Raw genomic sequence first — 144,179 nt, 5'->3', positions numbered from 1 at the left:
CTCTCTCTTTGAGTCATTCCCCTCGATATTCCAAGTTTCAGAAGAGGGAGTCTGATAAGGTTGATCCTATACCAACTCATCCTTGGGTGGGGTCAGGTTGGGCGTGTTGAGAAAAGAGTAGTCAGGGAGGAGGAGGGGGATCAGCAGTAACGGAAAGGATGTTCCCGGATCCCTTTGACTTCTGAAGGCCAATCCAGGGCATCTGAATTTACCATATCACTAACGTGGCACACAGTGGGCAAGATGTAATTCCCCAAAGGAAATTAGAATGTCTTTTGGACTTACCACTTAATTTTTTTCACATACACCCTAAAATAGGAGAATGAAAACTCTTGGATTAGAGTAGTGCTTCTCAAATTTTAATGTGCATAGGAATCATCTGGGGAATCATGTTAAAATGCAGATTCTGATTCAACAGATTTGAGGCAAGCCTGAGATTTTTCAGGTACTAAACTCGCAGGTGATACCTTTCGTGCCGACCTGTGAACACTGTAAGAACAAGGCATTAGAAAATTGTGTGTGTGAGCAATGATTTGATACTAATAATTCATCTTTTTATTTTTTATGTTATATATAATTTAAAATTTCTTTTACTGAGATACAATTCACATACTGTAGAATTCATCATTTATAGTGTACAGTTCAATGGCCTATAGTATATTCACAAGGTTGGGTGAATATTCATCACCATTTATGGGGCCCCTGGGTGGCTCAGTCGGTAAAGTGTCTAATTCCTGATTTTGGCTCAGATCGTGATCTGGATGTTCATGAGATAAAGCCCTGTGTTGGGCTCTGTGCTGACAGCACGGAGCCTGCTTGGGATTCTCTCTCTCCCTCTCTCTCTGCGCCTCCCCTGCATGAGCATGAGTGCTGTCTCTCTCTCAAAAATAAGTAAATATTAAAAAAAAAATCGAATTTCAGAACATTTTCATCATCCCCCCAAATTTCCCCTATTAGAAGTCATTCACCATTTCTTCCTTTCCTCAGCTCGTGGCATCCACCAAACTCTCCTCTGTCTCCATGGAGTGGCCTATTCTGGACATTTTATATAAATGAAATAATACAATATGTAATCTTTTATGTCTGGGTGCTTTAACTTAACATAATGTTTTCATGGTTCATCCATCCAGTGCAAGCCTGAGACTTCATACATTTTTATGGCTGAATAATATTCCATTGAATGGACATCCCACATTTTATTTATCCTCTCATTAGTCCAGGAACATTTGGGGTTATTTCCATTTGGGGGCTATTATAAATAGTGATGTTGTGCACATTTGTGTGCATGTTTATGTGTTTACATACTCCAGATCTCCTGCGTATATATCTAAGAGTGAAACTCTATGGTTAACTTTTTGAGGAAGTGCCAAACTTTTTCTCACAGAGGCTGCATCACTACACACACACCAACAATAATACTTCACATCCTCATCAACTTCAAGTGAGTATGAAGTGGTATCTTATTGTGGTTTTTAATTGCATTTCTCTAATGGCTAATTGTGGTAAGCATCTTTTTATGTGCTTATTGGCCACTTACATATTTTATTTCGTGAGATATCTATTCAAATCTGTTGGCTATTTTTTGCTTGATCTGGTCTTACAGCTTTTTTTGAAGTTTATTTATTTATTTTGAGAGAGAAAGCAAGAGTGGGGGAGGAGCAGAGAAAGAGAGAGAGAATCACAAGCAGGCTCTGCACTGTCAGCATGGAATCCAATGTGGGGCTCTAACTCACGAATCGCGAGATCATGACCTGAGCCGAAGTTAGATATTTGGCCAACTGAGCCACCCAGATGCCCCTCTTTTGTCCATTTTTAATGGGGCTGTTTGTGTAATTTTATTGTTTAGTTATAAGAATTCTTTAACACTTCTGGATACCATTTGTCCAAAAGACTATTCTTTTTCCCGTTAAATGGTGTTGGCACCATGGCACTTGTCTAAATCGACCATAGATGTGTAGGTTTATTTCTGGATCCTCAATTCTATACCATTGATTTATATGTCTGTCCTTAGGCTAGTACCACACAGTCTTGATTACTATAGCTTTACAGTAAATTTGAATTGGGAAGAGTGAGTTCTCCACCTCTGTTCTTCTGTCAGATTTTTTGGCTATCATGAGTCCTTTACATTTCCATATGAATTTCAAAGTCAGTTTGTTAATGTTATCAAAAAAGGAAACTTTCTTTGGGTTTAGTTTTACCCTCCTAAGATGAAAGGATAGGTTATTAGTTTGAGGCCTTCTTTCTTAATATAGGCATTTTACAGCTATAAATGTCCCTCTAAGTACTGCTATAACTGCATCTCATCAGTCATGGTATGTTGTGTTTTAGGTTTATTCATCTTTAAGCATTTCCTTATTTTCCTGTATTTCTTCTTTGAAGAATTGCTTTTTAAGAAGGTGTTGTGTAATTTTCACATATTTCTGCCGGTTTCAAATTTCCTTCTGTTATTGATTTCCAATTTTATTCTATTGTGGTCAGAGAACATATGACCATGGTACAATTTCAGTCGTTTTAAATTTATTGGTATTTGTTTTATGTATCAGTAAAAGCATATGATCTAACCTGGAAAATACCTCACGTGCACTTGAGAAGAATGTGCATTCTCCCATTCTTAACTAGAGTCTTTAGGTATAGTTGGCTTAGAATGCTTTTCAAGTCTTCTATTTAATTGTGGATTTTTTGGTCTCTTGTTCTATCTATTATTAAAAGTAGAGTATTTGAAGTCTCCACTATTATTGTTGAACTGTCTATTTCTCCTTCAAGTTTGTCAGTTGTTGCTTCATGTATTTTGGTGCTCTGTTGTTAGGTGCAATTATTTTTGAGATAGGAGGGAAAAAGATAAGTTCTAAACAAAATTTCACTTATTCTCTTTTATTATTACCCATGTATTTACCTTTACCGACTTTCATTTTTCTTTATGTAGATCTGAGTTGCTGTCTAGTGTCCTTTAATTTCACCTAGAAAGTCTCTAGTATTTTTGTAGGGCAGGTCTCTGGTTCATTTATTTGTTTCTTGTTTAATCAATTCAGAAAGAAGATGATGTAACCATATGGATAGCTATGAAATCTTTAGAGATAACATAAAATGATAAAACAATAATTAGTCCTTGTTACAAAAAATATTCTGCATTCTTTGGAAATACTGTAGTTCTTTTATTTTGAGCCAGTTCTATAGGTTCTCTTGTTTCTAAAACTGAAAAAAAAAATTCTTTTTTGTAAGAGTGATGGAAAAACCCTTCCTGAATGTAGCAATACTAATAATTAAATTATGAAAAGCACTTCAGTCTTCAATTATGAAATAAATTCTTTGTGAAATCAAATCTAAGTCTGTAAACAATGGTGTTTGTTTAAAAAACTGAACAAATAATGGAAAGTTTAGATAAAGGCACAGAACATAATTCTTGAATATTGAGTGGTAGGATTGTCTTTCATAACTCCTTCCAAAGTGTTTTATACATATTAATTTAAACCTCACAAGTTTTCACTGGTAGATCATTTATCCACAAGTGTTTGTGAGTAGATCATTTATCCCAGAGATAGAGGATGGAAGTGAAGATACAACTAATGGAGTCTGGAATTATAATTTTCTTACCAGAAGCAAATGTTAGTTCAGAATGGCCCTGGACTTTTAGAGAGAACTAGCAGGCTTCTATAGGCATAATAGCAGTTGTATTTAATCATGGACAAGAAGAATCCAAAATAGGCCTTGGCACACAGCAAGTGTATTTAGTGGCCTTGCACCATAGAAACATGTCAATTTGCAATGTACCATAATCCCACACTATTTCTGATCTTGCCCATCACAGACTCTCTTGTTTCTTTGGCCAGGTAGGCAGGGAGGCAAGTGCTCTCCTTCAAGTCACTGAGGAACTGATTGCTGTCATAACACATCTGTTGATATCATTTGGGCCAAGCATGTATTGTCGATCTTACTCAAGAATAGTACTTTGCTCAAAGCCCTTTTGGAGAGTTCCTTCCCAGCATGACTCATCAGGAAGTTTTCTCAGAAACTTAGTGGCTATCTGTGAGGTCCAGCCACTAATGATCTACCTTCCTGTTCGGGCAGGATATTTTCCCTTAGCCAACTAAAGAAATCCTTTTTATAAAGAGTCCTCCTGCTGAGCTTTTGGAGGATTAAGTGCCTAGTTGAGTGCCCTCCACCAGGCAAAGCTGGAATGGATTTGGCTGATTTCTTAATTCTGTGGAGTCCATTTTGAAAACTGTCAACCAAAGCAGATGAACAGAATGATTACCTTGGCTATTTGTAGATTCCACCCATGGTTCTGAGGGCTTGATATCAAGTCTTTCCTATCTTGAATGTGATGCACTGAACAAGGAAGAGCAAAACAACCCATTTCGATGAATCTTGATACTTTATGAAAATCAGGTCTAAGACTAACCCAATATGATTTTTCAAGAGAAGTCTTGTTGATAGACAAGCTATTTTTCTCAAGGTCTTTCCATCTAGCTGGTTACCTAAGGTCTAGTTTATTTACTTCTTCCACTAGGTGGCAGGACTTTTAAGCAATGTTGCAAGTGTGTCCCAGAAAGTTCTCTTGGAACAGAGAAGTTAGAATTGTCAACATTTGATGCAGGTCAGAAAGTTTAACTGGATTATGCCTCTGGGTTTCTATGATTACCTTGCTTTACATTCCTCCTGTAATGCAGTTTATTTTTCCAGACAAACAATGCATTAAGAATGTGCTTTTGCTTTTGGCATGATGTCTCAGTTGCAGAAATTATTTTAATCACAGATCCGTGACTGCAACATCTGTGGTTTCTTGTTTTCAGGAGGGAAGAGGAGTGCGCTATGGACTCTGAAATGACAAAGGAGATAATCTTTCATTTCCATCTAAAATGTCAAGGGAGGAGGTTGGAGTGTTTGGGCCTGAAAATACATAACAAGAAATAAAAGGTATGATATTTAAGATGTAGAAAATACTACAAATGTATAAGAGAAAGTCAGTTGCTTCTATGAATTAGTATTTTGTGGATTATTGGGATCAAATTATGTTTTGCTTAAATTTCATTACCGAATAATGGCTCCTTTGGCCCATAATTTAAGGTGAGTGGCATTTGGGGTGATCCTGGCTAATTGAGAAATTAGTCAAGATACTCTAGAAATCGTGTCATCAAATACAAGGGAAAAATATTTTCCCAGCTTTCTGAAAATAAACTGGTGAAAAATGAAAAGGTCAAATTGCCATAAGCCCTTTGGCTTTTGTTATGGGCAGTTGTGAATAGCATCACTCACTCTCAGATAACTGGAGCTTGAGTTACATGAAATAAGCCTTTGGAATTAAGTTGATGGGTGGTCTTCACTTTAGTTTGTTACTCTGGCACTTGGGTACCAATACTTAATATTCATGATTAAGTCCAAGGAGGAAAATGCTTGAAATTACAACCTTCTTTTGTGTTTGGAGAAGAATCTAGTTTCAGCCCAACTTTTCATTTAACCAACATGTTTTAACCTTCCCTAACAGAGAAGGGGTAGAGTTCCAAGTACTATTAAATGTTTACCTTTGGTTCACTTGCTGTAGAATGTGACAGGTTTACAGATGTGTTTCCTGTATGAAGACAAGGAACCTGTTTCTTTCTCTCTCCTGCAGTGCAAAACCTCACAAATGCCTATATAATGCGGATACAGCTGTTGGGAAAGTTCAGGCATAGAAACTCCCCAAATGTGTAATCTATTGTCTCTTTGGCTGCTCCTGTGAATATCTGGCTTTCATAGACAGGTGCCCTTATTTATAAACACCTCCCATGAAGACAACCAAAGGCATAAGCGGTGCCTGTCAGGGTGAGTGATGGGTGTAGTAGGAACGAATAAATGGGTGGGATGGTGGTGAGTTGAAACCTGAGCTCTTCTAATCCCTTGGAGCAGGACACCTGGAAGCTCCTCGTGCTACTCCCCCCTCACGGCCCCTGTTTTTTTCAGATATGGGAGGGGGGAGAGAAGTAAATAAGCAGTGTGTGTATGTGGGGGAGGGGGATGGGATGAAGAGGTGTTTGGTGTGTTTTCATCCCAGAGAGTGAACTTCAAAAAGCCTCTCATGACTGAAAACAAAGCTATGAGGGGTGGTGCTTTGCTTTTCACTTTGGTGGCCCTTATACTCTACAGGGCATGCCTTTGACCCACTGCCTGCCAGCCAGGCTCCTCTTTCCTGCTTCTTTTGCCTCTTGAAATTCTCGGAGTTGAGGCCAAATCTTTTTAGTCTGCTGTGTAATCCAGTCCCTTTGGTGACTTTGGAAACATCGGTTGGGTCTTCCACAAGGCTGATACATCATGCATGGGTTTTCAGACTTGTAAAATGAGAATATTCTTTTCTCCTTTATTTTGAATTTATGGCAATGCCCATCAAATCCAATAGTTTGTGCTTGATAGTTTAAATAAACTGTTATAGTAGCATGACTCTGTATGCGGTTAGTCCTGAGAAATGAAGCTTAATTTAAATACCATTAATAAACTAATTTTTTTCTAAGAGGCAAAGCACTGTATAGACAGTTCCTATGTTGAAGAGGAAAGGCTTTGGAATTAGGCACATTGGGTATAAATTTCTTTTTCAGCATTTATTACTTGTAAATGACCTCAGACGAGTTATTATACTTCCTTGTGCCTTAGTTTTCTTCCTCTGTAAGGTAGAGGTATAATATCTCTTTTTAAATGCTGTGATTGGGTGAGTGAATAATAAACGAGCAGCACTCATTCTGATGTGGAGCGCTGGTTCAGTGCATGCTAACTCCTTCCTTCAAAGATTCTTGGCAGAACCTGTTTTAAAACAAAGATTAATGATGAAGCAGTGCCTCTAAGACGTTACCTTCTGGGTTGTTTTGAGTTTTCTGCTGGTTTCACACTCTCCTGGAAGAAACCCTAGGTACAAGAAGCTCAGTTAAAGACAATGTATGATGAATGGGAAAGGAAGAGAACATGAATGGTGTCCTAATCAGGAAGATTTTTTTTTTTTTCTGGTCATAGAACTTTTGCTTGCCCCTATTAATACCCATCTCAAGAGATAAAAGCAGGTGTGTCCCTTTCTCTACCCATGTGACACCACTTTTGAAGAGATTGATGTACTCTTTATTGCCTGTTTGATAGAAATCTAACTCCAGGAACAATAAGATAAGAATATTAGAACTGGAAGAAACTACCCTTATTATTGAAACAGAATGTCAGAGGATCCAGGACGAGTTTGAGAACCAGAGATGCAACATAGTAAGTTCACAGCGGAGCAAGGATTAAAGTCCAGATTATTTGATTTTGAATCCAATACCCTATATTTCAGAAAGGGTGTTTCATCGTAAGTGGTTTTTTCTTCTCATCAGCTGCTACTCTTGGTTGACTGGAAAGATGAAAGCCAACATTAAAAAGGTGGACTTTTTTTTTGCTTGTCTTCAAACAAACCTTTATTGACTTGAAAGAGAGGAGGCAGATGGGTTCAAAGTGGAAAACAAGAAATGATCCAGAATGGTTTTTCCAGGCTGCAATTGCCACAGCATTTTCTGTTCGGGGCAAATATTGTCACATTGAATCATGAGTTTGTCATTGATCCTTAATGAATGATAAGCACAGACTCACTGATTTGAGGAGCGTTTAATTAATGTAACTTGTAGGAAATCAGAGGGAATATTTATTAAAGATGTATAAGGAGCTATCTCACATGGGTTTGTTTTGACTGTTGAACGTAAGTAAATAAATCATAGCGAGATTTCTCAGGCTTTACAACTATGCATTCAAAATTAACAACCAGTTTCTGGCCAAAATCTTCTCTCTAACCTGGGTTCCGTATCTTGTTCCAAGAGCAGTGTACTCGGCCAAGCATACCGGATGGGGCATCTGCAACAAGGATTGGAAAGGAGAATTTTGCCCTGAGTTTGAAGGTGTTATTTTTCCCATGGTTTGATTTGCCTGGCATTCTTTGCCTGGCATTTTTTCCTTTTCCTTTGCAAGGAAAGGGAGAAATGAGGAGTGTTAGTTGCTGACGAAGTCAAGAGGGCGCTGAGGCTGGCTGGGTTTATTACTTTTGGCTGATACACAGTGTGATGTGGTTCTACTTCCTATTTGCAGAGCCTTTCTAGAAACCTGGGCTCTGTTCTTCAGTGAGTTCTCCTTGTCGGCTTACATATATTTAAAAAGGGAGAATGAAGGTCCAAAAGAAGGAAAGGAATTTTAAAAAGCAGTTTCTTAAAGAGAACAGGGAACCCCACGGGAAAGCAGTGGATCAGAAGGGATAGTGCAGAAGATGATTCTCAGCGTGTAAAACGTGCCCATCGTTCCCAGTATAAAATTTGTGGAACGTGTACATGTAATGTCTCTCTCATAGCCCACTGGAGGTAATAATCATGGTGACAACAGCATCAGACATGACGTGTGTGGCACATCCCAGTTTATAGATGACTCGCTTGCACATATTATTTCATTTAAAGGATGAAGGGATGGGACACACAGCAGACTTCTTGAGTAGTCATGTGAAAACCCCCCAGGGCTCGGGCCCCAGGACGTCACACTGGTGCAGGATAGAGGAGGAGGCACTGGGCCTGGCCTGTAGGTATCTGGTTTTGGCTCTGCTCAGCCATCAAAGCTTTGAATACAGGATTAGCCCCTCAGCCTGTTTTCTCATCTTTAATGCCATACAATTATATGAGATGATCTCTAAGAATGCTCCTGGCACTAACATTCGAATTCTGTGATCCAGTTCCCTCGATGGGGAGAAACTTTCATCTTAAAGAAGGCATCTTTTGAATGTAGAAAGGCTGTCTCTGTTCTTGGAGGAAGTTCCATATTGCAGCCAGCAGTTTGTTCCAAGGTTTACACTTGGTTTACGAAACCATTATCTTTTCAGGCATGCAGCAAGCTAAAAAAAAAAAAATATTGCTTTCATCGCCACCATTTCTATTTTGAAACAGAAAATTCTCTTTGAAAAGATTTAAATGGGAGTGTGTATTTCACATATTGTGTAACTACCCCCCGGTGTAACAAGTCTAACAAAAACAAGGATCACTTATCGGATGCCATAAGCCAAGGCTTTTTGAATGTAATTCTAAGCCAGGAATATCTTCAATCTGCACACATAAATACTTATGTTACTTAAAAAGAAGTTTCTACATGGCCAGGCAAATATAGGAAAATGAAGAGCATATGTGCGTATAGGAAAGGACAAGCTAGCTGTGATTCGACGATGATCTATGTGTGTGTGTGTGTGTGTGTGTGTGTGCATTCATGCACGCGTGCACATGTATGTGTACGTGTGCGAGAGAGGGAGAATTAAGGAAGGTGGCAATGATTGAAAGAACAAGTGTTGTAAATTCAGAGTTAGAAAATAAAATCATAGAAATCTTGCTTCTTTAACTTGGGACTTATGATTCCACTGCATACTTGTTTTTATACACACCTTAAAAGGTGATCTTAAAACCAATGGGAGCGAATTTAAAGTAGCATGGGAGAGAGAGGGAAAAAAGCCGGTGAGATTATTGCCTTTAGTAGAATATCAGTTTCTAGGTTTGGGGTTTTTAATTATATTTCTCCTTAGTTTCGAGAAAACTTGGCTGTTTGTCGTTAGGAGCTATATTCTTTCCCAATGCCAACTATATGCTTCTCTTTTTAGTAGCTTTTTATTATTCATTTTAAGTGGTCTGTGTCACAAACATTTAAAAAATAAACTTATTATTTTGGAGTAGTTTTAGAATTGTGGAAAAGCTGCCAAGACAGTATGAAGAGTTTCTAAATATCTGTCACCCCCGTTTCCCCAGTGTTAATATCTATATTGCAATGGCACATTAGACAAAACTAAGAAATTGATATTGGTATGATGCTACCAATGAAACACCAGACTTTATACAGATTTTACCTGTTTTTTCCACTCATGTCTTTTTTCTGTTTCAGAATCCAATCCAGAATACCATGTTGCTTTTAGCCTGCTATGTTTAATTTGGGCAAGCAAAAGGGTCTGAGGAGAGACCCACAACTGCCTTTAAGAGGTGTTGCCTTTTTCCTAGGTTTTCCTTCCATGTTGCTCTAGAGGTAGTGTTGCACAATGCTTAGCTAGCCTCTGCTTTTCTGACCAGGCACTGATTGCCCCCAAGATGGCTTTGGTTGGTCCTCCTTGACAGTGTCATTTGCAAATCTCTATCAGGGCACTCTTCAAGCTGGGCTGCAGTCTCACTCACAGGTATCAGGAGTCATTTAGCCTCAAAGGCGCATCTCAGCAGAGAAGAACTGCTGCTCACTCAGACAGTGTAGGTCGTTCCATGTGGGTTCCGTGGGGCAGTAAAGGAGTCTTGGGTCCTTTGTTTATAGATGGTAGCTAGACCCTAAAAATGTAAGCCCCATGAAGCAAGGGATTGTTTCCGTTTCGATCACTGCCGTCTTTCCAGGTCTACCTGGTGCCTGACCCAAAGTCGGCTCTTAATAAATATTTGTTGAATGAATGAGTGAATGCGTAAAAAGGTGAGAAACTGCGGGGCTACAGGAACACCAGCAGAGACAGGGAACACCATGGTTGGCAAAGCAAGGGCATTTGGCTCTTTCCCTCCCCACCCAGGCGGCCTTGGCAGTGAGGAGGAAGGAATCCTCCCCAGTGGGGGGCAGTTTGGAGTTCTTCAGCCCGCTCTTCGTTGGAAGGCTCACTTCCCTGCATCACACCTGGCTATATTTCAAAGATTAATGAACAGCATCTTGTCAGATTTAATATATTGCACTTGGGGAGTTTACTTTGACGATGTAATCATAAATTCCCTGAGCTGCGAATTATACCGTAAGGACTTAAATGAAGTTCTAGTGAGAACCAAAGAAACAGGAATCACCATAAAATGTAAAAAGTGCCAGTTTTGAGAGAAAACTGTAAATTTTCTAGGACATTAGGTTTCAAAAGAAGGATTACACACAGACTAAACAAAGTAGAAGTCATAAAAATTTAAAGACACCACAAAACATAACAAAAATAAGATCCTTTTTAGTTATGACAGAATTCTAAAAGGAAACTTACACCAAATTATGCCACCCAAGCAGAGCCATTAATTAACCTAATGAGAAAATATGTTCCATTTCCATGGCCAAAGCATGTCAGGAAGTCTTTGACATTTTAAAATAGGAAAGAGAGAGAGAGACAGAGAGAGAGAAAGAGAGAGAAAGAAAGAAAGAAAGAAGAAAGAAAGAAAGAAAGAAAGAAAGAAAGAAAGAGAAGAAAGGAGCAATTGCACCAATTCTAAAAAGTTTCAAAAATTAACTTATCAGTTCAGGAAATCTGAGGTACTTTTGATAATATCCTCAATGACCCCTTGGGGAAATTTTTGCAATTGTTGCATAAATGAAATGTGGATTACAAAAGCGGTATTGGGAAAAAGAAGTTAGAGTCAAGGGAACAATCAGGAAACTAAGGATCAGAATCTTAAGTGTAAGCTTAGCCACTGACCTTTGGGCAGCACTTCACAAGATGAATTTGAGCCATGTGGAGAGATAATGCAATAACCTCCCGTCAACCCTTTTCCCCCAAAACCTACAATGACCCGTGTAAAGACTAAAGCAAAGCGTGAAGATATAAAAATATGTATTGTGAAATAACAACAAAAATTCCCAAAGCCAACCCTCTTTCTGTTTCTTAGTAATTCTGTTGGTTTCGTGATTAATGTTGCTCACATTACAACTACATTTGTTTCCTCTCTGGATTACCTTTTTTTTTTTTATCCCCCTTCTTCCTGAGCCCCTTCAATGACCCAAATCTCTCTACCTGCTCTTAGCTTTGAGCCTAGTTATGAGCTCAGAGTGAGACCTGGGCAATTCACAGATGCTCTTTTCTTTTTCATCTGAGAAATGGAGATAATGATATTTCCCATATATTTCACAGAAGTTGTTTCAAGGATTAGTGAGGTCATTTGGGCAGGGTGCTTTGAGGTCTTCAAATGAAAAGGCTATAAGAGCCTAACATGTTATTAGTCAGCGTTATTCAATTGCTGCACAGTCTTGGACTACCACAGTTATAGTCAAGAAGGCATTAGTCAGGGGTTTATGCGTTTCTCCCCAAGATTACTCTTAAAACTGAAATTGCAAAGTGGTCCCAGTTGTGAAAGTTGAAACCAGAGTAGGTATGAAGGCTCGAGGCCTGATTCACAGGCATCCCGGGTGGTGCTATGTGGCCTGGACAGGCTCCAGGTTTCACCTTCTCTGGTGACCTGAGAGGTAACCTGCCCTTTCACACTTTCAGAGGTGATAGACAGTTAACAGGGTCTTGGCAGCCCAGGAAATTTTGCCTCAAGGTCTGAGGTCAGAGATGTTTTTCCAGCCTATACAAGGAGGGCAGTCTAATTCTTGCTAGCCTACTGATCCTGCCAATCATTTTAAGCGGCCCTCCATTTGGCTTACTCCATTTGAGTAGAAGAAATGACTCACGTCCACCATTTTTCAGTCTGAGACATCACTGAGCTGTCTACTCACCTCCCTTCAGGAATAGCCACAAGGCCCCTGGAAATGTTCAAAGATGTACCTAGACTTCACAGACTCCAATGCCCCTTAGCTTGGTGTCCGTACCTGGGCATCAAGAGCCTGGCTTTCAGGATTTTGGACTTGTCCCAAGATCATATTATTGAACCCAAAGATCTTTAAATGATTAATTTTTTTTGTAAGTTTGTTTATTTATTTTGAGAGAGACAGAGACAGCATGAGTGGGAAAGGGGCAGAGAGGAGAGAGAGAGAGAGAGAGAGAGAGAGAGACAAAGAAAATCCCAAGCAGGCTCCACACTGCCAGCGCAGAGCCTGACACAGGGCTTGGACCCACAAAGCCGTGAGATCACGACCTGAACCTGAACCAAGAGTCGGACGCTTAACTGACTGGGCCACCCAGGCGCCCTTGAATGATTAATCTCTTTAAATACGAAAAATGCTGAGGATTTTTATATGGAAGCTGCATCCTGATGAAGATAAAACATTTTGAAAATAATTTAAACTCTAAACTCTAGATTTGTGTTAGATACATCAAATTTGTTCATTTTAGAGTTGTTGATTAGTAGATCAGAGTTTGGAGTCGGGGCTAAAATTCTTAGGTGCATCTGAGTGGGGGAATCCTGACAGACCCTCGTTTCTCACACTTCACGGTACGTCAGAATCCCTGAAGTGCCCGTTAAAACACTGAGTGCTGAGCCTCGCTACTGAAATTTCTGATCCAGTAGGTCTGAGGTGAGGCTTGAGAATTTCCATTTTTAACAAGTTCCCGGGTGATACTGACGCTGCAGTCTGGGGACCATGCTCTGAGAACCACTATCCTAGGGGCATGGGCTGTAGAATCTGGAGTCTAGACTCTTCCTACCCCAAGCATGGTCCTGGACAAGAGCATTGGTATCACACAGAAACACAAAGCTTCGGGTCCCACTCTAGACCTATTGTATCTAAATCTGCATTTTATAAGGTGCCCGGGTAATTAGTACAGACATGAAGGTGTGAGAAGCACCACTCCCAAGGCCCCTATACATTTGTTATCACCCAGTACATTGTCAGTTGTTCTGGATCCTCACAACAGAAAGCTCTCTGAGCCACGTAGCTTTCAATTTGAATACGGCTCTGACTGAATATGACCGAGGACCCCCTGAGAGTCAGCTTATGCAATATAGTCTAGGTCTTTTTCACCTCTCACTCACATCTCATCAGAGAGTGAATTGAGACCTATAAAAATGGCCAGTGAACAAAATCCAATAGCTTAAGTGTCCTGATAAGCTTGCTTTTACTGCAGCCACTAAAAACACAAGCAGAGACTCTAGTCCTTCTATAATCACGAATGAGGTGATTCCTTTGGAGCCAGAATCCCATGAAGCAGACAGGAGCTCCTGGGTGTCCACCTTCTCGCCCCACTGTACAATTCCGTAGAGCAGAAATGTCAGTGCTGCTCTTGGCAGGGCTAGCTGCAAGTCTCCCTGTGTGAAGGCAGGTGTTCAGCATCAAATAACACTGCCCTGGACCTGAGCAACCCAGAGAAAAAAATGTAAGTGAAACTAAACAGTTATGATAAGAACCAGTCGACCACCCGGTCCACCCTGCCCAGCTCATCCCACTCCCCTCTACCTCCCTTCTTTGCTCACAGAACTCAAATGTCTGGGAATGTCTATAGATTCCAAATGCTGTTTAAAAAACAGACTCCACAAACCTCAGCTTTATTGAAGGCACTTAGCACAAAAGACTTCATCCAGAAGAACCCATGGAGATAAGCTAAGGACAGGGTTTGCGGGGTTAAGAACAGGGTTTGCAGACTGCGGCGTATTAAATGTGCAGGTTAGGCTACGAAATCAAACATTTGGTGTGTCTTTTGTGGTTTTGCATTGTTCTAGAAAGTCATCCATTCAACAAGTCTATACCCAGTAGTAGGGTCTGTGGGGGAATACCAAAATGAAGCTTCTTGTGGGGGAAATAAGTACGAAGATGAAAAACTAGAGTGCAAGGTTGAGAGAGTTTGAGACCAGACATCTTGGTCACCAGGAAACTCTATAGAGGATAGAGTGCCAGTCTCTGAGATAAAAGAGACACGTGCCACAGCAATATGAGCAGACACTGGTGGTTGAGATTGTGGATGTGCTGTCTCTTGATGTCACTTAACTTCAGTTTCCAAAGGATACTGAGGCCCATTCTTTGAATTAATGATCATATAGCAAGAGAGTTGTGGCTTGGAGGGATGGGCCTTGGACCTAAGGCATCTGGAGTAATGGTTTGGACTGGTGTTAGTTAGTGGATTTAAATCACCCAAAGGCTTTGCAATGCACTTAAAACCCCAGCTCCTTTGCAGGACCTACAAGACCTTGCATAACTGTCTCCTACCCACATCCAGCCTCATTTTTCCCTTTGCTTCCAATGCTTCAGCCAGGCTGGCCTCCATGACCATGACTAGTCCTTTTCTCCCTCCAGGTCTTGGGTTTTGCTTCTGTCTGGGATGCCCTTTTCCAGACCTCTTTACATCCTTCTCTTGAGATGGGATTTCTGTAGCCTCCTTATTTGAAGTAGCCCTCACTCCCAGTTACTCTCTGTGCCATCACCCTGTTCATTTCCATTTTAACTGTTCTATTTATCAATTACTATGCAGCAAATCACCCCAAAACTTACTGGCTTAAAGCAAAAGCAATCATTCTATGATATATCTCTAAATTTCTTTGAGACAGGAATTGAGGAAAGGCTGGGCTGAGTGGCTTCTGCTCAGCAGAAGCAATTGCAGTTAGGAAGTGACCGGAGCTGGAACAGCACGTGGCTGGAGCAGGGGGGTCTGGATGGATTTCACTCTCCTTCGTGTAGTCTCTTAGTCTCTCTAGGCAGGCTAGTTTTAGCTTCTTCACAGCATAGTGGCCTCAGGGTAATCCAACTGCTTACATGGTGGCTGAGACTTCAAAAGGCCAAGTGTTCCTGTGAGCAAAGTGGAAGTTGCATAACCTTTTATGACATAGTGACATTGAAAGTCTTACAGCTTCATTTCTACGTTTTATTGGCCCAGATTCAATGATGGAGGAATAAACCTCCACGTCTTAATGGGGAGTGGCTCTAGGAAAGCATGTGGGATGGGAGATCTTGTTACATGCAACCTTGGAAAGAAAGTACAATCTGCCACAAATCCATTTGTTACAATATGTAATTATACTGTTTATTGTTAATTTCTCTATTATGTCTCCCTCCTTAGAATGTATGTTCTCTGAGGCCTGGAGCCTAATCTGTCTCGGTTATTCCTGTACCTAGCCCAGAGTGGGTGTGTAATTGTTATTTAGCTGAATGTTCAACGAATGCCTAAATGCCAGGATAAATTGATGCTTTAATTCAATTTTTTCAAGAAACCAAAACACATCATTTGTGAAATACCTTTCCCTTTGACCCACCCAGTTTCTAAAGGATGCAGCAATCACTACACAGCAGTGGTAAGAAGCCTCCCCTACCCCTTCTTCCTCTTAAGCTGGCATTTCTCCAATGGGGTTTAGTTCTCATTCAGAAGACACGGACGTTCTGAGACTCCTCCTGTGTTCCTTGGCCTTCTTGTCCCCGAAGCCCATGACCCAGACCCACTTCCTAGAGGTGCAGCCTCTGCTATCACGTACCTGCCTTCCCTCTAGTCTTCTGCCCTATCTAGTTTTTCTAGAAGGGCAGTGGTTATGTCAAGGGAATTCTCTGCTACAGATACCTCACTGTATGATCTTTTGATCACATTTTACCTAGCCAGATAGTGAGACATTTGGCTACTGATTGTCTTTCCATATGATTGTTTACATCTGGGTAGGAACTACTTGCTGAACATTTTTGGGCTCCCTTTAAGTTTTTGCCCTTAATTAGCTCAACTTTCACTACATATGCCTCCAGTGTTTTGTTAAATCCCTTGGAAAGAGATTGGGGGACAAGTGGAATTGAGATTGCATAGGTCCAGTCAAAGTTTTCTAAGTATAGTTTTTGGGGGCAATCTCAAAACTGCTTTTTTTCATACACAAAATGCACTTTGTCTCCTAAAGGAAGAGTAATGGTGGTTTTCAGATGAAGAGTCCTTACAAATATCAGCATTGCTGTTTTTCTTTTATAATGAGGAGGGAAGCAAACTGGATAATGAAGTAAGACTGGCAGTACCAAGTTCTAATCTCTAGAAGCTCCATAATCTGGCTTTGCTTCTATGGCACTATGATATATCCAGGTTGTATCTTTTTGCTAGGAAATTTAACTTCATAGAACATGAACTAAATATATTATGTTTGGACTGGTATGATAATGCCATACTGTTATTGGCCCAGGCTACCTGCCTGCAAATAAACTTTTCTGAATCTGGGTATGTATTTTGTTGTGGCTATCTCTGCTTCTGGTGAGGTAGATCATGAACACAATAATGAAAAGAAGACGATCCTTCCTGAACTGGAGTTGAATAGACAGGCTGATCAAAGAGCCTGGAAGCCAGAGCTTATGAAACAGTGATGGTGGCAAGGTTGTATGGCTGACCCAGGGGTCCAGTCAGCCTGCATATGGGAAGTGGGAGATGGGAAATTTAACAATGCCCAGAGTGACAAATGATGCTGGGTTCATTTAATGGACTAAGTGGAAATCTCATCTGGAATTTTAATTGTGACACAAGATCTCACCATCCTCTCTTGACCCAGGCTCCAAACACAGGCCTTAGGTAAATAACCAAAGTGGGTTGGATTTAAACCAAAAAATTGGCTTTGCCAGGTAAATACTTTAGACACATATGTTATCTTTTATGTCTAGATCTTGTCTTTCCTCCCACGTTCTCAGCATTTTGAGAAAAAAAAACTTGGCCTCTACACCTTTGTCTTCCCAGCAGGGCCTGGACTAGTCTTCAGTAACTATTTGTCACTAGGTGCATTGTTGTGAGCGTTCTTAATGCCCTCTGTGATTAGTTCTGTGTTTTCTGGCCCTGAAGTCAGGTTCTATCGTGTAAATGTGAGAGAAAGTGTATAGGAAGGAAACCTCCAAATTTCTTCCTTTCTTCCATTCTCCTACCTTCTTTCTTTGATTTTCTCTCATAATAGAAATGTAGGGCTGGCTTTATTTTGTTTTCATATTTTTTCTAAAACTTTGGTAACCAAACTTCCCTTTCTCCCTTTACATTGTAGTAAGTATAATACATTGATATGAATGTGGTTTTTTTGATATCTAGTATTGTAGAGGGGCTCAATTACAAGCACATTAATAGGAGATCCTAACTCAAAATGAGTGGAAATGAAATACTTTAAAACAAGCTTCTAAGAAGCCAACAGAAACAAATCAGATAATTTCCTATAATGAAACAAGGAAGTATAGAGGTCAGTCTTTACATGTATCTGTGTCGGGAGGAGGTTGAAAGTAGGTACGATGTGTGAGTTCATGTCCAGAACAATATCACAATGCTTTGTGAGATAAATGCTATGGACCCCCCACTCCCCGCCGTGTGATTGCTGTATTTGATATTCAGCATGCCTTTGAAAAATCCTGTGGGCTGTGTTTTTACCAAAGTTGGTAACATAGTGAGTTCAGCTAGATAACAAGCAAACTTACCAACAAAGTATGACTACATTGTAGTGTATGAAACTCATCATTGGAAATAAATGTTTGAAAACAAAATGAGAATAAATATTATCATTAATTTGGCAGTCACATTGTGGGAGGCAATGCAAATACCTAGAAATTTGGAGTAGTGAAGTCATTGTAATCTCAGTAAGTTTTTAGAAAAATGGATAGACAGATTTAAATAAATTCCAAACCCCCTCCCCCTTTTCTCCTTACCAGAAAAAAAAAGACAAAAAACAGTATTGTTTATTATACTAAAGAGATGCTGGGCCAGTTTTGTCGGTCAGACTTCAAATGAATTACAATTATATCCATGGAACACTATTTTCAAAGGACTTTCACTATGTTATCTTGTTTAATGTTTGCAGAAATGTGGCAATTATCTTTATATCCATTTTTATCAGATATGAAATAGGTATAGATCAGGGTGACTGGGTGGCCCAGTTGGTTGGGTGTCCGACTTCAGCTCAGGTCATGATCTCACAGTTCGTGGTTCGAGCCCCACATCCAGATCTATGCTGACAGCTCAGAGCCTGGAGCCTGCTTCGGATTCTATGTCTCCCTGTCTCTCTCTCTGCCCCTCCCCCAGTCATGCTCTGTGTCTCTGTCTCTCAAGAATGAATAAACGTTAAAAAAAATTGAAATAAGTATAGATCATGATGTCTTCCAAATGTTAATCATTCAGTGTCTCTTGAATATGACATTGGAAAGACCACAGTGATCAGTGGCTTCTGACTTAATTTCCAGTGCTCGTCCAGCGAGTCCACCATCATGCCATTATCTAGTTCAAATTACCTTGGGCTTCTAACTAGAAACACAGATTAATTAATTAATTAATTGTATATTTATTTTTAAAATTTATTTATTTATTTTGAGTGAGAGAGAGAGAGAGAGAGGGAGGGGCAGAGAGAGAGAGAGGAAGATAGAGAATCCCAAGCAGGCTCCGCGTTGTCAGCTCTATAGAGCCTGATGCGGGGTTCAAATGCACAAACCATAAGATCATGACCGGAGCTGAATCCAAGAGTTGCAGGCTTCACTCACTGAAGTGAAGTACCCAGGCACCCCGAACACAGATTAATTTATATAGTCATCATTAATTCATAGATTTCCAATTAGCATAGTGCACGATCTTGAATTACATTCTGAAGTCAAAGGAGTATAACAAGAATTGCCATAGTAGCCCGTCCACCCCCATGTGCTGAGGCACTCCCCCTGGAAGAGCACTGTTGCTCTCTTGGAAGCCATCCAATACATCCAAAATTCAGGTGTATTTCAGCTTCAGTATTCAGTTAAGGCTTTCCCTTTTGTGCATGTTTACAGGAGAAAGAAGACAACATTTAGTTTAATCCTGAGTCTTTTTCTTCTAACAATTTGGAGGCTACTTTCAAAAGAGCTGAAATGATAAATAGGATTTCCTGAAATGTTGCTGCTCAAAGAGGAGTCTATGGGGCAGCAACACTGGAGTCAGAATCTGCTTAGAAATGTAGACTCTCAGGTTCCACTTCATACTTAGTGGATAAACTGCCTTTCACAAGATCCCCCAGGTAACTGGTAAGAAAAGGCATTAAAGTTTGAGAAACACTGGCCCAAAAGACAGAATACTAATTAACAGGACTGGGGATTGGGACTGGGGGATCGAGGTCAGATACAGCATCTGAAGTTGAAGAAACGAACACATTCTTTCAGAGCTTGGTGTTCTGCAAGTTTGGTATGTGATGCCTGCTGTTCAAGGTTTTTGGCACTAGAGGGTGACATTGGGCTGCACAGCTGAGGGAGAAAGGCCTCCCTCCAGGAAGCAAATGGGCATCTTAAAATGAGGTACTATTAAACACTTTTGGTCTCGTGTTAAATTTTCTCTAGTTACCAAATAATGACTGACATTTATTAACATGAACCATGTGCCAAGCACTGGGCCAGGCCCTTCATGTGAATGGCTTCGTTTAGTCCTCAGAGGGGCTATTATTGCCCTACTTTAAAGATAAATTGGAGCTTTAGGAGGTCAGGGAATATATTTATGGTCACACAGCCAGGAAGTGCTGAGAAGCGATGGATCGGACTGAGTCTGTCTGTGAGCCTGTGCTCTGATCCTCCACACTACACTGTCCCCTCTCTTGGCTCCTCTCACAACCTGCAGGGCATGCATAATTAAATAAACAACTGTGACTTTGTTAAACAATTAAAATAGAAAAACAAAGAATTAAGTTACAATTCTGTGCATTTTTAATGCACTTTCTTTGGGAGGCAGGAGAGCACAGAGGTTATGTCTACAGGCTCTAAAGTTATTCTGTTCAATACAGGAGCCACTAGCCTGGCATGGCTATTGAGCACTTGAAATGTGGCTACTGTGGCTGAAGAAGTGAATGTTTAATTTGCTTAATCCTGACTGGTTTACCTTTAAAAACTTGGTCCAGGTATTAGAAGCATTTAAGTATGCTTGGAACAACTGGGGTATGTGAATCTACTTCTTCAACTGTCAAGTAGTTTTGATAAAAATTTCATGCCTGAATTAAAATGCACTGTAAGTGTGGAATACACACTGGTTTTCAAAGACTTAGTATAAAAAAGGATAGAAAATATTTCATTAATAATTTGTGCATTGATTACATGTTGAAATAATATTCTGGGTACATGGATTTATATAAAATATGTTATTAAAAATAGTTTCGCCTATTTCTTATTTTACTTCTTTAATGTGGCTACTAGAAAATTTTAAATGATACACAGGGCTTATGTAATAATCTTGTTGGACAATGCCATTCTCAGAGACAGATTGTTGGGTTCAAATTCTCATAGCTTAATATGAGATATTAATATTCTTAATAGCTACGAGAATGCTGTATCCCTCCATTTCCTCATGTATGAAATGGTGAAAGAATACCTACCTCACATGGTTGTTGAGATTAAGTGAGTTCATATTTGTAAAATGCTCATCGAATGACAATTCTTCATGGGTCTTTTGTGTTTCTGTATATCTTATAAAGCAGAAGCACTGAATGCCTTTGTTCTGAACTATGTTTTCAAGGATGCTTACATAGCAAACAGCCTTGGAAAACAGAGGTAGCTTCTCCCTCTAATGCAAAGATCAGGTAGTTTTGCCTACTGTTCATCATAAAAGGGTTGGTGTTCCTAAGCTCGAAGTTCCTTTTCTGCAACTGAACCCACTGTGTGTGCAAGTAGCACCTGGCCCCTTCTGTGTTACTTTATGAAATTTGGGGCTCAGAAAACTGGATGTTGGTTATGGTTATTGTTTTGAGTAATAAACTGTCCTTTGTCTCTGAACCAGGAGTTTCATGTCTTCTGCCAGCATTCATGAAATTATGACAAGCTAATTTTTAGCTTCTAAGTAGAGTGAAATCTCAGACCCTTCATAGTTCTTTATGGTACTTAGAATAGGTGCCTGGCACATAGCACCACGTAAGTATTAGATGTTATTACTTTTACCCCCCACTTACTTCCACATGGTTGAGCTGAACTGCTACTGTCTTATGCCTTTTGTGTCTACTTCCATTTAGGAAAAGATCTTTTTTTTTCATTTTTTGGGGGGCCCCTGACATTATGCTTAACTGTACCTTATTGTTCATGCTTCACAGTTGACTTCAGGTTGCATGTGGTAAAATTGTTAGAACTGAATCATAGAGACAGCCTAATGGATTTGATTTGTGCTCTCTCTGAATGTTGTTGGCTCCAAAATTCTTCTCTTCCAGGAGAATTTTATAGAACTAAAAATAAAGGCACATAGAGGCACTCCCATGCCCCTGGTTCCTCTGTCTGTACTTTGGGAAGTTTGGCATATGATAAGAGTCAGCCATTATCACTTGTGTCCACCAACATTCTATGTATATGGTGCTACTCTTCATCTGTATACTCAGAGATGTGCGTACACATTATTACAGTGCATAGTTTCCACACATGCATAATGGTTTTAACTGTACTATAAAACTATACCTAGAGTTAAAAATTTTATTGGTTTTGGTCAAAAGCCAATGTAAAAAATTTCAGAGCAAAGGCTATACAGTACTCTTTAGTACTGTAAGAGTACAGTATACTATTTGGAATAAGCTATGGGATCAAAACATAACAAAGTCAGAGGGAATGTGAAATATTTTAGTGTGGATTATATATAAGGGATTATCAAACAAACACATCACCAACACATATAAACTGAACTCTCTGAATTGCCTTTACGTCTGGTTTTTGAAGGAGACACTCTATTTTCATACTGGTAACTTAAATTTAAATTTAATTAAAATTAAATAAAATTAAACATTCAGTTCCTCAGTCACACATTTCAGGTGTTCCATAACTACATGTGGCTGGCTAGTGGCTACTGTATTGGACACTGCAGACAGAATACATTTCTATCATCACAGAAAGTTCTACTGGGCAGCCCCTGCTCTAAAAAGTGCATAAATAGGGGCACCTGGCTGGCTCTTTCGGGTAAGCATCCGACTTCAGCTCAGGTCATAATCTCACAGTTCGTGGGTTCCAGCCCCGTGCTCCGCATCAGGCTCTGTGCTAACAGCTGGGGGCCTGGAACCTGCTTTGGATTCTGTGTCTCCCTCTCTCGCTGCCCCTCTTCTTGTGCTCTGTCTCTCTCTGTCTCTCAAAAATAAATAAATGTTAAAAAAAATTTTTAAGTGCATAAATATTTGAATCAGATGGTATGTTTTGTTCTATAGTGAGCAGCATTAAAAGTTGCTCCCAAAAGTTCTCTACCTAGAATTGACATAATTCTAGATAAAGTGATTTTCTTTTTTTTTTTTAATTTTTTTTTTCAACGTTTTTATTTATTTTTGGGACAGAGAGAGACAGAGCATGAACGGGGGAGAGGCAGAGAGAGAGGGAGACACAGAATCGGAAACAGGCTCCAGGCTCCGAGCCATCAGCCCAGAGCCTGACGCGGGGCTCGAACTCACGGACCGCGAGATCGTGACCTGGCTGAAGTTGGACGCTTAACCGACTGCGCCACCCAGGCGCCCCTAGATAAAGTGATTTTCTACTTTTTCAAATCTGTATCTTCATTTAAATATATCTATTCACAGTGATATTTTCCTTTAAAAATATTTTTCTCTCGATAGGAGTCTTTCACAGCTTTCTGTTATGACTACCTACTATCTTGGCACAATTTGCATAGCTTAGAACTAGCATATATTTTGTTTATGGTTACATATTGCCTTAGCAACCCAGTTTAGGTTTATTTTGAACAGGTAGATGAATTCCAGCATACCTGAAAATATCGTAGCTGTTTGTGCGATTATGATGCTATTGCTGAAATGAAAACAGCAGCTGTGGTACCAGCAGCAAGCAGCCCCAGCTTCACATCATGAGGATGACCAACTGCCACGCACAAATATTCGCTCTGTGCTCCTGTGTACATTCTACTCAATGAAGCACAGGCCTGGAATTAAGATATAGGACACATCCTCGGTTCCCTTTTGGAGGCAGAGCCATGTTTCCATCGAGGACAGTATTACAATTCTGGCCTTGTAGTTAAAACAGCCTATAAACCTATAAAACAGGCTTTAGATCCTTGCCCTTCAAAGTGTAGGATGGGACACGTACCAGCTGTATTAGCATTACCTAGGAATTTATTAGAGATATAGAATCTCAGGCCCCACCCCAGACCTACTGAATCAGAATCTGGATTTTAGCAAAGTCCCCCGGTGACTGGAGGCCCACTGAAGATTGAGAAGCTCTGCCTTAAGATAACGAAAATGAGACCTCAGTAAGTCCGATGACATTTGTGGAGCGCGGGGTTATGAGTTGAACTGTGTCACCCTCACAAAATGTGTATGTGGGAGCCCTAACCTTCAGTACCTCAGAATGTGTCCTTATTTGAGGAAAAGTTCTTACAGAGGTAATCAAGTTAAAATGAGGTCGTTAAGGTGAGCCTAAATCCAACATACCTGAGGCATGGCCAAAATTTTTTTTTTTTATTAAAAAAATTTTTTTTAATGTTTTATTTATTTTTGAGACAGAGAGAGACAGAGCATGAGCAGGGAGGGGCAGAGAGAGAGGGAGGCACAGAATCCGAAGCAGGCTCCAGGCTTCCAGCTGTCAGCACAGAGCCTGACGCGGGGCTCCAACTTATGGACTGTGAGATCATGACCTGAGCCGAAGTCAGACGCTCAACCGACTGAGCCACCCAGGCGCCCCCAAAATTTCTTAAACAAAAGCTAGAAGATCTCTGTTTATTTGTATGTTATGTATGTGATAGATATGTGATATTTTTCTATGTCTGGATTATATTGGCAAAATTAATTTGTAAAGAGCTTTATTTAATTGGTTTAAAGAAAAAAAAAGCGCTTATGTAAATTAAGTAAACTAATCCAAATATTTTTCGAGTTCACATGATTGGAGATAATCTTTGATAAATAAAATCTCCTTTAAGTTGTTAGTTTAATAAAAATGGCGTGTCTTCAGAGTTATCAGCATATATTTTTTTTAACTTTAGAGAGAGAGAGTACATGTGGAAGAGAGGCGCAGAGGGAGAGAGAGAGAATCTTAAGCAGGCTCCACACCTAGCACAGAGCCCGATGTGGGGCTCAATTCCCACAACCCTGGGATCATAACCTGACCCAAAATCGAGAGTCCAACAGCCAACAGACTGAGGCACCCAGTTGTCCCCACAGTTATCAGCATTAAATATAATGCCAATAAATAACTGATTCTCCCTGGGCTTATTAGTCAAATAAATTCATGTTATCTCTGTTTCAAAATTTGTTAGCAAGAAAATCCACTTGAGATAGTGTCTAGCTTGTCCAATGTCTCAAAGTTTTTGTGAGTTATGTAAACATAGTTGTTGGGAACAAATGATTTAGATCGACAAATATGGGATAAGGGTTTTTAGGCACAATAATTATGTTTTATGGTATGTGTACTAAAAAAAAAAAGTAGCTTCCACAGATTTTTTTGGTAACTTGAAACTGTTGGGTTTTGCTAACTTAAATTAAATGTTGGAATTTCATTAAATATCTGGATCATTTTGGGGCGCCTGGGTGGCGCAGTCGGTTAAGCGTCCGATTTCAGCCAGGTCACGATCTCGCGGTCCGTGAGTTCGAGCCCCGCGTCAGGCTCTGGGCTGATGGCTCGGAGCCTGGAGCCTGTTTCCGATTCTGTGTCTCCCTCTCTCTCTGCCCCTCCCCCGTTCATGCTCTGTCTCTCTCTGTCCCAAAAATAAATAAACGTTGAAAAAAAAAAATTAAAAAAAAAAAATATCTGGATCATTTTCCAAGCAAGATAAAACACCAAAACATTGACCACTGAACATAGGTTTGTCTACTTTTGTCTTCCTATTGCTGAGAAACTAAAGATAAACTTAGGACTGTTGGTAACCATGTCTTGTGCCACACTGAAAGACTGTACTATTTAAAAGGGTGTATGCTTCTAGGTATTATAAAATGCATTTATAAATTTGTTGGTCCACAATTGCTTACTTATTAGTGTTCACTAAGAATTAAGGGATTCTAATATATAGAATATATATATAGAATATATATAGAGAGAATATATATATTAGAATTCTAATATATATATAGAGATAGATATGAACGATAAGGAGGGAAGAAAATGACCATATATGAGAAGAAGGCAAGGAAGGGTGTGCATTATTGGTAAGAGAATAGTAAGTTGTAGAACGTTTGTGGAAAAGAAATCTTTGAAAAGGAATTTTAATGTGTGGTCCAGCTAGCTAAGATTAAAATGAATTTATTTAAAAATTAGTTAATATCGGGGCACCTGGGGGGCTCAGTGGGTTAAGCATCCCACTTTGGCTCAGGTCACGATCTCACCGATTGTGAGTTCGAGCCCTGAGTTGGGCTCTGTGCTGACAGCTCAGAGCCTGGAGGCTGCTTCGGATTCTGTGTCTCCCTCTCTCTCTGCCCCTCCCCTGCTCATTTTCTCTCTCTCTCTCTCTCTCTCTCAAAAATAAATAAAAACATTTAAAAAAGAGAAAAGAAATGGAGTAGTTAACAGACTCCTATCTAAGATTTCCCAATTTCAAATTTGTCATCCACATGGATTCTCAGATTAGTAATAGTAATAGAAATACTTGTTACAGCTATTAGCTGTATTAGAGTTATTAGCTGGAAGGAACCTTACATAAGGAAACTGAGTCCTGGTGCAGCGAGAGATTTACGCAATATCGCCTGGCTAATTAGGTGTAGATACAAGACCAGGATCCGTATCTCACAGCTCTCGTCCAGGGTTCCTGACAATCTACCTGGAATACACGGCTTTGGTAGCTGGAGATCATAGAACAGAGTGTCTATGATAATATACATTGCTTTACATAAAGCTCATGGATTTTGCATCAAGTAGTTTTAATTATAAGGCTATAAATATGTCAAAAGGATCTGACAACATCTTCTTAAGTTACAAGAGTGAGCTCAAGTAGTTTCTGATGTGGGCATATTCCCAAGAAGAATGAGTTTTATAGTCAGGAGGTACCCAGGCTTCTCCCTCCCTCTTCCTGGCCCCCTGTTTCCTCTTTTAAATTCTGTTGGTTTTAACATTAGAAAATGTCATTGAGAAATCAAACATAAATCAAATTATGGAAATGCAGAAGAAAGATTTCATCCAAGTTGTTTTTCTTCCTTTTATCTTCTCATCTTTGAATGATGGTAGGTTTTAATCTCCAGAGAGTCCTCTTTGGAACTCCAAATAGGAAAAACTGTACCTTTTCTATGAGATACTAAGCATAGCTGCTATCTTCCTTTGGAAATAGTATATTAGTCTATATATATATATATATACAATGAGTGTAAAGAAGCAAATTCATAAAACTATCTCTTTAATTAGCTATCAGACTCCTGGACAAAACTAGAAGCTGATAGGTTTTGTTTTGGTTTGTTTGTTTTTGGAGCTGATACTTTTAATAGTACATATGTGAGGTGTGAAAATTCTTTTTTTATTAAATGTTTATTTATTTTGAGAGAGAGAGAGACAGAGAGCGAGCGAGTGAGCTATCTGTCAGCGCAGAGCCCAATGCGGGCCTCAAACTCACAAACCATGAGATCATGACCCAAGCCGAATCAAGAGTCAGATGCTTAACTGACTGAACCATCCAGGCACCCCATGAGTTATGAAAATTCTTAATGACAACTGTGGGAATGCCTTTTCCATTGGCAGCTGCCTAAATAATTTAAGGGTTTGTATCAGGTTTCCAGGTAAGATCTCTCTGACTTCATCTTCCTGTGATTACGTTGGGATTGAAGGCAATGAATTATGAATGTGTTCTCTTACAGGAGATCTCATCGTGTCCCTTCGTAATTTCACTATGTTATCTCTTCTCGTCTGTGTCTAAAGCACTCTAATTAATACATGTATCATGTTCTAAAAAAGGAAAACAGAAACCATTACAAGTGTTTACAACAAAGGAAATTGAATGTGGGGGAATTGATTACACTGGTGATGGCAGAGCTGAGAAGCCAATCAAGGGAGAGCGAGGGAACCCAGAGAGATTAGCAACAGCAAAAAACCAGTTGCGTCTCTAGGCTGTTACATACGTATGATTATTATTTTCCTTAAGGCAAGTATGCAGGAGCTGCTCTGTCAGGGATTACAAAGGTAGAAGATGCCCTCAGGAGATTTATGATCTGGTTGGAAGACCAGACATGCACAGGAAACACAGGGTGATTAAGGGCTAAACTGTGGGAACACAGGCTAAGACCTAGAAGTGCAGTGCCTGAGGAAGAGAGAATTCTGGTGCTCCCTGGCCAATGTGGAATGAACTAAAGGGTACTTTTCATGGAGTGATTTTGCCTAACTTGAAACTTTTAGAGACTAAGCTGATCCCAGGGATTCTGCCTATGAATAAGCACCTTATAACACTTTTTATTCTCTTAGAAATAATGATCTCTTATGGAGAAACAGCTTTTCTTCTCAATGAGTCAAAGAGATGTATTTATTCAGGAAGAAAGGAGACCCAGATGAAATCATTTTGCTCTTCTAAAGAATATTGGTGGATTATGGGGCTCCTGGGTAGCTCGCTCAGTCGGTTAAGCGTCCGACTTCAGCTCAGGTCATGATCTCGCGGTTCATGGGTTCGAGCCCCACGTCGGGCTCTGTGCTGGCAGCTCAGAGCCTGGAGACTACTTTGGATTCTGTGTCTCCCTCTCTCTCTGCCCCTCCCCTGCTTGTGCTCTGTCTCTGTCTCTCAAAAATGAATAAAACATTAAAAAAAAAGAATATTGGTAGATTTAAAATTTATGTTCAAAATACCATATCTGACGATATATATAAATACTCCTGATAGGGTTAATTGGAGGCAAATGGCAAGTTTTGGGGTATCTGCAATAATCTTTTCTCATGTCCCTCCCCTTCTATATACTTCTTCCTTTCAATTTGGGCACTCAGTACTCTCAACTGCTCTTTTACATTTTTCACTTATTAATTCTTACTGACTTAAAGGGATCAGATTTAAACTATTTACAACGTAGAATAAATTTGAATCAACATAACCTCTTATAGCCATCTGATATATATATACATACGTATATACATATATATACACACACACACATATATATATATATATATATGTATATATATATGCAATGAAACTGACCCTTAACATTGGCATATATTTTGGGGAATAAAATTTTAAAATTAGAACATGAAAAGTGACAACAGGAAAGCATATTTTAAAGAAGTAGTTTGTGTACAGAATACTTAAAAATAAGCATTTATATAACCATTCTGAATATTTAGGAAAAAATTTTGAATACTAAAATAAAAAAGAATTTTAGAATAGCACATATACATCAGGTCATAAGATAAAGTTTAATACATTTGATCATGTTAAAGGACACAAAACACAGCCAATCTAACCAAATTTCAGGCATGCATTTACATAAATATATTAAATTAAGAAAAGAAATTGTACACTTAAACATCCTTTTCACCTAAAAATCATTAAATCCACAGATCAACAATAAAATCCAATTCTCTGCATTTACCACTTTAAGATACAATCGTTCTATTTTAAAGATAACACAAATACACTTGTTAGAATTTATATGCATTATACATATATTATATATTACATAGATAGTGTGTATACATATGTAGTGTTTGTACAGATAGATAAATATATATATACATGGGTGTGTGCACACGTACAGATACACACAGATGTACTTTAGGCCATCTGTACTATTATTGCTGGACTCTAAGTTGAGCTGAATTGGAGCTGCTTGGGTGTGACTGGTTATTGTCTTTTGCTTCAAACATGTTTATCATACCCACTGGGCTCACAATCCCCCATTGTAAACATCCTTGCCTTTTCTATAGCACATAATCATTCCAGGCACTTCAATAAATATTTGTGGAGTTAATGAATGGAAAGGTAGCTGAATAATAGAGGATTGATCAAAGAGAACTGAATGTTTTAATAACTTGGTTAAATAAATCAGATTAAGTCAAATTTAGAGGGATTATCTGAGCCAATGACTTTGCCTATTACCCTTCAGAAGAACATTTATGCAAATCCCAACTAGTACCTATATTACCTCTGCTCCCTCAAACATGTACCTGCCTTTACCACTTGTTCTCACAGCTTTCCACGTCCTAACAGAAATTAAGGCAAGGATTCATTACTTGTCAACAACCTAAAGGAAAATGAACAGCTAGAAGAACGAAAACACATTAGAAGAATAAGAAAGCTAACTATTCTTTAAAACTGGACTAAATTAATCATAAAGATAAAGCCAGGGAAGACACAGGGGTTTTGTTTTGTTTTTTCAGATTTCTTTTATGCTTATTGATAATGATTTGGTAATTTTTTCATTTTAGTTAGATAGGTTTCTTTCAAATTAATATGTCCTAGGGAATCAAGCCACCCAAATTCCATAGTACCTTCATATCATTTATCTTGTTACTATGTGGTTCTTGGTGAAATGCATGTCCAAAAATGTCCTGTGGATATGAGATACGGAGAGCACCTGATTCTCGTAAGGCTGTCAATTTAATTTCTCAATAATAGTATTATGAATAGAATGTATTAATAGTATTAGGTTCTACTATACATGTAATCTTAACTTATTCTAGGAAAAGTCATGTCTCAGATTTTAAGAATGGGGTAAAGAAACACCCAACATACATTCTGGGCATAGACTACACCAAACCTGATCACACATTGTTCATATGAATGGAAACTATTGGCTAGTCGTCAGTGGAAAGAGAAATGTACTGGAATTAGTTTCTAACTATGAAGACAAAGTTTATTATAAATTTATCCATTATGAATTTTACAGCACTGTTAATGTTCTGTTCTTTCAATCCTATGTGCTAAAAGTGTGTTTTTTTTTAACTTAACATATTACAGTCAATTGAGATAACCCACCAAACATTTGTTAATTTGCATGTATATATAAAATATACATATATTTTGATTTTAAGTAATATATAATTGACACATGCAAAAAAATATCCTTACTGAAACTAGATGTCTGACTGTGGTATACATGAGCAAATTCTAATAGGTTAGAATTCATGTTGAATTGATATCTTTTTTTTTTTTTTTGTGGTAAGTCAGTGTGTAATCTGGCTAAAAAAAAAAGCATTAACAATTTTTAGACCTAAGGCTTTATGTGGATACCAGGAATCCATTATTTACTCTTTATTTTTTCAATCTGCTTATATATGACCTATACAAAAGAAAGCAAGGTAAATGATGGGCATCTCCTGGGTTCAGATTTAATTGGAGATTTTAAGAAAAGTGCTGAGCTGACAAATGAATACATCTCTTCCTAGCAGCTAGGGAGGGTACCACTATGATGGACAAGAAAATGGCACTCGTGCTGTCTTGAATGCAGCTCACTGTCCTAAACACTTATTTTAAAGCAATTTTAAACCTTACGAGAAGATATTTAACAGACAGACGTGTTGAAGTTGGCTAGGATTAGTGTTTGGCAGATTTTAAGGTCATGGTTTTAGTATTTTTCATATCAAAATGCTTCTATTATTCAGGGTCCACCTTCTCTGACATCGTTAATTATTGGAGGTATGACTAATTTGTGTTAGAGTGATGAAGAGAAAGAACGTAAGATAGCAAACGTATTTCTTTAGGATATTCTGAAGAGGGCCTTTCTGAAAGTATTCACAATAATAGGCTCACTAACTTCCTAGCATGGATACAGATATATGTACATTTTCTGGGCATGGAACTTTGGTCTGATTTCTCTGCAAGTTCAAGTCTCAACCCAGAGGTGGGGAAAGGAGAGATTTGGAATAATCTTCAAAACAGACTCCATACAGATGGTCATGCCTGACTAGGAAATAGCTACTAACTTTTACTACTGTTAGCTCAAGCTCTTGACTGGGGTATTCTTTGTGTTTTCCTGTATCTATGATGGAACACAAGCCAAGCTGGAGCATCCAGGATTGTAGTCATTTATCCTTTTGGTTATTTTTTTCGACAACTGTTAATAGGTTGATCTAATATATTCATATTTGTCTACTGTTCTTCATGATAGAGTCTGAGCACATGTGACATTGGGAGAGGGTGTTTTTCAGGAAAACAAAGATCATAATGAGCAAAATCAATAGCTATCTACCCCAGGACATCTTAATTATGGGTGTACTACTGAAGACATGTCTGTTTAGTCAAAACCGATAGAAATGGAAGAGCAGGAAGAGGTTACAGGAAGAAGGATACATGGGGGGGAGGAGAGGGAAGGTGAGAGAAGAGAGACAGAGAGACAGAGAGAGAGACAGAGATGGGGGTAGAGATAAATACTATAGGTAACATCCTGTAGAGACGCTCAGAAACTTTAATATATCAATCAGCCAACTACATCTGCCTAGGGTATACATATTTTTCCTCTTAAAAATTTGGTCTTGCTTTCTCTTTTCTGTTTCAGAGCTAAGAATGTTAGACTAATAATTAAGTTTAAGTTAATGTGTGCTTTGAAAGACCCTGGATGTAGCATCTAACCTCATATTTCATACCTGGTAGGCTTATTATACAGTTTATGATTCAGAGATTAAAAAATAATACCGAAAAGAAACATATTAAGGTTGTTAATACATTGGGCTGTAATTATTTTCAAAGGAATCAATAGAGAAGAGGCACCTGCTCTGAAGTATATAAATGAAAAAGAGAATGGTTTTCTATTCAAGTCGTGCGTCTGTGTTGTATGTGTATGTTTCTCTGCTCTTTCTTTATGAGATAGTCCAATAATCTGAGAAAACTTCTAAGTATTCTTTGTGAAAGAATAAGACCTATATTTTACAATAGCCACACCGAAACAAAATTCCAAGAAGAAAAGGTATAGATGGAACTTTTTATCATTGCACACCTTATTTTTTTTTTTAACTCTTCTTTTCTTTTCAGTTTAATGAATGCCAATTCAGTTTTCTTCTCATTACCTTAAATAACTGGCCAGAAAGCAGGGTTCTATTAACCAGGACAAGAGTTTGGCCAAAGCCATGGTAGAAAGTTTTTTTTTTCCCAACCCTTTATAACTTCCATAACAGCATTTCACATTAAATGGACACCCAAAGCTTAAGGTCCAGAGTGGACAAAGGGGTAATAATATACATTTTTCTATTTCTTTATTTTAGCTTTATCTCACACATCTACACTCATACCAAGGACATGATTTTTTGCATTCTGATTGTGTGCTTCCAGAACCAAGTAGACATGGCCATTCACAGGACAAAACAATAACTTTTTCCCTAGCTCATACTTTTAACCAATTCCTACCTGCCTATCATGGATCATTCAAGAGAATTCTCCAGTCACAGTTTAAAAATCTGACTGGAAAAAAGAAAGGTCAAAAGATTTTTTTGAAATGATCACTGAGTTTAAAATATGTCGCCATCAATTAGCCACCGCTATTTACGTCTCTCCCAAGAACAAAAAGAAATGGCTCCAATGACTTGACTTTCTTTGCTCGGGTTTAATATCCATGGATCTTGCTATCTTCGCTTTTAGAAGAGTTTAGCCTTTTATTCTAATGATTCACAATAGAAAAGGCAGTGACACCTGGGGTACATATGTTTTTCAAGACATTTGAAACTCTTTCACTTGGGAAAGGACTGTGTAAACGTTTGGGTCTGGTCAATTTAATATAGATATTTTTAAACAGTAGGACTAATGGCAATATAACACCTTTTCGTTTGGAAAGATTCTTTTGGAAGAGATGGAAAGATTAAGTGTGTAAGAAGAAACCCTGGATTTTTCAGATTTTGCTGAATATATAGCAGTATCCTTATTGTTTTCAGTGAAACTATGAACAGGAGAATGTGTAATAAAACTGCACAATTTGACAGATTTAGACAGCTGGCTCCCTCACCAGAAGTTCACATTTTGTTAATGTCACCCACGTTGAATAAGGGACGATTAGATGGTAAGGTCCATTTACAAAAATGGTTGTCAGGACATTTTTTTTTTTTAATTGTAAAACTTTCTGTGATGGAATTCAGTAAAAGGGCTATGAAGAGAAAGCAAAGGAGACAAAAGACTGCTATTAACCTCCAGATGCGGGCTACTGCAGGTTCATTGCAAGATTTGTCACACTCTTGGGCCAATGAAGTGTTAGTGTGACTAGAAGGGACCACCCCTTTTCTGGGGTAAGAGGGCAATTTGGTCTCCATGCTCATTTAATCCTGAGACTTCTTTGAATAGACTGTCAATTGAATCTAAATTGTGCAAAATTATGCATGCACTTTTTAATGCAGGCTATTGTTCACTAAGCACTGAACCAAGATTTCTCAACCCATTTCCATTTGGCATGAGGTCACTTGAAACTTAAGCAATCATATATGGAAGACAAGAACAGTGTACTTAACCAACCTTTCTACATAAATGCTCACTGTGCTTTAATTGCAAACCTCTCACTTTAAAACAATAGAGAAATACTAGTTACCCGATTTTATTCTTTTTAATTGAGGTTCATATTCCCAAAGGTAAGGAGTGGGTTTGGAAAGTCAGCCTGTGCTCATATTCTATACTAGTCTACAATTTAGATTCTGGAAGAACAGATGTTTACAGAAGGACAACCCATAGCGGGTGTGTGCACGTCACGATAGATGCTTTCTCAGTAGTGCAAAGAGGCCTTATGACTTTGTTACAATCCAAATGTGGAGAGCTGGCCTCAAAAACCAGTAAGAAAAATGTCTATCAGACTTTTTGCAGTTTTAAATTAGATCATGGCATTTCTTTAAAAACCTGAACAGAACATTTATAGAAATTTATTCATACATTAACCAAAGAGCATTTTCACTGAGGTCTTAAAAGGAACATATACATTAAAACTCATATTTGGCAAGAATTAGTATTTTAAGCTTACATAGCCAAGATTTGTTAGAAACGAGTGAGCTCTTCTCCAGTGAGTTTCATTCAGTGTGAAATCTGCAACGTCCTAATCACATATACTCTGACAGTCTTGCTATGGTGAAAAGCACTTTACATATGTTTAATGCTGGAATTTTATAAGGATTGGCTGTTTTCTTGCTTTTTCATCCGTCGTTAATGATTACATGTTGGCACAGGGGCACATTGCTAGATTAGATCCACAGCACATTAAAGACTGTTTGCTTTCTCACTCCCCTTCTTTCCAATTAAGTTGGTGAAAAATGTAACTTTAGTATTTTACAGGACAGGGCAAAGATGTTTCATCTAGGTGATGTCTATATTATAAAAATAAAATAAAAAATATAAATAGGTAACACAAACCCAGTGCCTATTGTTAGATACAATATATAATAAAAGCAGACCTTTTAGGAAGATTGATTTCAGAATATGCCGTTATGATTTAATTATAAAACGCTTGAAAACAATCTTGAGATTAAACTAGAGTAACCGGATTTCTCTGCCAATAAGAAGGTAAGTGGGTAACATTCTGTAATTGGATACATTGATACAAATGAAGATTACAATTTTATATCGTCGCCCATTTAGAAATTCATCAGGGAGTTCTGAAACATTCTCTCACATTATAATCCTTTAATATAAAAATATTGCCTTTTTTATTAGATCCATCAGATTGCACAGTAATGTTTCAAAACTCCATTAAAGTTGACTTTAGCTATTACAGACAGAAAATTCCTGGGAAGTCAGATAATCTCTTTTGGTGACATAAAAATTCCGTTATCAATTTACAATGGAATTTCTGTGTAAATTACCCCACACAAGGAAATATATATATTTAAAACCCATCTGTTATGCAACCACGCGTATAGGGGTTGTGAGTGTGTGTGTGTGTGTGTATGTGCATATGTGAACAAACGTGCCGACATACACACACAGGATCTGCACATTTCTGGAAATTATTTTTAAATTAATAAAAGAAAATGAAATCACAGGAAGTGTGTAGCAGGAGAACAGTCTTTCTTTTTAATGACAGGATAAAAAATAAATGCCCATTGGAAAGGAAGATTCAAACAGTCCCAGAAACTATACAATGTAACTTGTTAGATCCAGCAAATAAGATGTCATGTCAATGATCTGATCAAGAATACCTGCCCTGGTCACTCTGCGGATGTTTCTGTCCACTTGTTCACACTGAGGACCAAGATAGCCTTTTTTACAGAGGCACTTGTTCGGTCGCACACAGACACCTCCATGACGACACACTGGCTCACATTTTGCTGGCAGAAAAAGAAAAAGCGACAAAATCACACTCTCATTCTGCATGTCAGAAACAGCACCGAGTAACGAGGCCAACAAATATCTGATGAGTAAGGGAAAGGAGGGGAAGAAGGAGGTAGCCAGTCAAACAGTGATCCAAAAGACAGTAAATAACAAGAAGGGAAGAAGGTTTCCAGACCCACAGTTATGTGGAAGCCAGGACTCAGTAGAGAATGGGAGACATTTCCAGGGAAGCGGAGATCACGGGAAACCATTTCAAGCCCTTGCAGAACTGACTCTATTTAAAACGAGGATTTTAGTTCTTCAAATATGTCTGCTCCATGAGGGCATTTCCAACAGAGGGCCTTCCAAGTAACTCCATGTTCCCATTTCTCCAGGGCAGGGCCTTAATGTGGGAAGGGCCTGGCCTGAGAGGGAGACGCGGCAGCTTCAGCATCTCCAGGGCAACATACAGGAAGGGTCAGTTCTCAGTTTTGGTCAGATGGAACAGCTCCCTTAGATTCCTCCTGCCTTTAGCTCCCAGCAGGTGCACAGCATCGCTTCATCTCTGTTTACACTTTGTGGCCCTTCTGGGGCAGTGCAGCGGGCCAATCCTTTTCAGGGTGGCTCTCCACACAGAATCTCTTCATAAAAGGATTTTTACCACCACAATATAGGTGGGAAATGTAAAGATTTACTGCTAAAATGAGATGGAGAGATAAAATTGGTTTTAGAAGTTGTCTTTTACTGATGGGATAAATGTGGGCTGTGCAGCCACCGAAGATGGAAACAAATTCCTTGAACACGTGTCTTCATACTTTCAAGGGACAGGGTTATTTTAACCTTTTCAAATGCATTAATCAAAACCCAGGGGTCTGTGGTTGACAAATGGAAAAGAAACAACAAGAGAATAATGAGATGATTTTCTTTTTTACATTTGTGGTTGATGAACTATGTTAGTATATGAATAAAGTTCTCGCTTAGGTCAAAAATATCATGAATAGATTACTTTTATAAAATGGTTCTGATCTTATATATTCAAACTATTTAAACTGATAAGTGGAAAGATTAAAGTACTTTACTGAAATAAAACTTCATGTTATCTCAAAGAATGTCAATTTTCATTTACATCACTTATCATTATTTATAATGGTATGTATAATGCACCTATATTTAAAGTAATTTGTTTACCCTCAGTTTAAACATACTGTTGCTAGAAGGCACTCAATAAATATTTGTTATCTGATAACTTGAGGTGACTTACGAGGTCAGGCAAAATGCAAAGTAAGGAATAAAACAGAATGGACACTATATAAAAGAAGCAGAGAGAATAGGTATTGTCAGGCATTAAAGGGGGGCAGAATGAAGATACATTATCAGGAATTAGAATATCTGTGCATTTGAACACTGATCCTCATTTTTTTGTCAACTAAGGAAAAAGAAGACAGAATGGGTAAATAAAATGTAAGCAGCTATTTTAACTAATGTAATTACCTAATTTCTGTAGACTTTTAGCTATGATAACTCTCTCCTAGATATATAACCATGGTATTAATCAACCAGGTAGTGTTATTAGTGCTGAATCAATTTAAACTTAAATTGTACACTGTGTATGTGACTGTAAATGTGGCCTACGTTTTGTTTGACGATATATAGAGAAGTTACGGTTGAAATTTTTGGAACAAATATGTGTTTCAAATAAAGAAAAAATAACATTTACACATTAACTATAATATTAAGTATGAATTTGTAACACATTTTCATTGGCAAGAGAGGCTTTAAGATTTGAAATATTTGTAAGTAATATGTATATGCTGGTTGTTGAAAACGCATTAAAAATGCATTTGTCCTATGGAAATCTCTTCCAGTTTTACTGAGAAGTAATTGACATGTCTCACTGTAAAAGTTTCAGGTATACAGCATGATGGTTTGGTTTACATATATTGCAAAATGATTTCCCACAATAGATTTAGCTAACATCCATCATCACATATAGATAACATAAAAAGAAAAAAAAAATTCTCCCGAAAATGGATTTTCACCACATACATCCTAGATGCTAGGTATCTGAATCTATCTAATTTTCTTCACACCAAGTAGAATTTAAACATCATTGCATGTAATTGAGGAAATCCCTGGTTAAAGGATAGGGTAACCGTGGAATAAATCTCTTCTGCTGTCTCTGAGCAGCTGCATACCTAGTTGATGGTTCACAAGGGAGTGGCAAAAAGAATTAAAAAATCTCATAATGTGCCCCTAGATAATTGCGTTTTCTCCTTTTTATTTAATAACACCCACTGAAAAACCCTGTTTTTAGTGCACTGTAGCAAGAAGGCAGGCAGTAAAGTTAGGGAGGGCATTTATGGGGTGTCTGGAAAATGCTGGCACTTGGAGAGGGGCTTTGCAAACACTAGGTCATTGGCTGGTGTGAAATCTCAAACCTAGGACTGAGAGCCTGTACAGATGATCTAGTTGTGCTGTTTTCATTTTTCACCATTTGAAAGGACTCAGTTATTTCAGAGTCTTTTACATTTATGATTAACTTATATATGTGAATTGTTTACATTAAGAGAATGGGAAAGATTTCATTTGCAAGTTCAGAAACAGACTGAGCATTCACATTATAAACGGCTAAATTCTGAGCCGTAGATAATTCTAGAAGACATAGCTGATGGTAAGTTCTTGAGTTCCTAAGGACTGCCCCGTGCCCAGCCTTTCCTGGGCACAACAGATATACTGACCAATTCTGCAGAAGTGCCCTTCCCATCCTGGGGTGCAGCAACACTTGCCCGTGGGGGTACAGTAGCCGTTCCGACAGAGCCGGGAACATTCCGAAGTCAATGTCTGTGCAGGCTGTACCGTGGCTCTGCACTCCTCGGGCATCAGAGGTCTGCGTCAAAAGACAATGGATCAAAGTGTATTTGGGCTGAAAACCAGTATCAGAATGAAATCCCGCGAATTTGTAGCTTGCAAAGCATTTCTTTTCCTTTCTTTTAAGTGGGTCAGAAAGACGGACAACTTTTCTGAGAATACAAAATACATGCCAATGAAGAAACAACCTAACCAGTTCTGGACCAGAGAACATCATAATGAACATTATAAGAAATTTTGTCATGATCAAAATTCACTGATTAAAAATATAATTATATTGTATTGGTGTTTTCTATTTGGTAGCTAAACATTTCTAGCGATTAAAATTCTTAAAATAAAGACACATAGTTTAAAACTACCCCCCCCAGATTTACAAAAATGTTTAGGAATAACATCTGAGATAGGTTTCACTTGTTATTGGCATATTTGGCAATATCACAGGGGTGAAGGCATTCATCTAAATGGCCACTTGCAGCTCAAGAAAGCTTGGGAATCATTTTTTGTTTAATTTACATTTCTCTTGAAATACCTTTCTCAGACTGATTTTTCTTGAAGGGATATCGTGTGTGTGTGTGTGTGTGTGTGTGTACGACTGACTCAAATTTTCAACCCTTTATGCAAAAAATAAACCATATATACATAGATAGATAGATAGATAGATAGATATAGATAGATAGATATATAGATACATTTTCAGATCTTTTATTTTGTCCTGCTCTGAAGAAAAATAATGCTATTAGCAGCAAACAGAAACATCGTATCTGCTAAGTAAAAAGTCACAGACTTTGTTTTAATTGCTCTACAACTGCCATCACTTAGAGATGCCTTCAAAAGAAGATGTCTGTGGTTCTTACTGGTTCTGAAATAAGAGGCTGTCATTCAAGTCGGGCTAGAAGCATGGTCACAAGTGCTCATCACCTAATGTAGGAGAAACAGTGCACAGTGGGATTCCTCTATCAGTCACTGTTGCCTGGGTCACAGTGTGGGGAGCAAGTGCTTTCCAAAAGTTCAGGAATGTAAACAAACACTCAGCACTACTCAGATCACCACCATTAGGATGGCCAAAGCAGTTGGACTCCTTAAGGACCATAACAAAGAAGGTGATAATTATAGGTCAAAGCCACCAGAAGAAGTAAATGATATAGCCTTCTAAGAGAAGCACATAATTAGGCCCTGTTGACTCCTTTTTCTTGAGACAGGTGATCTTGTTCTGTCCCTCTGGCAGTGAAAATACTTTGGGCCCTGACCTCCGGCTGTGTCTACAATGACTCAAACCATATTCAAAATACATAGTGACATCGTTCGCTTCTCTCTCCAATAAAAGTCCCACTCTATGTTGAAAGTACTGAGTTTTGCAACTAATGTGACAATTCAGAAAGCTCCCTTAACCTCTTATTTAAATCTAGAAATGTCAATTTATGTGAAAGGTCCTCAAGGCATTCCATGAGCTGGGCCTATTATCAGTCCGACAACGTGAATAATTTCCATGTGTTCCCCAAGGAAGGGAGTCTTTCTGGGAGGGACGGCAAGGTGCGATGAGGTGGAGAAAAAATGAAATGGTTATGCCAAGGGAAGTGGGGCATTACTTTCACCTTCCTGTTTTGTTGTTGAATACCCCAAGTCGGCTCTATTTCTTTCTCAATAAAATTCTTGGGGCAGGTGGGTGGCTCAGTCAGTTAAGCATCGGACTCTTGATTGCGGCTCAGGTCATGATCTCACAGGTTTATGATACTGAGCCCCAAGTCAGGCTCTGTGCTGAAAGCAAGGAGCCTGCTTGGGGTTCTCTCTCTTCTTCTCTCTGTCCCTCCTTCTCTCTCAAAATAAATAAATAAACTTTAAAATAAAACTCTTACTTTGTGAAACAATGGTGGCATTTTCGATCACTAGAAGAGCTGTTTTTCAACAGCCATGAAGTTCTTCTGAGTCACAGGCATTCAATAAACAGGTATTGTTCAAATTTTACTGGTAACCAAATTCTGTTTATCTAATTTCTACTGATTACTCACTCATTCAACCTCTTTCTGACTCATTCAAGAAAAAAAGACTCAGAAGTAGGGTATGTCAGGGACACCTGGGTGGCTCAGTTGGTGGAGTGTCAGATCATGATCTCACAATTCTTGAGTTCAAGCCCATGCCAGCACAGAGCCCACTTTGGATCCTCTGTCTCCCTCTCTCTCTCTGCCCCTCCCCCACTCATGTGCGCACACGCGCTCTCTCTCTCTCTCTCTCTCACTCTCTGTCCCTCAAAAATAAATATTAAAAAAGTAGAGTGTGTCAAAAATATATCACACATTATATATGATGCAAAATATGCAGGCATGTAGCTCCTACACTCCTTGACAATATGGTTTATGTCTGAGCAGATGAATTTAAAGAAGAAGAAAGAGGACACTGGGGTGGCTGGGTGGCTCAGTCAGCTAAGCATCCAACTATGGCTCAGGTCATGATCTCGAGGTTCATGAGTTTGAGCCTTGTGGGGGGCTCTCTGTTGTCAGCACAGAGCCTGCTTCGGATCCTCTGTCTCCCTCTCTCTGCCCCTCCTTGCTCTCTCTCTCTCTCTCTCTCTCATAAATACACATTAAAAAAAATAAAGAGAAGAGGACACCATTTACATCAAGAATATAAGTGACCAGTTAAACAACAGCCGCCAGAAGATGTTGCCCATTTAAGTCAAAGTGTTAAGCACTGATTCCATGTATACTGGGAAGAGGAATGAGGATGTGACAAAGGAGGACTGGGAATGAAACACAGTTCTTCAGGGCAGAGCATCCTCTTACTGTTTCCCTGCTGATCCTCCAATTAGATGCTTTGACTATTTTTCACCATTCAAATATGTGGAAACTCAGATAGGTAGGGGGATTCTAAGTTGGTTTTTGCCAAAGATTTAGTAAATGCTTATCTTTCTGTGGATGTAATTATTTCATACGTGGGCTTGTTTGCTTTAGCTAATCTGAGACTAAGGCTGTCATATATAAACATGATTCCCTTAAGTTTTTATTTAAATATCTAGGAAAATAATCTTTTTTTTTTCTTTTATGAAGTGGCCAACTAACATTCCTCACTTAGCATGTTAAATAAATGCTCTCTCTCTCTTTAAATTGTTATTCTGTTGGGGATCTTTTAATTGAAATTTACACGATGGATAGCCTATCTCTTATAGAACTTGACTTAATGAATGGGTTCTCCTATCTCCTTTTCCATCCCTATTGAAATGAAAGCTTTCTGAATGCAAAAGTGACATATTCAACCCTCTTCAACACCAGTCACTCCCTCAGGCAAGTACTGTGCTCTTCATGGGGATAAGACATAAATAAAACTGGGTTACAGTCCTCATGGAGACACCAAGGGGAAGAGAGACATTCAAACAAGTATACAAGTATACAAACAAGTATACAAGTATAATGCAGTGTGACCTTTGTTATGTTATAGGTGCATATAAAGCCACACAGGAACACAGACAAAGAAGCAATTAGTTTAGGATTGAGGGATGTTTTAGAAAGATGATATTCAAGCCACCAAAGTATGTTATCTCCTTCAACTACTTATACACATAGGAGCTAGGAAAACACTACAGAGGCATTCAATAAGTGTTTATTGAATGCATATAGTAGAAACTTTCTCAAATGCTTTTTCTGGAATATAAATTCCATGAAGACAAATGTTTCCCTCTCTTCTTTTTGTCTCTCCAGGACCTAGAAAAATGTAAAGCACATGGAAGATTCTTAAAAATCTGTCGAATGAATGAACAAATAAGAATATGGAATTTTAAGAGAGTGTTTATTTTCTGTGCTACTGAGTAAAGACATTAGGAATATATGGGCTATTTAGGGGAGGGATGTCATTTAAATCTGTTATACTTTTATATCATAAGCTTAAAACTAAGAAACACTTGCTATATTTCTCTGCATTGCCTAAATTAACTCAAATCTTACAAAATTCTTCTAAGGCATGGTTACATTCATTTTAAAAGAAACATTTTTACACTAATTATAATCATAGTAAATAAACAACAGACCATAAAGTAAGCATGACATAAAGAAATATGATTGCTTATTTCCTCTAGCTGGGAATTAAGCCAATGTATTTAAATTCATTTTTCTGGTTATATATCTGGTAAAGTGTGACAGAGAGTTTTGGTCATCCCAACCATCGCCTCCACTCACTCTTTGTTCTACTAACATTTCTTTTTTCCATTGAAAAGAATAGGGTTCCTTTACATGGAATGAAGAGAAAACAAAAGGAATAAAACAAGTAAATTTGAATTTTATTATTCACCTTGAAATAGACTATCATATGTTTACATGAATACTACATATACCCAACTAGATGGCATCTAAACAAAATTCTAGAGTACATAGCTGTGATATGTACTTCATTTTTCATTCTTATTCTTACTGGACTGGAAACTTGGGTGTTTTAATGTAGGTGTACTAAAAATTGCTTAAATAGTTTTGTTCTTCTTTTAAACAATTACTTTTGGGGCACCTGGGTGGCACAGTCGGTTAAGCGTCCGACTTCAGCCAGGTCACGATCTCACGGTCCGGGAGTTCGAGCCCCGCGTCAGGCTCTGGGCTGATGGCTCGGAGCCTGGAGCCTGTTTCCGATTCTGTGTCTCCCTCTCTCTCTCTGCCCCTCCCCCGTTCATGCTCTGTCTCTCTCTGTCCCAAAAATAAATAAACGTTGAAAAAAAAAATTAAAAGAAAAAAACAATTACTTTTTTTAACTTGTGGATCTTTACCTCTAGTGAATGAAGTCCAAGGTAGCTTTCAAAGTAGAAAACTTACCCAAAAGGATGTTTAGGTTTGTGATAAAGAATACATCAAACCCATTTGTTGATAGTTATCTCTATAGTCTTCAAACTTAATTTAAATCAGAAAAACACACTTTATAATCTTTTTATACTTGACAATGAAACAGTAGGGCTAGTGTCAGAAAACTGCCCCAAATTCTTTAATGCATAAAGCATTGTTTCTGGAAAAACAATGGAAAAAAAAAAAAGAGAGAGAGAGAGAGAATAGCTCTGAACTTATGTACATTACATATCCTATTACAATTTTTTATTTGTACTGTATTATTTCTAGAATTCCAACTTAGGATGGATAAAGCCAATGTTCCCCCACCCCCCACCCCCGAGATATTGCTTTGGATTACTACATTTTCTATTCTGCATTTTCTTAGAAACCTACTTTGTTTGGTAGTATCATAAAGATTTAGATACTTTCCTGAAATAAAGGAAGAAGTTGAGAAGCATAAGTGATTTGTAACATAATCACATGTAATGACTTTTTGTGAGTAGCTAAGGCCAACAGTGAATGTCTCTAGGTAGTGAGATTATAGATGGTTTTAGTTTTATGATATTTAATTTAATCAATCAACCAATCAATCAATAAAGAAGTCCTCTGTGTATCTGTATGGAAGCACAACGATAAATCCTATCTGAGCAGGCCTGTTCTTCAGATTGAATATGTCAGAAATCTATTGTGTTTTTCACAAAAAGTAAGGGGACTCATTCTGAAACTTTTGTTAGCGGCCCAGATTTTAAATTCATGTTAGTGTAAAACAAGGTACATAAAATCATGAGTAATACTTATTTATAGAATCCTGACTCATTAGAGGTTTCAGAAGAAGTAATAATTCTATAGCTTCTCTTAGTTAACAATCTGCTTAAGGGGGCAAGGTGATGTAAGAACTGTCTTATTCTTTTATCCACATTCACACTGGGACACATGGAAAAATGTTCCTTTGCAACTGTAACCTTCGCAAAACTATTTTTCTTCCATGCTTTTTCCTATTCTCATGGGAAAGGAAAAACTGATAAATCTAAGTTCTTACGACTCATAGCATGGTTCCAGACAGAAGAACCAATGTCACCTTGGAGTTTGTTAGAAATATAGAATCTCAGGCCCCTCCCTAGACTTACTGATTCTACACTATAGCCAGCGTGTCAGGTGACACACATGCGATTTCAAGTTTGAGAAGCACTGTTCTCACTTAGGGCCATTTCCTAGCCAGTAGCAATTAATGTGACCATGAATTAGTGTGGCCAGGAGCTTCTAAGTAAAGAATGCCTTGAAATTGTATGACTGGAGGGAGTCTTCGCCACTGCACAGGAAGGCAGTCTTTGAATGCCACCATGGATTCTATGGTTTAATGGGTTTCCTCACTGTAACCATTTTGATACACAGCGATAATCCATAATCATGCATCATCTCTAAGACCAATATTCAGCACTTTTAGCTAAGAAAAGCCAAGGGAATGGAAACTTCTCATAATGGGATAGATTTTACTGTTTCCCATCTGTGTAACTTGGGCACAGGCATAAGCACTAACTTAGTAGAACTGTTATCATCTTTCACATACACATTTTAGTGCTTTTCTCGAAGGTCAATATATAAATTGATTTTTTTTTTGAAGTCTGGATAATTTTTAGTCTGGATGTTCACTAAATTCTTCTTGCTCGTGTTCACATTTCTCTTTTCAGTGTCAATTTATCCACAAGGAGTAGAATTTTGTATTCCACTGGATCTATAGCATGTTTGGGGACTACACAGAGCCATTTTGTGGCAACTAGTAAGACAATACATTATACAAATTCAATTTGACTGTAAGGAATCTTATACATTCATAATGCCAGGTAAAAACATAGCCATGCAATAATGGTCTCACTGGGACTTCATGGAAGTGTAGATGGCTGAATACATTTCCTAACAGTATTTTTCAAGTACTATTTGACATGTCATTAAGGAATGCTGTCCTTGACATTATATTACATGGAGGCTGCAGAAATATCTTTTTATACATGTCTTGAGCAACCTTGATATTGGAGTAAAGGGAAAGATAATTTAAATTCAAGAATAGCTCTGAGGGCACCTGGATGGCTCAGTTGGTTAAGCATCTGACTCTTGGTATTGGCTCAGGTCATGATCTCGCAGTTTGTGAGATGGAGCTCTGCACTAACAGTATGGAGGCTGCTTGGGATTCTCTTTCTCAAGCCTCTCTGCCCCTCCCACCCCCAAATAAATAAATAAATAAACATGAAAAAGAAAGAGAATAGCTTTGAACTTATGTACATTACATATCCTATTACAATTTTTAATTTGTACTGTATATTTCTAGAATTTCAATTTAGGATGGATAAAGCCATTTTTTTTTTTCCCTAGACATTGCTTTGAATTGCTACTACATTTCTCTGTTCTGAAATGTGCTGAAAAAATGGGGCTGGGCCTTGGCCTTTTTCTCTGAGACTAACGTTGTCTTCATTTCGAGGTCTTGCAAGTTAAACGCTGAGCATATGCTCACTCAGAAGTCATGCTGACTGGCTTTAATACCTGGGCAGTTTGGGATTGAGTGAGCACTACATTCTAAAGGGGCAAAGGCAGTGATGATTTGGTGAAGGGAGCCACAGGTTTAGCTGCCTCGGGCTAATAAGATTATGAGAACTTCCACAAATATCACTAAATTCTGTTCTATGGTTAAAGATGCAACCATAATAAAACCAAATAATGAAGCCACTTACACTTTTCAGTAATTTCCTATTCAACTTTATCCTCATGAGGCAAGGCAAGTCCTGTTATTCCCCAAATTACAGGCACAGTACATGTATAAAGAGATTAAATGGCTTTCACGCAACTAGTTACATGTAGTCTGGAACTATCTCCTAGCGTAGTGTTCTTTCCATTCAACTGGTCCTCTTAAGGAAAAAGGGAGCAAAGTACCCATATTTTAGCCCCTATTAATCTCACCATCCAAATACCACCACCACAATACACAAGTATCTATGAGGGTATATGGGTCTCCTTCATTCAACTTCTCAGATTAACTCAGTGTATATATATTTCCATGGAAAAATTGGGAAATGAAAAGTTATGTATTTCCTCAAAGGGAAAACCTAGGAGAAATAATTAATGAAACTAGATGATAATGTCATCTTTTACCGAAAAAAAAAAAAGTCCAATTTTCTTAAACTGCCTGCAATGTCTATTGCATTATGTTTTCAATGTCCTAAATTCAGAAACAGGTCTACCCCAATTATCAGCGGTGAATACAGAAAAATAGGCATTTCCACTTTAATTCAACGTACACGTTCCTGAAAAATCTTCTATGGTACAAAACTGCATACTAAAAATAATAGGATTTGTGTGAAGACTAGGGTTGGGGAAGATCCCTCAAGATCTGTGCAACTTTGTAACTACAGCACTAAAAAAACAAAACCTGGAACCTTTGGGAGAGCGCTGGGACAGCTGGAGGCTGCCTCAGCTGAGATTAGGGACACACAAAAACAAAATGGTGGTGAGCTCCTGGGAAGTGCAACCTGCATGGAGCAGGGGCTGCAGGAAGCATCTCTGGGGAGGAACACCCATGCAGGCACTTATTTTTCATTTTACCTCTGAGCTGAGAAGCCTCCTCTGCCTTTGCAACAGCCAGCCTGAGGGTTTGTTCTTTTTCTTCTAATAATGGCCCTACTTGCTTGAAAAACTACATAATTTCCATGTTATATGGTCATTGTTCTCTTTTATCTGAGAGTTAGTGTTAAAGAAAATCACAGTGTAGCAGAACGCAGAACGGACTGGGCCAGGGAGCCAAATCATGGTGAATCTTACCCATCTCAGTATCCATAGCTTTCTGGACTATTAATACTGTAAGTTACAGTGTACAATGTTCTCGCATAATTTTTTTTGTCCCAAAGTGTTATTTATCTCAGATAATATTATTTATGTTTTTGATAATGTATGTGATCTCCCAGTTTAAGGTAAAAATTAGCTCCTTAGAGGTTGGGACTAAATTCTCATTTATATCCTCCCTCTGTAGCACATAATACAACATCTTGAACACAGGAGACAGGTAAAAGATACTTGTAGATTGATTAAATCTCCTGATTTAATTCTGGAGTGTAACAGTATACTTTGATAAGATAAAAATAAAAACTGAAAAATTGAAGCACAGTGAAAAGTCAATGCCATTGCTCCCTAATATAAAGAAGGAAATCTACTCTGTTCAGAATTTTATGTTCAAAAGCAATTGTTAACTTAAAAACTTAATTTATAAAACCACAATTAATAAAAGAAATCTTAGATACTAAATAAATGTCTGTAATTGGGAAACTAGGCATTTAAAACACCTTGATTACATTATGATTCAAAAGACTTAAAAGCCTACAGTATTTTCTTTCAGAAATCACCAAAAATAAATAAATCTTTTTCTCACTTATAAAGCTGTAGAGGTATCAGTGTTTTAATTTTACATCATAGGAAGGCAGAAATTTTAAATATCACTAAACGTTTTAAATGGGAAGCAAAAATTCAACACAAGTTTCTTTCTGTCTTTAAAAGAACAGAAGAATGTCGATTTAAATTCTCTTTCAAGACCATGAGGGTGACAAATACCCAAATTTTGTTACATTTTTTGATTCATTTGTCAATGTTGACAAAAACAAGTCGTGTAAGCAACAGATTTTTTTTGAATTAGTAAAAAAAAAGGCAGGGGGAAAGGAAAAGATGCTAAGATGAAGTTTTTCCTTTAAAAAATACATCTTTCTCAGGATACCTGGCTGGCTCAGTTGACAGAGCATGAGAATCTTGATCTTGAAGCTGTAAGTTCAAGCCCCATATTGGGTGTAGAGATTACTTAAAAATAAAATCTTAAATAAATAAATAAATAAGTACACCTTCCTCTAGAAAACATCTTTTTACAAATTGATGGAACTGTTTTATGCAAGGTTAAATCTGCTTTTATCTCAATTACTGCAATATCTGATGACACATTGCCTTACAATGAAACTACAAAATATTCAGGAGATCTAATAATATCTGACTTCACCATTGCCCTAGGCAGGGGAGTAACATGGGAATTAAAAAGAAAAGCTTTTAAGAATTTTCGACTCTTGGGGCGCCTGGGTGGCTCAGTCAGTTGAACTTCCGACTTTGGTTCAGGTCATGATCTCATGGTTCATGGGTTCAAGCCCCGTGTTGGGCTCTGTGCTGACAGTTCAGAGCCTGGAGCCTGCTTCAGATTCTGTGTCTCCCTTTCTGCCCCTCCCCTGCTCATGCTCTCTCTCTCTCTCTCAAAAATAAATAAACACAAACAAAAAAATTAAAAAAAAAGAATTTTCTACTCAACAAAAGAGTCTTATTTTGAAGAATATATTCTTCATTATTCATATTTTTCATTTTCGGTGGCAATGAAGTCTTCATTGCAATCTGTACAATTAATTCTAGGAATTGATATTTCAACATTTCAAAACTGATAGTTTAAGAGAGACTACAATTAGTATAAAGCAGAAAATTCCCTTGAATGCTGTGGTCATATGTCACATCTCCAGGAAATAAGATACACACACACACACACACACACATATATGGATATACATATGTATATATATATGTGTGTGTGTGTGTATATATATGGAGATATATATGTGTATATATACGGAGAGAGAGAGAGACAGAGTGAAAGAGAGAGAGAGAAAGAACGCCTTATAGAAGCATTTTAAGCGACAATGATTTTTTTTCATAAATTATTAAATAATATTTTCTATTTATTTTGAAATAGGTGGGGGTTCTAAGCAGCAGGGTGTGGCTTACCTGAGTGGGCTTAAATGTGTGTGCATATGTATCCATATGCAAATCTTAGTAAAGTATGACCAAAATTCCAGTTATTCTTAGGTCATTACCATACATTATGCATGCATGCTCCTTCATTCATAAAAGTTTTTAGTTTGATCTTATCCCATTCTTTTGTAATATTATCCTCAAAATTTCAAATGCTATACAGCAGCTTAGAAAGGATTTGTCAGTCAAAAGTGTGTTATGCATCGCAACATAAAGTATAGCTCATTAAGAATAAAATACAAGCTGGCAGATAAGAATATATCCATTTGTAGTTATCCGATATGTAGAAGAAGAATAATAACAAACATGTAAAACATGCATCCTTGTCTTTTAGACTTCAAATCCACCATGCTGAATGGATTTTTATAGGGCATATACTTGTTCATGACCTTTACTGTTAAGAAATTCTGTCATGTTTGAAAACTAGTCCCTAGTGGAGCCTGTGTCCCTGTTAATAGTTGAAAGGTCAATGGAGCTGCTAAACAGTTTGTATTACTGTCAGGGTGGCCATGAAAACACCGCCTGCGGCAAGAGGACTCGGCAGCTGGGTCAACAGGCACTGTGGGGATTTATCAACCTAGGGGGGCCACTTGCATAAAACTTTGACTGATGAATTGGGACTAGACTGGCTTATTGGGCTAAAGCCTCTCTATTATGTGTGACTTTCCTTAGGATGGCAGGGCTGCGTGCAGGCTCCCTGAGACATATGCGAAGGATAAACAACTGATTTCCTCTTATGAAGTGATTTTTTTTTTAAGTATTCTTCAGCATCCAGGATAATAAGGAGTAGGATGAGGATATTAAGAAAAAAATAAACAAAAGGCAGTAAGTAGGGCCATGGAGGGGAGAAATGGGGAGGAGGCATGGGGAGCAGTTTTTGGTACTGGTCACTGCAGGAGTCTGAAGATACAACGTTTCTATAAGATGACTTCTGAAGCCTGGAATTTGCATTGTTAATTTGTAGACCTCTTAAGGGAATGGTCTTGTGTGACGTGGTTGGATAACAGATAAGCACTATGTTAAAATAGAGCAAGACTGGCTACATGGTAATTAAATCAATATGATTAGGAAGAATTTTGTTTTACAGATTCCCGGAGAAATAACCCTGGAAATGTTTCAAAATAAAAAAAAAAGGGGGGGTCATTTGGTTTCAGTTCATCTGACACAAAAATTAAAGAATCTTTGGCAGCAGTATGAAAAAAAATTAGGTTCTATAAAAATAAATCTTGGACGGTATGTAACTGTTAGAATTCTTTAATTTCCACCCCACAGGAGCATTTGTTTGGTTCTGAAAAGATTTAATTCAGAGCAAGCAACCAGGGCATGATGCTTGGACATTTGGAAACTAAGTATTAAGAGCTCTTGAAAGCTCCACCAACATCTTTACCCCAATTTGGGGAAGAGATCCTGAAAATGGAAGAGATCACCTTAAAATAATTCTTTTTTTTATATACATGTTTTTGTCTTAAGGTTTTATTTAAGTGATCTCTACACCCAACGCGGGGCTCAAACTCACGACCCTGAGATCAAGGGTCGCTCGCTCTTCCGACTGAGCCAGCCAAGGGCTCCACATGAAAATAATTCTTGAATGCATAGGATGAATACCAACAATACTACAGAATTCACTATGTTCTAAATGTATTATTTAACTATCTTCAAAGGCACTCCACAGAAATGAGGAAGGGGCAGAATGATCAGCTGTACTCTCTTGATGAGCAAAGGGGCACAGTAGAGTTAAATAACTTCATGCAGGGTCCTTCGGTAAGGAAAATTCAGAGACAAGACCAGTTGACTCTGTGTCCTGACAAGATGGACTCGTTCCTAGTCTTGATTAGTCTTAGATGGCACTAAATTTTGGTGAAACTAAAATTATTGCCCACCTCTTATACTCAGTGTATTGAAATCTGTTTTCTGGAACTGTTGGCCAAAGGAGGTCCCCTAGATGGGGCAGGCAGGACCCAATATTAGAGACTTTTGGGGATCCAGTGAGTTGACTCAGGAAGCTGGGTGATTGGTATTGACTTGATCCTAACTCCACTCTGTCACGAGATGCAAGTGGTTCAACTTTGACAATATTCCTGAAGTGTGTTCAATGTTCTTTTTACTTTTTTAATGCTTATTCATTTTTGAGAGAGAGACAGAGTGCCAGCAGGGGCGGTGCAGAGATGGAGGGAGACACAGAATCTGAAGCAGGCTCTAGGCTCTGAGCTGTCAGCACAGAGACCGACGCGGGGCTCGAACTCATGGACTGAGAGATCATGACCTGAGCCGAAGTCGAACACTTAATTGACTGAGCCACCCAGGTGCCCCTCAATGTTCTAACATGAAGGAAAATTCATTCTTTCTCTACTTTTCCCTTAAATGACTCCTGAGTTCTAGTTAACGTTTAGGAAAACCTGGTTGTAGTGTTATTGAATTTGCATGTTTTTAAATGATAAATAATGAGTTTTGATTTTTCTAACAGGTTATCTTGCCATCCTTTTCTGAGAAGGATGCCCAGTGTAAAATAATTTTAAGCTTACGTAAATGCTTATGTAACAAATAGCATTAGGCCAAATTGTCCTTGTAGACTGAGGTTAATGCTGTAACCTAATCTAGTTTTGCCAAAATGACTTAAGAATGTTACATATGGTTTTTAAACTCTCTCGTCTTTGTTATATGTGAGTGTGTGTGTGTGTATGTGCAGGGAAAAACAAAAAACATAAATCTTATAGTGAGTAAGAATGTAATTTCTATGACATGTAATATAGAATATAAAAATTTTATAATTTGGTGTTATTCTCTTCTAGGACCATGAGTCAAGTGCTGTTTGAAAGTAATGATTCTGAAAACATTATTGTTACAAGTCTGGGAACTCCTCCACAAGAATACAATTAACCTAAGATTTTAATTTGAGTTAGATTTTAGGTATAACAAGAAATGTCTATCTATTGTTTTCTTTAGTTCATGAGGCTCTTTCTTCAAATTCTCTCTCAAAAGTTTTGGAGAAACAATTTGGCTCTCAAGCAGACATCCTGAACAATGTTAAGCTAGTAATTAGCTCACGTTTCTAAAATAATCCCGTTCACGTACACTAAAGGGTCTGCTTCTATAGAACTTCAACTCATCTAGGGAGAAATACTATAATAATAAACGTTGGCATCCAAATTGAAACAGCATGAGGCTCCCAACAAATGTTTATGAAAACATTTGTTTTCTTATAGTTGGTTTAATCTTAAAATTTATGTCCATGCCTGTGTACAAGGACAGTGTGTTTGGGACTGTTACTACCCCCACCTTCTGAAAACCAAACACACATCTGAACCCTGGCCCCACACATGACAGGACTCAGCAGAAACAGGCACTGTAATGAGAAGTCAGGACTTTTCAGGTATGTCACTCTGAGACCACCCTACTAGAGGAGGCCCTCAGATCACAAAGCCAAGGTCCCTTATGGAAACCCTGCTAATTAGACACGAATAATGGATTGAAGGTGTAAAATTCACCTCAGCTCACCACCAGCAGACTAAACAATCCAGATGACGAGAGAAAGATTTTGTGAGAAGGAGGAAGAATTCATTATAAGACTACCAGGAAGCTTGTAAAAGCATATCAGCTTTGACAAACCTAATGAAATAACAATGACTATTTTGAAACGAAGGGCATTAGATCTGAGTGAAATCCCTAGACAGACACCATTATGAATCATTAGAATGCTTACTTTGTGAATTAACGTTAGCTTGATTTTTGTTCTTAATATTGCCAACTTCAACCACCACTGAAATGCCTGTTATTTTTTTCATTCATCACTTTGCTTTTCACAAAGAGGACATTCGTTTCACATCCAAGGAGGAAAAGATCTACAACATATAAATAGGTGCTTCTCTTATCGTGGAAGAAAATGATACGCCAAGAGACCATTTAGGACTGATCACTCCTTTTTTTTTTTGTTCTGTAGTACCAATGTTAACTTACACTTTTCTCAAGAAAGTGTTTTGTGGTATGGGAAGAGGACAAAACTCTATTTTGTTTTCTGGGGGAAAAACATACACTATAACTTACAGATAATATTTTAAAGTGTAAATTTGCTTTTAGCAAACTTTTTAGATATTGGAATTTATTCTTCTAAAAGAGACGTGAGGGACCCCTGGGTGGCTCAGGTGGTTGGGTGTCCGACTTCAGCTCAGGTCATGATCTTACAGCTTGAGGGTTCAAGCCCCACGTAGGGCTCTGTGCTGACAGCTCGGAGCCTGGAGCCTGCTTTGGATTCTGTGTCTCCCTCTCTCTCTGCCCCTCCCCGCTCACTCTCTGTCTCTCTCTCCTTCAAATATAAATAAACATTAAAAAAATTTTTTTAAAGAGATGTGAAATTTGGGAATTTAAATACGCAAATGGGCTCAGGAAGATAAGTTAATACAGAAAGATTTTGAAATTCACACCCTGGTGGAGCTAGAGTCTGGCAACAGTGCATTCAACAGTAGTGGTATTTGAGGACACCTAGGTTCTGTAACAGTTATTTCTAAACTCATGGCTAATATCTATTTGACAGTATATAATTTTATCAGCTTCTGATAGTTCCGACTTATCCATGAAATTAAGAACTGACTAATTATGATTCAAGATAACAATGTTGTGATGTGTCGGTGGAAAAGAGCAAGGGGGATAAATATGTTATTTAAAAGATTAAACATTTGGGGCACCTGGATAGCTCAGTCCAACTCTTGATTTCAGCTCAGGTCATGATCTCATGGTTCTTGAGATCCAGCCCCTTGTTAGGCTCTGCACTGACAACTTGGAGCCTGCTTGGGACTTTCTCTCTCCCTCTCTTTCTGCCCCTCCCCCGCTCATATTCTCTGTCTCTCTCAAAATAAATAAATAAACATTAAAAAAATAAAAATTAGGCATGCCTGGGTGGCTCAGTCAGGTAAACATCTGACTTCGGCTCAGGTCATGATCTCGCAGTTCACAAGTTGGAGCCCCCGCGTGGGGCTCTGTGCTGACAGCTCAGAGCCTGGAGCCTGCTTTAGATTCTGTCTCTCTCTGCCCCTCTCCTGCTCATGCTCTGTCTCTGTCTCTCTTTGAAAAATAAATAAACATTAAAAAAATAAAAATAGAAGATTAAACATCAAATCTTCTTCTTGCTGCAGTAAATGACAACATTTCTTTAGTTTCCATTTGTTTAGTCACATTAGCCTGCATGGCAGCTGTGAGCTTCCAGATAGTTTTGAAATGAGGCTCAGATGTTGAAACTGCCAAATAGCTTATCTTGATTACCTGACAAAAAAAAATCATACTGAATAGCTATAATGTCTGCCAATATGTTTCTAGTTTTCTAGAAAGAGGAAGGTTTATTGCTTCCAACATGAAAGCCAATACCTTTCACATTAGGGTCCTCTTCTGGCGTGTAACTGAGGATGCTGATTCCACAAATCGAAAGTTGCTCTCCGATGGCAACAAGAATGACATGAGTATGTGGACACAATGGGGCTTATAAAGTTCAGCAGGGTCAAGTCTAGCCCTCATAGACTGGAGTGGAGGGTTCTCCCAGGATAGCACTTGGCATATGGACAAGGCAGAAGTGTTCATCTTTGTTGATTGCTAATTGCAATTCATCATCCTCAATGTGAAGACACTAAAACAACTTGGACAAACTACTTGACTTAAAGGAATATAAAGAGATCTCACCTTTTGGGATCTACAATTTTGTAGAGTTTTCCATTGTGAGTCTGGGTCATACTTTTACTACTTGATAGAATGTAAACTTCACCTGTGAAAAGTGAAATACAGTAAGTTAATTTACAGTATTATAAAGTCTTACTTCCTATTGTCGAAGCAGATTATTTCATGTAAATAAATAGATATTTTGTTTTATTTATTCAATTTGTTTAACGTTTATTTATTTTTGAGAAAAAGAGAGTGAGACAGAGTGTGAACAGGGGAGGGGCAGAGAGAGAGGGAGACACAGAATCTGAAGCAGGCTCTAAGCTCTGAGCTGTCAGCACAGAGCCTAACATGGGGCTCACATCCACAGACCATGAGATCATGACCTGAGTCCAAGTTGGCTTAACCAACTAAGGCACCCAGATATCCCAATAAATGGGTATTTTATATTTATTTTTGTATCTATTTGTACATATGTATACGTATGTATGTACATATGTATATATGTATGTGTATGTATATGTGTGTATGTGCATGCGCATGTATATGTCATGTATCTGTATCTCTCTATATATCTCCTCACAGCCTCAAGAAAATCACTTGCCTAAAGATTATGAGAGTCTCTGGGGCACGTGGGTGGCTCAGTCGGTTAAGCATCCAACTTCGGCTCAGGTCATGATCTCACAATTGGTGGGTCCGAACCCCGTATCAGGCTCTGTGCTGACAGCTTAGAGCCTGGAGCCTGCTTCAGATTCTGTCTCTCTCTCTCTCTCTCTCTCTCTCTCTCTGCCCCTCCCCTACTCTCTCTCTCTCTCTCTCAAAAATAAACATTAAAAAAAAAAAAGATTATGAGAGTCTCACAAGTCTACTTTCACAGTGCATCCAGAATTCAGTCACTTGTCTCCACATCCTACTACTGTTCCAGAACAAGCAGATACCAGTGTGTCCTGGATTAGGGCAGGAGCCTCCTAACTGATCTCTCTGCTTCTCCCTTGTTCTTCCATGTTTAATTTCAATATACCATCCACAGAAAATCCTTAAAGCAAGTTACATCATTTGAGTTGGATCACGTTCCTTTTTGTTTCAGTACTTCCAATGGCTTCTAATCTCTCTCAGAGCAAAAGTAAGTCCTGGCAGTGGCCTATAATGCCTCCCCTTATTGCTCTGACCTCATGTGCTATGCTTCACCCTCTTGTTCACTCCTTCCTAGCCACAGTGGCCTCCTGGCTTTGTACACATGAGGCAGCACCTGTGCCAGGCTCCTGTCTAAGGAGGCCCCCCCAGTTTCAGGCTCTTCGTCAGGCTCCTGACTCAGTTCCTATCTCAGCTTCTGTTCCAGGCTCTACCTGTCACAGCATCTGTCCCAAGTTGTCCCAGCCTCCTGTCCTTCACTAGATCTCCACTAGGTTGGCTTTTCTTTCCCCCTTCAAGTCTGTACATAAATATCATCTTTTCTGACTGCACTATTTAAAATTGCACTGCTCCCAACCCTCTTCACAATGGGACTTTTCTCCAAAGCATTTACCAGTTGACACTATATATAGATAGATATGTCTCTCTCTCTCTCTTTATATATATATATATATATATATATATATATATATACACACACACACACACACACATACATATGTGTACACCCAACATGGAGTTCGAACCCACGACCCTGAAATCAAGAGTTGGATGCTCCTCAGGCTTTGCCAGCCAGGTGCCCTCTTAAGTAATCTCTACACCCAACGTGAAGCTTGAACTCATGCCTCCGAGATCAAGAGTTGGATGCTCCCCCAACTGAGCCAGCCAGGCACCACCATAGGGCTCTTAATTAAAGCCAAAGAGTATCACATTAAGGCATAATTCAGTGAAAGCCAGTTTAATTTTAATTATAAAGTATACACGATGCTGTAGCTTTTGACAGTAAGGATTGTATATGCTTCATTTGTTAGGTCTACTCCCAACATAGTATTAAGTGCAGATAGATGTTTGGATATTTTGACCAACGGTGGTGACACTAACAGGATGATTGATGGTGAGTCATTTGCAGTAAGGTCTGGGGAACTCAGAATGATTCAGTCACAACATCTAAATATTCATTTGTAACTCTGCCACAAACAATTTAATCCTCATTTATATTTTAAAACCAGGGTTTGCCAATGAAATTTAAATTACATTACAGAGTATTTCAGTGGAAAAGGGTATCTCTTTGGTTTTTCTGAGCGGGCTAGGAGATACCAAGGGAAAATTAATTGTAAATGTTTTCAATGTCGGAACAAGAAAAGAACAGATTGGACTTCTCTTCTTTAAATCATTGTATTCCTGTGGCTCTGAAATCCATGTTAAGTCCCTTGTTAAACTAAGTGAATGGCATAAAACTATTTACTTATGAATTCCCCATTTGATGTAATAAAACCAAAGCTGGACTTCTAGAGAAAATATTCGGATTCAGATGGGAAACACAACTCTTCTTTCTTAACACCTAAAATTCATCTCTCAGCCTGGGGGAGCATAGTAGCCATGGTTTGTTTGGGTGCTGACCTTTAAACAGTGTCATTATGAAAGCTATGTTTATCTCTATAATTTAAAATCAGTAGCATTTTTTCTCTTTGATCGCATTCCAATTTCAACTTCTATTTGCTTGTAAGTTACATACATTTTGATAAAATATGAACAAACATATTATGTGTTATCCCATAGATTGTCATTCAGAAGATCATTTTTATTCTGTTGGAAAGCAGATCTAAAACTTCAGCTTATCTTACACAAATTGCATGTCCCAATGGATTAAAAAAAATCAGAAATAGAGGATAAGGTGAGACTCAGATTGCAACAATTTTTTAAAAATTTGTTCCAAGAGACATGGAAAGGCTTTCAGATAGAGAATAGAAACAAATGACACAGCTTTACTTAAAGTTTAAGTAGATATTTAAGATTTTCTCTTTAGGTCTCAAAAATTCTCTTTTGTTCTTGCCTTCCATTTTCCTGCTTTGTTACTTTTATATTTCTGAAGTGGAGATAAGACTAAAAGATGCTTTTTTTTAAGAAAGCTTTTTTAAAGAGCTTTTTAAAAGAAAGCTCATTGGGAAAGAACACGTGACCGGGCCATCTCTAACCTCCACAGTGGGTCATCTTTGCTGCAGGTTACCATTGTCAGCAAATGGAGGACAAGATTGTTCTTCTTATTAAAACAAAGCCTCTTGGGCAAGGGAGTGAGAAAGCAACTTAATAGAAATGGTTTGTACAGTACCTAATTCATCTTCTCCAAATCCCAAGATGTGACCTGAAAAGTAACCTCTACAGGAACCACTGTTGCCGAGACAGAGTGGTTTTTCTTGCCATTGCTTGCTCACGGGACTTTGCTGGAGGGTTAAGAAATTCCTACAACGAAAACATACCGTAAACTTACAGTGAAAATAGGCGTTTGCTTAAAAAAATAAATAAATAAAAGGCTTAGAATAAAGTTCACAATAAATAATTGTTGTGCCATGAACCTGGCTTCTAAAAGGAAAAGTAATATAGCCCATAATGTGTGCAAATACTCTGAAATTCTCATGTAGGGAGAAAGTACTTAAAGATAATATTTTGTTTGGAGGGGGGCACTAAAAGTACCTGAGTATGAGAAAAGCCCTCCCCTTCATCCAGAGAATGATACTTCCTCTCCAGGACTAGACTCCATGCTGTGCTATTAATCAGAGAGAGGGACAGGGGGAAGATCATGGGGTCAGTACACTTTTCTAGTTCCTTTTAGTGACCAAGCATATCAGCTCTGCCATATGCCTGAATGCCAGTGACTCGGGAAACAAGGTTCTTAATTTGGGTTTCATCATAGAGTTCCTTCTAATTATCCACAATGTGACCTCTAAAAATTAGGCTAAAATGTAACTTTGTAGTATTCTTACCAATAAAGACAAACTGAGTTCTATTGTTAAAAGTCCTAAAAAGTATGGCAAAAACAAAAATTCTTAGCCTTCCAATTTCCAAATAATTTGGAAAATACTTGCACAATTCGTGTATAACAATAGTTTTCAAGTAACTCATTATCATGGTAAATTTATGTTAAGGATGAAGGGAAAAGCTTACATCATATGCAAAGTCCATATGAAGACCTCTCTGCTCTTAAAAATTATATTATGAATTTAATCAAATTTGTTTAAAAAGCATCTCTTAGGAAGTTCTTTAACAAAACCACCATAGATAATGAACTAAAAGAAAATAATAGTCTTTATGTGTGTACCTGACCTGACCCCCAAAGGGAGACAATCATTTGAATATTTTATGGCAGTTTGCCCACTAATTGATGGATATGTCATTTGATACATGAAATTATGGTACCAGGAAACCTACCCATTCCGGTCTCCAAACACATAGCTTCCATACAGTCTTTCAGACTGGCATCCTCGGTAAACAAATCCACCCACCAAGGGACCATTACTGAATGGCTTGAATTCTAAAAGTGATGGCTCACTTTCTGGAAAGAAATAAATGTAACATTAGATCAAATGAAACATATTTTTTATGAAATAAAAGTAATGTAGGCCAAGTAATACTATTATGGTCATTTATTTTACATTTGAAGTATGTTCCACAGTACACAAGCAGAACCCTTGTTGTAGATATTTAGTAGAAATAATTCCCGTTGCTTAAACCATATCAAATATTAAGACTCTCCATGTGCATCGTACTGAAACGGGAATGCTCTGTGAATGCTTTGCTGTTATAATTGTCACACATACCAAATTTTCAGTGACATTAGAATCTGGATATTGTGGAAATCATGGTTATTTACTTAAGAACCAAAGACCTTTAAAAAATTATAATTTTTTTGTGTTGATTTTTTTTGTAGAAATGCTTCTGCATATATGTAGTAAATTAATCCAGACTTCTGTCAAGTTATATAAAATGTTGGAGAGTTCATATTTTAACGGAAATAAAAGGTCCTTAAAACCGCATTTGTATATTTAAAAACATTATCACTCAAGTAATATCTTCATTTAAACTATTTAAAGAGTTTTGTTTATAGAGTTGTATGGTTAACAAAGTCTATTGCAGCCATTCTTTTTAAAATTACATGTGTATAGTCACATATCTCAATCTTTCCTTGCATGCCATTATATACTTGAATTCATGTACACTAATTGCAATGGAAAAGATCTAAAGCCAGTTGCAAATTAATCTGAAAATTGCTACTTATGTGCTTAATGTCAAATAAGTCACTATCAACAGGCAGTATTTTAGGCAAAAACTTTGGTGGAGAGACAGTAATTTTAAAGTAATTGTCCCTTCCCATGTAATTAGGGTGAATATATTATAAAAAGTAGGAAAGATTAAGTTTTAACTAGTGCACTGCAAGGAAGCATAACTTCCAGGTCATGAACTCTGGAGTCAGTCAGCTTGGGTTTAAATCCAGGCCCTGCCACTTACGTTGTATGATAATTAACCTTTTTGTGTCTCAGTTTCCCCATCTGTACAATGTGGCCAATAATAGTGCCTATCACACGGAGTTGTTCCGTGAATGAAATGAATCAAATTTATAATGTTACTACAGGGGCTGGCATGTAGTCAGTACTGACACGTGGTTATTTTGTCCTCGTTTCTGTTTTCCGCTTTACTGAAGTAAAGATAACAAATAAAATTATAAAATATTTAAAGTATACATTGTGGTGATTTGATATATGTATACATTGTGAGGGGATTCTATGGATGTGTTTTGAAAACATAAATATAAGGCTATCAATATTGTAGCCAGTTTCAGCTGAGGCCCAATTAATGTGATTAGAGAATTTAGTTTAATCTACAAATATAGCCAAAATTCCATCAAACTAGTGACTCATGAGATTTTTTTCCCAAACCACATTATTCTTTGGTTTGGCTTTTATAAGATGTGTGTGCGCGCACACACGAATACCTGAAAAAAAAAATAAAGTAAAATAACTGAATACCACATGAACTAACACAGCTGCTTCATTCCTGGTCCTAAATAAATATCTGTATTGAATGAGTAAATAGAAGAAGCAATCAATTTAATAATCTTAATCTACTGTGTTCCCTGAATCATAATAATTTTGATATATTGCTTCCTCCAAAAAGAGTAAATAATAAAACACTGAAAAATATTAAGATTTTTGGACTTCATTATTATCCAACTTTATTTTGTATATATATCTCTAAAACATTCTAGTAATCATGTTAGTAAAAGTAATGTCTAAACATTCCATTTTCATGACGTGGGTAAATAACATGTTTTTACATGTCAATTACTTTGTTTTCTTCTACAATGGGTATCTTAAAGAAATTACATTACTATTTGAAACACAATTTTTCTAATTGTTGAGACTAGAATATTGGGGATTGAGGAATTTCTTACCTTTAACTTGTTTTTTTCCACTGTATATAAGATGTTATGACAAGTTCTGCCTTATATTAGAAGTTACTCATCTTGACTCTCAGAGGAGCAAAATATAAACAGCTAATTTTTGAAGGTCCATTAAATTTTTTGCACCTACAGAGCACAGTTTAATCCACTGGAAAGATAATTACCCAAATGGAATTCCTGGGGCTCATAAGAGTCACTGGACCTTTAAAAACGTGTGCAATTTACTCGCTTACCACTGTTGGGTCAGTGTGTTTATGCCTTCCCAAAAGCTCATTTTGTAGAAATCCTTTTCTCTTCAATGAATATGCTAAAGTAAAACAAAGCCCGAATTAAAGCCAAATCAACAAATTATGTTCTACTTACCATAGTCTTTCCCCTTTATTATCTGTAGGATTCTGGCTGATGATCTGTTCTTTCCATTGGAGTCTGAACAAAGTATTGTTAAATTGATGTTTATATCAGTGGGATGTCGATCAACAGCACATCTGCATAACAAAAAGGAGACATCCATGAATTCCTACCAGGGTATTTTCTAAACTGAGACTGGAGATTCCTGACAGAGGAACCCCTTGGTGGGCTGGCAAGGACCCTATGGGCTATTTCCTTTGGATCCTCAGCAGAAACATCCTGATTTGTTTGTTCACTCTGCTGAAGCTAAATGATCTCTGGAGAATATTTCCTAATATTCCTTGGTATCTCTCGCTAGTATGAACATACACACTGACTTGAAACATTTGTTGGTGCTGTTATTAAGGACTATCGCATATATAATATGCTGGGAAGGTAGGAGAACCTTCAGCAGCAGCAACTCACATCTGCAATACACAAAACAGACTTCGTTTTGGTCTTTGTTCTGTGTTTTTACATGGAATGGCTATATTCTAAAGCTCAAGCTGCAAAGCGTGCACTACAATGTAAGGTATAAAATAAAGCTGGTCCCCACAACCCCTGAAGTCTTTTATGTTATATTGACTGTGTCTTCACGTCACCCCCAATCTGGGGTTAGAATATTTCTATGACTTAAGCCACCAACTGTCAACTCCATTAGCGCAGGGACCCCTTCCAACTTCTTTATCACTGTGTTTCTGTTACCTAATTCAAACCCAAGAATATCAAAGGGGCTCAATATGTGTTGAATGTTTAAGTCAATGAGGGACTGGGCATGTGGAGTTTGGGTTGCAAGAAGAATGAAGCTGTATAATATAATTACTTCTGAAGTTCTCACAAATGTGGAAAACAGTGTTGCTTTGTTTTCAGGTTTCTCAACTTTGACATTCTTGACATTTTGAGTCAGACCATTCTTTGAGCGGGAAACTGGAAGGAGGAGGTTCTGTACTGAGCATGTACAACGTTTAGCAGCATGTCGGTGGCATGAACCCCTCCTCCAGAGTTGTGAAAAGCAAAAATGTTTCTAGGCATTGCCAAATATTCTCTGGGGGCAAAATAATCCCATTGAGAATCACTCCTTTAGGTCAACAAAATACATTAATGACTTAACAACCAAACCAAATCTTTGGGGCTACTAAATAAACTAGAAAACAAAACAACCCGGGAGTAGGTTCTGGGGCTTAAGACATGTTAAGAGTCACACACAGCAATCATCTCAACAACAATAACAGCCACAAAATAAAAACTGTTGCATCCAAATGATCCCATTCATAATAGGGAAACTCTAAGCCTGACCTGCCAAAGATGAGTTAGTTGTTCCGTGGCAACAGTCCCTTTATTGTCTTTAATTCAACGATTCACAGAGTACAATGCCTGGCAGGGAACATGACACAGACGTGATGTGACTTAAGGTGGAACTAAATCCATGGATGGGGAGAACATTTTCCCATCTTGCCTTTCTTTTTAAGATGGAGGAACTATGACAAAAGAAGGTTTGACCACTTTCTATCAAGAAAAGAACAAATCTGGAAGAAAAGGCCAGGTCTCCCAAAGGTGGAGATGCCGGATGCCATCAGGCCTACCTCTGTCTGAATACTATGTCCACTGGGAACCACTTGACCTTTCTAACCTTTAGTTTCTTTTCAGAAAAAAAAAAAAAAGAGGTGGGTACACATGGGTACTGGTCCTTATACATCTGTCCAAGTCCACAGAACATACAATCCCCAGTGAACCCTAATGTAAACTTTGGACTTTGGGTGATAATGATGTGTCCATGTAGGTTCATCCATTGTAACACATGGAATACTCTGGTGGGGATGTTGCTAATGGGGAGGCTGGGCATGTGTGGGGGCAGCGGACATGTGGGAAATCTCTGTACCTTCTGCCCAATGTTGCCGTCTTTAAAATTGAAGTCTTTAAAAAAAAAGAAAGAAAAAGAGTGGTATCTAATGTCAGCAGGACCTCAGAGTACTGCTGAATGTCACAAATGAGATAATGTGCGTAAGATACTGAGTTCAGCACTCTGCCCCAAGGTACTTAACACAAGTCAGCTTTACTTTTAGCCAAGAATTGTTTTACTTTCTTTTCTGCTTTATTAAATCTTTCTCTGCTTGAAATACTCTTGAAGGGAGGTGCAGTTTCCCTTAAGCTCTCTGCTGCCGGAGGAGGTAAGACTCTACAGCATAGGCATCCTGCCATATGCAAGGTCTGTAAAGTGCCTCATCCTGTGTTTTTGCACTGAGGGTCCAGGACCCCTGGAAGGTTGCACGAAAGCTCCAGTGGGATTGTGGTGACTCAGGCTGCTCAACTTCAAAGTGCTGCTTTGCGGTGGTATCTGCGAGTTCTGAGCTATAGGAATGGAATGTGACAGTTTCCTCCACATCCTGAACCCACCGTAAGTACTCCCTGTCGCACAGATTTTAAGATCTGCTGAGATGCCAAAAAGGAAATGAACTGTAGACTTGGACTTTGATGGAGGGGAGATGAAGGGCATGAGGGATTATAAAAATAAAAAGTTCGAGAAATACTCACCTTGCACATAGTGAACACTCAATAAACATTAAATAGCAATAATAACTTAGCTAGTAAATGAATGAATGTGGCCAAATATCCCATAGTATGAATAAGAGACCACAGATTGGATGAAGCTTTCATCACAGAATTGCTATATTATACTCCATAGCATTTTTTTAAGTGTACCCCAAATTTCTCACTCTACATACATCTCAGTGTTCCTTTCTTTATAGTTCATTGTAGCAAACGGTCAGTATAAATTCCTTTACTACTTATAATTTTTTTTTCAGGTGGAAAAATGTGAACATTGAGCTCAACTCCTTACAAACTCATACTACATCATCATATTTAAGTGAAGCTGTAATAAGAAACACAATTTATTTAAAACTTATCAGGTGTGTCGGGCACTCTACTTTGCTTTTTTTCTAGATTTTCACATAATCATGACAGCATCCTCAAAAGCTGTTACCACCCCCATTCAGTGCGTGTGGAAAATTTCATTTAGAGGGGTTTAAGGAGAAAAATTAAAAAGTTTATCATCTAAATCTGAAAAACGGAACTCTTAATCATTACACTAGTCCAATAGTGTTTAAAAACAACACTCTAGAACTTTAAGGCACTTTTCCTCCATGAATTTGTTCTGTTCCATATGTCTAATCTGCCGTCTCAATCTGCTTCACACATTAATAGAAGAAAGAGTGCTGAGATAATGAGCTGGTGTGATTTTACAGGTGCAACCTTGGACACCACCCGTGGCTGCTCGGTGCCTGGCCCCCTCATTCTTTTTCCAGTTCCCGAATCCCGGCCGGGCTCGGGTTTATAGCAGGTGCGGGGTGGTGGGGGAGGGGGGCAGGTCGTGTTCTTACCTGCCTGGATCGTGCAGGCCGTGCGCAAACACTTCCGGGGGCTGGTTGGTGCTGTTGAAGTGCGGATTACTTCTGGGGATGGAATAAGGCACGTTGCACATATCTGTGTCCACGTCCAGCCGCAGCACCGACCCTGTGAAATCACTGAGAAATTGGACAAAGAGGGTCAGTGTTTTCTGCTTTTGTTACATAGTTTACCTAACCTAAATGTGGGAAGGTCGCTCCACAGTCAAAAGAATCATTCCCCCATTTGAGACAAAATTATTAAAGTTATGAATTCCATATCGTGGGGAAAGGAAACCGGGGCAGTTTGGTTTCACAGAAACGGCAGCACCTTGACACAGCTGAGTAGTGGCCGAGGACTGCAGCATCAGTAGCGTGCTACATTTTGCAGCTGTTCCTTAGTTTTTGCCAATCACTGTATTTTCTGCGCCCCCAGAAGCGCCACTGGACCTTGTGCGTTCAGCCTGTGTATTGTGCAAACCACGCAGCACTGATGCACTCTAGAGCATCTGGGTATAGCGACTTCCAAAAATATCATCAGCATATTACTGAATTTTTCTTCATTTTACAAATGCAAACACCCATAAGAAAAGTTAAATGTTTAACCAAGGAGACATAATTCAAAGACGGTTCTTTTTTTTTTTTTTTCCAAAGACAGCTCTTAACTCACTGCTCTGACCCTTTTTCCCCGTCTGACACTTAAGACATTTGAACATCAAGGGGAACGTTTTTGGTTTTGTTTTCTTTTTTACCTTAACCCATCCATTTCTTCCATATCATCCAGTGTGATCATCCCATCACCGAGAATGATGTACAAAAAGCCCTCAGGGCCAAAGAGCAGTTGCCCTCCTAGATGCTTTCTGTGGAGTTCTGCCACTTCAAGAAATACTCTGGCTGTTCTCAAATCAACTTGATGGGGATTTTTTCTACATTGGGGGAGGAAACAATACCATGATTGTTAAAGGTGTTTAGGTGAATCCACTAGAAGGTAAAAATGGTACACAAATTAGGGGAGCAAACACTTGGCACGTAAATAAGGAAACATACTTGAAATGGAACTAATAAAAACTACTGAAAAATTACGTTATTTTCTAAGTTTCAGAAGTAGCACCTAAGCTGAAAGATAAGAGAGGAAAAGTGCCAAAGCTATCATTTTTCTCAATTCTCCTTAAGGACACATAGGGGGTTTTCAGCAAGGTGGAGATTGTGGTTTAATTACGGTCACTTTTGTTTCTAAAATAATTAGGAAGAGATAATGAGAAGATAAGATTGAAAAATATTTATGCCTCAGTGCATTGTAGTGAGTGATACCTGGATACTGTGTATTCCACAACTCGAAGAATGTGGTCATGAGGCCCGATAGCCCACCGTTCTTGGTTGGTGGTATAAGACACATACAGCTTTCCATTTTTCTTGTAATTGGGATGGAATGCGAGGCTTAGCAGACCTCTTTCATCTCCTCCCTGCAGTCAAATGAAAAACACAAAGAATTGTGAAGTTAATTATGTTCTTTATTGTGTTTCAACTGGAACCCCAAAAGAGTCTCTTTCTTTTCTTCTGGATAATCTTTGCCCAAACTCTTTTCTTCCTTGCCCACTGCACAAAAAAAGATCATGAAACATTTCACTCTGCGGAACTCTTTAAGGGTTAGAACAAGACAGTTGTCTTGTGTGGCTCTCTATGCACAAGACCCCTACACCACTTTTGTCCAGTGATTTGTGTATGCAATCTTGGGAAGCTAGGAGGACAAGTTTAACTGTTGTGATTCTTTGCTGGGTTACTAGGTTGCTTGTAGCTCATAGAAGACAAATAAAAAGGTTCATAATCAGCAGTCACTTCTAATCCAAGTCTCCCAAACCTAAAACACAGTGTGGGCTGCCAACTCCCACTGTCTTGGCAATATGTTTAGAAAACAGTTAAATTGCTTGTGTAATATGTAAACCTTTGTTTTACCCTGGAGGCATCTACATCACTTGTCACAACGATGGTGGTCTGTTCATCATAACTAGGTAATAAGCAGCCTTGGCCTATCTACAGAGGAAGGAGGTATTTTTACACGTACCCTTTCACAGCATCGAGCTTTTCTTTACAGAAGGATGGAGAAACGGGAGGGGAGCTAAACACCAGGGCTGGGACAGGGGTGGGAGAAATGCTAGAGAGGAAAGGGGACACTAGGAAATAAAAAAAAAAAAAGATCCCAAACAACTTTCTTTGTTATTACATGAATGTCAAGGATTGTATACATTAGGCATGCCAAATGCTGTAACAATTAAAACATCATTATGTTCTTAAATAGAAAGGCATTTTATCTTTATTTTCCTGCTAATTCAGCTTGATGAAACTCAATATGGTCTTAGCATTTGCTTTATCCCACAAGTAGTCCCGGAATTTCTATAATGAAATTATAGTATCTGAAATTATCTAGATCAGAGACTTAAAAGTTCAAATTCTAGTAAGCCAGTGAGGGCTTTCTCTGTAGTCTGAGGCATTATCCAAACTGGTGAAGAATACGACACAGAAACTGAAATGAAGCAACTGCTAGGACATCACCTTACCCCCGCTACTTCATTACCTGTCTCGTCTCCTGAGGCAAACAGCTAGAAGTTACCCTTGGAAATCTTACAGGATGGAAATAAGTCTCGAACACTACAACTTCTTCACAAGTTTATGCTTGGTAATGAAAGCACTCTTTTGCTCTTCTCCCCCAGAAGACCATGTGTTACTACCGAAGCACAGAGCTGTGTGTGGTGGGATTCTACATGGACTGAAGAATTTAAAGTTGTGGGCATGGGGCGGGGGGTAGTGGATGGCTCAGCGGGCTGAGTGTCCGACCTCAGCTCAGGTCATGATCTAGTGGTTTGTGGGTTCGAGCCCCGCATCCAGCTCTGCACTGACAGCTCAGGGACTGGAGCCTGCCTTGGGTTCTGTCCTTCCCTCTCTCTCTGCCCCTCCCCCACTCATGCTCTGTCTCTCTCTCTGTCTCTCAAAAATAAACATTAAATTTTTTTTAAGTTGTAGGTATAAAAGCTCACTTTTAATAACCATTGTTTGATTTATCTCTTGGATTAGAGAAAAACTGCTTTCAGAGAGATGCCATCCAAAGTGGAAACACTTTTTTTTTTTTTTCAACGTTTTTTTTTTTATTTATTTTTTTGGGACAGAGAGAGACAGAGCATGAATGGGGGAGGGGCAGAGAGAGAGGGAGACACAGAATCGGAAACAGGCTCCAGGCTCTGAGCCATCCGCCCAGAGCCTGACGCGGGGCTCGAACTCACGGACCGCGAGATCGTGACCTGGCTGAAGTCGGACGCTTAACCGACTGCGCCACCCAGGCGCCCCTGGAAACACTTTTAAGAGTGTATAAATAAGAAAGCGGATGCAAATATTCCAGAACTACCAAAGCATAATTGAAATGTCAAAAAAGCCAACCTCTTCATTTGTAAGCTACAATATGCTTAATATTAATTTTAATCAAAACAATCTCATTGAAGGGGATGGATCTAATGACTGTGATGAATGAAAATGAGCCTCTATTTTTCAGATGATCTTAGAGTGATTTTTTTTCTTAGAGTGATTTTAGTATTGATTTGATGTTGCTTTTTTAAATAACTTCATTAAGCAAATATCTCTTCTTATGAGATGTTGAAAGCTGGGATGCATGACTAAGAATTGATTGTAGAAAAGCACATTTAAATCTCTTTGATGGATGTATAAGAAAGCTGAGGGGTGGGATTTAGTTTGTGATTAATTCCTCTTCCGAATGTATTTCACTTTAAAGCTGAAGTGCAGGGTAAGTACTTCATACCCACTTCACAAATATTTGCGTTCCACTATAAGGAGCTTTTGCTGAAAGCAGTTCTTTTATAGTTTTTAATCAAATCATCTGAGATACAATTTGAGTTGGATAGCAACATGGCTTAGAACTGTACTCACTGCTTTTCAGGAATTAGGAATGTAGAATTCATGCACTATAGAGAGATAGGGAAAGAGATTTAAACAAATCCACAAGTGACAGAAGGTAATTGTTCACTTTAGAGATTCACCTGTCACATAAATAAATGTGGGGGCATCACTGGCATTTGTTAAGGTGCCAAATATAGAAACGTAATGAGACATTTGAATTACAAGAAAATAAATGAAAAGAAAACAATTTTTTTAAAAGTCAGTAATTCTGAAGTTTTTAGGATGTAGGATTTACATTTGTTTAATTATTATATTACATATGATTTCGTATTTTATTTATTTATTTTTATTTTTTATTTTTTTTTTATGTTTTTATTTATTTTTGAGACAGAGAGAGACAGAGCATGAGCAGGGGAGGGGCAGAGAGAGAGGGAGACACAGAATCTGAAACAGGCTCCAGGCTCCGAGCTGTCAGCAGAGCCTGACGCGGGGCTCAAACTCACGGACTGTAAGATCATGACCTGAGCCGAAGTCGGAAGCCCAAACGACCGAGCCACCCAGGCGCCCCTATGATTTCGTATTTTAAAGTCAGCTAGTGATCTGGTTGGCTCTTAGACACATGACTAATTACTCTTAAGTTATTTCAGAGAAATACTCTCTTAACGATACTGATAAAAAAATTTAATGTATGATATAAATATGCTAGTGTATCTCAAAATTAGCTTTGTAAACTATGTAGCATAACATGGCTCCTAAATGTTCAGAGATTGGGAAGAGGGGGTGTATACCACCACCGTCAGGAGATTAAAGTATCGACAGGCCAACATTTACCTTGAGTTGGCCATCAGAATTAGATCATCTGTTTAAAGTATGTTACCGACACATCATGATTTTCCTCACAAATGCAAACCTATCTTTGAGGTCTGGGTGATTTTTCAAGATCTATATGGAGAAATATGTTGATTGGGCATGAAAGGTTTAATTTTGAGGCAGGGTCTATTTGAGGCCAAAAGGCCAGAAACACCACCGGACATGGGAGGCTTCAATGATAGTCTTCACCAGGAAACTGCCCAGCCTGAGATCCTGAGCGCTGGAGCCTGGAGGCAGGGCAGACCCACAGACCAGCTGTCCAGGCTCAGGGGGAAGCCCTTGTGTGCATGTTACTGACTCTCTTCTTACTACTCCCCATCTTCTCCTCTCAATTATGTGTCGCTTTATGGAATTAAAAATCATGCACTCCTTCCAGAAATGTCAAATTATCAAGTTGTTTCTAGTGAGCATCTGGGGAGAATGAACCTCTAGTGATTAGTTCAGCCAAGCTGGCTAAAAAGGGAGAAAAACAATTAATAGAATGGCAAATGGAAGAGTCGCGGTCTAGGGAGCCATTCCTTTCAAAAACACATTGACTTCTAACCTTATACTTTTGAAAACATTCGCCAAGGTCCAAAATGCTTATCCTGACTCATGTAAAAAGCAGTGATTTATCAAAACGTTCACATTATACTTTGTACTTCATTATTAATACCGAATGCTTTATGTGCGCATTTCACTATGTGCGCACTTCCAGGAACATACACCACTGCTAGAATGCTAGAAATGGGCTCCGAGTAATTTATAAAGAACACTTCAGTGTTCCCTCTGTTTGCGTAGTGCCCTTTTTTGTTTTGTTAAAGTTAACTGCTGGAAACTTTTCATCCAAGCATCCTAGGCTACCATTGGGAACTTCCTTCCCCTTTGTTCAGCCTTCTCAAACTGCACCGACTTTGGGACAGCCCCTCACCAAGCACAGGTAGGTGAATGATTTGAAAATAATGTCCCTGTATACTTGAAAACCTTGAGATTGACCCATGTTTCAGAGTAAATCATAAAATTCTCCTAGAGACTTTAAATGGGTAGTTAACTGCCATTCTAGGTATCGTTCAGCTTTCAGAGCAATTTCACAGGGTCAACAGAAAAGAGACAAAAACTCCAAACAGAGAGTATTGACGACTTTAATGTAAATACAAGATCAGATCTAGTCCTATAGTTTTGGGACACTCTTCCCTGATGAACACATCAAAGTTCTAACCAGTTGACTAATATTCCTCTTCTTTGAAGAAAAGGGAAGTATCTACTGGAAAAAGAAAGGTAATGGTAAAATGATTATAATAGAAAGTATTTTTTCTTTTCTTTTTTTTAGAAAAAGTTTATTTTGAGAGAGAAAATGTGTATGCATGCAAGTGGGGAAGGGGCAGAGAAGGAGAGAGGGACACAGAATCCCAAGCACTGTTAGTGTGGAGCCCAATGTGGGGCTCAAACTCACAAACCACGAGATCATGACCTGAGCCAAAGTCAGATGCTTAACTGACTGAGCCACCCAGGCACCACTTTTTTTCTTTTTTAAGAGAAATGGTGGGCATGGTCTCTCATTGATTTTTAAGAAAAAACAGTCCCTTCATACTTTCAATGTGGTTAAAGTTAATTTTTTCTGATTTCTATCTTTAAAATTTGCCTTAACCTTTCTCAGGGTTGTATATTTTAGGAAACAAGACTGGGTAACACTGAACTAGAAGCACCATTTCTCACTTCTGCACAGTTTTTCTTAGTGACTCTTTGGCAAGTGACTAGCTTCAAGCTTGGTAGCCTACAGAATGGCCTTATGGTATTGAGAAAGCAATGAAATGTAAATTAAACTAAATAATGCAGTGTTAAGTTCAAGATATGCCTTGTTATGTATAATCTTTGTAAAAAAAAGTCTGTATTTAACATTCATTCAACAAATATTCATTGAATACCTACTATGTGTTAGGCATTGTACTTGGCACTAGGGACAAGACTAGACGACCAATAAGAACCAATCTCTGTCCTTTGGAAGCTTACAGTATACATGAAAGCAGATAACAAAGTCAGATAACAAGGTAAGTTTTTAGCTGTTTCACTCCCACCATACTTCTTTGTGATGCTGATTTTGGCGTGCAAAGGAGACAGTTAAACACTGCTACACTATTATAAAGGTTCATGGCCCAAAAAAACGGGTATTAAAGGGAATAAATACATATTCTGGGTAACTTTGGACACACAGGGTAATTAGTATATTAGCATCTCAGGTTTCTCCACTCTAAAACTTGGAAAGGAAAAGAAAAAAGCTTGGTTTTATGATATCTAAATTACCTGAAGAATATTAGGTAGAGTTTCTGCAAATAGTAAGACCATCTTCCAATTTATTTTATGCCCATGACACAGGTATGAATGAGGACCTCTGGTAGAATTCATGTTCTCTTAATAATGAAGAAGTTTCTGAGAATTAACATAGGGATAGACTGAAGCTATTTTTAATTCCCTATAAAATATATACTTTTATTACAAGGCTGATCATCCCAGCTCCCTTTTTACTTGTTATTCACATGTCTACATTTTGTTGGTGCACACCAGGAAAGGAACAAGAGAACTTAGAAACCAACATGGGCCCCTCCTTTGCTTCTTTTAGACTAGAACCTTTTGCAGCTCAGAAATGAGAAATAGGTTAGTTTGAGAATTGTTCATTCAAACACAATGCCAGAAGTATTCACTTTTCATTGCTGCTGTAAAAAAATTACCACTAACTTAGTGGCTTGAAACAACACAAATCTATGATCTTAAAATCTGTAAGTTAGAATCCAACATGGGTCTCACTGGGCTAAAATAAATGTGTCCGTAGGGCTGTGCTTCCTTCTGGAACCTCTAGGGGATACTCCATTTCCTTTTGCTTTCCAGCTTCTAGAAGTCATCTGGCATTCCTTCGTTTGTCTCCTCCTTTCTCCATCTTCAAAAACCAGTTAAAGGGATGTATCTTTCTCCTATGGCACCATGCAGACATCCTCTACTCCCTCTTACACTTTTAAGAATTTGTGATGACACCGAGCCCACCCAGGTAATCCGGGATAATCTCCCTATGTGCCATTTAGCAATTCAATTCTGTTGCAACCTTAATTCCCTTTTGTGTGTAAAGTAACATATTCTAGGGATTAGGACAAGAACACCTTTTGGGGAGGGCCATTATTCTGCCTACTACATGGATATTTTAATCAGTTTTTAAAAAAGGATCGAAAGAACTTATGACCTGACTCATCTTGGCAGTGCCCTACTGGGAACATCCTGAATGAGAAGACAAATGAAGTTCATGTCCAAGTTCACAGAGATACTTAAGGAAAGGTTTATCACAGCAAGCACTCTCTCTTAGCTGTTAATAATGAAAGAACAACCAACACCCTTCAAAATGAAGTGAGAACACCTTTCACAGTTGAGGAGGAGGAAGAGAAGGGGAAGACCACCTGGTAACATGTGGGCATATATGAACTCAGTCAAGAGCAAAACTGCTGTATTAATCACAGGATGCAAAGAAGGTAAAAATAAAATGTAGACAAACCATTTCTACTAACTAGAGGATTTTAAGCTCACTAAAACTATTATTTTGTTTTGTTCATAAGTTTTGAAACATACTGTAAAGTGTTAATTTCTTCACAACTCCTGGAAAAGATGAGAAGCATTGCTTTTCAGTAGTTTCAAAAGTCTAACTTGGTCTTATAAGAGGAATCAATTCCCTGAGGACCCTGAGTTAGCTTATGGGAAGGGTAGGCAGGGGTGTCTTTTGTTATTCACAATAAACCCTGCCAACCTTACCTGAGTCTATGCTAATGAAGGGATTCTTGGCAGGCTCTTAGATAGCTTCAGGATGAGGACTGGTAGCCAGAGGAACCAAAAACATGATTAGCAGATTGGAACCTTCAGCCCAACTGTACCAACCCCCAACCCCCACCCCAACCTCCAACCTCCAGGGAAGGGAGAGAGATGAAATTGAGTTCAAACACCACCACACAGGATCTAATCATCACACCTAATGATTTGATCAGTCATCTATAATAAATTCTCTATAAAAACCTTAAACAACAGGGTTTAGATAGCCTCTGGGTTGGTCAACATATTGAGGTGCTGGGAGGGTGGCAGGAAGCTCCACATCTCCCTCCCCCATACGTTGCCATATGAATCTCTCCCGTCTGGCTTCTCCTGAGTTGTACACTTTATAATAAACCAGCAATAGTAAGTAAAGCAATTTTTTTAGTTCTGTAAGTTATTAAGCCTGAGGGGAGGCTAATGGGAACCTCTGAATCTATAGTCAGCTGGGCAGAAATGTGGGCAGCCTAGGCACCCTATTTGCAACTGGTACCTGAAGTGGAGGAAGTCTTGTGGGACAAAGCCCTTAATCAGTACTGTCTGGGCTAATTCCAGATAGCTAGCATCAGAATTGAAGTGAATCGTCGGACACCCAGTTGGTGTTGGGATGATTGGTTAGTATGAGGAAAAAATTTCTCATTTGGTGTCAGAAAACACTCCAGAAAAAATCTGGGAGGTTCTTTAGCCCATCCTCCTTGCTGGGGAGAAGGAGATCATGATCAACTCTATTGAAAATCTGAAGTTAGAGAGTAGTCAGGAAAAATTTGGTAGTCTTCCAGTCATGCAAATCTTACTTGGAAATTCACATTTTTATAAAATATCTTGTGTCATTTTATTATTCACTCTTTTGGCTTTCCTCACTTTCATTGTTCTCTGGGGATGAAACTAGCCAGAACGTGCTGAGGAACTATCACTTGTGGTATTAGTTTGCTCCTTTTCTTTAAAATTTCCTCTATTTTTTCCCCAGATTTGGCTTTTCTTTTAGGTATGTCCTTAACTCATTCCAATTATTCTCTTGGTTTCATGATAACTGTATGCTCTTTGAGGCACTGTCTTGTCTCTTTGAAGCCTCATTTCTGCTTAATCATATTTACTCACTGTTCTAGTTCTCCAAGAAATTATATACAATTCTCAAATGCTTGCAGAACCCAAGCGCATCTCCGCCACACTCCCTTGACAAAGAAAACAGTCTGTCCTGTTTCAAATGAAGTTGGAGAGCTGCTGGAGGTTACCCAGCAATTCAGAGTTTTTAGGAAGTGTTTTGTGAGGTGTATGATTTCTGTTATGTAGCAATTGGTCCGTGTTGCATCTATGCTTAGGATGGTACATTTTGTCTTCTGAAGCGAATGCAAAAACAGACTAAAAAAGTACAAATGGGAGCTATTCTGGATGGAAACCACTAGACCACTAACTTTCCTCAACAATTCTCTTCCCCACTCTTTTTAAACATAAACAAAATAAATCAGTCATGCTGGGTTTAAGTTATGACCTACACAGAGGAAAGATACTAGAAATGGTTCTTTTCTAGAAATCCAGCTTCCCAGTTGCTTCTTAGTCCAAATACTAATATTCTTTTGCTGTCTCACACCTACAGGGAAAAACGTATAAAAATGCTCAATTATATACTTAAAAACTATTATGGTCATAATATTTTATTATGGATGTACATGATTTTATATAAACTTTACATCTGTCAGATGGAATGGTGTTTCATATTTCTATTTTTCCCTAAGCTTTTTACCTATTTTAACCATGATATTTGATACAGTATGGCATATTAGATAGTGGATGGACTTGGACCTTTTATTTTGTCCTGGCAGTCGTGAACTGCTGTAGAACTGGTAATATACGCTGCTCAAGAAATCCAACATGATGCCAGGGAATGGCTTGAACACTAGGGACCATTTGTCTTAATATGTGTCAAAGGATAATGGTATCTGTGGTATTCCAAAGTTCAGTTTTCCAAAACAACTTTTCTAAAAGAAAAAGAAGTACTTCAATAAAATTAAATTGTGTGAAGCATCTATTTGAAATAATAGAAAAATAATAAAACTACAAAAAGTATAAATTCTTCTCAAAAACAAAATCCTAGCCCTAAATGCTTTTTAGAAAAAGGAAAATTTATAGAGATGTTGTAAACATTTAGAGAAAGCACAGCTCTTATGCTGTGTGTTTAGGCTGCATGAAAATAAATTAACAAGAGTTTGGCAAAAACTGTAATATTCATGGGAATTAAAAATGAATACAAATGATAATTTTAAAAAAATTTGGAGCTATACTAAGCTTTGCTATTACAGCCTAGAGATTTAATACTTGTTAGACCTTAGATTTGAAAATGTACACATTTCTAGATCGAACTGTAAACAGATAAAATATTGGGCAGCTACCTTGTTAGACACAGCAAAATGCCAGATATGTAAATTAGGAACCAGAACAATTCTCCACTAGACTGTAAGCTTCTTGAAGGCAGGGATCTCATCTTGGTATTTCTGGTTTCTTACAAAGGATCTCATCTACAGTGGAAGCCTTGTTATAGAAGGTAACATGTATTGAATTCTTATTATGTGCCTGAGACCATGCTAAGCAATTTGCAAGCATTATCTTGTTGAAACTTTATAACAACTCTAGAGTTTAATACTATTCTATCATTGTCTTTATTTTCTGGAGAAGGACACAGAGGCATAGGGGATTTGAGTAAATTGTCCAAAATGCACAACAAGAAGTGGCAAAGCAGAGATTGTCTGTGATTGGAGGACAAATAATGTGAACTATTATGTTACATTGCCCCACCAACTATTTCCTAAATGAAGAAATGAACAAACAATGGATAGATTGTATTTTCTGTTCATGGCTTGAGGCATTATTTAAACAGCTCTACTTAAATTTCCAAAGTTTTGTGAGGGAATAAAATGAAGGTTATATCTCAGTTATTTTAACACAAAAATTAATTTAGGTTTTAGGGCAATGGGCTGATAAACTATCTGTAAAAAGAAATTCCTGATTTGTGTATATGTCCATGGTATAAGTACTCTCACCATGGCCAATTTCAAACTGGCAACTTGATGTCACTGACGGGTATGTGATGAGATGAACACAATTAGCTTTTGTAAGCCCATGACTGCCATTGTAGAATATTTCTATTCTCCTTCAAACCTCTTTTATTCTTTCTCTCCATTACTATTGTGCTCCTTTCTTTTTTCTCCTGCTTAAAAATTTTAATATACCTGTCCTTCTCAATCTTAAGCACCCAAATATTTTTGTAAGTTAAGTGGGGGGTTAAAATAACTAAATAAATCATTATTTAAACATGAGGGAGGTGGTATTTCTCACCTGTTTTTAAATGAAACATACACAAAAGCTAACATACCACCAAGAAACAGGGCAGAACACTCAAGAATCCTTTCAAAGGGGTTACTTGGTTATTTAACAGAGCAAGTGAAAACTTCTTAGTAAATTATCTTTCTGCCCTCTCGTAAGGTTGCTCAGATAATCAAAGAATGTGAAATCACTTTGTACATTCCAACATGCTAGTTGAATATAAGATAGCGATTACAGTCAATAGAGAGGTCGGAGCCATCCTCAAATTCAACTGACCTGTAAAATAGTAAGATTTTGGAAGGGAATGTAATTTTGAAATACAGCATGTGTAGTCTTAAATTTTCACCAGGTGAGGAGTACATTTAAAATATGCACAGGAAGTATTGTCTTGCTCCATATCATTCAGAGAACTTTCAGACTTCAGAAAATTGCAGGCATGGAGAGGCACATTTATACTTCTATTTAGCACCAGGCTCACCACATAGTTTTGATAAAGATCATTCCACATCTCTTCAGAAGATTTAGATGGTATCTGTTCCCAATGGCTTATTTATAAATGATTTGCAAGACTGGAGGTAATCTGAATGTATCTTAGAGTTGAAATATACATACTTGGCCACCATAGGAACATGATTATTATTATTATTATTTTAGTTAAAAAAATACATATAGTGTTCAGGTACTCTAAAGTTAACCGTGATGTAATATATTTTCTTTTCTTTTTCTTTTTTTTTTTTTTTTTTTATTTGAGAGAGAGAGAATGCGTGCCTGTGCATGTGTGCCAGTCAGGGAGGGACAGAGGGAAAGGGAGAGAGAATCTCAAGCAGGCTCTCCTGGAGCCCAGGAGCCCAATGTGGGGCTCGATCACATGACCCTGAGATCATGACCTGAGTCAAAATCAAGAGTCAGACACTCAACTGACTGAGCCACCCAGGCGCCCCTAAAGTAATTTCTTTAGTAAACAAATCAACCCCAACATTTGAGTGTTCTCTCAGGATACCGATACAGATCACAATGATCCTTCCTCTCTACCAAAAATAAACTCTATCTACAAATGCCCTTCTAAGATTTATGATAAAAAAAAATATGCATTCTTGATATTGACAAACAACTGTGAAAATGACCTCAGAGCAATATTGAGTAATATAGTACTTTTATATGAATAAAACATACTGAATTTAGATTTAAATTTGGATATTAATTATAAACTAAGGAAGAATTTAAGATTATTCAAAAATGTATGAGACAATGTACATCCATTCAAAAATATACATACCCCCACAAATTAGGTGACGTTACAGAATAAAGGAAATATTTATATTTGAGGAATTTCAATTTTTCCACCTTTTACTCTCTCAAGAATTTCCTTCATAAGATCACTCTTTTGTTTTTCTTTTTTAATTTCTTTAAATGTTTACTTTTGAGAGAGAGAGAGACAGAGTGTGAGCAGGGGATGGGCAGAGAGAGAGGGAGACACAGAATCTGAAGCAGGCTCCAGGCTCCGAGCTGTCAGCACAGAGCCCAATGCGGGGCTCGAAGTCACGAACTATGAGATCATGACTTCAGCTGAAGTTGGATGCTTCACTGACTGAGCCACCCAGGTGCCCCCACAGGATCATTCTTAAAGTATATTATTTTTTTAAAATTATTAAGTTGATAAATACTGGGCAAGGCTTGTTAGTAATTTCTACAAACCCCTCCAATTTATTTTACTTAAACGAGTAGGAAAAAGAAGATGTCCTTCTATTATCATCATGCAGCTTGGAAATATCTTTCTTAGAATGACTTGGTCTATCAAGTATGGAGAACAAACAGAGGGTTACTGGAGGGATTGTGGGAGGGGGGATGGGCTAAATGGGTAAGGGGATTACTCCTGAAATCATTGTTGCACTATATGCTAAATACGTTGGATGTAAATTAAAAAAAAAAAGAATGACTTTGTCTATAATAAAGAAACATATTTTTTCATAGTTTATTAATAAGGGTCTTATGAAGGTTAATAATTCTAATATTTGTAAGAATAAAAGTAAATTTTTATGGAATTATTAGGAATACAAAATTTTTAATTAGAAAACTAATTAAGTAAAATAGACTAGTAGGATTTCACTTACCATCCTTAAAACTAAAATATTTGAGGCATAATGTCTGACCATTCTGTTTTAAACATTAAACCTAGAACTATAAGGTATGTTTCCTTGAGAGTTTCATCTGATCTATACCTTTCTGGTTTGAAAAGTCTTTTTTTCTCCTGTCAGAAAAAAGAGATTCAGTGTCCTTTCAATGAAGAAAATGACAATACTGAAAATAAATGCTTAACTACAGCAAAGAGTACAAAATTGTTTTTAATGAATTTGACCTCTTGCTTTTATCAAATTTGTTGTTTATGATGTGTGGCTAATATGGTGGTCATGCAGCTAAAAGCATTATCTTCACATCATTATATAGAAATATAACACTAGTATACTTGAGTTTCGTAGCCATGTTTCACTGCTCTTTGCCATTATATATTTCCTATTGTTACTCTAAGAACTCAAATTGACTTATATGAGAACAAACATTAAACAATTAAGTAAGATTATTGCTTTGAAAAGAATCCTTTAAAAAAGAAAACCCAAACCATTTAGACCACCAAGGAGCACTAATAAATTTAAGAAAATATGAGGTTTCCTCTATGTGACTTCTCTTGAAAAGTTATGCAATATATTATGGCAACTTCAAGGTCATATAAAAATTATGGTACTTTAAAAATTATTTCTATTAGGGTTTGTATTTACAGGATTTGTATGTCAATTAAACTTGCAATTAATAAAATAACAAAATCAAATTCTTTGCATCTTTAAAAATTTTTTTAATGTTTTATTATTTATTTTTGAGAGAGAGATAGAGACAGAATGTGAGCAGGGAGGGGCAGAGAGGGAGGAAGACACAGAATCCTAAGTAAGCTTCAGACTGAGCTGTCAGCATACAGCCTGATATGGGGCTCGAACTCACAAACTGCAAGATCATGACCTGAGCTGAAGTGGGACGCTTAACTATCTGAGCCACCCAGGTGTCCCATGGAATTTATAAAGAAAGATAAAAGGGAGGGCTTGGATTTCTTAAATTCAGAAAGAAAAAGGGGCGCCTGGGTGGCTCACATGATTAAGCATCCAACTCTTGATTTTGACTCAGGTCATGATCTCACGGTTCATGAGATCAAGCTCCGCATTGGGCTTAGCACCTGATGATGCAGAGCCTGCTTGGGATTCTCTCTCTCCCTCTCTCTCTGCCCCTCCCTTGCTCATGCTCACTCTCTCAAAATAAATACATAAACTTAAAAAAAGCAGAAAGAAAAAACTCTGAGTACACATACCTTGCCTCAAATACATGAAGATTAATTATAAGGATGACAATGTCTGGCTGTTCACCTTTTCCATGGAAGTGTCACAGTAGGACAGTTTTCAATGCAAAGGAAGCTCTGTTTCTTATAATTCTTAATATTATGGAAAACTTACTTTATATATCTAGGGATGCTATAATTTGGGGCCAAAAGGCAGAATTTGGGGAACTTCTGATATTCAAATTTCATGAGATTGTGTTCTTAGTTAACCTGAGGGAAGAGCCAAAGAGTGAAAGACAGACTAGAGTTTTCTAATGTTTATAATTCAGCATATGTAGCAATTTGAACAAAACTGATGGCACACAAATGATTCCCATTTTAATGCACAGATTCACCATGCAGACAAAGCGTCCTGGTTCTAAATCAAATGAAGTATTTATAAAGCATCCACTCTCTGCAACACCTGTAATGTCATTACCATTTACCTTTGCTTACTGCGCATCGCTTGCTCTCAGATTCCCAGCACTCCACTCAATCATCAGGGGTAAATATGGCAAGCCAGTTGCTTCCGTGTCACTGTGCATCAAATTCCTACGCATTTATGTTTACAACCATGGGCTCAGGGGTTTAGATTGCCTGGGTTTGGAACCTGGCTCCTTCACTTGTTAGCTTTTTGATGTGGAAAAGTTACTTGGCCTCTCTGTGTCTCCATTTAATCACCTTCCAAACAGGGGCATTTCCTATCTCATAGGTTGTCCAGAAGTAGTTAAGGAGAGAGTATAGGATGGATCACGACACACCAGTGGCAGTCAATAGAAATCAGCCACTGTTATTGTACCCGATGGCTGGGGCTATTGTATTCTAGTTGTGGAAAGAGACTTGAAACAAGTGAGCCCTCCAATAAATACATAATTGAATTTTGAAAAGGGTTATAACATAAAAGAAGAGGGTATTATGGGAAAGCATATCAGAGGGAATTTAATTTAGACCAGGGGGTCAGAGAAGGCCTCTCCAAAGATGTACATTCATGCTGGGACTTTAGGCAGCCAGAGATTGAGAGGGAAGAAAATTCCAAGGAAAGAAAAATACCATCTCCCAGAAAGAAGCTTTACTGAGTATGATTCTTTGGGAAAAGAGAGATGCAAGGGAAGAGAAAAAGACTATATATATTCTCTCCCATCTTTGCTCTCTGGCTGTGAGAGTGCTTGGTATCTGAGGGCACATGTTAATGGAGTGGAACAAATGTGGGTTCTTCAATATGAGAGCTGGGCTTGAATCCTTGCCTTGTGACTTACGGGCTGTTTGACTCTGGGAAAGTAATACAATACCCTTGAGCTTCAGGGTTTTTTTGTACTGCAAATGAATTATAACTTCTACTTTACAAGATTGCTTTTTTAATGAAAAATATACAAAATAAAGGTTCACAGTTACTAACACTCGGTAACTGTTAACTCAGTTACTAGCTGGCACATATTAGGTGCTCACCAATCAGCTCTTTTCTTCCTCAAGCTAGAGAGCAGAGGGATGGACTTGTAGTTCACGTACATGACAGAGGGCCCAGGAATCCTATCCTTAAATGTAAGGAAGGATTGGAAGTTTGAGATTATTACCAGGGATGAACAATCATTTATTCATTCATTGATTATTCTGCCAGAGCTATAACCCCAAGCTAAGATACTACCCCCAAAAAAGTATAAGGTCAGCTTCAGAAGAAAGGATAATTCAATTATTCCTCCTAAGCACTAATAATTTTTTCATTTTTGATAGGGAAAACTATTTTCTCCATTTTCATGGTTTCAAGTGGAAAACTACAGTTAGATAAAATGTTTGATTTTTTCCCCCTCATTTGATGGTGTGTGTGATGAGTGACTTTAGGGGTGAGGGCCTTGAAAGGGGCACTGATAATGGCACTTAGTTTTCTCATGTGTGACATTTGCAGTAAAGCTGCCTGTTTTACTGTATATTTGTAATTATTTGAAATCAAACAAAGGAACCAATTCATAAAGGCTTTCTTATATATGAAATCTAAATCTACATAGGCTCATTCAATTATATAAATAAGGATACTTATGTTTGTATTTATATGTGATGTGTGAATATTAAAAAAGAAAACATAAACACAAATACATTAACACAAAACTATATAGATATTTCAAGAATCATCATATGGTTAGGGGCACGTGGCTGGCTCAGTCAGTTGAGTGTCAGACTTCGGCTCAGGTCATGATCTCACGGTTTGTGGGTTGGAGCCCCACGTTGCCTTGGGCTTTGCGCTGACAGCGCAAAGCCTGCTTTGGGTTCTCTGTCCCCTCTCTCTGTCCCTCCCTCGCTCATGCTCTCTCTCTCAAAAATAAATAAACATTAAAAAAAACTCATCATATGGTTAAAAAAGTAAAATTCTAGAAATAGCAACTCATCAGCCAAATTATGGACATAAATATCAGCAATATCAACAAACTGCTTTGTTCTTCTCCTTTAAAAATATTTACAGACACAAAATATATTGCCTTTTATGTTCCACCTATAAGCCTGGATTGTGGGAATCAGGGACTCAGGCAATGTGAAATTACCTATCAAGGGGCTCCTGGGTGGCTCAGTCTGTTAAGCGTCCGACTTTGGCTCAAGTCATGATCTCTAGGTTTGTGAGTTCAAGTTCCACATGGGGCTCGCTGCTGTCAATCACAAGCTCTGTCAGCACAGAGCTCACTTCGGATCCTTTGTCCCTTTCTCTCTTCCCCTCCCCTGCTTGTGCTCTCCCAAAAATAAATAAATACTAAAAAAAATTACCTATCAAAATTAATACGCATTATATAAAACCTTTAAAGTATTTTTTTCCTTACATTTATAACTAAAATGTAGGGTCATGTTCATGTGAATATTAGAAATCCAGGTATCTGGAAGCCTACTTTTTATTGCTATAAAAAATGATAAAGGAAATTACTTCTTTTCTTGGAAAACTGGCAATCTTCTCAACATGTGATAAAGAGCAGACTATCACAGATACGTGTAAGATTGTCTAGAGAAATTTCAAATGTACAATGAATATTATTTTGTATAATATCACATGTCATTCCAGAATAGTCTAGAAGAAGGAAATGGCCTGAGACAGAACTGCCCTTATCAATGCTGGAGTGACTTTAGCATCTAACCACTGCACTGGTTGAAACACAGATAAAGGTTAAGTTTCCTTTGAAGTTTCCTTTAATTTTGTGATAGAAGTCAAAATGGAGTTAAGAAAAGCATGGATAGGATAAAGGACAACTCATTTTTCTTCTTTGGCTATGAGAGTTTTGTTTTTTTTTTTTCTATTTACTGTCAGATGGTTAGAACAGCCTTACCCTACTTCTTTCACACAGGTTTGTGAAAAACCTATCTGATCCTTTTACACGGCCCCCTTAAAACAATAACAAAACTTTCTGACTCTCACCACCTAAGGAATGAGTCCAAATTATTTAACAGGGAACACAAGACTGACCCATCACAAGACAGCCCTAACCTTTTTCTCCAGCCTTAACTTCTGCTGTTTGATCTCATGTTCTTGCCATTTCAGCCAGGCAACTTCCATGCCCCCTAGGCTTTCATATCCTGATGGCTTTACACTTGGATCCTTCCTCTGCTTAGAAGACCATCCCTATTTAGTTGTTCTGGAGGAATCCACTGATCTTTAAAGACCCAGATCCAGCTCTTCTGCAAAGTATTTACTCTCAGACTCCAGAGTTGAACAGGCCTCTCCTACTTAGTGCTTTCTGCATATTGCTAGGATACCACACCACTGTCATATCATTTGGTGTTGACTGTACCTACCAGTGTCCCTGCACCATAAAGAAATCTTCAATGTAAGTCAAGTCTCACTATTTTTTGACTGTACCCCAGCACTCAGCCCAATGACTGATACCTCATAGGCCTTCAACTATTGTTGAGTATATGAATAGAAAACTATAAACCCTATAGCTCTATCTCATGTATTGTGTATATGTTTATACTACACTCTTTTAAGACTTTATTTTATCAAATAAGTCGTTTAAAAGGATTTATCTAGAAAAGGTATGACTTCCCCTCGGTATTGGTAGAACAAAGGAGCATATTGCTAACATATACAATAAAATATTAGCCTAAAATTTTTTTTCGAGCTGGAGACAAAGTGATGTAGTAGTTCAGACAAAAATAAAAGGTAATTATTTCCCATTATGCAGTTTAGGAAAGTTTGTGCTTTACGACATTGTTGTTCTTCAGGATAAATGCGTAAAAGGCAACTAATGATAATATTGTAGTCCTAGAGTCACTTCCTAGGATAATGTCACTAGAAGACATAAAGCAAAGTATTAGGGAGTAACACTAGACAGTTTGTTTTTTCTTATAACTACTTGTCTAGAGCTTCAGAGCACAAACACTAATAAAAGTCAGTCATCATTATGATGTCATTCTCATAATTTCCTTAGAAATAAACTAGCAAGTACAAAAAATATTTATAATGTACGACATCATCTATGTGCCTTTCCATTGCTTAAACTTTGGGTTATATTTAGTGAGGTTTCCTGTTTGTTATAGAGAACACCTCCTGGGTGAAATAAAATACATTAAGAAAAGCTTTCTGAAGTCAAACTATTTTTTCAAACTGCATATGTGCAGGTGTAGCTTAAACACTATGGGCTGAGACAATTGTATGGCCCAATCCGGCATACTGTGAAAAGATTTTTTTCATTTTTGTGACCCAAACTCTTTGGAAGGTATTCATCTGTCACTGAAATGGATTCAGTATCTAAAACCAGCTCCCAAAAGTCATCTGCCTATTGGTATGGCATGGGCATTAGATGACATTTATACCACCCCAAACTTCATGGAGAATGAGTGCTCTGATGACATGTATAGTTAGAGTTTTTGGTGCTCCCACTTGAAACCCATAAAACATCATATCCTTTATCCACATTCAATTTACAGGTAATTACATCTTACACAGAATTTGAGGCACAAGAGAATTGAGATTTGTGTGTATGAGAATGAATTCTCAACCCTTCCATTTTTGCATATAACTTCTTAGACGATGCATTTCCTCACTTCCCATTCTCGCAGGGTTTCATCTGGCAGAATTAATATATACCACTTTACATAGTTTCTTTGACACTTAGCATGCACCCCGTGATATGTGTCTTTTGGAGTATAAAATAGACTTAGGAAAACAAAAGAATGAAGGAAACGCAGGCTTCTTCAAATACATTAGAAGGGCCTAACCCTTCCCCATAAGTTCTAATATTTAGACTCTCAATTTATTTTGGCAGAAAAATCAAACTTCCCACTCACCCAGGATAGGAAAGGCTTATCTCACCACAGGTGAAACTTTTCCCTAAGACCTGCATGAATAATGCATTTACACCTGTTGGCTGCGTACAACTTCAAAAAGAATCTATAATTAATTCTACAGAAGGGCACTCTGTCAACCAGTATCAAACTGGGGCTCTCTTCTGGCAAGCCACATATGGCTTCCTTTACAATTCATATTGCTCAAGGCCAAATCAAATGTAGCTACTTTTTCTGCTTCAACAAGTTAGTCCAAGGTTGACCCCCACTTGGAAATAGAAGCTGCCTTGAGCAGGAACTTGATGAGCTAACTTTCTATTAGTTTATTATGTAATGGTCACAGAAGATAGCCCCATTGGATATCAGTGCTGATTCTGGAACAAAATTGTTTTCAAATGTTCATAGATTGGATTCTGAATGGTTACTAGATGAACTGTGCATAATTACTGGGGTAAGACCGCATGAATCTGAATCATAGTTCTGCCGGTTACTAGACATTTATCGTTCAGAAGTTAACTTAACTCTTCCGAACATGAGTTTTTTTTATCTATAAAATAAGAATAACAATGCCCGATTATAGGACTATTGCAAGGATTAAATGGATGTGTATTCTGTATCAACGCTGGAAGGTAGTGGAATTTCAAAGGCGCATCCTCTTCTCTAAACTAAAGGTATGCAGAAGACTGGCTGTATAAAGATGGCTTTGCCAGATACTATATCCGGCCCCTTGATTTGTTTGGCCAGCATCATCTGAAGGGTCACACTTTACACCGAGTGGCAGTCCTTCTTCTCTACGTCAAAGCACTCTTTTTTTTATGAAAGCAATGTTTATTGCAATGTCTCTGGGCAGGACACATGAAGGCAATATTATTAGGATATCGAAGGAGACATAAGTAGGATTATCTGCTATATTATTCAGTTGTCACCAAGGAATGACGAGGGGACTGTCTAAATATAACAATTACACAGAATGACAAAGCTGTGGTATGTTACCAAAGAATAGATCACCCTTGCCCTGGCGACTTGATCGCTTATTTTAAGCCAATCTGTCATGGAGCCTAAGAAACAAAGAATAATACCTTGAACAACAATGATTTGGAAAGAAATCCAGACTAAGCATCTTTCTTTTCAGTGTTTATGCTTTCACACATACTCTGAGAAACTTTTTGTCCCTGTGACTGTTGAGGCCGGACTAAAGACTTTGGGAAGCTCTGATAACCACCCAAGCTGCTTTGCCTAGAATGCTGTGGCCTTCTGACAAGCCCATAAACAGCTCTACAGTCTCAATCCTCTGTCCCCTTCTTTCCACTCAGAGTCATTTACATCTTTAATGGCCTTTTAATAATCTATATGAAGTCTATAACTTACTAGTCTAAGTTGTTATTAGAAATTTTATTTTTAAGCACCACTTAATTTGGATAAGCAGAGAGCAAATGCTTTCTTTTAAGAACATTTCCTAGTTTTACTTTGTTTTCACTATTTTGAATACATCTTTAATTCCCTATTTTTTCCCCATCCTAACTCCAATAGCATCTTTAATCCCAAGACCTCCTACTCTTTTAAAAGATACATTAAATGCACTCAGGATCACAGATAACAGAATTCTGCATTTTAACCAGCCTTTTTCCTTGAACAACTTTTATGTTGTTTCTACTGATTTTTTTTAAGCCTTGCAACATTTCCCCAAAGACTGCTTCTCACTAATTTCCTGGCTCTTAAAAAATTCCTTTTCTTTAAGTTTGGTGTCATAATAATACTTCTTACAGCCTCCAGGGAGGATACTGAACTTAATTATATTATGGCCACTGTAATTTGGTGGGTCAGCCACACTTACTTCCTTAACCAATTCATATGCTACTCAAGGCTAAACCAAGAGTAACCTCTCTTTATGCTTCAGCAACAAGCTGTTCCAAGAAAGCCGTTGTTTATAGTATTGAGAAACTGTTCCTCCAAGCCACATCCCAGTGTAATGTTCAGTTGGCAAAAAGAAGGTTGTATGTTGTTCAACACGGAAATCTGCCTCATTCGACCACCCAAGAGGGCAGCAAAAATAAGTCACCTAGTAAAGGTGGTCTTTTATACAAAGGTCAAACAGAACTTTACTGGAAACTTTGGGTGGACTGGAAAGTCCTGGCTGGATATAGCGAACTGCATAATTTAACATGTGCTCGAGTTTTACCATATAAGTGAAGCTTATTGCAACGTTGATGCATGCTCGATTATGTTTTTTCTTTAAGAAACAGTGATTAAAAAACAAAAAGGAAACACGATGGCTTGTGCAAGATATTGCTTCCTAATTCTGACACAAGCCTGGATCAGCCCCCTTCTTACTCCTATTTTTTTCTCTTTTTCTTTTATTGGTAATGACAACCACCTGCTCTTCCTGCTTTTCTTGAAGACTGAAAGGAGAAGATAGCAGGTAAGTAGGAGAGCAGAAGAAGGAGGTTTGGCCACTGTGCTGCTTCATCAGGCACAAGATATACTAAGTTAAAGCTAATGGATATTCTCTCAATTTTTAAAACATGTTTGCTTTCAGTCATTTTGTTGCCATGATCAAGATCATTTTTATGTCTGATCATAGTTAATGATCAGATGTGGTATAGTTAAGTACATTTTGTCACCTTAAAATTATAATTTTTTGAATGTTTATTTTTGATAGAGACAGAGTGTGAGTGGGAGAGGGCAGAAAGGGAGGGAGATACAGAATCTGAAGCAGGCTCCAGGCTCTGAGCTGTCAGCGCAAAGCCCAACACAGGCCTCGAACTCATGGGCTGCAACATCATGACCTGAGCCAAAGTCGGACACTTAACCGACTGAGCCACCCAGGCGCCCCATCACTTTAAAGTTATAAAACGTAGGGTGACTATTTGTCCTAGTTTGCTTGGATGCATTTCTCATTTATGTTCCAGTAAAATCAAGAGACTTTTACTCTCAAAAGTATACCAGTTCGGATGACAAATTAAATTGTCACCCTTATTTTAATACATATTTCATCTGCTAATCATGGGCAAAGGAGGATAATTCTACAAGTACACTTTTTAGACAAAAATATCAGTTTTGTGGAGTAAATGATGTAGAAGGCTGGAATATAGGAAGATGACATCAGTATGGTCCCTGTCTTCTAGGAGCTTATGGTCTATACGGAAAGATAATGGTAGTGTAAGGTGATTAGTCTTATAATAAAGGATGTAACTCATAAAGAATGTTCTTCTGCTATTTTGTATGGAGCAGAAGGATGGAGTTATATACATAGACAATGTTGCACTGTTAATGGTAGAAAGCAGCAGTATGTCTAGGGGGTCAAGAATGCAGTTGGGATTTGAGAGATGTATAAAAGTCCCAGGTGTGCCAATGATAGATGGAAATTCAACATAAGTCATTTAAAGGAGGAAGTTGCAGAATGCAATCAAAAGCATCTAGATTTTCTTTTTACCAGTCCCATATACAGAACTTGCAAAAACAGTTCTTGTTAATGGTGTCCTAAAAAATGTAAAACTCCAGGAAATACGAATCATAAGAAAATTAGGATTTTTTTGATAGGACTAAAATGTGCATTTAGACAAATATATTAACTCTTTAAAGACAGCCCTAATTTTGTTAAGATATTGTATAAATGATAGTCTAGTAGTCTTCAAAGATTTAAAGCAACATAACCTCGTAGAGAGGAGTGTACTGAGGATAACTAATTGACCATCTAATTTGGGGTCAGCCAACTTTTTCTTACTGGTCCAAATAGTAAATATTTAAGGTTTTGTGGGGCATATAGGGTCTCTGTGACAACTACTCAATTCCACTGTTGTAGCACAAAAGGAGCCACAGATAATATGTGAATAAATGTTGTGGCTGTGTGCCAATAAAACTTTATTTATAAAAATAGGCAGTGGGCCAGATATGGTCTGTAGTTTGCCAACCCTTAATCTAAGTGATTACCACACAGTATGTCTTAAGTATACTTTACTCTAGCCTACAAGCTATATAATATCCATGGGTGTTGAAATAGTTGGTATAATTGTTACATGCTTTAAATTCAATTATTTAACTATAATCTTAAATTTATCTTCCAAGGACCAACCACTCACTGTAACAACAGTGACCCTTTGTTAAATCTTTGACATTATTAAAACAAAAGAAAATGATGTAATTAGCTCTAGTTTTTTAACAATAGGTCACCTCATATTCAGAAACTCATAAATATACCATAGTTATTCTTTGTTTTGTCTACAAAAATGAAGAGTAAGTAAAAGCATTTGCTTTGGACATTTATCCTAAGTGAGGATTGAGATTGAAAAATATTTTATCTGTTCAATCTGATCTAAGTTCTTTATTTTAAAGAGAAAATGAGGAACATCACATTGCATACGAATAGTCTAAACAAATTAATAAGGTTTCAAAATTTTGAACGAGAATGGAAAAGCCCGTGATCCGATAATGAAGCTTAATTCTGGAAGTTAACACTTCTACCAAAGTTACTGCTTTAGAATTGTGGGCCAGATTATAAACCTAGAGATTTGTTTTCAGTGCCTAAACTCTCTCAGGTTTTACATTTCTTTGTGTTTTCCTCTTTGAACCCAAAGATCCTCAAACGTTCTTACCATCAAAATCAGCATTTGAGAAAAGAGATGATATTTGTTCTCACTACACTAAAAAGACTGGTAAGGATAAGAGTCAGTTTTATCAGGGTCATTTGCATTTTAAGCGATCAAACTAATAAAAATTTTTCTGTTGATCTTGTAAAATATATTTCATACATTCTTGCTTTTATAAAACCAATTTTAATGTCTTAGTGTCATCCTGTAAAGAAATGATCTCATCTGCATTTTGTTTTACACCTAGAGATTGTTTTCCTGGGAATAATGCTAATCATCAACAGCATTAGTAGTATACTGGTTCATGTCTCTCTTTCCTTAATAAATTCCATTTAATTGAAATATCAATGGAAAGTGAATGCAATCGTCTTTCCATCTTGATATGTGAGGATGTTTTGAAAGAAATAAATCTAACCCAAGGTGAACAGGTTGGCAACAAGTAGTGCCATGCAGACCTTCACTTTATGTTCATGGAAAAACACTGCATTTCCTTTGATGAAGTGCATCTGAACAACCAGCAGGTATTGTCATCCTGACATGAATCCATCAGTCGTGCTGTCTAGACGTCAGGGTATGTTATGGCATGTTTTTTCTGCCCTGCAAATCTGCTGTTTCCTACCCTGCTATCAGTTTCCATTTCTCAGTAAGTCAGCCCTTAGCTGCCCTCTAGATTCTCCATATTTCTAATCCACTCTTCACTGTTGCTCAGAAACACGAACATTCTGGGAACGCTAATAGCAAAACATCAGACTTGTTAAATAATGAAGATTAATTTTACATATAATTCAATGTCAGTCTGACTCTGTGTGGCTAACCAACCTCAAACAAATCATTTTGTTTCTCTAGGCTCTCGTTTCCTCAACTGTAGAAGGAGAGAGCTAGGTTACATGATTCCAAAGATCTGTTCAGCTCCTAAAAGCTTCATGATTTTATGACTAAAGCACATGGTGCTTAGTGACAGCTATTTTTTTTGAAGCTCAGAAGCCATTTTTGCTTAATTTTGCTTTCCCACCTCTGTCACTAAAAGTTGAACCAACTGCCAGACAAATGAGATGCTCAAGCTCGGTATTATGATCTAGGAGGTCCGCGATCTCTTCTAGGCATTTTTGTGATCCAAAAACCTTTGAAAAGCAAAAGCTTTCTTACAAGTTTAGCGCAAACTTATTTGCCAGCAAAACTAGACCTGAACTCTTGTAAAGTTTTTATAGTCTTTTTTTTTATTCCACTCAGTTTGAATATTTGGATATTTTTCTGTATGTTATTACAAGGTGCCATCCCAGACCCCAGCAGGATTGTCAAGTGATATGTAATATGTAAATCGCCTTGATTTAGGATGAATCTGAAAATCCCAGATTTCTGAAACTCATCTTGTCTCAAGGGTTTCATGTAAAGGATGGTGAGAGGTGGCAAACCTGATATATTTCTAATGATGACCTGAGTACTACAATGTTTCAAATTCAGCATTGAGGAATAAATGATGCTTGGTATTATTTTCATGTTTTTCATTACACTTCAAGTACATTCTTTGAAAACTGATAATTTTCACCATGTGTCTTTTAAATTATTAGCTAATTAAAATATTCAGTTAATAAGAAGTTCCCATTCCCATAACAGATAAATGGAAATTTTACACATTTTAGTATTTTGCAGGTCAATATTGGGAACAATCAGACAACCTCATACCAAATAAGTGAACAAGTAAATGGGAAGATATTTGAACCTATTGAGAAAGTAACCCTGGCACACAAATTCAAAAGTCCTCATTCCCTCCATCTTGCTTTTTTTTTTAAGCTTATCTATTTATTTTGAGAGAGAGAGAGAGGGAGAGAGAGCGAGCGAGTGCAAGCAGGGGAAGGGCAGAGAGGAGGAAGAGAGAGAGAATAATCCCAGGCAGGCTCCACGATGTCAGAGCAGAGCCTGAGGCAGGGCTCAAACTCAGGAACCCCAAGATCATGACCTAAGCCAAAATCAAGAGTTGGATGCCTAACTGATGGAGCCACCCAGGCGCCCCATCCATCTTTCTCTCTAATGCTACCAATCTCTATCTAAATGTTTATAATTAATTCATTGTAATCTATCAAAATACAAAGAGAGCATTTCTGGACTTTTCCCAATTTCTCTGGCTCAATCCGAAGAAATGCAATAAACATTAGCTTGATGAATGAGTCCATCAATGAATGAATGACACACTTAAAGCCATCGTCCCCATGTGGAGCTGAGCCATATTACTTTTGCAGATCTACAAGACATTCAGTAAGCTCCTGCACAAAAACTCTTCAGAAAATAGGTTATTCCTCTAAGCTGAATTCCACAGCTCTGTCAGGTTTTTGATTGAACCAAAAGTAGTTTTATTACTATCTCCCAGTTAATAATCCCCTGGCTGGATCCCACTTGGACCTTCCTAGAGTGAAAGGCCAGTTTCAAAGAAAAATGCCTTCCCATCATATGACATAACAGTGGCAGAATGAACAGTCTGACAAGGGGTCTGGGTAGTGAAATAAAGCAGAAGGGCCAAGTCATTTCAACTTTCTACATGAGCACATTAACACTGCTTTTAGAAGGAACAAATATGACTGAGAATGGTATAATATATGTTAAGGAAAACAAGTTAACCATTTAAGTGAAGGCTTATGAGAGTTTAGGCATGTTTTTAGGCCTAGAGAACAAAAAGGAAAGTCTGTCATATACTTCTGTAATAATATTCCCACTTAAAACTCAGACATATAAGATATAAACTAGGTTTTTTCCATTAAAAAGAGATTAACTGTTTTTTGAATGCTTATTGCATGCAGTTAGCATTAATATGAAAAACATGTTTAAATGTGACAAAGGCTTTCAGTGAAAAAACCAATGACTACTTTAAAGATCTTCCTAATTGTTAGAGATAAACATACACAATCATGTGTAGAGTCAGGATTTGCGCCTTTCAAACTTTCTCTCGCTTTCATTTAAGTGAATAAGCAAGAACACATTTTAATATGCATATTAAATACCTAGCAAAGTCACACTAACAGACTCATGTAAATATTCAAAGTATAAAAAAGTACAAGATCACTCTTTAAGTAGTCTACAGCACATTAATCACACTATTATGACTAAAGACAAATGAAAACATACCATACTTGGTTCCCAAGGTTAATTAAATTGCACATAATGGAGCTCAACTTCAATGGAAAGAGAATGTGAATTTTATAGCCACAGGGTGCAAGATATTCCAAAACTACATGTTATGAAAATACAAAACCTTATCATTAAATATTTCATATTCTCTAAGCATTTTGGAGACAGTTCCCTACATACATCTGATATCCTTGTAGATTTGGATGCACACTCTACAGTGACTCACCAATAAATAAGATTGATAGATGGAGTTGAAACTAAAGTTTTAAAAAAGGCTTTCGATATAAGGAGAGGCCTGTGGGTTGTGTAGATGTGTTTCATACAGAGCCTCAGCTGCCCTTTTTTCATAGCAGAGTCGTATTTTGCAGCTTGGAAGTTATTAAGTCAGTCTCTTGGACCCCGTTGTTTCTGGTAATTCAGCAATGCTTCCTGATGCATATTTTATTGGTCCATCAAATCTAGGTATCTTGGTCTATAGGTCTTAAAGATGAAGGTGGACACAAGCAAGAAACTAGTAGTATTAAGTGAGCATTGACAAAGCACCACCTAATTAGGTATATCACACCAACAGAAAGCATTAGTTGGGTTACTTTGCAACCGTTGAATGTCCCTAAAATATGACATAGATGAAAGCTCAGGACTCTGATTCAGAGCAGGCTTAGTTGGCCCAAGAGCATGAATGTCTGCTGTTTACATTGCCTAGAAGCCATGCCCTCTTCCTCTAGTAAGAACACTTGGACTTTCCCCTGGGGCTCTACCCCTTCCATGGTTGGGGTTCAGTGCTTTGGGCTACACTAATCTCTGCCTCTAGCTCCAGAGAAGGGCACATGACCTGGGCCGGGCCAGTAATAGCGGCACATGTTCTGAAACTCAAGAGTGGCATCAGTTATAAAACTTATGTTGGAACTCATAGGAAAAAAGCAGCTTGCACTCCTTTGAATTATGCTGGTGAGCCTGGGGCTGCTACAGTCTGTGCCACAGGAAGAAAGTCCGCCCAAGAATGAAGCTAACATAAGAGAAACCCATGCCAAAATAGGAGAAAGCAAAGCCAGAAGTTGTTTTGTTTTGTTTTTGGAGTAAGCCTGTTTGAGTTGCGTTTGTTTTTCCTAGGATCTTCTCCCCTTGCATGCATTTTTCAATTCTTTCTAGATTCAGTTCTTAAGCTGCCTTGCCCTCCAGACAAGGAAAAGCTCCCAAATCACCAACAAGGGAAAGTAGAGCAGTCATAGCAGCCTGAAGAAGCCAACTGGTTACAGAGAGGCCAACCACATCACTGGAAGCTGGCCATCATTGCTCTTGTCGTCTACCATAGAAAGAAACTCAGAATCTTTGGCTGAGGGTATAAGACCCTTTATGGGTCCTGTCCCTTGCCTCTAGCTTTATCTCAATCCTGACTATGTCTTCTGCATTGAAAGGCTCTTGTCTCTTTTCTGGCCATCCCCTTTAAGAGTTGTTTCCCATGTACCAGGTAATTTATTGTTTCTGCTCCCTCATTAGATTTGAGTTTCTCATATTCCTATTGCTTTTCTTGCCCACCATCCATTCCTTGTGGTCAGAGCACTCTGATTTTCCTGTGGGGAACTATCCTCCACATTCCAGGTCCTGGGTTTTGGGTTGGGTTCCAAAGATGAGTTCAGTACCTAACACATATTATAAATTGCTTCTTGGTCCAAGTTTAATGGTAATTGAATAACAAGTCTCCAGACAATGACAGTGTAAGAGCAGGCTGTACTGGCTAAAATCATCAAGATACCTTAACATAAAATTTTTGATGAAGCAAAACAAAAACAAACACACAGACAAATAAAAACCACCTGGCCATATCTCAGCAGGTGCAGACATGATGACAAACAAATGCTTTTGGTAGGATTAAAACAAACAAACAACCTAAGACAGTCTGAATACTAGTGTCTTAACACATATCATCTATTTTATTCTCACTCTAGTTTTCAAATTGGGTTCAAAATTGTGGGTTTGCCATTTTCTCAAGTAAAATCTTCTTAGGGCTATCAACAAGTTACATCTACGTTCTGCTTTACTAATTAGTCTGTTTCCCAGATCCAGAGATAAACAATTGGGGGCAGGGTGTGGGGAAGAGGACATTCTGTGCTGAAATTTTTGGAAGCACATGCATGTGTACTCTTAATGTTAGTGTCACCAATTTAATATCGTCCCCGTCATTTAAAGATTCCTGTCTGTTGACAATTCTTTTACCATGAAGTTTCTCTCCTGGGTGGCATTTAAGCTATATTTAAAACTTACATCTTGTTTATATATGCTCTTGAGCCAGAACCTTTGATTTACAGGAAGGAATTTGCTGATCTCTTTCCTTCCCCACTAAAAAATCACTGACGTTATAGTAATTACTTCTACGACTGTTATTGTTGATCCCTTCAAAGGGCTGAAATGCAAAGCTTAGACAGTTTAGCTTTGCTTGTGCTATAAGCTGAAATAAAAATTAAAAAGATCATAGAAATATTCTACATTTACTCTGTGCACTTACACTTATATACCTAAACACTGTCTGAATAAAAATTAGGTGTGTAATTTTGAGGACAAGCTTATCTTTAGCAATATTTTATCCAGCCACGCAGGGTTCTGTTGTGCGCAAGTATACGTAGAAGTATGTGTGTAAATATGTAAATACTACACATTTTTAAACCATGTAATACACTTATAGACAATAAAACTGAGCAGTGAAATACTTTTTTAAAGGGAAGAATTAAAAATACTGCCCCATTAAATGTCATCCAAAACTAATGGGAAAGGAAGGGAACTTAGACATTCATGCACATAAAACACGAACATCTGGGTCAACCAAGTTATGCCCTGATTATTAATGGACATTTCATTAATGATTACTTCGTATTTTTTATCTTGTAAAAAAGCATTATTTCCCAATGTTTTCAGTCTAATATAGCCAAATGAGGGTATATTTTTTTTAATCCAAAACTTAATCTGAATTCCTCTGTTTGATAATTTCAATGTATATTAGCATCCCAAAAAGCACAATAAAAACTTTCTCATGATGGAGACAATAAAAAAGTTGACAAGACTTGTTTTCAATAACTAAATGTTTTGTGAAAAATTAAATGTATTCTGATGCAATATCATCATTCATCTTTAATAGCTGCCATAAATTTTCAAGTGCCACAATAAATTCAAATTACCAAAATTATGGGATTAAATTTTCTACAGTGTTTTCCAAATGTCACCCAAGGCAGTCATAATTTAACTATAAGTCTGTTTTGAACTCATTTATATTTCAACTAACTAAATGTTTGGTATTAAAAATTAAATTGTTACGAATTATAGAAAGGGAAAAAATTAAATTGTAGAAATAAAAAGCTTACTGGCATGCTTCATCTGGAAGTTTAACAACAAATGTGGGGCTAACCCTATCTTGTGGGCACAAGAAAGGTCTCACTTTTCGTATGATATCCAACAATGTGACTAAATGCCTCCCAGAAATTTAGAATTAGAAATGCAAAGGTTAGATAAAGTTAAAGGTCATCCCTACAGGCAAGAGGGGGCCAGCTCCCTACCAAGTTTCTAGCAGACCTGCTTCCCTAGGGCACATCATAAAAGTAATTTACTGACAACTCACCTTACCAGGGGTCACTGGGGGCCTCAAGTCTTCTGGAATTCACTTTTAAGAAGCATGATTAAGTGGGGACAACTATTGGCCCTAAAGTATTTATGCCGAGAACAAATGTCTGTCAGAATTAAATTCTTTGTGTGTGGTGGTTTCAGACTTAAAAAAAGATGTGTGGCCTGATGAAAAGCACATATATTCTATTCACTGAATTAAATCTTAGAATGAATACTGGTTAATTGATTTATTAGGTTTTAAAAAAATACTCCAGAAATCCAAATAGACAACACAGTCTAACAAAGTGGAGAATGCATTTACCAAGTTAGCTAAATTATTTTCAATCTTTTCTAGTCCAGTTTTGTCTTATGCTGGAGGCAAAAAAACACATTCACATTATTTCAAAGAAAAATAAAAATGTCATTTAAACCGAGCCAAGAAAGTTGACTTACTTAACAATTTTTGCAAGAAAACTGATTTCCTGATTAAAACAAATCTCCTGCTTTTCGTGTTTTTGATAGTGTTGACATGAAATATTTGGTTTAATATTAAGTTGGGATGGCTTTTCCACATTTAAAAAATTACTTAAGGTTAAAAGTGTGCATTGGACAAAATTAAAGCAGATTATCTGACACTGTGTGTGGGATACAGCTCTAATCTCTACAGTGCATGGAAACGAAGCTGGTACTTTCAATTGCACAGCACACATCTCAGTAATAACAGGGGATGAGGCATACAATTTCAAGGAACACCCACAATGAAAATTATTCTTTCCAAACAGCGAATTGTTTTGGAATAAGTTAGGTTAATTGGCACCATGGGATTTCTCTCAAAGAAACACAGAGCACTGAAATCCTTACAAGTGCAAGTAAAATGATCAAGCATTACTCTCTCTCCCTTTTCAATTTCTCACATCTAGTCTATTCTATCCACAACAAAATTAACTTTTGTAGATTCACAGGCAGGTAGAAAAGGAGATCGTTTTTTTGCCAGCTGAATTTATAGTCCCAAAGACTGGTTAGTTAAATGAAGTTCAGTTGCCGACCACAAAGAAGAAATTCACTGAGTATATCTGGGAATATTCTACTTGAGAGTGAATTATGGGTATTTTATAAGGCCACTATTTTATCATTTAAATGGTTAGAAATTCCCTGCAACAACATTTGCATATCCTTCTTATTAAAGGTCCATAGTTTTGTATTCTGTCATCTCTTTAATCCTCTCTGACTTCAAGACACCTAGATTTATTTGGCTTCTTGCATGCTAAATCCAAGTGGAATTATCCTTTACATTTTTTAATGTTTACTTATTTTTGACTGGGTGGGGGGACACAGAAACCAAAGCATGATCCAGGCTCTGAGCTGTCATCACAGAGCCCCACAAGGGTCTTGAACTCACGAGCCGTGAGATCATGACCTGAGCTGAAGCCAGATGCTCAACCAACTGAGCCACCCAGGCTATCCTAAGTGTAATTATCTTTTTAAAAAACAGTCATCGGGGGCGCCTGGGTGGCGCAGTCGGTTAAGCGTCCGACTTCAGCCAGGTCACGATCTCAAGGTCCGTGAGTTCGAGCCCCGCGTCAGGCTCGGGGCTGATGGCTCGGAGCCTGGAGCCTGTTTCCGATTCTGTGTCTCCCTCTCTCTCTGCCCCTCCCCCGTTCATGCTCTGTCTCTCTCTGTCCCAAAAATAAACAAAAAAAAAAAAACATTGAAAAATAAAATAAAATAAAAAACAGTCATCGGACTCTTTTTCTCTACTTGAATTTGCATTTCCCAAGGAGGTATGTGTGTGCGCATGTGTGCACACATAGTTTTTGGTTGTGGTTATTATTTTCAGGAATTATCATTTACAGCTGGCAGAGTGAGCCCTCTTCTTTATATTATCACAACTGGTACTTTCCTATAATTTACAACCTTTCACCGGAACCCACTAAATGCTCTACATTGTTAATGTACCGAGTTTGAAAATTAGCACTTTAAAACTATGGGAAAGAAGGTAAATTCAGTGAACACTGTGTGTAAACGTGATTACATTAAATAGGATAAATTTCTAAATATTCCTCCAAGTACTGACCCACTGGAGGTTGGAACTGAAAGGAACTAAGCCATTATCGATCTGCTCATTTATAGGTGAGGAATCGAAGCTTGAGTGCTCAATGACAGGCCACATTCACAGGAGAGCTGGTGCTAGAAGTCAGTATTCCATATCCCTGCTTCCTCTCTTGCTCTTCCTCGTCTACTGTCAACAAGGCTGCTATTGATCTTGTTTAAACAGTTTAAGTCAAATCATGTCACTCTTCTGTTCAAAACGCTCCAATGATTCCCTATTTCTCTCAGAGTAAAAGCCAAAGACCCGAGAACATGTGAGACCCTGCATTAAATAATGAATACATACTTCCTGCCCCCACCAACACACAGATGCCCAACTCTGTGACCTCATCTCCTAGAACTACTTTCTTCTTTCTTTCCCCAGCTCCAGAGTGGTCTCTTCCTCAGCCCACCTCAAGGTCAGAATAGATCTTTACCTTCAGACTTGAAGGTTTGAAAACTTAACCAGCCGTTATCCCTATACACTAAAGACATTGCCCTGCCATTATTAACTGAAACCTGAAGTCTCACTTCATGCTGAGTTATGCAGCTTTAATTGGAGTGATGATGATCATACAGAAGGTGAGGGCACTTATTGGTCAGCGTGGTAAGGTGTCCAGTAAGCTCTGCATTGGCAGACACTGATGGGGTTGCTGCATCAGGACAAAGAAGACAAAAACCAAAATAAAGCAAAGGTAGCCCCACGCTCCCTGACCCTGGGCAAGCATGAAGCTCCCAGTGCCTGAGTCACACCGACTGCTTCTCTTTACTGTAATTCCCTCAGAAACAGTTGGGAGACTTGCACTGCTTTCTATTTCACAGAATTTAGAGCTAGAAAGGACCTAAGGTATCATTTAGCCTAGTCCTCTGACTTCAAAGATGAGGACCCAGAGATCCTAGAAGGCTAAGCAGACTGCTCTAGGTCACACAACCACTGGCAAAACTGGTACCCTTGTCTTGGCAGTGGATGAGTATTAAGGCCACGCAGTGATTAGTTCTCACACATACCCAAGTGAGGCGGGATATGACAGGAATGTAACACATTAGGGATCAAAGGTGTTGGAAATTGATGCTGTCACCAAAGGTTTTACTTAGTAGTGCCTCTAATGATTATTTACAAGGGAAGAAGCTTACCTAATCAGTCATGCCCAAAAGTTTTGTTTTGTTTTTCTGCAGAAGTTTTATATGTATTGACATTTAATCAAAACTAAAATCTTAAAATAGGCACACACCTACACACGCACATGCACACACACACACACACACACACTCATACACAAGCTTCCTTGGACAAGGAGCCATTCATTGTCTTTATGTTGCAATTAAGGAGGTATGGCAGCTATTGGGTAAATCTTTTTGGAGCTAGCCACATTACTGCAAGTCACAAAATTCTAACTAAGATCAGCCCCAGGTGACACGCACTGAGACCCTGGGTGTAAATACATTATTAATGTCATGGGGTCAATCTGACCTTCCAAACCCCTGGAGATTTAAACAGAAGTTTGAATGGTGATTAAAAGAGGAAAAACCACAGCCGACTGCATAAGAGAGCAAATGAGCTACGTAGCTTTTTCAACCTCGGGTTACAGGCTTGAATCCAGTCTAAAATATAACTTATGACAGATGCTTAGTGACCTGTAGGTGGATGGAAGTCATTTCAAGTTTTGTTTCACCTTCTTCTGAACAGGTGTGTTCACATTTATCCAACAAAGATGCTTGAACTGTGAAAGCCTCATCATCAATTCTTTCATAGAAAACCTAAGATTTAATGGGAATTAAATTTGGTTATCTCTTCATCCTTTTTAGAATAGTGCTTTCCTAATTTTTTTCTAACTTCAAGAGTCTTCCATTGACACTACATACACTGTCTTTTCTTTTTTTTAGGAATTTTTTTGAACAGTTTCAAACTGTTGGCTAAGGATTCTTAGAACAGATGTGTTTTCCCTATCTAGAAATAGCCTGAGGACAGATGTAATTTTATTTAAGTTTGTGATCCATTTGGATCAAAGGTGCTTTAGGATAAGAGGCTGGTTTAGAAACAGCTTATTAGAATTAAAAAACAAAGTAAAGAATTTAGCTGCTCTTAAAGAGAGCTGGAATATTGGATATTTGGATATTTGAAAGGCATACTTTTTCTCAAGAATTTTGTAACAATAAATACAGTTAATATCTTTTGTCATAAAGTTTCATTTTTATATTAGCTTCAGTTTATTGGGCTCAGTTCACATCAGATTAAATAATTTCAATTGCCAGCAATGATGTAATTAATCAAATTAATTGATGTTCTCTTTTCCTACATATATATATGTATGATAGAGTAATTAGCACATATTGTATCTTTAATGATGACTTTTTACAGAATTTCTGTGATCTGAAATATAGGCCTGTGGAATTACACATTATTTATTTTTTTTATTTTATCTTTGAATTTTAAAAATTTTATTTATTTTTATTTTTTTGAAGAGAGAGAGAGAGTGCATGGGAGAAAGGGGCAGAGGGAGAGAGAGAGAGAATCTTAAGCAGGCTCCACACTCAGTGCAGAGCCCAACACGGGGCTCAATCCCACAACCCTGGGAACATGACCTGAGTCGAAATTAAGAGTTGAACACTCAACTGACTGAGTCACCCAGGCACCCCTACACATTATTTTAAAATGAGTGAATGGATGAACTTAAAATTAAATTGTATATGTCATGCCCAGATAGAAATGGAAATTAACCTGCTAAAGGATTCAAATTTTACCTCCCTTTCGATGGTAATTTCTGAGAGCCACTGTGACAAAATGTGTTGTCACCTGGTATCAGAAAGTCATGCTGGGATAGGAAATTAGATGATTTCGAAAAAGATTTTCTGAAGCTTTTCTCATTATAATACATTACAGAATGGCCTTGATACATAGCACTTTCTTTTTCTTTTTTTAAAAAAATTTTAAATGTTTATTTGTTTTTGAGAGAGAGAGAGACAGAGAGAGACAGACAGAGAGAGAGAGAGAGAGAGAGCCTGATCAAGGAAGGGGCAGAGAGAGAGGGAGATACAGAATCTGAAACAGGGTGAGCTGTCAGCACAGAGACCTACATGGAGCTTGAACTCACAAACCCGCGAAATCATAACCTGAGCTAAAGTCAGACTCAACTGACTGATCCACCCAGGCACCCCAGGACTTTATTTTTCAAAGCATATTTTGATTGCAAAGTCCAAAGCTGATTTTTATCTAGGCAGTGATCCAGTTTTTAAAAACACTTTATATATGTCCTCAGTTCTGGCCACCTTGACATTATGATAGTTCAACATAATCAGACTTTATAGACTTAAAAATAACCTATGTCAATTGATGAATACTAGCAAGAAATAAACTAAAATGTATTATAGTAATTGATAACCTATTTATTGTAAATTATTATCATATATTATATAAATCAATCTATCTATATATCATATAAATACAAAAATTAAAGAAGTCTATTAAAAGCAAAATGCTACATAAACAAGAGGGAGATAGTTGAGGTCATTGCATTTTTATATTCCTGTACATTGATCTCTAGTACATTTCACTGATGTTTGTGGTTGCTTTTGTTTAACTTTGAAATTCTCCTTTAAAGTTCTCTCTTCCCTGACCTCATGGTAAGTTTTACTGATCTACTTTTCTTTCTTTCTTTCCTTCTTTCTTTCTTTCTTTCTTTCTTTCTTTCTTTCTTTCTTAATGTTTATTTATTTATTTTGAGAGAGAGAGCCCAAATGGGAAAGTGGCAGAGAGAGAGAGGGACAGAGAGAATCCCAAGCAGGCTCTACACTTGGCGTGGAGCCTCACTGGGGCTTGGTCCCAGGACCATGAGATCATGACCTGAGGTGAAATCAAGAGTCAGATACTTAACCAACTGAGCCACCTAGGCACCCCTGATCTACTTTTCTAAAATAAAACAAAACAAAGCAAAGCAAAGCAAAACTTTGTTGAGTAATACACTCTCTGTATCATGACATTACATGTTAACTTCATAGCGACTTTGCCCAACTTCTTCCTTTCCAAATCCTGAGATTCTACATCTGTACTTTGAGTAATAGTTGCTAGTGGGCAAAAATATGTGCCTTCTTAGTTTTCAGTCCCAGTATATTTCCTTTGCAAATCCTACAATTTATTAACTCTATGGCAGATTGACACAAACCATGTTCCAAAATAAACACACAAAAAGACCTTCATTACTATAATATCCAGGTTGAGAAAAACTACTATGAAAGCAGGGAAATTCTGGTGAAAGGTTGCTGCTGTCCTCTTGGGTCAGCTGCTTTGTGCTTAACCATCCTTAGGCATGTGCCCTGAGGAACTCCAGAACTGGGGAATTTTGCATCGTGAGGTAGGTAGCAATGCCGTATACACCTACTATCAAGAGGCGATGCTGTGAAAATGAAGGTATGGTCTTTCCTAGTTACACACATAAATAAAAATACAGTCTAGGTTTATCTTTTTGAAGATAAGAAAACCCACTTTGTTTCTACGGGGCTGCCATGGAAACAAAGTGAAATTGTGCATATAAAGTGTTAGGTGCAACCTTTTATTATCTCTGTTTTACAGATGAAGAAACTAAGACTAGAGAGATCTGCCTAAGGCCAAACAATCAGCACATGGCGGGGACCCAGTGCCTGGAACCCAAGTTTGTATGCTTGACGCTGGATCTAGGCTGTCTGCCTCTTCACTGTCCTGCCAGCCCAGTGGAGCACTACTGAGTGCCTGTCACCAATCTCTGTTTCTGGAACGCACCTCTCCGTCCTTCCTCCCACGCAGTCAGCTGACCAAAGGCACAGAGCAGGAGAGCGCTGGGGTTGAGAGCGTCGCATCAGATAGCTGCCTTGGAAATCCGGCCCTGGTGCTGGCTAGCTGTGCTATCTTGGGCAGTTTACCTAACTTCTGGGCCTCAGACTCTTCGTCTGTGAAATGGGATATTAACACATGCCTCACAGAGTTATGCCAGGATTACAGAGGTAATCTGTGTCATGGCTTAGCAAAGGAAGTGCTGGAGAAATGGCGGTTACGATTAGTAAGAATGCAGACTGCAGTATACTTGTTAACGCAGCTTGCTTGAGGACTGTAGTTTTGGGAAAGAACGCTATTGAATGTCTCTAAAAGGGAGTGCTGTGCTACTTTCTACTCTTTACAGATAGTTTGGGATGCCTGCTATTTCCTTTTCATTAGATAATGCAGCCACTAGAAAGCAATGACAGGTGGTAGCAACAATAGCTCTTCTTCCCTTTCTAGTCAGATACCGTGAGGTGGCGGCAGCCATGTTCACACAGATGCTTTCTAAGAGTGGCAGAGACCTCCTCTGGGGTCCAGATTTCTTAGTTTTTCACTTGTTTTAATGATTACCACAGACTTCTGAGATTTATAGGCTCTATTTCCTCTGCCCTTCAAGTCTTAGATAAATATAAAGACATTAATGTAAAAACTTTCCTCACCTCAGCTGTGACTTATGGGATCTAAAATGTAGGAGAAGGCAGACCTTTCTCTGTTCAACTGGAGGGACATTACATCTGCCACTTCAGTTTCTGCTTCAGTAAAAAACATGATACATGATGGGAAATAATTTATAGATTAAACTGGCTTACACTGGCATGCACCATATATACGCTCATTTATATTTATTAAAATGTTTTATCAATAACAATGCAAATGCCAAAATAAAGAAATAAGAACACCAGAAATGAAAACCAACTTAACCAAACAAAAAATTACACTGAGATTATTTCACATTACCAAGGGACTTTTTGCTTTCCGTAAAATAATTTCTCTGTGGACATTTGCAGATTTCAGATGAGATTAAACTTATAGGAAAATTAAAAACATTTTTCACAGAGTACAGGGCATTCTGATGTAAAGTGTCAGCTACACTCAATAAAAAAAAAAAGAGAGTTGGGTTTAATACCATATTGTTAATTACTTACTACCTTGATATAAAAAAAATAACTGAGGACCCAAATTTTACTTGCAATCTACATTTTGCTTACATTTTAACTTAATGGTTTGGAGCCAGAATGTTAAACGTCAAAAAAGGGAAGGCATTTTAAAGCTTTTGTTTGGAGGAGGACTATTTAGTTAACTCTCTACCCACTTTCAGAATGAAGTTACCTAATGGTTATTTCCACCACTATAGCAATTCTCTTTTAATGCAGTAATTTCATCAAACACTTTAAATATTAAATATCAAACACTTTTAAATTTTGTCATATATACAAAAACATTTTAGGATGGTGATTCTTCTATTGTAATATTTATCAAATATATCTTGCAGCTTTCTTTCAAGGGAACACATGCTTTCTTCCAACCTAAAGTATGCTTAAAAGCAGACTTCTAATGATTTTCTGAGGAAGTATGTGACACATGGTCCAATCACAGCCATATGCATACGTGTGCATGCTATGTTCCACTGCACTTTTCGGAAGTAAATTGCTTCTCACTTCTGCCCTCACTTATTTCACTCGAGCAAAAATATACTGACATTCCAGAGGCTGCATCAGGACAGCAAGTTAAAGGCAGAGAAAAACATGAAAGGTTAAGTCTCGGACAAACTTTCAAGAAGCAGGACATCAGCCCTGATGGGTTGACGAGCACTTGGATTTCATTAAACTTTCGATGCTCATAATTATGCGTGTGATTTACAAGCATGTGAAATCAGAGGCTGCCCCACTGGGGCTTGCCCCGGCACACCCTGCGTCCTCCTCCACATGCTCCTGTAGCTCCCCGGCGCCCGGGCCACTGTCTCTCAAGAGTCCCACCTCAATGGGCTCAGTCACCCGGACAATCAGCAGCTTTCAGCCTTATGTCCTCTCCTCCCCTGGTAAAAGGATTGCTTCGAAAAGCATCTTTTGAAATGAGGATCCAAGTAGATAGAGAGGGACAGGAGTCCAGTCACACTTGTTCCAGTGATAGACAAGTCTTTCGGCTTTGTCTGCTGCACTCTGCAAGCCAAAAGGGCTGCTGTGGGTGTGAGCCCCTCCGTCTTCTGGCCGCTCATGAGAACTGAGTGGCAGAGAAAGCTGTGTGTTAGTTTCCTTGAGGGGCCACCCTGTAGGTAACAGGTGCAGGCTTGTCCTTACTACACACACACACAAAGCTAAGGCTGACTTTCAGATCCTTGGTAGTCAGGAGAACTTTGGTAAAATTACACTAGAGTAGCTTTTGGTGTCATTTTTACAAGGGTTTATAGATATAAAAGCAAATTGCATATTTGAGGGACAGGAATGATAATGTTTTGCCAATTAGCTGAATAGCAGGGCCCAAAAGGAACAAAAACAGGAAAAATTTAATGGGCAAAGCAATTGTTCAAACAGAATTATTGAGATTTTAAATACTATTTTTCAAAACTTCAAGAATCTTACATGGCACGAAAATTAACTCCTCTCTTCACTCAAAGTGGACAAGTAATATGTATAGGCCAATTAAGTGATAAGAAGTATGGGGCAAATGACAACCAGTATTCAACCATTTGTTCTTAGTGGTCGTTTCAGTAATAGCACTTGGGCATAATCTGGGCAGAGAAAAATGTGTCTCATTCAACATGTAACTGACCCAGGGGTTTGGTTCAGTCTAGATCAGTGGCTCTCAAATTGGCTACACATTGAAATCACTTGGGAAAGCTTTAAAAACATACCCATGCCTCAGTCCCAATCCCAGACAGTGGGGGATTTAATTTGGGCAGCAGCAATTTTGAAAGCTCTCTCAGGCAATTATACTGTGCATCCATTCTTTTATTTTTTAATTTTTTTTTACATTTATGTATTTTTGAGAGACAGAGAGACACAGAGACAGAGTACAAGTGGGGGAGGGGCAGAGAGAGAAGGAGACACAGAATCTGAAGCAGGCTCCAGGCTCGGAGCTGTCAGCACAGAGCCCAACACGGGGCTCGAACTCACAAACCGTGACATCATGACCTGAGCTAAAGTCAGAGGCTTAACCGACTGAGCCACCCAGGCGCCCCTACTGTGCATCCATTCTTGAGAAGCACAGGTTTGTCATTTCCAAAGACTTCAGATAGATGAAGTTGGTTCTGGCACTTGCCAGATCTGATTCAGAATTAGACAGAAGCTCAATTTAAAGATTTTAAGAGAGAGAGAGAGAGAGAGAGAGACTGAGACAGAGACTGAGCATAAGCAAGGGAGGGCAGAGAGAGAGGGACACACAGAATCTGAAGCAGGCTCCAGACTCTGAGCTGTCAGCACAGAGCCCAATATGGGGCTGGAACCCACGAACCAGGTGATCATGACCTGACCCGAAGTCAGATGTTTAACCCACTGAGCCACCCAGGTGCCCCTCACACTACCAGTATCTTAAAGAAATTTTTACCTGGGGAGATAGAGAGTATAATTTTTTAAATTTTTCCCTTTGGGATAAAACAACAACAAACAATGCATGTGCACACATATATACATCCACAAATGATGATTTTAAAGACTGCTCACCAGCTGAACACTTGGGTCATTTTTCAGTGTCAGTATTAGTAGTTAGCTTCTACCGTGTACTATAATCAAAACTCGATCAAATCACTACATACTTTTAAAACATTTTTATGGGGCACCTGGGTGGCTTAGTTGGTTAAGTGTCTGTCTTCAGCTCAGGTCATGATCTTGTGGTCTGTGAGTTCAAGCTCCGGGTCGAGCTCTGTACTGACAGCTCAAAACCTGGAACCTGCTTCGGGTTCTGTGTCTCCCTCTCTCTCTGCCCCTCCCCCACTTGTGCTCTGTCTCTCTCTCTCTCTCTCAAAAATAAATAAATGTTAAAAAAAATTAAAACATTTTTCTGACTCACTCTTTATTTGGCAACGTCACAAACCCCAGTCTTCTAGGATTTGAGTTGTGAATAGAATTGTCTTTTCTCAAATAAAATGATAGTTTAAATTCATACGGCATAGAATTTATTCCATTAATCCAACTCCACAATTTATTTCCTATAGCAAAAAGAAGTCTTTAGCTTGTGTTTTGCAGTTTTGCATCTAACTTTGGTGAGACAGACAATTGTGTGTACTGAAATCTCCTGCAATATACGCAGCACAATTTGGGTTTTTAAAAATAAGACAACATATTTTTAGCTTCAGACAGGACCGTTTAGGGAAGAGTTGACTAAGTTCCCTAGATGGTTGGCTATGTGGATGGCACTTCTGTGAAGTAGTTTTAAGAATCAGAGCTGGTAAAGGTTTGAGGATATCAACCAAGTCCAACTCCTTGCCACAAAAAGGTCAGTCCATTACCAGGTGATAGAAACCCCTGTCGATTTTTACTTGACCATTAACAGAAAAGGAATTCCAGATTCCCCTCTAGCAAGCCCTAGCTTCTAGAAACTCTTATAATCAGGAATTCCTCTTTATGTTTGATTTAATATACTCAGACTGGTCATCAATTACTGTCATGGAGGGATCTTCATTGTGGTTTGTCTTGTTTTCATTTCAAACATACGAAGGTTGGGGTTAGTATACATTATTAATTTCTGTGAACGGAGTATTGCAATCAATACCTTAGTTAAAACAGCTTTATGTCCTCTCTTAGAATTTTAAAATGGAAAGAACAGAGAAGTGATATACATAATAATTTTTGAGAATTCTATTTGTGTCATCTATACAAAATGTTGACACAGAATACTGTCATGAACACACTAACTATTCATACATCAAGAAGCCTAAAGAAACTACTGTGAAATAGTTTGAAAATGTTTTTACTCCAGAAGTCTCTGAGGGGCATATCACAAAAATCAGTGGTGTGACCAATTCATGAATGTGTTGGCATCTGCCCCATCATACCAACGACAGCCTCTCCTAATACTTCTAACTCATGACTCAAGATGGAAGTTTCATGGAGCCGAAGATAAAGGACAGATATAGCATCAGCTACCTGAGGGAACAAGGCTGTGGTATCATTACTCACTACCCAGTACACACTCAAAAATCCATGTGATAGATTCCTATCTTACTGACATCACAAGTGCCAAACTTCAAGGGAATTCAAATATTGCACTTTAAAACATGTCATGTCATATATTCTACAAATGCAGAATAATGGATTTTGAAGTTTATATTTAAGCCCTAAAAGCCCTGGAACTATCGTAAGAAAGAAGACACAAGGGCTTCTGCAGAATTTCCAGAGGCCTGCAGAACATAGATAGCACAGAACCATAGCACTGTCATAACCTGGCTTATACAATTTTATTGCATGATAAAACGTCTCAAAGTCAGAGAAGATAAACTTTCATTCATTACACCAACGAATGGGCACAAACTGAAACGGAGGCATTCCGAAGGAACCCTAATTAACCACCCATTCCGAAGGAACCCTAATTAACTACCCATTCTTTAGGTAGTTAAAGTAGAAACGAGAATACCAGTTCTTTACTTCTTACAACAAAATTGAGCTCATTTCTAACACCTACATTTTACCATTCATTATCTTTTTAATACCAACATTGTTATTCAAATAATACATAAAAGCTGTATGTTATTCTTTTTTTTAAAAAAATGTTTATTTATTTTTGAGAGAGAGAGGGAAACAGAGGATCTGAAGTGGGTTCTGCACTGGCAGCTCAGAGCCAATATGGGGCTTGAGCTGAGATCGTGATCTGAGCCAAAGTTGGACGCTTAACTGACAGGTGCCCCTATATGTTATTCATTCAAATACTTGAAAACATATCCTACAGCCATTGGCAAGATGTGTAATGATCTATGTCCCCATCTCAGTAACGTTCTGTGACTGGACGTTAAGGAAGTCATTCATGAGCAGGTTAAATAATACATACAAGAATGATAAAGCACATTATTTACAATGATAAAAAGGAAACACTTCATAATTAGGAAATGGAATACCCAGAGGAGATAAAAACTAGGTTTTTGAGAAAAGTTCTCAAATTTGGTAATATACTCATGACATATTGTTATGTCAAAAAAAGAAGGTTAAAAAGGTGTATATATGGTTTGATTTCAAATTTATTTTAAAGCTGCTTAGGGAAAAAGCTGCAAGGAAACATATTTTTGTGTGTTTCCACATTTATTAATATGGACCTGTGTTACCTTTGTAGTCAGGATAAGTTCATCTAATTTTAATATAAAAGTTGGAGGTATATCAAAATGTAAGTAGTGATATTCTTTACCTGATGAGATGATAGATGATGATTTTTAAAATGCAGTCCCAATTTTTTCTTTCATAGAGAGTATAACTTTCACAGTAAGAAAAATACACTGCTAGTGAGTAATGTATTTGCTGCCGTATCTTAATTCTTTGTTCTTTTAGGTACCACTGGCAGTGAATTATCAGAACACATTCCAAAAAGTATTTATTGAAGTCTTATGTGCAAAACACAAATGCTTCATTTTAAGAGACTTTTGATGATCTGCTGTGAAGTCTAATGAAAACTTTTACTGGAAGAAAGTTGAAACTACTGAGCTAAACAGGTTTTCCATATGATCTGTGTGTTGGTGCTGAAGTACTTTTCCTTAAAGGACCAAAAGTACCATAAGGTACTTCTCGTATGCAGGATGTCTTAGTGACACTGACAACACACTCTTGAAGCGGGGTGGTGTCAATGATGTGGCAATCCCTATATTCTAATGGAATCGTTCTAATGATTTTAAATGGTAGGTAATGAATTGGTGTGAGGAATATACCTATATTTTTCCCCGACTGTTTCTTCTGGTTTTGATGTTCTTACCTTTGAATAGAGCTCAACAAAGCAAGGAGGAGTTTATTTCTCTACGAGTAGAAGAGTATAAATCCTCCTTTGATTTCTTTCCCCAGGTAAGACATGACAAAGATAACCAGTTCTTCCCAAATCATACTGTTAGTTTGTTTCAACCTAACTCAGTCATGAGCTGTTGAATGTGCCTCAGTTTTAAAATGCCACAATTTGCTTTACAGCTTATACTGCCAACATTATAGCATGTCACACTCTTGTAAAACAAACTTGACAATAATTTTATTTATATGCCGCTAGATTTAACATGAGAATTCAATCGGAGAAGTGAGAAAGAAGGCAATATGTGCATATGTAATATAAAGATGGCTAATTATAGATTAAAACATTTGACTTACCTGCAAAAACATTGTACAAGGAAGGCACAGTATAAGTAGCATTTTTTTTATGACACAGACTCACAAACAGATGCGGGAAAAGAATGGTTTGCTGTTGCCCAAATAACCAAAAGACCTCTTTGTTTCTACTAGCAAATGCTGATACACAATTCTACGCATTATGCCTGTCAAACAACATTTAAACACATACTATATAAAACCAAGACTTAGTTTAAATGTGTAAATTACATAGGGAAAGCATGTCAAGATATCAATCTCATTGCACTGCTTAATAGTCACCAAATAACATTAGACATTTAATGCCACTGTCCCAATTCAGTTGCCATAATTCTTGTTCCCTTATGTTGTCTCCTTATTTTCTCCTTAAATATTCTTTCTTTTATTACAAATACCTCCGGTGAGAATGATAACACTAAAATAAAATTAACATAGCCAGAGCAAAGATAAATAAAATTTAAAAAGCCAACCTTTATTCCACTTTGAACAAGTTTGTGAATGTCCAAATAAGGCTCCTTGAAAATTTCTCCTTCGGGGGTAAGTATCTTCACGTAACCTTCTTTTTCCAGAATGAAGAGCCGGTGCGAGCCGTCCCCGCTGTGCAGGGCACCGACAGGCTGGCGCAGCCCATTCACCACCTCCTGGATACAGAAGCAGTTGTGTTTGTGCTTCCTAAACAAGTTAAAGAAAACCAGTAAGCTTTTCTTGAGGTGAAGGAGGCAAAGGATGCACTTAACATCCTTTTCAAAAGGTACTTCCTCTAGGAATCAATGGTTTTGAGAATCAGGAGGTGCCGTTAACCCCAAAAGTCACAACAGGACTCTTTTAAATTGCTTTCAGTGGAACACATAAAACAGCCTTCTACCAGAAAGTCCAAGAGAGAGTCAACATAAAAATGCTACATCTTTTAAAATTGCAGAAGCTCATTATCTTATCTTTGAGTGACTATAATTAAAATGAGCTTTACTCACAATAATTAAGCCTTACAGAAAGGCCCTCAGAGAGAACGTTTTAAGATCTATTTATAAAACTCTGATTTGCTAATGATAATTGTGCTGAATATTTCCATAAGCTAACAATAAGCATAAAGTTCAAGTTTAAAACTGTAATCATGAAATTCACAGGAATCATAGAGAAGCCAAACTCATGATAATAAAAGATTAGTAGTCTAAGCATTAAACGCTTTTAAGGGAACATGATATTAGAGAAGCAAACTATCCAAAAGAAAGAAAAAAGCATCTGGAGGATATAGCTGCTGGAATCAAGCACAGAAACAGTTGATTCACTAATAAAACCGCAAGGTTTGTCAGTTGGTATTTTGTTTTTGTTTTTTTAAAATTAAAGAGCATTTATCTTTATGAACCTGCTGATCTCTTCCACTTTGTCATATTCTTCCATCTGGTCCAAGTAGTTAGATGCTGGTCCTCTGATTTGTTTTCTTGGAAAATCTGGAAAGCACAACCCACCATCTTTTCTTGCATAGTAAAAGCAAAACTCATCAGCAGTAGTTTGAAGGAAACCTTTAAAGAAATGCAAAAAGACTCATTAGAAATATTTAGTGTCACAGTAAAAATATCCTATATGAAAGATAAAATAGAGTAAGGGATTTTTTAGAAAGTATATGAATATTCTAGGAAAATAATAAAAAGAAGGAAAACTAATTTTTTTTTTTGCTTGGGATTTCTATTTTTTTCAAAAAAAATTTAAGAATTTCACTTAAAATGGAGTAATATTGCATTGGCTATTTTAAAAGACTCATCTGAAATACACATAATACAAATCCAGCATTAATCTTGTTATTGTTATTGACTGTTTGCAAGATTCTATGGTATGTATGTTGTACATTTATCTGATCACTATTCAGCATTTTCCCCCAGAGCAAAAATAACTTAAGAAGAACAAATTAGAATGAAAGAAGACATAGGCTATTAGGTGCTGATTTTGGTCATTTTACAAATTTTTTTTTGTACTGTCGCTCACATATGATTAAATAATAAATCTAATGAATATCACAAGGTCATTAGATGCTATAAGTGACTGGCTCACAGTAATTGTGCTAAGAACAGAGTCTCCATTTTCAAATATGTAGGTGCCTTTTTCCTACACCTCACTTTATATAAAATAATGATTATTTTGTAAAACAAAACTATACTTAATATATCCCTTCAATCTTCTCAATCAGAAAGCTGGTATATCACCCCTCACTGAAAAAAAACAAACAAACAAGGATAACAAGCCAAAACAAAAATGCAAAATAGACTTACTTAAGGAAGTCTGAAAGAAAGCTGTTTTCTCTTTTCTTACATATTAAGAATTTTTTATCAAATAAAAACAGCTATACTTGACTAAAAAAAGAAGAGGACTTGATGACAAAAAAGAATTTTGACATTACTCTCATAATTTGAGTCATCAAGTATTGGCTTTTTTTGTGGTGAATCATAAGATTCACTTCCATACCCTGATGATTTCTGCTCTCGGAATATGATATGGCTACCAGAATCGACCTCATATGATGTCCTAACTTCTTGCTTCTGGTGTCATATCTTTATGCATAATGTTTTGATTTTTTACCTAACAAATTAGATTACTGTACACCTATCAGCTTTGTGATAAAGGCACCTTGTAACTTAGCTGATATTTAGAAGTGGTTAATGGGTCCAGGTTTGCAAGGATTTCTAAAAACAAGAATTGGGGACCAATTCTTAACCAAGTGAGACTTACCAATGAAACATGAAAGACTAAAAGTTTATTTTCTATGCCCTTGACCTAGGTCCTCTCAAACCTAAAACTAATCTTATAATTCTGAGGATCTTGGTGTATGTTTTGACCTAACTTTTGAGTAAAATGTATCACCTCTAAATTTCTGAGACAGACTCTTCAAGGCCAATATCTGACTAGGCTACTAAGAAGCATCTTATCCTTGGAAACCAGGCAAGTGAGAGCAGATGTCCTTGGGAGTTATGTGTGTATATGTGTGTGTGTATGCGTGTGTGTGTGTGTATGGGGGTATGGGGGGTGAGACTGAAAGTAGGCATAGTAGCTGGGAGGGGTGCTCCACACGAGGCGCAAGGCAGCTGCAAGGAGGTTATCTTTCTTTGAAAAAATTCAGGGATTAGAAATTGGGGAGAGGAATGAAGGCTGCACAGCATTTACTCTTCTTCAGCAAGTAACTGTTTACAAAAGATAACTTTCTCCTCCATTCTTTTCTGGCTACGAATATACATGAAAACTGCCCAGTAGTGTTGAACGATCATATCTGAGGTGAAAAGAAGAGAAGGAGAATGGAGTTGTTAAATCAAACCTTTTGCAGTTTTGGGCTAGATCATTTTTTGGATACACACACACACATACCTACACACACACACACACACACACACACACACATACATACACACACACACACAGATACATACACACACACACACACACACACACACACACAAACACACACACACACACAGCTCCCATCAGGCAGCAAGATCTCCATGCCAATATTACGCACATAGGAATACTGTCATACTATGTATATACTTATAATTGAATGTGAAAATGAGAAAATTTGTTTCAACATGATGGTTGCCTGCAGGATCACCAAAAAAAAAAAAAAATTCAAAGTGTAACTGAGAAGAAATTTCAAATTTGCTTTAAAAAAAAACCCCTGTATTCCAGCATCATAGTCTGCAAACCAATACCATCTTACGGAGAAATTAACAAACAATGCTGATGGCTGATTCCATTTTACAAGGAGTTATTAGCTGGGGACAAACATGCGGAAGTGAGAAATCATTTTCAAATAGAACATCTAAAGGTTAATTAAGTACAGATTCATAAACTCTATGGCTCCAGAGGTACTATGTTCTCTTACCAAATCAAAAGGAGAACAAAAACAAAACTGGGATTAACAATGAATTATTCCTAGCTTTTTATAGAATCTCAGTATACTGAACAAGTGTGAAGGAGGGAGTCAACTCAAAAGACTTTTACATAAAGATATGGGTATTTTCTCATAATTACACACATCTAACATTTTCATTAATACTTTACAATGATCTGATTTTGTGGACAGTGATGAATAAGATATATTTTGCTGTGAAGAGCTAAAAGGGACCTGGCTTCAGGACACTGGGCTTACATTTACTGCCAGGGAAGATAGAATTTACCAAATAGTACCCTTTTATTTGGAACAATACCCTGAAGAGCATTTTACTGAAGGTGGGTGTTTAGTTCAGCCTGTATCATCACAGTATCAAGTCTACTAATGATGGAAGTACACAGATTATTCCAGCAGCTGTATTTTTTTTAAACTCCTGATAATTTATCAAATGTCCTGGAGTGGGATGAATCCAGTCCTACTATACCACAAAGCACCCCATAACATGCTCATGTAAACAAATATTCTCTGTGGAGTATTCTAAGCTCTAGCTTTTCTCTCAGAATGTATGCCAGAGAAAAGTTACTTTTCCTCCTCATATATGCTGTTCAGCAAATAAAGAAAGAAATGAAACGAAACCCATTGTTAGTAAGGCCTGCACTTGACAGCATTTTCTAATAGAGGTAGTGGATTTTGATGTATCCATCCATTCCGTCTGGCTTGCTCTCGTGGGGAAGACACATGTATAAGATATCTCCCTGGGGTCAGGAGTGGCTATGGACTAGAGAGACTCAGTGGAATCAAACCCTTGACCTTGGCCTCATTAGCAACAGGATTAAACCAATCGAACTAATTGTATACTGACATTTCACACTAAATCACCTACAGCTGAAGAGATGACAGTCTGAGAGTGATAAAAAGTGTATCATGATACTCGTGATAACAACTGTAAAGGAAGAAGCAAGGCCCATGTCTGTCCTTTTGTACACTTCCAACAGAGTGCACTATGCCATCACTGAGTGAACAGGAAAGCATCTACTCCGCTCATCACAGTGCAGCAGGAGAAAAGACGTGATGCTGAGCAAGAAGCTCCTGTGTGCGGGTTTTTTTTTTTCCAAAAGCAATTTTGTTATTTTTAGAAGTTTTAAGAATTTACTTCCCTAAGTCAACTCACAACTGGTGAATATTATGATTAATAAAACACTAGTATAACCTCACTATATTAATTTTTAACTTTTCTCGTTTTCTTGAAAATAGGCACACCATGAATGTTTCTGAATTAAAGTTTCTAAAGAGTTTCTTTCAGATGTACCTGTATTCCTAAGTGACTGGTGGTGCTTTCTGAAAGTCATGAAGGTGAAGCAAAGGGGTAGATCATTTATGTATTTATTTCTTTACGTTCTGGGCAATGGAGGGAAATGAAGACATCTCAGAAATTATTTTTCCTCTCTCTCAACCCCTTTTAGCATTTGCCTTAGGGTTGCATTTTTAAGTTTCTGATTTGCAGAAAGATGAGGCTGTTCATTAGAATAGTCAAATATATCGACTTCTTATAAGAAAGAATCACAAAGTAGCTGTTTTTTGCAACTTTGAACTCCAGAGAAAAGTTACACTATGTCATTAAATAAACTTGAGAAGGTGAAAATATTAAACATTTGCTTTGAGAGCAATTTCTGAAAGATAATTGTTCTAGAATTGTAAAGAGCCTTCTGTGTTGGGGCAAGGGCTGAGGGGAGGATTACCATCTTCTCTATCATACTTCAGAAAATGGTCAACTGTGTGCCAAGGATCAGTCTGGCTAACAAATTGATTAACATAAATTAACACAAAGAATGTGTTATTACAACTCACTTTTGCGACAAGTATTCAGGATGATTATTAGCATTTGACAGAGGCAGGAGAAGCCCCCCCGTGCTTGTTGCTACAGCCTGTAGCCTGTCCCTGGGAAGCACCCTTGCTGCTCTCTCTACCACTGGAGTAGAGCTTTCATCTGGTTATCTTTCAAGGCAGCCTGGGTGGCCACCAAAAGCACTTGACATCTTGATGCACTTCAGCAGTTTTACATATATACAAGCTTTGTAGAAAAATAAATTTGTCATTCGTCACCACATATGTTGATCTGGGGAGCGAGGTGCTTGCAGTTCTGGCTCCTGAGCTGCTTGCTACACTCTTTCTTCTGCTGGATATTGCTTTTTGTTGTTTGTTTTGGAAGCTAAAATAACTTCACATAGATGGAGACTTTCTGGGTGAGTCTTTAAATACAGCATAGTTGTATTTATCTCCAGTAGATAAAGGTAGAGGAAAATGGGAAGTGTCGGTGTTCTTTTCAACTTACATTGGTAAAGGCAAACCTTCAAGACTTGAAATTTGTAGCAAACCTTTATGGTACCTAATCTGTTATCGCTTCTCGGCAGGCCTTCTATGCAACCGTGACCTATTCTACTTTGCTTTTGGGGAACGTGATAAAGAGGAAGAAACAGCTGGTTTAGGAAAAGCCTTACAAACATGGTTGTGGTTTATAAAGACAATAATAATATTTTCACATGAATGGGTTTAGATACATGTTATGGTACACCAAAGGAAGCAAGCAATCCTAGTCAAAATGTTTTCTTAGGTTATTGCAAGAGCTCTATAAAAAAAAAATCCACACTTTTCTGGGTCAGAGAAAAATGTAAAATATGCATAGCAGTTAAAAAGTTCTCCAAGGGCATCCTACAGTTCTTAAAGCTTGTCTTTTCCTTCAATGCCATTTAGTTTTATAAACTGTTAGCTTCAGTAGATTTGTTTGTGTGTGACTTTGCTTAACTAAACAGAATCTGTGTCGTTAAATTCTTTTGTATCTCTATGTTGATTCTTCCAACTAAAGCAGTAACAACCAAAGTTTATAAACTTTTGATGGTAAAATTAATCCATGTCCAAGAATCTATATGTTTATTAGGGTCCAAAATATGGTAGTCAGCAGGTATATTCGTGACACTGTCAACCTAAGAACTTCTTAATCTATTCTATCACTTCCTCACTGCACAACTTTGGTTAAGGCATTTAACTTCTCCTCAGGCTCAGTTATCGTCATCTGTCAAATGGGGATGACTCCACTTTTCCTACCTGCAGCATTGAGTTTTTGAAGAGCAAATTAGTCATTACATGTAAAGGTGCTTTGTAAGGTGTTACTTTTCTTGGATTTCTAGTGATACTTTAATTAAGGGAATACTACCTTAAAAGTCCATGGACAATCTTCACTTGCATATCAGCTGTGTAGAAGAGGAGGCTGTCTTGATATGGATGCTAATGGATGAAGAAGACACCAACAAGAAACTTGTACTGATAATCCAATGTGTGTAGATTACCAACTGTACTGTTGATTTAACAAGAACTGTAAAACATCCCATCAAAACCAACATACTGTGTGCAGACTGAAATGATAGTAATCCTTTTAGCAGCAATGAAAGGTTACAAATTTGTAAAGGTTAATTGTGAGGCAAAAGTAGGTATTTTGGAAGGTGAAATAAATTTTACACTCTCAGAAGCAAACATTTAAGATCAGATATCTTGTGAGGATATGCTGCAGTAGTTTATTTAATTTATCAATTTTTTTTTTTTACCTGGAATATGGCCTCGGCAAGTATAAAAGAATTCTTTGCAATAGTCTTTGCAGAGCAGGGGAAGTACAAGGTCTCTTTCCAAGGCTTCTCTTTCAGGTGAGTTGAACAGGCTCTGAGAATGTGGAGAGCAAAGTGCACACTTGATTTCCTCCAGTAACTTCCCACATTCTGTGTTGTTGGTAACAGAAAATATCTGAAAGCCATAAATCAGAAACAAACTTCCTTTTATTCATGTGAAGCTAGGTCTAGTTATGTTTTTTGTAATCATATAAGTAGAATAGTATAACTTAGCCAGTGCAGTTGTCTGAAAAGAATTATCATATCAGAAACACGGGATGCTTTTAATAAGGCTAGAAGTACAGTCTCTTGGGCTGGGCTGGGGGAGCGGAGGGTAAGGATGCACAAAAGTCCTTCTTACTCTTGCAGATCAAAGCCTGTTTATCTTTTGGGTATGAAAAATTAAATGACATCTATATTGAGACCCTTTAACCCTTTACCATGTTACTCTGCATCAGAGTGCATAGCGATATTTGCATAGTGCATAGTGATATTTGACTTTAAAATTCTAAATACCTTTATCCAACTGTATGTAAAGTAGAATTTTTTAAGATATGATCATTTCTGTCTTAGGTAAAAATGTATTTCACTCTTGAAATTCGTGGATAGGATAGGATAGAATATTCTCAAAGATACTACTTTAATTACATTTTTCTAGTTTCAGTTCATTTTCAATCTACAGGTTGCATCGGGAAAGTTTCCTAAAGTGGGGGGAATATTGCCTTTTCATGTTGTAGAAAAATAATATCTGAAGCTGAAACTGGTTTCAGACCAATTTTTATTATTCATTTTATCTTAGCCAGGAAAAACTTTCTAACCAGCTCCTCAGGTATGTTATATGTGTGAATAAACACAGGAGTTTAATAAAAGTGCTTTTGTATAGGATTGAGTGAGTTTTAATAAAAAAATACTTTTATCTTTATTTATACAGTATTATGTCTTTTTTTTTCAATAAGACCAATTTGGGAGTTACTGATTCACTGAAGTTAGTAATTTGTAGATAAAATAGGTCTTGGTGTCCAGTACTAACTTTAAAAAACTGACTTCAGGAGCTCCTCTAATAAATATAGAAGACGATACCAGCACAATATTTGAGACGTAAAATGTAGTGCTGTCTAAATCATTCATTGATTTTTCATAATAAAAAACACAATAATGGGAATGAATTTTATACCTTTTCTCAGTTTATATAACTAAATTTATACTTTACTATTTAGAACTAGGAACTGAAAATAACATTTGAAACTCTAAATCATTGTTCAAAGCAAATACTTCATTCATGAGTTGAGGTTCTAATTTGAGTAAATGGCATGGCTTCTATTTTTTAGGATAAAGATATTCTAGGTGATAACAAAATTTGGACCTGAAAGAACAAAGCAGCTAAAAAAAAAAAATCACTGAATACAAGCATGCTGAAATTTTAGCATGCAGTAATTAAAAGCTCTATAGAAGTTACCATATATATATATATACGTACCTAGATATAGATATAGATATAGATACACACACACTCTGTGTTGTCACTACCTATAACATTCAGAAGAGTTATTATTAATCACAGTTATATTTACACGTTGATATTTATCAATTTATTTAAATGACAATTGCTTAAATGGTTAAATTTTCTAAAAGGAAACATATGCCAGACACTTAGAATTTGCATTCCAAGAATGTTTTAAATGTCTTTTATTGTCCATACTCTGGCAGACCTCACCAGATCTATTCAATATTAATACTGTTCAACTTTGTTCTGTTTGTTTATCGTACAGCAGTCCCCTAAGAACAAAACAACTGCAGGATGCTGAAGCCACCTTTTTTGCTGGCTGGAAAACTGGAATGTAATTACCTTTAGTTTTATGGAGAATATGCATACTTCCATTTTTTATAGCTGAAACAAACTGATCCCCATGTACTCTCCCAGCTGCTATCCAGGAAGAGCCTGATTTTAGTGCCTAAAGAATTTTGTCTTTTACAATTTTTGGAATGTGTCCTGGCCACAAGATCTCTCATCAAAAGTTTCAGAAATAGGATTCAATAAATTATCTGAAATCGAGTATAATATTATTCTTTGTAAAGTTTCACGCTGTTCCGGCCCAGCAGGATGGTAACATTTTGCTCTGTGTGAGGTCTGCAGTGTAAATACCTATTTGAAGATAGATAGAGCCATCATTCTGGCTTTGGTTTCAATGAACCAATAGTCTTACTGAAGTCAATTAAACTGACTCTGCCCAAGCTGCAACACTGTTTTAGACAGATGAGTACTGGTGTGTGTAGGGTATTTTTTTCTTCCTTTTTGCCTATGTGCTTGTGTCTATATAGGTCCTTAACTTTATGCCTGACAATGTCATCCATCTGAAGAAGAAATTTAAGCTAATTTCCTGTTTCGATTTTTAAAAGCCATATATGAAACCATCAAATTATAGTGGTTTAAACTAAATATACTTTGAAAGTCATGTAAAACTTCGAGACATTATTACAGCATGCCTAGTAATGACCGTGGCTGTTGCTGACTAATTTATAACATCTGGAAGGTCATCCTTTAATCTTTGGCCACAAGAAAGTAAAATCCACGGAAGAAAGGTAAGATGAACACCGTAGTACACAGTGAAGTGTGGCCCAGAACTATAGCTTATCAACAAATAGTAAAATGGGTGACAGAGACCTTCTGTATTTCTCTTTATTTATCAAGTAACTAAACAAAGAGGATAAAAAGGCACCCACGTGGTTTTGATGAGCAGACAACAGGAGAAATACATGACAGCATATTAAGATGTCGCCTTAAGATCAGTGGGTACACAAAAAGTTATTTCTAAAAATCATATGCCTACAAGGCTGTTCAGCTGTTGGGTGGAACACATGCGTCTCGGCACTATAGTGCTGGATTATGTCATTAAAGAGTTCAGTTTCAATTTTAGGCTAATATGTAAATAGATCATTGTACTCAGGCAGCTGTTAAAGGGACCCCAGGATGAGTTATTTGTTTAGTTGGATGTGTTCAACAATAGCCTTTGTCCCTGAAAGAGCCAGAGCAAACAAATGATTGTAAAAGGGCACACTTGAAAACAATTACTTTTCACCCATTCCTTGACAGCTTTGGCTGTGAAACCACCCAAGGTAGAGAGAGCTTCTATGCCTCTGTGGCTACAAGTTTTAGAAATGGGGGTATTTCAGTTGGCTGCGGATTCAATTTGGCTAATGGGAATGAGGTCCTTTTAGCATGTTGTATTTAGGAACTGCAAAAATATTGCCAAGACAATAGAACTTCCTAAATTTTGGCAGTATTTGTTTATAATGGCAGTTAACAATCTTGTTACAATACACAAAATTATTAAAATGTACAAAAAATTAAAACATAAAAGCATAATACCATTATGAAAAATTGAACTCAATGCCAGTTCATTACATTAAAGAATTGAACTCAATGCCAGTTCATTACAGTAAAGAAAACGTGTTAGTTTGGAGTCTGGATTTAACTGCACAGCTGAGCATGCTCAAATATTCCTACCTATTTTGCTACTGTCTATGAAGTTTCTTCCTATAGGAGAAAGATGTGCCTGTAGTTTCTTGAAAAGTTGCAGAAATCTTTCTGGAGATTTTTTTTTTCCATAAACAAAAACGGGCCCTTTCAAACAGCCATCATCTCTCCTGTACACACGTTATGAAATAAGACCCTAACATATATTATAAGCCAGGAAGGCTTAGGGGAAAACAAGGAAACACTGAAGTTTATTATAAAATAACATGTTTTAAAAACTATTAAAACTTGAGAGCTAACATAGGTCAAGAATGCACATGCATAGCTATATCACTTCTCTGTTTTGAACAATTTGAGTATTGTTGGTTTATAAAGCACTTGTAATGGAACTAGCAAAGTCTAGTGTACCGAATTTAATTCAGACACATTTTCCAAATGAGTAGGGGTTTGTTGGAGATTGGAAGCACGTAAAACGGAAAGGAATGTGGATAGCTAACGTGGCAGATTTCTTCCTAAAGAATGATTTCTTAAAAAAAAAAATTTTTTTATATAACTCCTCTTAAGGGCTATAACTCCCCTCAGTTCTGCCCCCCGCCCCTCCAACTCCCCACTCTATTCAGTTAAAGTTTTCATTCCTCATGTTCCTGGTAGAGTTCAGCATTGCAGGGGTCTGGAGATCACTGGTGTAGTCATAGTGTACATTGCACACAGGGAGACTTAATGGCAGATATTTCTAAACCTTTCTCTGAAGCTCCTGGTAAAACCCTGCAGATGATGTGAATGTAGCTTTTCTGATTTAATTCAATTACCACACAGGAGCTTAATGACATTGTTTTGAATAAAATGCTGGAATATCTGTTCCCTGAATCGCAGACTACTGCTGCATATGGTAAGAATAAAGAGAGAGTTGCAGCTGAAAACCTGCAGCAAGACGGTTCTCACTCATCTGGGAATAGAGGGAGTTGGACAAATGCTCCCTCAAAAGGCATGAACATTTGGACAGAGCTGGGGACTGAAAGAGAATGATGTTCTCTAGTTTCACCCATTAGTGAACCAACTAACAAACACAATGGTGTTGTTGTTATTCTTTTGCCATAAGCAACAGGACTCTGTGTGTGGGCAGCAGTTTAGTGGGGAGGAGGATAAGTCGACCCCTTTTTGTCCTATTGATTTTTTCCTATTTGCATGACTTGAGCAAATTAAATGATGCAATATGGCTTTTTGTTACAAAACAAAGTGAGAGATACCACCCAGACACATATGTTGATTCGTAGGAGCTGTTTACATGAGAATAGAGTGAAATCTACCGTGAACTGAGCATAAAAATTAGATTCAGCCTGGGTATTTTTTTTTTTTTTTTAATGCCTGGGCCAGCAAGACTGAAGCACAAGTTTTCCAAGAGTCTCTCAGACCTTGACAACTGCAGTGTTGTAACAGAGGAATTCTTAATTAAACCTAAAATGGGGAACGGGAGGGGGAGCGAAGACACCTGATTGTTTATTTCACGTGCAGTGATTGTTAATGACGGGATCCCCCCTTCCCTTTTGCAGTACAGTAGATAGCCCACGTTGCTGCGTCCCATGACAAGAAAGATGTTGGAAACTCAAAAAAATAAGTTTGTCTTCACACTCAATCGACACTATCTCATATTCGTTTAAACTCAAGAACACAAGGGAAGTGTAAATGCCATTAGTCCTAAAACAAGTTTCTAGAGAAGATCTTCCTGGACAACTAACTGCCATTTGAAAGCCTGAATTTACAATGTTTCAAAACATTACAAACTGGGGCGGAGAACGGTCTCGGTTTTAGGTGACAAATACGCCCCAGCAAAATCTCTGGCCAGCTTTTCGGGTTCTCAACTGGAGTACCAGGAGTTCCTTTTCGCAGCTTAACTATTGTAATGCAAGACAACCCCCTCTGACGGGGCTGGGGATCATAAACCAACCATGCTTCAACATCCTTTACGATTCAATCCTCTCCCTCACCGAGCACGTGGAGAAAACTGCACAAATCTTGTTACCCTAGAAAAATAAACCGGAAACCACAGCCACCTTAATTTACAGTTTCACCGCAGCCAATGCCCGATTCGACCCAAAACACACTGTTAATCGCGATTCTTTTAAAATATTTACCCAGCCCAGAATGCGGGTACCACAGAAGCTTCTCTTTTCTGACACAGGCAGTTGTGCACAGCATCCCGACCACGGACTCGTGGGGGCGGGAGAGCTATCTGCGCACCCCAGAAGAACGCACCACCGAATCACGCTAGCACTTCAGCCAAAGTTATCAGACAGAACTCTCCAAACAAGTTTTCTCCCTTCTCACGGCCACTAGCAGTCCTGGAGCCCCAGGGAGCCCCCACCTAGCCAGCATGTCACTCTCGCATCTGTGAGGCGGGTGCGTGCTTACCTTGTTATCCAGGCGCCCCAACCCTGGGCTGTCACTCCGCAGACAGCAGGACAGCCGAGGGTAGAAGCCACCGCACAGCATCTCTCCCCCACTCAGCAGCTCCAGCTGGGACATCATCCGCCTATCTCTCCTTTTCAGGCGCTTCGGGGGGTTCCCATTCAGGCACCTTCTCCTCCGCGCTCCGCTCCCTTCGATTCTTTCCCCAAACTTAGCATCTCCCTCAAAGAAGCCCAGAGCCACGGCCAGGAGCAGCAGCTTAAAGGAGAGCATCTTCAGCATCGTCTGCCCCGAGCGGCAGGGGCTCGGCGCGGGAGGCTGGGGGGGGAACGCCACTGCCCACCAGGGGCACTAGGGCGCAGCTCCAGGAGGAGGCTGCGGGGGACACTCGAGAGGCAGAGAGTGGTGCCGGGGGCGGAAATATGTAGAGCGATGCAACTTTGCGGAAAAATAAAAGACAAGGCGATGGGTCCAGTGCCTTAGGGGAGTCCGAGGACCGAGACAGGGTTGTGCAGATGACACCGTTTGCAGTTGTGCCAGGGTCAGTTGGGTTAGGGGCTTCCTGCTGCGGCTGGGAAGTGGGAGGAGGAGAAAGAGTTGGAAGAGGAGGAGGAAGAAGAGGAGGAGAAGACGGCCACAGAGGTTCACTTGTCCGTGTAACGGGAGTTGTTTAGGTGAGACAGTAGCAGGAACAGAAAAGGCGGCGGCGGCGGCGGCGGGGCAGACGCAGGCAGGGCCAGCGCTGGGCTCTAGATGATGCTGAGGTCTCCTCTGCCGGCGGCTGCAGCTTCTCACACAGCCTCTCATGTTTCGCTCCCTCTTTTCTTCTTCTTTTTAACTAGCGCGCGGGGAGGTGCTGCCACCGCGCGCCCCTTGACGTCACCGCTCCTCGCGCGCCCCCGCCCGGGCCGAGGTGGGGGTGGAGGGGAGGGGGCGGCCCCGGCGCGAGCGCGTCCCCCGGGCCCGACGGCCTCGCGGCTGCGGCGGGGAGGGGCCACAGGCCGCGGCGGCGGACGGAGGGGGAGGGCCTGGAGGAGCCCTCGGAGCCAGCCTCGAAGGCGCGGGACGGAGCGCGCCCGCCTCGCCAGGGCGCCCGGCTGGGGGCGTCCCTGGCCCCGGCCCGCGGGCGCGCGGAGATGGCCGGCTGGTTCCCCTCTCTTCCCCAGAGCCCCTCCGCACTACCCCTGGCTAAAGGCGGCCCGGCCGAGGCTCCGAGAGCAAGTGAGTAAAAAAGGGGCGTCTTTTAGCCCCCCCCCCGCCCCCGCAAACTAGGCCGGGGAGTGGGGGCGGAATGAACCGAGTGGGCTGGAGTTGGCGGGAGGGAGCTTTTCGTCCCTTTCCCTCTCCTGGCCGCACGGCCTCCCCCTGCTCGCCGGTGACTTGCAACGCGAAGCTCAAGTCGATAAAGATCTTCCTTGGGGTCTGATTTAGAGGCCGGGGTACAACCCAGATCCTGCGAGCCGCCGAGTAGGTTAAGGCGGTCCGAAGACTGTTCGAGAAGAAGTATCCATCCTTGCTTAAGGTGCCGCGCCCTGCTGAGGTGACACAAGCGCGTCTGCATGCATGCGGTGGGGTGTCGGGGCCCCCAGTCCTGCGGGCAGGGCCCGGACGCCCCTTCCGAGGTCCGACCTGTGCCCTGGAACCCAGTTGGACCCCGCCCGCACCTTCCCGGAACGCCAGAGCGCACCCCTCCTCAGGTGGAGGACAGAGGAAGTTGGCCGCAGAATCAGCGTTCATTTTAAATGAAAAAAAAAAAAAAAAAAAAATCCTGGGGAGATTTCCCGGGTGGTGTAAATACAGAGGCTACCGAAGCATTAGTTCTGGAGAAAGAATTCGTAGCAGGTTTGCGGGAGTCCCGAAGCGGGATGCCCTATGAACCCGATGTACCTAGATAATAACCTTTCCCCCAGCTAGTCGAAGTCTGTGTACAAGTGTTTCGAAAAAGATCTGTACCTCTTCAAGAGTGGTGACCTGACGCTTACGCGATGCCCGCAATTTGGCGTGAGGGTGAGCCGATGCAGGGTTGCACACAAAATGTGCCTTGTGCCCATTGGAGTAAGAGGGTGGCAGACTTTCTGGTAGATGGGATTTTGAAGAAGAGATAAGGCAGTTTTCCCATTTGGGCGATGGAAGAATGTTCCCCATATTTGGATTTGCTTCACTTCTAGTACATAAGCTTCACCAAACTAACGTGAAAGTCGACGATGGTGGAAGTGGACAGGGGATTAAGCTAATTGCTGTTAAAGTGACCTCAGTGGCCAGATAGGGCTTCTGCCCCTTTCAGTTTCTGGACCTGGATTTACTAGTGGAGGTAGGTTTTTCTCCCCGGAGAGGTGACCGCTTCAAATACCTGAAAAAAATCTGCTGCGATATTTGGTCCGGTACTCAGCTCAGTGTAGGTCTGGGATGGTATCCTTAACATTTCTCCCAGGGCCTGTTGTATGTACATGAGTTCTTTCTATGTGTGATCACAAATGCTACTTCTGATCCCACAGACTGCTTTATCTGACATGCTTCCTACATCAAGGACTTTTAATATAAAATAAATCATAGAACTATAAGGACTTAAGACTTTAAACTCTCATTTAATAAACAGGAGAAAACAGACATTCCATCAAGATTAAATCATCATCTTACAATCTCATCTAACTAGGTAGCTTAAAAAAACAGGATTTAGGGGCCCAATCTAGGTTGGTTTCCACTATCCAATCCTTTACTCCCAAATAACCAGTTTTATGTTCTATTTCCAAAACAAAACAAAAAAAAAAAACCTTTTAAAATTATATTTCAGTGGCTTGAGCTCCGACTCCAAGTGATGAATTCATCTTAGTAGTTTTGGAACAGGCCTTCCTTATGGTTTGTACTTCAAGACTAAGGACACTTAAAAGGTAAATTAATTTTGGTAAAAAAAATTATGTGGCTGTTATAATCTGTGACCCTGTGTTTTAAGAAATAGTTTATAAAAGATTACTGAAATGAGACACACATTTTCTTTCTTGTTACATGGGAGCTAGAATTGATCCCATGTATTGTTAGTCATGACGAGTCAATAAATCGGGTCACTGATGATATAACTCAGCTTATTTATTCTCAGTGTCACTGGTATAGTCACTAAGCAGTTTTATACAAGTAAAGTCACTTCTGATACTTTTTTTTTTCTTCCGCAGAGGGAAGTTGCATAGTTCACCTGTAGCCAACTTGACAGCATAATTTTTAGGAGTCAAGAATCGACATTGGGTTATTTCTTAAGATTGAGCCTTGAAAGTCCACTTGGATGTGACGCAGCTCTGTGCACACTTGCACATGAAAATGATCTTCCATCAAGGAGCTCTCCCTCTTCAGCTAAATCAACAGCAGTCGTTCGAAGAAGAAGGGACCCCCTATCTGACCAAACTCAGCCAGACTAATCAAATAAGTCTTTGTGAGCAAGGAGTAAAGCTGCACTAGGGTGGCCCCATCACACCTTTCTTGAGCAGCTCCCTCTAAGATTGCCACCTACATGCAGGTCATACCCTGTACGAAGGATGGATGGAAGATTCTTGTGAACAGATTAGGTTTATTGTAAAAGATGAAATATTTGACCAAAATTGAAGTTAATTTCATGGATAAAGTTCAAAACATTACTGTAGATATGAATTATGTTTGTATGTATTTATATATGTATGTATATATAGTTATGTGGTTACATGTTTCTATGTATCAGAAATTAGCACAACTTAAACTTAGTAAATGTTGAAAATAAAACTATTTTGGATATTGGAATCAGTTTTACGTATGGATTTCTAGCCTTTGCAGAAACATATGCACTATTACATTTCAACAAGTATATACTGAGTACCAGCCACTGGGCTGTGCAATATACGTGCCGCAATGACCCTGTTTCTAAGTAGTTTATTATCTAGCAAGGAGGATAAATGATAAGGTCATAAATTAACCCACAATTATAAATTGTGGTAAGGGGTGTGAGAGACATGCTATGATGGAGAATAACAAGGCACACTTAGTTCAGACTGAGTCACTGAAAAGTCTCTCTGTGAAAATGACATTTCAGTTGAGACCTGTGAGGTGAGTTGGAAAGAGTTTATTTAAAGTTTAGAAACTACCATTTAAAGTTTAAAAACATTTGAAGTTTAGAAACATGTGAATTCAGAATAGAATCGGAGACATTTAAGCAGAGGCACAGAATGAAGAGGTAACTAAGAAAGGAGAGAGGTTAAATTTATAGTGTAGTTTATAAACTCTAGGAAACTAATGAAGTTATATTCATGTATGTGTCATTTCCTTTTGCAGGTACCTAATCCTCATTTGTCTTTGTCTCTTTCTTTAAATCCTGGATTTTTACTCAACATCGAGGGATTATTGTAGTTTGAATGACCCTTCAGCCTGTTGCATCTTATCTAACCAGCACTTATGTGTTATGTTTTCTTTGTTTTCATTTGTGCATTGGTGATAACTGTTGAGATTTTTTTTCTTCGTGGGAGTTAAATATCCATGAGACTTTGAGCTCTATGAGGGTAGGATTGCATTTCCTTCTTGTTGGGCCATCCCAGGGAGGAATCTCATCGTACAGTGTCCTACATCTCATACTCTTTAATCATCCTACTCATACAATGTCATACACCTGTCTCATACAGTGGCCAGTCTCTTCAGAAATTCTTCTGGCTGACCAGTCTTATTCAACTTAATACTTTTTTTTTTAAATTTTACTTACTTATTTTGAGAAAGAGAGAAAGCATGCAGTAGAGGGGCCAAGAGAAGAAGAGAGAGAATCCCAAGTAGGCTCTGCACTGTCAGCGCAGAGCCCGATGGAGGGCTTGATCTCACAAACAGTGAGATCATGACCTGAGCCAAGATCAAGAGTCGGACACTTAACCATCAGAGCCACCCAGGTGCTCCTCAAATTAATACTTTTAAAGGTTGGAAAATGGAGAAAATATTTGCATTATAAAAAATCTAAATTGTTAAACAAAAGGGAACATGCAACTTAAAGTGCACTATCATTAAAGAATTTCAAGAGATGCTATTATAAAGTACAGTTCCACAGAGGAAAGGCAGCCAACAAAGCCAAAGAATAATCACACATCTTTTAAAAATTAAAGATTCGTTACAGGTCAAGCACACTGACACAAGGGTAGGTCTGCTGATGAGTATTTTTCTACAGTTACTCAGTCGTCCTTTCAAAAGTTGGCACTTGCTGGGGGCACCTGGGTGGCGCAGTCGGTTAAGCGTCCGACTTCAGCCAGGTCACGATCTCGCGGTCCGTGAGTTCGAGCCCCTCGTCAGGCTCTGGGCTGATGGCTCAGAGCCTGGAGCCTGTTTCCGATTCTGTGTCTCCCTCTCTCTCTGCCCCTCCCCTGTTCATGCTCTGTCTCTCTCTGTCCCAAAAATAAATAAACGTTGAAAAAAAAATTTAAGAAAAGTTGGCACTTGCTGTGTGCCAGACTCTGCTCTGGGCACTGGGGACACAGCAGCGAACAATGATTCTCTCATGGATCTTGCAGTCTACTAGGGAAGGCAGTAGATAACATGGATATGACATTCGCCAGAAGGGGATGCTTGCTATAGAGGAAGGGGGTTACGGGGAAAGAGAAGGCAGGGGTTGAGAGAAATAATTTTGTACACATTGTTAAGAAAGATGTCTCCAGAGGTATGGGCAGAGACTTGAAGTAGGGAGCCACATGCATGCAGATATCCACAAGCATAGGGAACAGCAAGTCAAAGGCCATGAAGCAAGCATGCTTAGTACGTCTAAGGATTTGTAAAGACATCAGTGTGGCTGTGACCAAGGAAATGATGAGAAAAGCAGGCCGAGAAGTAGCCAGCGGCAGGGCACAGATTGCATAGGATTTTATAAGCTAGGTTTCCAACTTTGGCTTTTACTCTGAATGAATGATGAACTCAGGGTTCTTACCAGAAGTGAAGAAACTGCTAGCTATTTCCTATATCCACAGCGTGAATTAAGTATAAGGCGTGTGTTAAATGGGTGTCAGGAAACTGAAAAAACAAAAGGAACACCAAAGTAAAACAGTAACTGCAAGGAGCTGCTCCCATCCTTACGGACTGAAGAACAAAGGAAGAATGGGGGTTAACAGAACCCAGAAGCTGACTGAGCCCTGATGGCCTCACGGAGACAGGGCTGCAGCCCAGCACTTGCAGGTACTCCCCAGGGTGGTGGAATGAAATAGATTATGGCAGCGCTGGAAGGAAGCTAGAGACTGGAACCACCTGCCACTGATAGGGTATATTTGTTTCTAAGATGGCCATAACGAAGTACCACAAACTAGGTAGTTTAAAACAATAGAGAGGTTATTCCCTCACAGCTCTAGAGAATGCATGTCTGAAATCAAAGCGCCAGCAGGTTTGGTTCCTTCTGAGGGATATGAGAGAATCTGTTCTGTGCCTTTCTCCTAGTTCTGGTAGGCTCAGGGGTTCTTTTCCTTGGTTTGTAAATTGACTTCCCTTTATATCTTCGTATCATATCCCTATGTCCATATCTGTCTATGTGTCCATATTTCCTCTTTGTGTATAAAGACACCAGTCCTTGGGTTAAAGTCCACCTCCTCTTAACTTGATCATCTACAAAGACTTGACTTTCAAATAAGTTCACATTCATAGGTACTAGGGGTTAGGACTATAATATCATTGTGGGGCAGAGACACAATTTAATCCCTAACACAAGATAAGGGGTTGATGCCAGAGTGATGCAGGCAGGAAAAGCAAGGTAAGAGGAAGAACAAGTCCCTTCTGTCATCCTTTTGCCTTCCATCCTCTTTGGCAGTTGAATATCCATGTGTAATGTCTGACTCCCCCCAAACTTGGCTACTAATAGCCCATTGTTGATTGGAAGCCTTACCGATAACATATTCGATTAGCAGGGGTGCCTGGGTGGCTCAGTTGGTTGAGTATCTGGCTCTTGATTTTGGCTCAGGTCATGATCTTATGATAGTGAGACTGAGACCCCATGTCAGACTCTGCACTGAGCGTGGAGCCTACTTGAGATTGTCTCTCCCTCTGCCTCTCTCCCCCACTTCCTTGATCCCTCTCTAAAATAATAAGACAAAAAACATTCAATTAGCACATATTTTGTATGTTATATGTATTATATGCTGTATTCTTATGATAAATTGAGCTAGTGAAAAGAAAATGTTACTAAGAAAATAAGTAAGAGAAAATACAGTACTATATTATATTTATTGAAAAAAAATCCACATATAAGTGAACCTGCACAATATCAACCCAGGTTGTTCAAGGGTCAACTGTATTGCCTTGTTAGCCTTTTATTCTATAGAATCTGTAGTAATGTCACCTCTCTCATTTCTGATATTGATTGTGTCTTCTGTTTTGCTTCTTGATCAATATGAGTGAGAATTTATCAGTTTTGTTGCTTTTCTCAACAAGATTTTGGTTTCACTGATGTTTTTCTATTGTTTTTTTTTTAATTTATTTATTTTAAGAAAGAGAGAGAGGGAGAGAGAGAGAGAGAGAGAGAGGAAGTGGGGGAGGGGCAGAGAGAGAATCCCAGGCAGGCTCCGCACCATCAGTGCAGAGCCCAATGTAGAGCTTGAACTCACAGACCATGAAATGACCGGAGCCAAAGTCAGACGCTCACCCAACGGAGCCATCCAGGCACCCCTGTGTTGTTTTTGTTTTGTATTTAATTGATTTCCCCTTTGATCTTTATTGTTTACTCTCTTTTGTTTACTTTGGATTCCATTTGCTATGATTTTACTAGTTGCCTAAGATGGAACCTGAGGTCATTAATTTGAGACCTCTCTCTTTTTCTAATGTAGGCACTATACATCTTCCCCTTCATACTGGTTTAGCCACGTGCTACAAATTTTAAAATGCTGTATTTTCAGTTTCAATCAGTTCAAAATACTTTCTAATTTTCCCTTTGAATTCTTTGACTTATATGTTATTTAAAGTGTTTTAATTATTTTCCAAATACTTGGGTATATTTTTGAGGCCTTTCTGTTGATTCTAATTCAATTTCATTGTAGTCAAAGAGTATAATGTGTATGAACAGATTCTTTTAAAACATTTTTGAGACTTTTTTATGAATAGAAAAATGGTCTATCTTGGTAAACCTTCTGTGTAAAATTGAAAAGAATGTATATATTTTGGGTGGAGTGTTCCCTAAATGTTGATCAGGTTGATTTGGCAGATAGTGTTGTTCAGTCTTCTGTTTCCTTACTAAATTTCTGTCTACTTGTCAATTATTGAGAGACAGAGAAATATTGACATCTTTGACTATGGTGAGGATTTTTCTGTTTCTTCTTACAGTTCTGTCAGTCTTTGTTTCATATATTTTCAAGCTCTGTTAATTGAGTGTATAAACATTTAGGATGGCTATATCTTCCTATCGAATTATCTCTTTTGTCATTATGAAATGTCCTTCTTTATCATTGGGAATGATCTTTGCTCTAATATCTATTTTGTTATTAATACAAGCACTCTTTTTTTTTTCTTTTGAATAGTGTTAACAGATTTTTTCCATCCTATTATTTTTAATTTATTTCTGTCTTTATATTTAAAGTGCATTTATTATAGGCAGCATATAGTTGAGTTTTGTTTATTTTTGCCAATATGACAACCTGTGAGTTGAAAAGAAAATTTTTTAAGTTTATTTATTTATTTTGAGAGAGTGAGAGAGAGAGAGCTCACATGTGAGTGTGAATGGGGGGAGGGGATGCTCCAAGTGATGTCAGCGCAAAGCCTGATACAGGGCTAAAAACGATGAACCATGAGCCTTGACCTGAGTCTAAATCAAGAGTCAGATGCTTAACCATCAGGTGTCCCAACAACCTATGACTTGTAATTGAGGTATTTAGACCCTTCATATTTGGTGTAAGTACTGATCCAGTTTGGTTTAAAATCCTTTTTCCTTATTATTTGCTTTTTATTTGTTCTGTCTATTCTCTATTTGCTTTCTATTTTTTTTTTCCTTTTTTAGATTGAGTATTTTTATTTATTCAACTTTGTCTCTGTTATTGGCTTCTTAGCTATAACTTTTTCTTTTTTCTTTTGTGTTTACTCTAGTGTTTGGAGTATCTTTAGCTTATCATAGTGTATCTTCAGTTAGTATTATACCCCTTTATGTATAATTTAAGAAACTTAACAGTAGGGGTGCCTGGGTGGCTCAGTTAGTTAAGGCTCTGACTCTTGAGTTAAGCTCAGGTCTTGATCTCATGATTAGTGAGTTTGAGCCCCACATTGGGCTCTGCGCTGACGGTGTGGGGCCTGCTTAGGATTCTCTCTCTCCTCTCTCTCCTCTCTCTACTCTCTCTCTGCCCCTCCCTCACTTGTGCTCATGCATGTGATTTCTCTCTCTCTTTCTCTCAAAATAAGTAAGTAAATAAATAAATAACAGTATACATTTATTTCCCCTTCTCAGCCTGTATACATATGCTCTCTATATATTCTAAGTTTCAGTATATATTATTATTTTTCTTTATACAGATATCTATTTTTTAAGAGAAATTTGAAAAAAATAATAAAAGACTTCCATTTCCATGCACATACCATTTCTGCTGCTCTTCATTCCTTAGTAGAGATCCAGATTTTTATCTGTTATGATTTTCCTTGTGCCTGAAAAACATGTGTTAATAGTTTTTATAATAAGGGTCTGACTGTGATGATTTTTTCATTTTAGGATGTCTGGAAGAGTCTTTTTCCTTGGTTTTTTGAGATATATTTTTCCTGGGTATAAAATTTTAGGTTGACAGTTTCATCCCCCACCACCAGTACTTTAAAGATGTTGCTCTGCTGTCTTAATTATATTTTTCCAACAAGAACTTGTTCTCATTCTTATTTTTATTTTTATTTTTTTATTTATTTGTATATTATGTGCCTTTTTTCTCTGGTTGCTTGTCACATTTTCCTTTTATCAGTGGATTTAAGCCATTTAAATCGAATATACCTTGGTGTGGTTTTCTTCATGGTTCTGGTGTTTGGGGTTTGTTGAGATTGTTGGATTTGTGGGTCTCTAGATTTCATTAAATTTGGAGATATTTTTGTCTATTATGTCTTGAATATCTGCCCCTCAGATATTGGGGATTTTAGTTACATGTATATTAGGCCAGTTGTGTTCTATAGCTCATTGAAGCTTTCTTCATTTTATTTTGTAGTCTTTATTTTCTCTGTATTTTATTTTAGATAGTTTCGATATATTTAAGTTGAATAGTCTTTAATTCTTCAATGTCTAAACTGCTGTTTATCCCATCCCAGGTATATTTTATTTCAAGCATTTCATTTTTCATCTCAAAACGTTTAATTGGGGCCTTTTAAAAAAATCTTTCAAGTTTGTATTCTACCTGTTCCATCTTTCCTCTACCTTTCTTGAACCTGTAGAATATAGTCACAATAACTGTTTTGATGTCCTTGTTTGGACAGTTCTATCATCTGTGCCAGTTCTGGGACTGTGTTTATTTATTGATTTTTCTCTCTATTATGGTTAATATTATCCTACTTCTTTGCATGCCTGGTAGTTTTTAATTTAATTCCAAACATTGTGATCTTTACCTTGTTAGAAGCTTAATATCCCTATAAATATTCTTGAGATTTGTCTGAAGTGCAGTTAAATGACTTGGTAAGAGTTTGATCTTTTTAAGCTTGCTATTAAACCTTGTTAGGTGAAACAAGAATTACTTTTAATCTAAGGGTAATTTTCTCCACTACTGAAGTGATACCATTGTACCTGCTCTTACTCATTGTCCTTTCATTATGAGGTTTTCCTCTGTGGCTGTTTGGAACATGAACTATTCTTGGACCTGTCTGAGTTCTATGTATCTGTTCCTTTCAAGTAGTTCTTTCCCTTTCCTTGAGCAATTTCTCCATAGTCGTATGCTACTAAAAACTCAGCTGAAAACTTTAGGAGTATCTCTGTGGATCTCCACAGCTCTCTTTCTGTGTAGCTGTCTCCTCTCCAGCACTTGGCTTTTTGAACTCCACCTCTTGGCCTCTCTAGACTCCATGTATCTCTTCTGTCAACTCAAGGTTACTGCCTGGTTCTGTTTAGATTCCCTTCCCTGCACCGCAGCCTGGAAAATCTGTCTGGGCAGTGTGCTGGGACAGTCACGGGGCTCACCTTGCTTGTTTTCCCTCTCTTAGGGATCAACATTCTCTGCTTACTGAGATGATATACGATGCCTGAATATCTTGTCCGGTGTTTTAGTTTTCATGGTTATGACATTATAATATTAACTGCTTGGTTGTTTCAGGCAGCATGGTGAATCTGGTCGCTGTTATTCCATTTCAGCTAGGAGCAGATGTCTTACAGCATTTTTTTTTTTTTTTTTTTTTGGTGGGAAAGTTTTTGATAACCAAATGAATTTCTTTAAGGATTTAGAAAATAACGGTAACCAAGTACATGGGAGATTCATTTCAGTTTCTTATTTTCAGCCAGTGTTCATGCCTTTCTGCCTCATTAGACCTATAGCATCATATAACCTATACCCTCTTGAAGTAGTTGTCAAGAGTTTGTTTCAGTCTTTTTTTCCATTTTTGCTCTTCGTTATAAGTAGTGATCCTAACTACATTTCCCCTTCTTATATGAAGTCCTTTTAACACTGTCTACCACCTTTTGTTTTCAGCCCATGCCAGGCCTTCTTCCCAGCTCTGCTATTACCCTGGGGAAGCTTGACTCTCAGAATGTTTTTCCCTCATGCTCCAACAGCAACAGTTACTTATTTTGTTTATGCTAAACCATGTGTTAAATTTATTTAGAAAAGGCACACACAAAACCTTCTCCTTTTTTTTTTTTTTTTTTTTTTTTTGCTTAGAGGTTAACACCTGGCTGTTGTGTATTCTGAATACAAGGATGGGGAAAGAGCAGCAGACTTTGAATGCATGCTTCTGTTTTCAGCCCTGTGTTGTACTCTGCTGCCCATCACACCTGGCATCTTGAGTCAATAATCTCCCCTAAATTCTGAAAGGCAGAATGGCTCCCTCTTTGGCTGCAGCCTCTTCATATCTATTCTCGGCTGTGTCTTTTCCTAGCCTGCTTCACCTCTCCTCTCAATTTCTACCTTCCAGAACTGTGTTAAAATAGTTCATCCATTGATAAACTCCCTCATGTCCTTTTTCCTGCTCTGTGTTTACTTCTTTTCTTTTAAACTGGTATATTCTTACTCTAATGGGAGCTGAGGGATGAGGGGAAATTAATCCATATGCTGAGTTTGTAATCTTGAACTGGCACTGATTGCTATTTAGTTACTAAAGCTAAGGATTATTTTGTTTCTGTAACTTACACTTAATTCTTTAATTCACACTACTGACCGATTCCTTTCCCGAAAGCTGTGTCTTTCCTTATTTCAGCAAGTCCAGTCTCAGCCGATTTTCCTCTTATTGATCTGGATACTACTCCTCAGTCTTCACTTCCTTTCTACATCCCTTTACATGTTTTTATACCCTAGACTTACATTCTTGACTTTCTTCTCTGTTTAATATACGTAATGAATACTTTCATTTTATTTTTTTATTATTTTTTTTGAATTTTATTTTTTATTTTTTTTCAATATATGAAGTTTATTGTCAAATTGGTTTCCATACAACACCCAGTGCTCATCCCAAAAGGTGCCCCCCTCAATACCCATCCCTCCCCTCCCTCCCACCCCCCATCAACCCTCAGTTTGTTCTCAGTTTTTTTTTTTTCAACGTTTTTTTTATTTATTTTTGGGACAGAGAGAGAGACAGAGCATGAACAGGGGAGGGGCAGAGAGAGAGGGAGACACAGAATCTGAAACAGGCTCCAGGCTCTGAGCCATCAGCCCAGAGCCTGACGCGGGGCTCGAACTCACGGACCGCGAGATCGTGACCTGGCTGAAGTCGGACGCTTAACCGACTGCGCCACCCAGGCGCCCCAGTTTGTTCTCAGTTTTTAACAGTCTCTTATGCTTTGGCTCTCTCCCACTCTAACCTCTTTTTTTTTTTTTTCCTTCCCCTCCCCCATGGGTTTCTGTTAAGTTTCTCAGGATCCACATAAGAGTGAAACCATATGGTATCTGTCTTTCTCTGTATGGCTTATTTCACTTAGCATCACACTCTCCAGTTCCATCCACGTTGCTACAAAGGGCCATATTTCATTCTTTCTCATTGCCACGTAGTACTCCATTGTGTATATAAACCACAATTTCTTTATCCATTCATCAGTTGATGGACATTTAGGCTCTTTCCATAATTTGGCTATTGTTGAGAGTGCTGCTATAAACATTGGGGTACAAGTGCCCCTATGCATCAGTATTCCTTGAATACTTTCATTTTGATATAGACCTGGTATTTCAAACTCAGCACACCCCAAACCAGACTTGTCAATTTCACTTCGAAATCTGCTTCTCACCTGTACCTCCTGCCCTGATGAACAATACTTCCATACCTCTAATCACCAAGCCAGAAGTTTAGAAGCCATCTGTCTTCCCCTTTTCAGATACAATTGGCTGTCGTGTCCTGCTTGTAACATCTCTTAAGTATTGCTCAAACGTACTCTCTTCTTTCCCATCCTCTCAGCTTCTGCCTCTTTTATTTCTATTATTATTAATTTTTTATTATAGGAAACTTTAAACAAAGCAAAATGTTCCTATCACTCAGTTTCAACAATTATCAACATTTGGCTAATCTTGTTTCATCTCTAGTCCTTTCTCATTTTGTCCTTTCACTGGATTATTTTAAAACAAGTTCCAGGTGGGGCATCTGGGTGGCTCAGTTGAGTGCCTGACTCTTGATTTCAGCTCAGGTCACGATCCCAGGGTTGTGGGATCAAGTCCTGTCTCTGGCTCTGCACTGAACATGGAGTCTGTTTAAGATATTCTCTCTCTCTCTCTCTCTGGCCTGCTTGCACTCTCTCTTTCTCTAAACAAACAAACAAACAAAGTTCCAGGTGTTATATCATCCATCAGTAAAAACATCAGTATTAATTTCTAAAAGGAAGAGATTTTTTTAAACATAGTCATAGCACCTTTATCATCACAAAATAATAGCATTTCTTTAAATATATTTATATATCTAGTAAGAGATTTTTTTTAAACATAGGCACAGCACCTTTATCATCAGGTTTTATTTATTTAAAAAATAATAACACTTTTTATAATATACTTATATATCCAGTAAGTGTTTATATTTCCTTGGTTGCATCATAATTTCTTGTTTTTACAGTAGGTTGGTTCAAATCTGGAACTAAAGCAAGAACCACACATTACATTTGGTTGATATTACTTTACTCAGTCTTATTTAGTCTAGAGATTCCTTCTTCCTTTTGTTTTTCCTTCCATGTGTTTGCTGAATGAATCAGGTGATTTGTCCTATAGAATTTCCCACACTGTGGATTTTCCTGATTATATTCTCACGGTGTCTTTAAGGTGTTTCTCTATCTCTGTATTTTCTATAAACTCATATTTAGATCTGGAAGCTTGATTACAATTTTTGTAAGAATGCTCTGTAGATGGCTTCTATTTCATCATTTCAGGGGGCATATAATATACCAGTTTTCAGTGGGTTAGTGTGTTATCATAATAATCCATCCATTAAAAAATTCCCAATAACCTTTCATCTAATGGTTTTAACAGCTATTGATGAGTATTGCCTAGGTCTGTTATTTATTAGGAACCTATCATTTCTTAACAGATTTATAGCAACAATTTCTTAAGGTCTTCACACTTGTAACTTCTTTTCCCCAACATGACACCATTATACCTACTGCCACTAAATGGATGTTTGTATGCTACAAATCATTTCATGTGACTCCCTGGATAAAGTTCTTCAGTGGATTTTAGTGAATTCAGAATAAAATATAAAATCTGTGGTAAAGATATACAAACTCATGTTTAACTCCTGTTCCTATTCCCTTTATATTCCATTTATATTTAATTTATTCATAATTCATTGTAATTATTTTGCTGTATATAATTTATCATAAAACAGCTTTTAAAAACCACATATTAATTAGGCTTTATTTCTTACTCATTACACATTATATTTATTTATTCAATTCAACTGAATAAAATTTTAATGTTTTTAATTTAAATTTTAATTAGCTAACATACAGTGCAATATTGGTTTCAGGAGTGGAATTCAGTGATTCATCGCTTACATACAACACCCAGTGCTCATCACAGCAAGTGCCCTCCTTAATGCCCATCACTATCTAGCCCATCTCCCATCCACCTCCTTCCATTAACCCTTAGTTTGTTCTCTATTGTTAAGAGACTCTTGTGGTTTGTTTCCCTCTCTTCCCTCCCCCATCTTCCCATATGTTCATCTGTTTTGTTTCTTAAATTCCACATATTAGTGAAATCATATGGTATTTTTCTTTCTCTGACTTATTTCGCTTAGCATAATATATTCTAACTCCATCCACATCATTGCAAATGACAAGATTTCATTCTTTTTGATGGCTGAGTAATATTCCATTGTATATGTATACCACATCTTCTTTATGTATTCATCAGTCGATGGACATTTGTACTCTCCCCATACTTTGGCTATTGCCGATAATGCTGCTAGAAACATTGGGGTCCCCAATGCATATACCCCTTTGAATCTGTATTTTTGTATCCTTTGGGTAAATACCAATCATGTGATTGGTAGATTGTAGGGTAGTTCTAATTTTAGTTTTTTGAGGAACCTCCATACTGTTCTCCAGAGTGGCTGCACGAGTTTGCATTCCCACCAGCAGTGCAAGAGGGTTTCCCTTTCTCCACATCCTCGTCAACACCTGCCATTTCTTGTGTTGTTCATTTTAGTCATTCTGACAGGTGTGAGGTGGTATCTCATCATGGTTTGATTTGTATTTCCCTGATGATGAGCAATGTTGAGCATCTTTTCATGTGTCTATTAGCTATCTGTATGTCTTCCTTGAAAAAATGTCTAATCATGTCTTCTGCACATTTCTTAACTGGGTTATTTGTTTCTTAGGTGTTCAGTTTGATAAGTTCTTTATAGACTTTGGATACTAAACCTTTATCAGATATGTCATTTTCAAATATGTTCTCCCATTATGTAGGCTGCTTTTTAGTTTTGTTGCTTGTTTCCTTCACCGTGCAGAAACTTATCTTGGTAAAGTCCCAATAGTTCATGTTTGCTTTTGTTTCCCTTGCCTTTGGCAATGTGTCTAGTAAGAAGTTGCTGTAGCTGAGGTCAAAGAGGTTGCTGCCTGTGTCTCTTCTATGATTTTGATGGTTTCCTGTCTCACATTTAGGTCTTTTATCCATTTTGAATTTATTTTTCTAATAAATGTAGAATGTAAGAAAGTGGTCCAGTTTTATTCTTCGGCATGTTGCCATCCAGTTTTCCCAACACCATTTGTTGAAGAGACTGTCTTTTTTCCATTGGATATTCTTTCCTGCTTTGTTGAAGGTGGTTGCCCATATAGTTGTGGGTCCTCAACTGAATAAAATTTTATTGCTATATATAAATTCCCTAAGGGCAGAAACACCAATTAGCAGATGACGTTTACATGAATTTCTTTACAGATAGTTGGCCTTTTCTAAATATGTACAACTGGTCTGTTATCATGTCCAAATCATTGACGGAATGGTGGAATCGTGTCGGAATCAGATGGAGTCTATCCGCAACATTCACTGCACTTGGCCACAGCAGCAGGGACTGTGGCCTGCCATTATTGTCTAGCCTCTTTTGTGTGGCCAGCTCCACATCTAATATGTGTCTTTGAGGCTCCAAGACTTTGCTGATGTGCCATTGAAAATCCTGGACTCAATGATTTGGTCTCTGCTCATTAACTGGAGGTCTCAGTGAGAGGGACTAAATTAGAATGGAGATCCCTGGGTGCCTGCAACAGGAGTCTTTTGTGTAGATTTCTGATGATGGCTAGAAGTTGTGTCTCTCAGAATTGAGTGTTGTCAATTCAAACTTAAATTTTTTTAACGTTTATTTTTGAGACAGAGAGACAGAGTGTGAGCGGGGGAGGGGCAGAGAGAGAGAGAGAGAGAGAGAGACAGAGAGAGACTCAGAATCCAAGCAGGCTCCAGGCTCTGAGCTGTCAGCACAGAGCCTGACGCAGGGCTCAAACTCATCAACCTCAAGATCATGACCTGAGCTGAAGTCAGACACTCAACTGCCTAAGCCACCCAGGTGCCCCAATTCAAAATTACTTTTTAAAAAGTTTTGTTCAATGGTAGTGACTTAAACTGTTATTTTTATAGTATATGCTAGAGTTTTTCTTTAGTAAATGTCAATTGCTTATAATACCTGAATCAGCTGCAGTGGTATAATTTGCTAATACATTTTCCTTCGATGGAAATGGAAGGGCGAGCTAATGGGACCAGAGGGTGTTCAGAAATGGTACTTAATTATAAAATAATGGAAAACAGTCTACATCATGAAATTACCTCATAAACAAAATGATTGCAACTGAGATGATTCAGTAATTAATGATTACATCAAGTAAATTAACTCATTTGTATCTCAGCCCTACATAAATGATGTGACAAAGTATAATACCCTAACTATCTAAACAATTAATAAAATATGGAAGACATTATAAATTCAGCGAATTGAAAGCCCACACAGCTATAGAATTAATTATTTTAGTGTGCATTAGGTGTTTTGGAAACTGAGCATTAATTTTCTGGCTTGACTCATATCAAGACCACCCTGTAGGAAAGTTTAATTCCTCAATGAGTATCTATTTATCATTTAACTAAATGTTTGGCAACTAAGCCACCAAAACAACATATGCAAATCAACATGTACTAGTGATTGAATGAAAACATGCTCTGTTTTTAGATGTGTTTAATTCAAGAGTAATGTAAAAATACTAAGATTTATTTATTCAAAACAGGCTACTTTAATCAAGATGAAGAACTAATCCTCAAAGATACTAGGATATGTACAATTTTGACAATTTGACAATCTGGCAAAAACATTTCTTTGAAAATATGAAAGATAGGTACAATATGAATCTAATTAAATCAAACTTAAATATGTGATCATTTAAACATTTTCAAATAAACATTTAAAACATTATTTACCTTATAAATAATTTTCCTGGAGAAAATTTTTGTTATAGAACCCTTTCTCGTGTAGTTTAAAGTGTGGATTTGCAGTAGCCTTGTGGTTATTGGTCTGGACAGGGACAAATATATCTGTAAAAGAATGTTCTGACTAAACCAAAAACTTAGCATTTAAATTTTAGGGCCAAAAAATCATTACATCTAAGGCAACAATATATCAAAATCTGATAGAATGTGATATAGTTAAAAAATTATTTGTGTGGGGTGGTTTGAGACCACAAATTTGGCCTTATTCTAAAACTCATGAATTGCACATATCCTTTTATTTTCAGAATGAGTGGTTTACTCATCAAAGAAATTCTACAGTTCTTTTGTTGGAAATATGTCTAAATTTTATGTCCTGGCCAAGGGCATGAAGTTCTGCAAACATTTTCATGTATTAATAATTATAAACACCTGGGCATTTTGTAGACATTACAGATATTTTTACATGCATAAATTTAGAATAAATGTTGGATAAAAAAGAAAGCTTTTCAACTTTAAAATCTATTTGTATTTCTTAAGACCATAGATTCCACAAGATTCAATCTTTTGGTGTTTTGGTTTGCTTACCTTACATAAAATGTGATTTTTCTATTTAAAATATCTGAAATATATATATGCTCAAATATCCACGAGTTTTTGAAATATGTTTGGATAGTTTAAGTGTAAATTAACCCAAATGTCAGGATATCATATCCTTTAAAACAGATGAGTTTTTTTTTTTTCTCTTTTGGTAAAGGAATGGAGAGTTGTGGGTTTATTCTTGGGAGCATGAATTCAAAACATACTGAGCTAGACCTTATTTTCCTATGAAAAATAATTCTATTTTAATCATCAAAATGTACATTATTTATTGTTTAAATGGTAGGTTAACATGACTGATATGTACCTGAGGAAGAATAATTTTATTTTCATCCTGAGAAAGTGAGAGTCTCTGTAGGTGGAACCAACACAAAGTCCAGCACTACAGATGGCGGTAGTCCTCATATGAAGTCATCACTCACATTAGGAAAAGACACTTTTAAAAATGTGTTCATCTTGTGAAATATGGATATTGATTTAGTGTCTCTTCAGGAAAAATTTAGATCGTATTTCTGAAGTTCAGCGTTGCATTCTGTAAATTAAAAATTTTTTATGTGCATGTAGTTTTTGAGAGAGAGAGAGAGAGAGACAGAGCACGAGTGGGGGAAGGGCAGAGAGAGGCAGGGGGGAGACACAGAATCTGAAGCAGGCTCCATGTGCTGAGCTGGCAGCACAGAGCCTGACACAGGGCTCAGACTCGCGGACCATGAGATCATGACCCAAACCGAAGTCAGACACTCAACCAACTGAGCCACCCAGGCTCCCCACGTTCTGTGAATTTTTAATCCAGCCTTATCTCATGTCTTTAAAAAGTAGGATTTTCCTCTTCGTCTCTGCTGGGATGTAATGATTTTTTCAATTCCTTTTGTGCTATTCTACTTATACAGATGAGTGGCTATTTTTTTCATATTGTTTTTTTCTAAGCTTTCTCTCCTCAACCACCTATGTGACATTGCTCTCTAGCCTTTGAATCCATTTGGTCAATTACTTTCGTGAAATGAAAGTTTCTTGAATGGAAGAGCTGTATTTGAGTCCTTACTTTATACCAGGTGCAGCAATAAGTGTTTTGCATTATCACCTCATTTAATCATTGTAGCAACCCTGCACTGAAATAAATACATTTTACATAAAAGAAAAACTCAGCTGGGGAAAAATTTCCCATGGCTGCATAGCTACTAAATCACAGCGCTATGGTACAAACACAAACACGTCCAAAGACAATCTTCAGTCAGTTTACTATGGTCCTTCCAAAAGAGCTGGCCAGGGATGATCATTTTATCCTAAACACAGATGTCCTAGTATGGTGCTTATCTTCTCATTATTAATCTGAGACCGCATCTCTCTGTATGTGCACTGCTAAGAGTTCTTGGTCCTTGCTTACATCATGTATCTTT

The 144,179-nt window shown here is 38.1% G+C and overlaps 1 protein-coding gene across 1 annotated transcript; it reads right to left on the bottom strand.

Annotated features, from left to right (window-relative positions):
* Window positions 1–35,395: 35,395 nt before the first annotated feature.
* On the bottom strand, window positions 35,396–124,480 carry HHIP (hedgehog interacting protein). Its single transcript, XM_047092160.1, has 13 exons — window positions 124,202–124,480; window positions 118,261–118,453; window positions 112,151–112,307; window positions 111,258–111,459; window positions 66,136–66,287; window positions 65,577–65,750; window positions 64,822–64,965; window positions 61,418–61,539; window positions 59,026–59,149; window positions 57,929–58,059; window positions 54,712–54,793; window positions 38,311–38,459; window positions 35,396–35,589 (listed from the first exon to the last, which is right to left on the bottom strand). The coding sequence occupies exons 1-13, from the start codon at window positions 124,478–124,480 to the stop codon at window positions 35,396–35,398; spliced, it is 2,103 nt and encodes a 700-aa protein (XP_046948116.1).
* Window positions 124,481–144,179: the final 19,699 nt, after the last annotated feature.

This window comes from Lynx rufus, unplaced genomic scaffold (genome assembly GCF_022079265.1).
Source record: "Lynx rufus isolate CCGP_SWC_20201006 ecotype Redwood Valley unplaced genomic scaffold, mLynRuf1.p SCAF_3, whole genome shotgun sequence".
Classification (NCBI taxonomy): Eukaryota; Metazoa; Chordata; class Mammalia; order Carnivora; family Felidae; genus Lynx; species Lynx rufus.
This window is presented reverse-complemented; position numbering and strand designations above follow the sequence as displayed.

Bases quoted from the DNA above. Each gene is read 5' to 3' on its own strand.
- HHIP (XM_047092160.1), bottom strand. From the start codon at position 124,480: ATGCTGAAGATGCTCTCCTTTAAGCTGCTGCTCCTGGCCGTGGCTCTG. The intron at 111,460-112,150 runs GTTCATAAAGAT...TAACTTGTTTAG, and splicing joins AAAGTGGAAGAGATCAGCAG to GAAGCACAAACACAACTGCT. The intron at 61,540-64,821 runs GTAAGAACACGA...TTTGTTATGCAG, and splicing joins GGCCTGCACGATCCAGGCAG to ATGTGCTGTTGATCGACATC.